At 62.6% G+C, this 136,894-nt stretch overlaps 1 protein-coding gene across 10 annotated transcripts; it reads right to left on the reverse strand.

Moving 5' to 3' along the window:
* Positions 1–2,767: 2,767 nt before the first annotated feature.
* EPB41L1 (erythrocyte membrane protein band 4.1 like 1) lies at positions 2,768–98,893 on the reverse strand. 10 transcript variants are annotated; one of them, XM_064167756.1, is made up of 26 exons: positions 98,771–98,893; positions 82,605–82,654; positions 45,359–45,575; positions 44,462–44,626; positions 41,720–41,824; positions 41,602–41,644; positions 40,888–40,963; positions 40,060–40,278; positions 39,029–39,116; positions 38,630–38,782; positions 37,253–37,350; positions 36,038–36,213; positions 34,291–34,439; positions 33,116–33,151; positions 31,163–31,354; positions 29,764–29,862; positions 22,143–24,746; positions 21,488–21,595; positions 19,890–20,288; positions 18,428–18,538; positions 17,974–18,051; positions 17,719–17,781; positions 16,385–16,480; positions 14,631–14,711; positions 13,276–13,392; positions 2,768–5,773 (listed from the first exon to the last, which is right to left on the reverse strand). In XM_064167756.1, the coding sequence occupies exons 3-26, from the start codon at positions 45,557–45,559 to the stop codon at positions 5,765–5,767; spliced, it is 5,466 nt and encodes a 1,821-aa protein (XP_064023826.1). In that variant the 5' UTR covers positions 45,560–45,575; positions 82,605–82,654; positions 98,771–98,893; the 3' UTR covers positions 2,768–5,764. The 10 variants fall into 10 exon arrangements, with proteins under 10 accessions (XP_064023826.1, XP_064023827.1, XP_064023829.1 ...); XM_064167757.1 differs by lacking the exon at positions 98,771–98,893 and adding an exon at positions 97,856–97,876; XM_064167759.1 differs by lacking the exon at positions 33,116–33,151.
* Between the last annotated feature and the right edge of the window lie 38,001 nt (positions 98,894–136,894).

Genomic DNA, 136,894 nt, shown 5'->3' on the forward strand with positions numbered 1-136,894 from the left:
TCACACCCACTTTTGCCATCCTCACACCCACTTTTGCCATCCTCACAGCCACCTTTGCCATCCTCACAGCCACCTTTGCCATCCTCACACACCTTTGACATCCTCACAGCCACCTTTGCCATCCTCACACACCTTTGACATCCTCACAGCCACCTTTGCCATCCTCACACACCTTTGCCATCCTCGTGCTCACCTTTGCCATCCTCGTGCCACCTTTGCCATCCTCACACACCTTTGCTGCCCCTGCAGCTCCCAAAGGCTGGCAGTTGCTCCCTGCAGCTGCTCTGAGCCCCTGCAGCCTCAGCCTGTGGCACCTGTGGCACGCAGGGAGCAGAGCCTGGGGGTGGCTGTGCAGGACCCTGGCACGCCGGGCTGCAGCCAGGGCACGAGGCTGAGCCAGGGCTGGGGCTGGCTTTGCAGCCTTTGCTCTGTGTCCCTGGAGCCCTCCAGGTTGCCACTGCAGCACTTGGCCAGGAGATGCTTTTGACCTGCTGCTTTTGTCCCAGGCTGTGTCCTGACTCCTTGCTTTGCTCTGCAGGCAGTGTGGAGGACAGGCAGGGAGGGCCACGGAACATTTTGCTTCCTGGGGACTAAAGGTGACCAGAACAGCATCCAAAGTGTCTTGGTGCTGTGAAAGGATACTGGGGGGGGAGTCTGGGAGAGCCCAGGGCACTTGTGCCAGCACAGGCAGAGGTTGTGCTGAGGGAGGCAGGCAGGAGGAGTGACTGTGTTGGCTAAAGCCTGTGCAAGCAGGGGTGAGGAACTGGAGTGGGCATGGCGTGGCAGGAGGCATCAGCACCACCTGCACAGGCTGCAGAGAGCTGGGCAGGGAGAGCCCAGGGACAGTCAGCAAGGCCAAGGGCAGAGTCCTGCACCTGGGGAACAGCAACTCCATGGACCAGGGCAGGCTGGGGGCTGAGCAGCTCCGATGGGCAGCAGGATGCCCCCGGGCCAGGAATGTGCCATGAAGGCCAAGGGCATCCTGGGGTGCACCAAGAGCAGTGTGGCCAGCAGGTCAAGGGAGCTTCTCCTCCCCCTCTACTCTGCCCTGCTGAGGCCTCACCTGGAGAGCTGTGCCCAGTTCTGGTCTCCCCAGCTCAAGAAGGGCAAAGAGCTACAGGAGAGCCCAGCCCAGAGCCACTGAGGGCACTGGGACAGCTCTGGTGTGAGCAGAGGCTGAGAGAGCTGGGGGTGGTTAGCCTGGAGAAGAGGAGGCTGAGGGGGACCCCATCAGTGCTTACAGACCTCTAAGGGGTGGGGGCAGGGGGCTGGGGCCAGGCTGTGCTCAGTAGTGCCCAGTGGCAGGGCAGGAGGCAATGGGCACAGACTTGGACGCAGGAAGTTCCATCTGAAGCTGAGGAGGAACTTCTTAGGTGTGAGGGTGGCAGAGCCCTGGAGCAGGCTGCCCAGAGAGGCTGTGGAGTCTGCCCTGGACACTTCCCAGCCCCAGCTGGCTGTGTCCCTGTGTGCCCTGCCCTGGGTGGTGCTGCTCTGGCAGGGGCTTGGTCTCACTGCTCCCCAGAGCTCCCTCCCCACGCCTACCATGCTGTGGTTCGGAGATGGAGCTCAGCCCCATCAGAACTGGCCCAGGGCTGCTGCCACAAGCAGCAGTGAAGGTTTTGGCACTCAGGAGGCAAAGGCAGAGGGATAGGAAGAAAATAAAATCCCACTCAAAGGCAACACTTTTGTGGGGCAGTTTGAAAGGCTCTTTGCAGGCCCTGCTGGCTGGCAAGGAAGGTGGAACAGCTTCTGCTGCTGCAGCAGAGCTCTGCACCTGCTGCTGCTGCTGCTGCTGCTGTGGAGGGGAAGAAGGGAACCAGAGCCCCAGAAGGAACCTTAGATGACTCTGGGCCTTGGAAATCAGAGCATTAACTGCACCCCTGGGGCAGGGGGAAATGGCAGCAAGGATGAGGCTGCACAGCCCTGCCCAGTCAGCTGCCAGCCCAGTGAAGCCATTGGAGGCCCCCAGTGCCCACAGCTGCGGCTGGTGGGGAACAGGTCCCTGCTGGCCTGCACACAGAAGGTCTCTTTCAGGAGAGATGCTGAGGTGCTGGAGGGTGTCCAGAGAAGGGCAGCAAGGCTGGGGAGGGGCCTGGAGCACAGCCCTGTGAGGAGAGGCTGAGGGAGCTGGGGGGGTGCAGCCTGCAGCAGAGGAGGCTCAGGGCAGAGCTCATTGCTGCCTGCAGCTGCCTGCAGGGAGGCTGTAGCCAGGTGGGGTTGGGCTCTGCTGCCAGGCAGCCAGCACCAGAAGAAGGGGACACAGCCTGGAGCTGTGCCAGGGCAGGTCTAGGCTGGATGTTGTTAGGAAGTTGCTGTCAGAGAGAGTGATTGGCACTGGAATGGGCTGCCCAGGGAGGTGGTGGAGTGGCTGTGGCTGGAGGTGTTGCAGCCAAGCCTGGCTGGGGCACTTAGTGCCATGGTCTGGTTGGTTGGGCAGGGCTGGGTGCTAGGTTGGGCTGGCTGAGCTTGGAGCTCTCTTCCAGCCTGGCTGGTTCTGTGGTTCTATGATTCTTGCTCTGATCTGGAAGCTTTCCCTGTGTCACCTGCTCTGCCAGGGGCTTGGACTCGATGGTTTCCAGAGGTCTCTTCCCACCTCTCCCAGGCTGTGACTCAGTGAGCCCCCTGGGCACAGCCCAAGGGAGACTGCCAGTGCTGAGTGAAGGAGTTTGACCTCCCCACTCCGATGGAGCCAACCCCCGGGGCCAGCTGCTCCCTTTCACTTCTCAATCCCCTCGGCAGGAAGGAGCTGAGGGAGGGCCCGGAGGGGTTTAGCATCAAACACATTTATTTCACCTCTACTGAGTACAAGAACAGTAAGCACACACGCACACACCACCGAGCACTGGGGGGTAAGACCGAGGGGAGGAGGGGAGAGGGAGGGCAGAGAGAGCCCAAGGGAAGTTAGTGAGGGCACAGCCGAGCGGCGCAGGCGGTTGGTAAGGTGCTTCTCAAAGAACAAGAAACCTTCTTCTCCTGGTTACTGGGAGTGTTATTACTCATGCAATGGCAGGCCAGGTTTGGAATGGATCTCTGGGGTCAGGTTAAAACAGGCACTGATGTCTCCCACCCCTGCCCACAGCAAGGTCCCTGGAAGAAAACAAGCAGTGAGCGGCTGGCTGAAACCAAGCGAGGTGCTGGGGGGGCTGAGCCCCTGCTGCTGAGCAGCAGAAGCCCACACCCGGCCAGGCAAGCAAGCAGGGAGCCTTTTGCTCTCCTTTATTCCCTCCTCCCTAAGCTTCTAAGCACTGCCACCCCTGAACACACCGGGGGAAGCCAGGGGCAGGACCTGCTCACTCCAAACGTTAGCTCACCGCAGTCCAAGCGCACAGCAAAGTCCTAACTCTGTAAGGCTGCTAAGCTGGGCAGGAGCCTCCTGGGGTTTGTCACTGGGCACAGCGTGGCAAAAGCGAGCACCTCGTGTCACAGCTGCCTCTGGTGGGCCCTAAGGGAGGCAAAGCCAGGTGGGGTCCTCGGGAGCCTGCGGCGGGCAGCACGCCGAGGGATGCTGGCACCACCTCTGCCCTCTGCCACACTCCCTGCGAGTGCCACTGCTGCTTGCAGCTGCTCTGGGGTAGTGAAGATAGAAAAGAGAGCAGTGGCCTCATTGCAACTGCCTGAACTCTTTTTGGCTTGGTTGGCAGCCTGGTCTCTAAAGGGGGCTGAAGCTGTTCAGGTGGAAGCTGGGGAGAGCCTCAGAGGTGCTGGCAGTGCTGGCAGCAGGTGGCAGTGCTGCCCAGCTGCCAGGCAGCCTGTGCTCCTGCCTTTCACGTCTGCAGGAGAAACCTCGCTGCCAGAAGGAGAAGAGACTCTACAGGGACATACCAGCAAGCCACTGGGCAACTGCAGCTGCCAGGGGGCAGGCTCTGGCCTAGGGCAGCACAGGTGGTGAGCAGAGCCTGCCCACAACATCCTTGTGGCACAGGCTCCCCTGCCCTGTCACCCTCTGAGCCTCTGCAGGACCTCCCTCTGGGCACAGCCTGTGTGAGGGCTGGGAGACTGAAGGCAAAACGGTGCAGAATCCTGGGCCTGCTTCCTCGGGAGCTGGAGGTGATTCCAGGAAGGAAGCCTGCTGAGCTCCTGTCCTTGCTCAGTTTGGTGCTAAGCCTACCCTAAACGCCTGGTTCACAGTGTACGAGGCCCTGGGCTTGGCCCATGGTCCCCTTCCAAAGGCAGCTGTAGAGGATGCCTGTGGCTGCAGGCTGAGCTGGGGGGAGGCAGCTCCAGGACATGGCCCCAGCAAACACCTTCTTACGGAGGGGGCCTGGGCTGCTGGGGATGCTCTGTGGTGCTGCTGGCAGCACAGCCTCTGCAGTGCCTCAGCAGGGAGGTGACAACCCCCCTCTGCCTTTGACTCAAAGTTCAACTGGATCCATTGCTGGGGTCCAGAAACAAAGCAAAGCCACCCCAAGTGCCAGCAGGGCTCAGTGGGCTGGAGGGGAGTGATGGACGCAGCTCCCAGCTGACTCTCATGGCTCTGGGTGGGCACCAGGGAGACAAATCCTGCCTACAGCTGCTGGACCTGCAGCCTCGACCTCCTTCCCTGCCCCTCCAAGTCACCACTGCCCCTCCAAATCCAACCACCCTACGCTGCAGCCCAGCTGCTGGGACACCGGCCAGCTCTTGCCCTCTCCCCTCCCGCCGTGGGACAACAGCAGCTGAAACCTTCCCCACTCTCTTCCTGCAGGCCTGAGAGTCCCTCCCGTGGCCTGAGAGCCTCCAAATGCACCAACCACAGTCAACCCAAGAGTTAAATCATCACATTTACCAGCACTGTTGAGTTATTGCAGGCCTGCTCCCTCCCTCCCCCGCTCCTTAGCGATAATAATATACAGAACTGAAATGCACATCCATATGAAACCCCTGCAGGCTGCTCTGTCATAAAGGAGAAACCATTTACAAGCTCCTTTGTGTGGTCTGCAAGGAAATCCATCCTTCAAACACCTTCAGAGAACAAGAGCTTGGACAAGTGCACAGAGGAGAAGAGAAGGAAAGGAAGGGGAAGAGTTAAGAGAGGCCCCAAACGAAGCAAAGGAACCTGCGTGGGATGAGGAGGGGGAAAGCACACTTGGGGATCAGGAGAGACCTCCAAAGGGGATCCGTTGGACGCTTTGCTCTCTTCTCTCCAGAGGTGGGGAAGGGTTTTGCTTCTGGCTGTGGGTTTGCTTTGCCTTTGCTTTCACTCTGCTTCCTCTCTTGCTTTGTTGCAAAGCAGTTTCGCCTTTCCCGTTCGGTGCGCGACAAAGGAACCGAGGAGGAGTTGAGATCCTCTCAGGTCACATGCAAGAATGTGGCTCCTCAGCTTGTTCACCAGGTTGCTGAGATGATGATGAGGAGGAGGAGGAAGAGGATGCTTTCAACTCTGGTTTTGTCAAGCAATCCAGGCATTGGTTGCCTCGTTCTCCTGCAGAGGGTCGGCTTCGTGTCTTGGCGGTGTTTGTTTGCTATTCGTTTCCAGCAGATAGCAGCAGTGCAAGGATGCATTTTTTTTTCTCCTGGTTTTTTTTTATATATATATATATATATAAATGTATGTATGTATATATATATATAATGTATTTGCTATTCCTTTCATTTAAAAAAAAAAACCAAACCAAACCCCAAACCCAAAACCACAAACCAAACAATTTGTGTCTCTCTCTCTCTCTCTCCGTGAACGTCGCGGCCGCAACGGCAAGCGTCTCGCTGACAAAGCCAGCAGGAAGGTTCCTTTCTCCACTGCTCTCCAGGTTGCAATCCAGATGTCAACTTCCCACAAACGTGGTGGTCAAGATTCCTAGGCAAGGCAGGTGGAAAAGAGCAGACGTGGGGTTAAGAATCGTGGAATGGTTTCGGTCGGATGGGAGCTCAAAGCTCAGCTGGTTCCAGATCGCCTGCCATAGGCAGGGACACCTCCTGCTAGAACAGGCTGCTCAAGGACTCATCCAGCCTGGTCCTGAACACATCCAGGGAGGTTGTGGAGCACAGAAGCACCCAATGTGATCTTTGATCACATTGGGTGCTTCTGTGCTCCACAACCTCCCTGGGCAACCTGTGCCAGGGTCTCACCACCCTCAACCTGTGCCAGTGTCTCCTCAACCTCGCTATCTATAATCCACAACCTCCCTGGGCAACTTGTGCCAGGGTCTCACCACCCTCAACCTGTGCCAGTGTCTCACCACCCTCCCTGTCTATGATCCACAACCTCCCTGGGCAACCTGTGCCAGTGTCTCCTCATCCTCCCTGTCTATGCTCCACAACCTTCCTGGGCAACCTGTGCCAGTGTCTCACCACCCTCAACCTGTGCCAGTGTCTCCTCATCCTCCCTGTCTGTGCTCCACAACCTCCCTGGGCAACCTGTGCCAGTGTCTCCTCATCCTCCCTGTCTATGCTCCACAACCTCCCTGGGCAACCTGTGCCAGTGTCTCACCACCCTCAACCTGTGCCAGTGTCTCCTCATCCTCCCTGTCTATGCTCCACAACCTCCCTGGGCAACCTGTGCCAGTGTCTCACCACCCTCAACCTGTGCCAGTGTCTCCTCATCCTCCCTGTCTATGCTCCACAACCTCCCTGGGCAACCTGTGCCAGTGTCTCCTCATCCTCTCTGTCTATGCTCCACAACCTCCCTGGGCAACCTGTGCCAGTGTGTCCTCATCCTCCCTGTCTATGCTCCACAACCTCCCTGGGCAACCTGTGCCAGTGTCTCCTCATCCTCCCTGTCTATGATCCACAACCTCCCTGGGCAACCTGTGCCAGTGTCTCACCACCCTCAACCTGTGCCAGTGTCTCCTCATCCTCGCTATCTATAATCCACAACCTCCCTGGGCAACCTGTGCCAGGGTCTCACCACCCTCAACCTGTGCCAGTGTCTCCTCACCCTCAACCTGTGCCAGGGTCTCACCACCCTCAACCTGTGCCAGTGTCTCCTCATCCTCCCTGTCTATGCTCCACAACCTCCCTGGGCAACCTGTGCCAGTGTCTCCTCATCCTCCCTGTCTATGATCCACAACCTCCCTGGGCAACCTGTGCCAGTGTCTCCTCATCCTCCCTATCTATGCTCCACAACCTCCCTGGGCAACCTGTGCCAGTGTCTCCTCACCCTCAACCTGTGCCAGTGTCTCCTCATCCTCTCTGTCTATGCTCCACAACCTCCCTGGGCAACCTGTGCCAGTGTCTCCTCATCCTCTCTGTCTATGATCCACAACCTCCCTGGGCAACCTGTGCCAGTGTCTCCTCATCCTCCCTATCTATAATCCACAACCTCCCTGGGCAACCTGTGCCAGTGTCTCACCTCCCTGGGCAACCTGTGCCAGTGTCTCCTCATCCTCCCTGTCTATGCTCCACAACCTCCCTGGGCAACCTGTGCCAGTGTCTCCTCATCCTCTCTGTCTATGATCCACAACCTCCCTGGGCAACCTGTGCCAGTGTCTCCTCATCCTCCCTGTCTATGATCCACAACCCTCCTGGGCAACCTGTGCCAGTGTCTCCTCATCCTCCCTGTCTATGATCCACAACCTCCCCGGGCAACCTGTGCCAGTGTCTCCTCATCCTCCCTGTCTATGATCCACAACCTCCCTGGGCAACCTGTGCCAGTGTCTCCTCATCCTCCCTGTCTATGATCCACAACCTCCCTGGGCAACCTGTGCCAGTGTCTCACCACCCTCAACCTGTGCCAGTGTCTCCTCATCTTCCCTGTCTATGATCCACAACCTCCCTGGGCAACCTGTGCCAGTGTCTCACCACCCTCACTCTGAAGAACTTCTTCCTAACATCCAGTTTACATCTCCCCTCTTCCCATAAAGACTTCCCTGGACAGGGAATTTGGAACCACTCAGGACCTCTGCTAATTAGCAGAACTCTTAATCAATCCCAGCCCTGAATGTTTTTAAGGCCAGGCTGGATGTGGCTCTGAGCAACCTGCTTCAGTGTGAGGTGTCCCTGCCCGTGGCAGGGGGCTTGGAGCTGGATGATCTCTGAGGTCCCTTCCAGCCCTGCCAGTTCTGTGACTCCCTGATAATTCCCCAGGCTGGTGCAGGGTCATGGAGGGGATGGAGCAAAGCTGGAAGTGGGAAGGTGCAGATTGGATGTTAGGAAGAAGTTCCTCAGCATGAGGGTGCTGAGAGCCTGGCACAGGTTGCCCAGGGAGGTGGTGGAAGCCTCATCCCTGGAGGTGTTTAAGGCCAGGCTGGATGTGGCTGTGGGCAACCTGATGTAGTGTGAGGTGTCCCTGCCCATGGCAGGGGTTGGGGCTGGATGCTGCTTGGGGTCCCCCCCAGCCCTGCCAGTTCTCCTTTACTTGAAGGCCCTGAATTAAAAGTGGGAGGCTCCCTAAGCAATGCAAGCAGGGTCTGGGCTTGCTTCTTTGTACTGTGGCAGAGAAGCTAAGCTCAGGCAGGTGCCAGAGCCTCTCCTGCCCTTCCAGGCTGCCCTGGAGCTGGCTGCTTTACAAGCTTACAGCCTGCCAGTGGCAGTCTGCTCGTGCCATGGTAGGCCTGATGGGCCAAAAGTGCCCTTACCCCTCCCTGGCTTGCCCAGGCAGGCTGCTCTGCTCTGCCCTTCTGCTGTGGGGAGAGGCAAGGAATGGGCACCTGAGTGGCGCCAGAGGAATGGGCACCTGAGTGGGAGCAGAGGAATGGGCACCTGAGTGGGAGCAGAGGAATGGGCATCTGAGTGGGAGCAGAGGAATGGGCACCTGAGTGGGAGCAGAGGAACTGGCACCTGAGTGGGAGCAGAGGAATGGGCACCTGAGTGGGAGCAGAGGAACTGGCACCTGAGTGGGAGCAGAGGAATGGGCACCTGAGTGGGAGCAGAGGAATGGGCACCTGAGCGGGAGCAGAGGAATGGGCACCTGAGTGGGAGCAGAGGAACTGGCACCTGAGTGGGGCCAGAGGAATGGGCACCTGAGTGGGAGCAGAGGAATGGGCACCTGAGTGGGGCCAGAGGAATGGGCACCTGAGCGGCGCCAGAGGAATGGGCACCTGAGCGGGGCCAGAGGAATGGGCACCTGAGTGGGAGCAGAGGAATGGGCACCTGAGTGGGGCCAGAGGAATGGGCACCTGAGTGGGAGCAGAGGAATGGGCACCTGAGTGGGGCCAGAGGAATGGGCACCTGAGTGGGGCCAGAGGAATGGGCACCTGAGTGGGAGCAGAGGAATGGGCACCTGAGTGGCGCCAGAGGAATGGGCACCTGAGCGGGGCCAGAGGAATGGGCACCTGAGTGGGAGCAGAGGAATGGGCACCTGAGTGGGAGCAGAGGAATGGGCACCTGAGTGGCGCCAGAGGAATGGGCACCTGAGTGGGAGCAGAGGAATGGGCACCTGAGTGGCGCCAGAGGAATGGGCACCTGAGTGGGAGCAGAGGAATGGGCACCTGAGTGGGAGCAGAGGAATGGGCACCTGAGTGGGGCCAGAGGAATGGGCACCTGAGTGGGAGCAGAGGAATGGGCACCTGAGCGGGGCCAGAGGAATGGGCACCTGAGCGGGGCCAGAGGAACGGGCACCTGAGTGGGAGCAGAGGAACTGGCACCTGAGTGGGAGCAGAGGAACTGGCACCTGAGTGGGAGCAGAGGAATGGGCACCTGAGTGGGAGCAGAGGAATAGGCACCTGAGTGGGGCCAGAGGAATGGGCACCTGAGTGGGAGCAGAGGAATGGGCACCTGAGTGGGAGCAGAGGAATGGGCACCTGAGTGGGGCCAGAGGAATGGGCACCTGAGTGGGAGCAGAGGAATGGGCACCTGAGTGGGAGCAGAGGAATGGGCACCTGAGTGGGAGCAGAGGAATAGGCACCTGAGTGGGAGCAGAGGAATGGGCACCTGAGTGGGGCCAGAGGAATGGGCACCTGAGTGGGAGCAGAGGAATGGGCACCTGAGTGGGAGCAGAGGAATGGGCACCTGAGTGGGAGCAGAGGAATGGGCACCTGAGTGGGAGCAGAGGAACTGCTTTCTGCAGAGGCTGTGGGGAGGAGCAAGAACACTCTGGCTTGTCTGGACGTGTCCTCCTGCTCCCCCTCCTTCTGTGCCGGGGGAAGCAGCCACAGGAAGGGAAAACCAAGCCCTGGCTTCGCCCACTCTGGCCAAGCTTGGCACAGTGCCATTCTGACTGGCTGATCACAGATCCACGTGCAAAGCCCAGCAGCCTCGGGCTGTGTGGATAAAAAGGGGTGAGCAGGCAGCACAGTGCTGCTGCTGCCTCACTGCATCCTGAATTTTGCCTGCAGACTCCTCTGCTGTGCTAGTTTGAAGCTGGCTGGAAGGGTTTGGTGAGAAGGATTAGGTGCTAGGCTGTGGAGAGGACCCAGAGCTGATGGCTGCTGCACTCAGAGGCTTGCTGCTGAGATGCAGAAGAACAAGAACACAAACACAGATGACAGAGCTGCTCTCTGGCTCTGGCTGCCTCCCTTCTCTCCCCTACCTGCTGTCTGTGTAACCAATCCTTCTGCTTCCAAACCCCCCTGGCTGATCCTCCAAACTCACCTCGAACGTAAGGCAAAGCCTGGGAAAAGGCAGAGGGGTGGAAGGGGGGTGGAAGGGTGGCTGGGAGCCCCTCCTGGGGGCTCTGGTTTCTGGGAGGGCTGCTGTGTTTCTCTCTTGCCTTTACCTTGTCTGTAGCTGTAGATATTGTCACTATCTGCTTGTATCCTGTGCTAAGCTGTGGATAGAAACCTCCATTCTAATGCCCAGCTTGGCTGAGTCTAGTCTGGGTGATCCCATAAGAGTGGAGGGGCAGGGAACACCCAAACCATCACACCCTGCCTGGAAAGCTCTAAATGCCTGCAGGCAATTGGCCTGCACAGCCAGCCTGACACTGTGCCAGGACTGCCCCTGGCATTACATCCTGCCTGCCCCTCTGCAAGGCTTCTGCTGAACTGGGAACCAAGAGGAACCAGGTCAGAGACTACGCAATAGACTCCCAGCTTGCTGAGAAGAGAGCCTGGGGAGCTCACACAGCAACCCCTCCACCTGCCTCGGGTACTGTCTGACATTGTTTGGTGAGTAAAGAATTAAAAGCCTCTTCCACTTCACTCCTTGGCTTCTGCCATAAGCAGAAAGGAGCTTCCTGTGGCCTCTAGTGAATAATTGTGCTGTAATTAACCACAAGAACACTGCTCAGGCCACACCTGGAGTGCTGTGTCCAGTTCTGGGTCCCTCAATTCAAGAGAGATGTTGAGGTGCTGGAGGGTGTCCAGAGAAGGGCATCAAGGCTGGGGAGGGGCCTGGAGCACAGCCCTGTGAGGAGAGGCTGAGGGAGCTGGGGGGGTGCAGCCTGCAGCAGAGGAGGCTCAGGGCAGAGCTCATTGCTGCCTGCAGCTGCCTGCAGGGAGGCTGTAGCTAGGTGGGGTTGGGCTCTGCTGCCAGGCAGACAGCACCAGAAGAAGGGGACACAGCCTCAAGCTGTGCCAGGGCAGGTTCAGGCTGGATGTGAGGAGGAAATTCCTGGCAGAGAGAGTGATTGGCACTGGAATGGGCTGCCCAGGGAGGTGGTGGAGTGGCTGTGGCTGGAGGTGTTGCAGCCAAGCCTGGCTGGGGCACTTAGTGCCATGGTCTGGTTGGTTGGGCAGGGCTGGGTGCTAGGTTGGGCTGGCTGAGCCTGGAGCTCTCTTCCAGCCTGGTTGATTCTGTGATAAGAATCTTCTCTTCCAGTACCATGTTTGTGTTTGCCACTTGAAGAATTAAGTGCTCCAATTCCACCTGTTCCCTGCATGTATAAACTCCCAAACCATTGTGGTTCTGAACCTTGGGAATAGCTTTTGTGGCCACATTTAATGTCAGTAAACACTTCCCAGAGCTAGTCACAATCCTCACCTGGGTATCAAATGCACATTATTGATTTGGCACAACTATCAAAGGCAGAAGGTAGAGAATCTGACAGCACAAAGACCCAGTCACACTTGCCAGGAGGCCTCTGCTCATGCCCCTGCAGCCTGGCTGCGTTTCCCAGCAGTGAAGCCTCCCTCCTCCTTTCCACCATGCTCCTCTGCCCCTCAGCTGCTCTGACAGCAGCCAAGAGCTGCAGCAGTCCAGCCTGGACAGAGCAGGGGCTTAGGAGTGGGGCAGGACTCCTCCGGACAGCTGTGCCCTCCAGAAAATCACCCTGGGGCTGTGACATGTGCAGGGTCTCTGTGTGTACAGGACAATCTGGGCACCTGAGCAGGACCAGGGCAAGGGGCACCTGAGTGGCACCAGAGGAAGGGGGCACCAGAGGAAGGGGGCACCTGAGCAGCACCAGAGGAAGGGAGCACCAGAGGAAAGGGCACCTGAGCAGGACCAGAGGAAGGGGGCACCTGAGTGGGACCAGAGGAAAGGGTACCTGAGCGGGACCAGAGGAAAGGGCACCAGAGGAAGTGGCACCTGAGTGGGACACCAGAGGAAGGGGGCACCTGAGGAAGGCGCACCTGAGCGGGACCAGAGGAAGAGGCGCCAGAGGAAGGGGCACCTGAGTGGGACCAGAGGAAGGGGCACCTGAGTGGGACCAGAGGAAGGGGGCACCTGAGTGGGACCAGAGGAAGGGGGCACCAGAGCGGGACTGGAGGAAGGGGCACCAGAGGAAGGGGGCACCTGAGCAGCACCAGAGGAAGGGGCACCAGAGGAAGGGGTCAGCTGAGCGGGACCAGAGGAAGAGGCACCAGAGGAAGGGGGCACCTGAGCAGCACCAGAGGAAGGGGCACCAGAGGAAGGGGGCACCTGAGCAGCACCAGAGGAAGGGGCACCAGAGGAAGGGGGCACCTGAGCAGCACCAGAGGAAGGGGGCAGCTGAGCGGGACCAGAGGAAGAGGCACCAGAGGAAGGGGGCACTTGAGCGGGACCAGGGGAAGAGGGCACCTGAGGAAGGGGGCACTTGAACGGGACCAGGGGAAGAGGGCACCTGAGCAGGACCAGAGGAAGGGGGCACCTGAGGAAGGGGGCACCTGAGTGGGGCCAGAGGAACTGCTTTCTGCGCAGGCTGTGGTCTGCTGTTTTGGACTGGCTCGGCAGAACCTGCAGCTGAGTGTTTCTGCCAACCCACAACACTGGCATCACTTCTTGCCCTCCCAGACCCAGGGGCACAAGCAGCTCCTTTCTTCTTCGCATGCCAATGCCTCTGCCCCCTCTGCTGGGCAGCACAGCAAGGTGACAGCTGCAGTATGGCTTCCAAACCACAACCATGCACCCATGCCTGGAGCCACCCTCACACTGCAACTGCTGGCCAGGAGCTGCCACTCTCAGTGCCAAGCAGCCAAGCCCAGCAGCACCTGCAGCTGGTAGGGGTGAGAGCCACTGGCCCAGCTGCACCCACACCTCAGACAGCAGGCAGAGGTCACCTACCTGAGGTTTCTTGTCCCTTTCCTCTGGAGAAGGCTCTGTTTCTCTGTACACCACAGCTTTGGTTACCAGCATGTCAGGATGCTGCAGCTTTGCTTCCTTGATTGCTAAAGCCAGTGCCTAGAAACCAGAGGGATGGAAGCATTCAGTGTCCCTCCCCTGCAAGCTGCTGTGCTGCTCTCAGCCAGCCAGGGCCAGCAGGCAGAGAGCAGCTGTAGGTGAGGGGGACTCCATGGAATCAGCTGGAAAAGCCCTTCAGGATCATCCACTCCAACCACTGACCTAACACCACCATGGCCACTAAACCATGTGCCCAAGTGCCATGGCCACACAGTTCTGGAACACCTCCAGGGTTGGGGACTCCACCACCTCCCTTTACTGTGAGAGTGGTCAGGGATTGGCACAGGCTGCCCAGGCAGGTGGTGGAGTCCCCAGCCCTGGAGGTGTTCAGGAAACCTGTGGCCATGGCACTTGGGGACAGGGGTTGCTGGTTGCACTGGATGACCTCAGAGGGCTTTGCCAGCTCTGAGGTCCTGTGAGGGACCAGAGCTGAGTGCTCACAGCTGGGTGCTGATTTCTCCTCCAAAGGGAGAATTCCCTTCCAGGAGCCATGCCAGCTTAGCTTCCACATCAACCTCCAGAGCTGGGGACTCCACCACCTCCCTTTGCTGCCAGAGTGACCAGGCATTGGCACAGGCTGCCCAGGGAGATGGTGGAGTCCCCAGCCCTGGAGGTGTTCCAAAACTGAGTAGATGTGGCACTCTGAGACATGATCTAGCAGTCACAGAGGTGCTGGTTACAAAGTTGGTCCTCATCATCTTGGAGGTCTCTGACAACCTTAGTGAGTCTGTGGTGCCTGCTGCAGGGAGTGCTGGTGGCAGCTGGGCTGGGGCTTCACCTGTGTGCCACTGCAGCCCATGGGGACCTGCTTCTGCTGGCAGCTTTGGGGCCTCAAGGGTCAGGGTTTGGAAGAGAAGGATTTGGCAGAGGGAGGGTGAGGAGACACTGGCACAGGTTGAGGGTGGTGAGACACTGGCACAGGTTGAGGGTGGTGAGACCCTGGCACAGGTTGCCCAGGGAGGTTGTGGAGCACAGAAGCACCCAATGTGATCAAAGATCACATTGGGTGCTTCTGTGCTCCACAGCCTCCCTGGAGGTGTTCAGCACCAGGCTGGATGAGGCCTTGAGCAACCTGTTCTAGTGGGAAGTGTCCCTGCCCATAGCAGGGGGTTGGAACTGGCTGAGCTTTGAGCTCCTTTCCAACACCAACCATTCCATGAGGCAGAACCAGCTGCATATGGGTCAGCAGCAGGGTGGGGGCAGGCAGAGCTGGGCAAAGCAGAGCATCCTGCTCCTACCTGGTCCTGGTCCACATCTTCATCCCCTGTGATGATGATGCGCTTCTCTATCCGGGTCTCGGAGAAGCCTCCTTTCACAGTCTGCAGGAGGAGAGCAGCCTTTAACTGCAGCAGTACAGGCTGGGAGGTGATCTGCTGGAGAGCAGCCCCACAGAGAGGGACCTGGCAGTGCTGGTGGATAACATCCGTGGCACAGCAACGTGCCCTGGTGGCCAAGAAGGCCAATGGGATCCTGGGGTGTGTTAGGAAGAGCATCCAGCAGAGCAAGGGAGGTTCTCCTGCCTCTCTCACTGCTCTGCCTTCTTCCCCATGCTGCACAGAGGCATTTGAGATCCTACTGAAGTTGGCATCCCTGACAGGGTGGCTGGAATTGCTCTGTGCTGCCCTGTGATGCCTCCCCAGGCTCTGGGCATCTGTTGCTGGGGGGCATTGAGCAGAGTGTGTCCAGCAGATCAAGGGAAGTTCTCCTCCCCCTCTACTCTGCCCTGGTGAGACCTCATCTTGAGCACTGCCTTCAGTTTTGGGCTCCTCAGTTGCAGAGGGACAGGGATCTGCTGGAGAGAGCCCAAGGGAGGGCTGTGAGGATGATGAGGGGTCTGGAGCACTGCCTGGTGAGGAGAGGCTGAGGGGCCTGGGACTGCTTAGTCTGGAGAAGAGCAGACTGAGAGGGGATTTAAGCAATGTCTATAACCCTCTGAGGGCTGGGGGTCAGGAGGGGGGTGCAGGCTCTGCTCACTGCTCCCTGGGATAGGGCAAGCAGCAATGAATGGAAGCTGCAGCACAGGAGGTTCCAGCTCAACACAAGGGGCAGCTTCTTGCCTGGAAGGGTCCCAGAGCCCTGGCACAGGCTGCCCAGAGAGGCTGTGGAGTCTCCTTCTGTGGAGCCTTTCCAGGCCTGTCTGGATGTGTTCCTGTGTGCCCTGAGCTGGATTGTGTGGTCCTGCTCTGGCAGGGGGTGGTTGGACTCAGTGGTCTCTTTGGGTCCTTTCCAACTCCTGACATCCTGGGATCTGTGATCCTGTGATCATCCAGAGCTGCCCCCCAGCTGGCCCCTGCAGGGTGCAGCTTTGCCCATGGCAGCAGGGATGGTGCCCCAGCAACGTGGGGGATCTCCCACTGCCTCTAACTGGGTGCATGGACAGAACTGGCAAGACAGAGCTGGCCACAGGTGGGAGTGAAAGGAAAAGGGTCGAGTGGCAGTACCCAGCACCCTCCTTCCTGCTCTGGTCCCACATGGAGCTTCTGCCTCCATTTATGGGCACTTAACTTGGGAGTTAAATGGGTGAGGTCGCTGACATGAGGCTGACAGCTCCAGCACTGGTGCTGTGGGCATCCTGGGACAGGAGGACCCAGGCTCTGGGTACATCTGGGATGAAGATCCCAGCTGCACAGGCATGCCCATGCTGATGCCAGCCTAATCTGGAGTCCCTGCTACCAGGTGGCTGTAGGAGGTCACTGCGCACTGCTCCTCCTTCTTGCCCCAGTGCCTCCCTGCCCTCCCAATCTGCTGAGCAGAGCTGGGCACAGCATGTGTTCACCAGCCCTGTGGGTGGCACACAGGTGCCAACACCCAGCTGCCCTTGCCTGCAGTACCCCATGGCCATGTCTGGCTGGACCAGGCCCAGGCTGGCCAAAGGATGCTTTGCCAGCTTGCAAGCAGGCCAGGGGCATTTCCTGCTCTGCCAAGCACAACAGAAATGCACCCACCCTGGCACCAGAGTGCCCCCTGGCTGCCCCTCCGGAGCTGCTCTCACCTTGGTAACATGGGTAGTGGTGGAAGTGGAGAGGGTTTCAGCGGTGGCACTGAAGATGCTGGTGAGCATTTCCTTCCCGGCAGAGCCGCCGGTGACCTGCAGGGCACAGAGCAGCGGCATCAGCAGGGCACAGTCCCCAGCTGGCTGCCACACGGCTGGCACCTCCCCCCCGGGCGCAGCTGCTCCGGCAAGCAGAGGAGGGCAGAGGCGGCCAGGGGCAGGCAGAGCCCTGCAGTGCTTCCAGCTGCACCCAGGAGGCTGCGGTGTGCACAGCCGCGGCGAGCCCCGAGCTGCAGGCAAGGCTCTGCGGCAGGGAGGGCACTCCAGGGCTGGGTTTCACTCTCCCCCCTCCCTCCCCAGGGCCTCTCAGTGCGGAGCTCTCAGGCCACCCCCAGCTTCGTCTGTGCCACTGTGCATGGCAGCAGGCAGGGAGGCTGCATTCTGCTGCCCGGTGCTGAGCCCAGGGCACAGCCTGCGTCTGCCCCAGCTGCACCCCAGCCAAAGCAGGCAAGGCCTGGTGCTGGGCAGGGCTGGCAGGGGCTGGCACCTCCACTGGCAGGCAGCACACTGCATGCAGCCCTGCGTGGCTGGGCAGGAGGCCCAGGGCTAGAGACAGCTCAGGTCACTATGGGAGCTCATCAGGGACTGGGCCTTGGCTTTTGGCAGATGCTGGAGGTGCAGGGCACAGGAGCAAGGCCACGGCCAGGGCCCCTCTGCCACCTACAGGAGAGCCCAGCCCAGAGCCACTGAGGGCACCGGAGCAGCTCTGGTGTGAGCAGAGGCTGAGAGAGCTGGGGGTGGTTAGCCTGGAGAAGAGGAGGCTGAGGGGGACCTCATCAGTGCTTACAGACCTCTAAGGGGTGGGGGCAGGGGGCTGGGGCCAGGCTGTGCTCAGTGGTGCCCAGTGGCAGGGCAGGAGGCAATGGGCACAGACTTGGACGCAGGAAGTTCCATCTGAAGCTGAGGAGGAACTTCTTAGGTGTGAGGGTGGCAGAGCCCTGGAGCAGGCTGCCCAGAGAGGCTGTGGAGTCTGCCCTGGACACTTCCCAGCCCCAGCTGGCTGTGTCCCTGTGTGCCCTGCCCTGGGTGGTGCTGCTCTGGCAGGGGCTTGGGCTGGATGATCTCTGGAGGTCCCTTCCAACCCCTCCCACCCTGTGGTTCTGTGATCTCACTCCCCAACTTTCCGAGCATCTTTCTGCTCTTCTCAGTGCCAACCAACCAGCCAAGGGTGCCAGTGCTGGGGACGTGGGAAGGGGCCCTGTGGGCCAAGCCCCAGCCCCCCCAGCCCCACAGAGCTGTGTCACTTCCACTTGGCCAGCACTGGCCCAGCTCACCGGTGAGAGGGAGCGCAGGTCTGTTGTGGCAGGGGCACCTTTCCCAGCCTTGGTACTGTGATCCTGAAAGCAGAGCAGATGGGCACATTGGCTGGCATGCAGTGTGGGGGCAAACAAGGCAGCTCAGCCTCCACAGGCATCCCTCGTGGGGTAGGGTGTCCCTCCCCAGCACAGCTGGCCCCAGTTGCCCTCGCCGAAGCAGAGGGACTGCAGGGGGCAGCGGCTCCCCCACCTCTTGAGGCCAGCCCTGCTTACTGAGGTTGGCAGTGCCATCTCTGCGGTGCCAGGGGCTGTGGCTGTGGCGTTCCTGCTGCCTGGAGTGCCTGCTTCCACCTGCCAGAGCAAAGAGAACCCGGTGAGCCAGAGAGGGGGTGACACAGTGATGGTGCATCCATCCTTGCTGCCAGAGGAAGCTGAGGGTCATGAAACCATGGGCACAGCTGGTGCAGCAGGTACGGTGGCTGCTGCTCTCTGGAGATGTCCTCCATGTGCCAGCACTGCCCAGTGGCATGGCAGATGGGGCCAGGGATGCACACAGAGTACCTCTGGGGGGAATCTGGTTTGATGTATTAGAGACTGGCTGTGAGAGTGCCCCTGACCACCCCACTCAGCCACCTGCCCTCCGGGGTGCCACTTGGGCACAGGGTTTGCTGGAGTGAGGCTCAGAGAGCCACCGTGGGGGTCACGGCAGGGCAGTGCCCCATGTCACCTGGGCTTCGTCGGCGGCGCTGCCGCGGGTGGGCTCCGAGCTGTCTGCCGCTGCCTTCTTCCCGCCCGGCGCCAGCTCCGCGCCCACAGCATCCGTCCTGGGCGCTGACGGCTGCAGCGGAGACAAAGCAAGTCAGGCCCCGAGGCACAGCAGCGACGGCTCTGAGCGCTCCTCCTCTGCCAGCCCCCACGAGCAGAGCATCTCTGCCCCACTCCTCTGCCAGTGCCACACATCTGCCACCTCCTGCAAGCATCACGTCGAGCCTAACCGGGGCAAGGGGGCAGAGGCCAGGCTGCTGCCCTGTGGGCAGTGCTCTGAGTGCCACACCTGATGCTCTGGCCCTGAGATTTTCGGGATAGATCTATAGACACCATGGTTAGGTCAAACTGGTCCTCAACAGGTGGGTGAGACCCACCACATCCATTCCATTGGTGCCCCACAGCAGCTTTATGAGCTGTGCCAGCTGCTAGCTGCCGTGGTGGGCACCCTGAGTGTCAGAACCTTGAAGGAGTGCAGGCAGGCTCCCAGCACTCTCCTGCTACAGGAACCTGGAGCTGCCAAGGCTCCTGCAGAGGCGATGCTCAGCCAGGGCTCAGCATCACTGAGCCAACAGCCTCCCCTGCCCAGCACTGCCCATGGGGCACTGTGGAGCTGATCAGCCATGCCCACAGCCTTGCTGTGACCTCGGTGCCCACAGCATCCAGTACTCTGCCCGAAGGCTTCCAGACTGGCTCAAAGAAAGATCCCTCTCATCCTGCAGCTGTCTCCTGGTTCCAGGTCTGAACTCAACCCAGCAGCTCCAGGAAGCGTTGGCGACTTACCTGCCAAGGCTGGAGGGCTGCCCCAGCACTGCAGAGGCAAGGGAGGGTTTTGTCCAAGCCAGGGAGGCTCTCCCACCCCCTTCCTGTGCCACACACTCAGCTACCCCCAGGCAGGCTGCATGCACTCCTCTTAGCCCTGTCACAACTGCTCCTAGCACAGGAGGGACCTCTGCCAGCTCTGGAACGGCTCCCACCAGCTGCTCTGGAACCCCTCCCAGGCACAGGTACCACCAGAGAGGTTAACTGGCAGCACCTCTCTCCTCGCTACACGCAGTGGTGGCTAACTTCATGCAAAACACAAGGACAGAGCCCGGTGGTTAGTGAGAGGTGCCCTGCCCAGCCGCTGGCACATGCTGCGGCGGTGCGAGGGGCAGGGCAGGCGGCCAGAGGCAGGGGTTAGGAGAGGATGAGGACTCCTCCCGGTTAGCAGATGCACGAAACACACGACAGAGCCATGCAACACAGATGACAGCGTGCACCAGGGGGAAGAGCTGTGCCAGCCAGGCCCCTGGCATGCCTGGAAGCTAGCATGCTCCTCCAGACCAGCGTGGGACCGCACACGGGCACGGCAGCACCGGGACGGGGCACAGGGAGGCGCGGCGGCACTGAGACCGTCTCGGTGGAATGGCATCCCTGTGTACCTCTGGCCGGGAGACGTCGGGGCTGGGCTGGGAGACCTTCTCCCTGCCTTTGACATCCTCCTCCAGCTCAGGCACTGCTTTGTCAGTGTGCTCGAAGGGAAGCAGGCCCTCGTCCTCCGTTTCGCTCTTGTCCTTGTCCAGCTCGGGCAAGCTGCGGGAGATGTCCTCAAAGGCTGTGCCGTGGAAGTCTCCGATCACCGTGAAGTCCACCTCTGCCTCCAGGCTGGAGGTGGAGCTGACCGTGATGCTGGAGCACTTGCGCTCGATGGCCAGGTGGTTGTCCTTCAGAAAGACCGAGTCCTTCTCCTGCTCCTGCTCCTCGTCGCCGGTGTCGCTCTCGGCAGCCCTGTGCCGAGGGGGCTTAGCTCTCTCCTCGGCGCCCTCCCTCAAGCCTGCTCTCTGAATGAGACACAATGGCGGAGAGAGACGGAGACAGTGAGCCCCGCGCTGGGCACTGCCGGCGGGGAGCGGGGAGGAGGCTGCAGCAAACAGCACAGAGTGGAGTCAAACACAACTCAAGCACGGAGACCCAAACCTTTCCGACAGCAGCGGCTTTGCGGGGGGGTGGGTGCAGAGGGGTCACTCGGTCGGGTTTTACCCAAAGCCTGCCGGCAAGGAACCGTCTCAGAGAAAGGGTTGGTCACACAGAAAAGCTGGGCCAGCTCGGGGGCACCTCAGAGTGCCCGGGGGGAGGGGAGCAGACGTGTGCCAGACAAGAGGCCCGCTGGGAGACATTCGGGAAGAGCTCGGACGCCGGGGCCACCGTACGGCAGTAAGGTTGGGCACCCAAAACAACCCAAACAGAGGCAGAGAGACAGAGAGGAGACTGAAAGAAAAGAAGGAGAAGCAAAGGAGTGTGCCAACTGCACTGAGCGCTCGCCTGGGCCCCGCAGAGCAGCGCCCCAGGGGGAGCAGGACCAGCCCCTGGGGGCTGTCCACCAGCCATGCACACCAAGGCAGCTGCCTGCGCCAGGGGATCTGCCCCACTGACCCAACGCTGCCCGTCCAGAGGCCTTCGAGTCGACCTGGCTGAGTGTTTGGGCAGTGTAAATGGCAGCATGGGCACAGCCGGGCCGTGGCCTCCCTCCCTTAGACCTCCTCCATACACTGACATACCTCTCAACTCCACCACCAGAGGGGACTTTTCCCACTGCCACCCTTTGCCATGAAGCTGTGGGAAATCCAGACCCATTGCTGGGGTTCCTACCAGGGTCTAGGGCTAGGCAGCTCCGCCTTAGGGACAGCTCCGAGCCCACTGGTGCCAAAGGAGCCCACCAGTGCCAAAGGAACCCCACTGGTGCCAAAGGAACCCACCTCCAGGGCTCTGGCCCAAGCGCTTGCAGCCAGAGCCACCCCCGCAATGGGCCAGGCTGTGCCAACACAACCTTCCCTTGGCACTGCTGGGAGGTTGAGAGGTATGAGAAAGAGAGCATCAAACAAAGTGGAGCGGAACAGGCTCTGGGGGGTGTGTGTGTGTAAACAAACACAGACAGCTCAGCTCTGCAGCGGGGAGGGGAGCTGGAAGCACGCAGCCCTCAGCTGCCCAAGGTGAGCTTTCAGCCTACAGTAAGCAGCAGTCAGCAAGACAGCACTGAGACCTGGGAGACCACTGGGGCAGCAGTCTTTGAGTGCTCTTCTCTCGGGCTGGGTTTTACTGGCGGGTCAGATAAAGCCTTCTCTTCCCCACATGGTTCCTGAGATTTGCTCTGGATTAGAGAAAAGGGTTAGTGGTAAGGCAACGAACTCCAGAGGAGCTGCTCTAGCGCTGCCAAGAGCCAAGGAAGCTTCTCCATCATCCAGCCACAGGGAGGGCAGGGGGCAGGGGAGGGAGAGGGCGGCGGCGAGCTAAGCATCGCGGCGAGGAATGCGAGGGTGAAGCGGGAAGCGTGGGCTCGCTGCGGCTGTGTGCGTGCCTGGCACAGGTCACAGCTCCTTCGGCCACCCCCCTACTCCCTGCTCCCGTCCTGGCTCCTGGCCGTGAGCCTGGGCCCGCTCCCGGCTTTCGCCAGCGGCATTCTCCGGGCAGACCGAGTGCTGGGGGGGCAGGGGGACGGACAGAAGCCGATGAGGCAGCTGGCAGAGGGGCTGCGTTCAGCGGGGGGGGGGGAGGGTAACCTGACCAGACAGACAGACAGAGGGCAGGGGGTGCGAAGCGGCTGCTGCCGGCCGATGGAGGCGTGGGGAGCAGCGGACACGGGGGGCACACAGCATGCGCATGAACGCCCCGGGCGGGCAGTTCATCGGGGCAGTTACCACCGCTTCGGCCAGCGTCAGCTCGCAGCCCGAGTCGGGGGAGGCCAGCTCGGCGCTGTCTTCTGCTCCGCGCTGCAGCTCGGCACAAACGGCTTCCTCCAGGCACAGAGCCTGCCGGGGGCCTCCCGAGCCCGCCCCCTGCCCGAGCGCCGCCGAGCCCGGGCTGGGCAGAGGTGCCCCCGGGCTGGGCAGAGGTGCCCCCGGGCTGGGCAGAGGTGCCCCCGGCGCGGTGAAGCCTGCGCTCGGCAGCTTGGCTGGTCCCGCAGCGCTCTGCCCCTTCGCCGAGCTCTCCGCTTCGGGCAGCGCCAGCTCCTGTCCCTCCTGAGCTGCCTTCTGCTCCACGGTGCTTTGCTCGAACATCTTAATCTTAGAGGCCACTGAGGTCTCGCTGTAGTCCTCGCTGCCCTGCCAGCTGCCCGGGGGCACAGCTCCTGTGCCCACAGCCACGCATGCCGAGGACCCAGACTCCATCTGGGGCGTCCCTGTACCTGCCAGCTCCTGCCTCCTGCCTTGGTAGGTCAGGGCTGCCAGCCGGTACACCTGGGCTCCTCCGCACAAGCCTGCTGCAGAGTGCGAGTGAGGGGCAGCAGCAGCTGCTTTGGCAGCAGGCTGAGCCCAGGCTGAGGGCTCTGGAGGAGGGTCACTGTCCCTTGTGGGGTCTCCTGCTGCGGGGCTGCTCCTGCCCTGCAGATCTTGTCCCACGTTGAGCTCCGAGGCCCAGGATGGCTCTTGTGCTTTGGGGTCTGGGGCCCGGAGCAGCCCTCCTGCCTCCTGGGGCAAGTCTCTGTCCGTGGCTCCGCTCTGCCGTCCCGGGTCTCCTGCAGCAAGGGGCAGCTCTTCCGTGCAAGGGCTTCTGTCAGGGGATAGTTCTCCCATCCCACAGCCTTCATCTCCGGTCAGCTTGCCTGATGTGGGCCCTGTGTCCTGGGAGAGCTCTCTGATTGTGGGCTTCTCCTCCTGGCATGGCTCTCCTGTGTCAGGGACTTTGCTCTGGGCTGCCCTCACCATGACAAGGTTCATGTCCTGGGCTACCTCCCGTATTGCCAAGTCTCTGACCTGAATCAGCTCTGCTGCAGCATCTGTGTTCTGGGGTGGTCCTCCTGCAGCAGGGCTTGCATCTTGGTGTGGTGTCCATGCAGCGAAGCCCACGGTTTGGGGCTGTTCTTCAGACACAGGATTGCTGCTCCTGCCTATCGCCACCTGTGCTCCAGGGCTCAGGTCCTTGGGTGCTCCTCTGCCTGCTGCAGGGCTTGCCTCCTTGTCTGTCACCTCGGAGGGGCTCACATCCTCGGGCACACCCACACCTCTTACAGGGCTGGTGCCCTGGGCCAGGTCTGTGCCCTCAAGCTCAGTGCCTGGGGCTGGCTCTGCAGGGACAGGGCTGGGTCGCTGGGGAAGAGGCACAGGGGCAGAGCCCTCCAACCCCCCGGCGGTGTGAGGGTGACCCAGCTGAGGCACAGCTGGCACAGGTGACTTGGTCTCTATCTCCTCCATCTGAAGAACCACTCTGGCACTTTCCTCATTGTCACCATCTGCCCCAATCCTTCCAGCCCTCTGTCCTGGGCTCCTTTTGTGCTCCTCACCCTCATGGCCATCCCTTGCCAGGCTGCACAGCTTCAAGCTTCCCACTGGGCTTTGCAGCTCCATCTCCTCTGGCCCCACGTCTTGGCTACGTGGTAGGGCTTCACCTCCCTCGGGTGCTTTGCAGCCTGCCAGCCCAGCAGATGCTTTCTCTTGCTGTAGGAGCAGCTCTTCCTCCCACCCCAGGCTGGCCCCACCACAGCCTGTCCCACGCTGGCCTGGTGCTTCAGCAGGCTTCCCAGACACTGCCCCATGTTGCTGACTTGCTGAGGAAGGGGACTGGAACCTTTCTGCTGCAGGGGATGTGTGCCCAGATACCCCCCCAGTTGTGTTCACAGTGGCTTCTGGTCTCTCCTCCAAGCCAAGCTGTCCAGCAGTGCCCAAGGGCAGCTGTGGTTTATTGTCCTTCTCCTCTCCCTCTGGATCTCCTAGGTAGATGATCCTCTGGGTGGCAGAAGTCTCTGAGCTCTCATCAGTGGCCTTCACTTTGACTTTAATGAGCTCTGAGGCTGCAGGGGGCACTCTGCCCTCCTGCTGCCTGGAGGCTGCAGATGCACGCTCCTTGGAGACCTCCTCTCTCTCTGCCTGGGGAGGCTCCGGCCCCAGAATCTTCACTCTTTGATTCTCTTCAGGATGCTGATATGGCTTGGGCAGGCTTGGCTCACCGGTGGCTGCTTCCTCACCCTGCTTTTGGGGCCCTTTTGTGCTGTCTGCCTCCTGGCTGGGCTCCCCCTTGCTTTCCTTCTCAAAGATCTCATCCTCCCAGACCGACTCAAAGTCCTCTGGACTGGCGATCATTTTGGCTCTCCTCCGGGTATCCAGGGCTGCCCCTGCAGGCTCCTCCTGGCCTGCCACTTCCTTGGCTTTCCCTACTGCCAGCTCCACGCTCGACAGGCTTCCACTCACGTTCACCTCTGCAGCCCCTGCGTGTGCTTCTTCCTTCTTGACTCCCAGAACTTTCCTCAGGGCTATGGTTTCCAGCCTAGGAGTTTCTCTCTCTATAAATACCCAATGCTCCGAGCCCTGCATTGCAATTGGAGCAAGAAGAGTTAGCATCAAACATATTTCACCTGAGTGCTGCTGGCTGCTGTCATGAGCAACAGGAAGCTGAGCTGCCTCGGGTGGGGCTGGCTAAATCAGCAGCAATCATGCATGAGCTGAGGCAGGGTCTGCACAGAGCCTGGCAGTTGGCTGGCGGAGAGAAGGGACTGAAAATAAGGGAGCTGATGACAGGGACTGAGCCCTCTCCAGGGACTATGCTTGGCTCTGGCTGGGGAATCACCTCCATACCTGCAAGCTTAGTTGGAAGTAGCCAAGTGGGAGCAGTGCTCCCAGGACCAGCTCTGAGGCCATCATCCCTGGTGGGAGGGTGAATGCAGCAGGTTAAACGCAGCCTGGCCTCTTCGCCTGGCTCCTCTCTAGCAGTCTCCAGGAGCAAAAAGGTGAGGTCTCAGTGTAGGCAATGCTCTGTGTTCTGAAGAGCTCCACTCTCAGCTTCATCCAGGTGCCCCAAGACTGTGTCAGACTGCCAGAAGCTCAAGCAAGACACTAGACTGCATTTAGGCACCTGAAAGGCCCTTTCCCCTGCCTGCCAGATTCACTCTGGAGTCCTTCCTGCCCTTCCAGCTGGGCAGGGAGAGCTCACCACAAACAGCTCTTCAGCAGAGACCAAGCTGGTCAGAGAGTGTAACCTGTACAAGGCTTTGGCACTGGCAGTGCAAAAGGACACCTCAGGCACCTGCAGCCAGCCCTGTGTCCTGCAAGGCAGCTCCAGACTTCACAAGTGCCAAGAACAAAGCACTGCTAAAACTCAGCCCCTTCTGGAACAGGAGGTAGGAAGGGACCCATGAGAAGATGGCAGCAGGGAAAGCTCTGCAGCCTTGCTGGGCACCCTACTGCAGGCAGCAGGCCTGAGAGGTGCTGTGGGCATGCTCCTGCTGAGCTCACCGTGGGGCTGGCCCTGCCCAGGACACAGGCTGCCTGTGGCACTGCTGTGGGCTGGGCAAGATGGAGCCTCTGAAGCAGCAGGACACACTCCAGGCTGCCTACTGCCTGCTCAGACCACGGTAAATAACCCAGCAAACCCTGAGCCATGCCCACACGGGGGGCAGAGGTGTTCAGAGCAGCTGCACCAGAGGTGAAGACCTAACAACCGATACTGAGGAGGGGGAAACAGGGGGCAGAGGACAGCAGAGCAAGAAGGAGGAGAAAAGAAGATGATACCAGAGGAGAAAGGAGGAAAAACAGTTACTAGTGGAAGGATTTTGAGAAGGAAAGGAATCAGAAACTGGTGAAAACCCCCAGCAGAAAGATGTCAGCTCCCAGCTCCCACCTTCTTGACCAGGTGGCAAAGCAAGCAGAGCTCCCTCGGCTCAGTGGCCCACACCTGGCCCTGGCAGCACCTGGGCAAGCAGCTGATCTCACACCTGCCCTCCCTGCCCTGGGCTCTGGCAAAAGTGTGGCTGCCCCCTGAAAGTGCCTCAGGAGTGCCCAGTGGTGAGCAGCACGGAGGCTGCAGAGGGGCACAGGGGTGGCACCCGGGCACTGCCATGCCACACACGCAGCAGGAAGGGTGCCCCTCCCACAGATGGGAGACAGGTCTGTGCCAGGGATTCAGCCCTGGCACCTGCACCCTACCACAGCCAGGCACACCCACACTGGAGGAGCCAGACCTTCAGGAGAGCTGTCCCAAGCCAGCTCCTTACAGCATGGCTCATAAGGCTCTCCTATGGCACTTCACCCTGGGTGCCCAAGCACCATCTGCTCTCCTGAGCCCTCCCTCCAGACCTGCCTCCAGGGCAGGTTTTATTTCTTCCTACTCCATGGGAACTGCAACAGAGGCAGTTGGTGACTGCCAGGGGCACTGAGGGCATTCCCAGCTGGCTCTGACCCAGGAGAGCAACATCTGCCCTAACCTGGGAGCTGGGCTGGGCCTGCCAGCAAGCACAGTTTGGTCTCTGGCACTGCCTCAGCACCAGACCTCCCACTCAGCAGTGATGTTCGTGGGCAACTCAGCCAGGAGGCTGCTGGGGTGCACTAAGAGAAGTGTGGCCAGCAGGGCTAGGGAGGTTCTCCTGCCCCTCTGCTCTGCCCTGCTGAGCCCCCACCTGGAATCCTGCACCCAGCTCTGGGCTCCCCAGTTCAGGAGGCACAGGGATCTGTTGGAGAGAGCCCAAGGGAGGGCTCCAAGGATGCTGCAGGGAGTGCAGCACTGCCTGAGGAGGAGAGGCTGAGAGCCCTGGGGCTGAGAGTCTGCAGAGGAGAAGGCTGAGAGGGGACCTGAGCAATGTCTGTAGGTAGCTGAGGGCTGGGGGGCAGGAAGGGAGGCACAGGGACAGCCTCTGCTCACCTGTGCCCTGCCACAGGACAAGGGCAAGGGAGGGAAACTGCAGCACAGGAGGTTGCAGCTCAACATGGGGAAGAACTTCTTGGCTGGAAGGGTCCCAGAGCCCTGGCACAGGCTGCCCAGAGAGGCTGTGGAGTCTCCTCCTCTGGAGCCTTCCCAGACCTGTCTGGATGTGTTCCTGTGCCACCTGTGCTGGATTCTCTGCTGCTGCTTTGGCAGAGGCTGGGCTGGCAGATCTCCAGAGGCCCCTTCCAGCCCCTGACATCCTGGGATCTGGGCTCCTTTCCTGAGTGCTCTGCACTGTGGTCTCACTGCTGAGCCCTGCCTGCAGCCAAGGCAAGGCTGGACGTGTTGTGAGCACAGGTACAGATCTCTGCAGGGGAGTCCTCTCATCCCCCTTCTCTGGCTGCAGCCCACAGTCCTCTGGAGACCTCTGGAGGAGCCCTAGATGATGAACTTCCTGGGGCTCCTTCACTGACCTACATGGTTTAGATCCATAAGCCTTAAGCAAGTCTCCTGAAGCCTGGAATGATGTGGTTGTCCATGGCAGCACCTCCTAACCAGCAAGGAAAATCCCAAAGCTCCACTTTTCTGTCCAAATCAGCTCCCTTCTCCTCAGACTTTGGTGGGATGAGCACAACCACCTCCACAGAACAGCCAACTGCTCTGAGCTCTGACCTGAACTCTGCTCTGCAGGGACAGCTCTGTTTCCACAGCCCTTTAGTCTCCAGGAACCTTGGGGATGCCCAGAGCAGGTATCTGGACACTTCTGGAGCTTGAGAGATCAGCAGGCTGGAAGGACAACATGTGCCAAAGCAGGAGCCCAGCCTAAGAAGGGATGATGCTGGGAAGGGTCCATAGAGCAACCCTGACTTCCCCTGGGATAATCACCTTTCATACTTCTGCTCCCAACACATCTGCTGGAGCACCTGGCAGAGCCTCTCTCCCTGTGGCCTACACATGACAGGAGGCAGTGAGCTTGTGGGAAGCAAAGAAACAAGAGCACGAAGCTGACACAGCCTTCTGCCCCTGCCAACAAGCTCCAGGAGCCAGGGCAGGCAGAAGGCTTCCTCCTCTGCCACCCTCCAATGTCTCTGCCACCTTTATGTGCTCCTCAGAGGGACCCAGCTCACCTGACAGGAAAGCACCAGGCCAGCCTCATGGCAAGGAGAGGAGAAGGAATGAACCTGAAACACCGAAGCAGCAACCTGGGCTGCTTTGGCACCCAGAGCTGGGGGACTGCCTGCAGCTCCCAGCCCTCTGGTCCTCCATGGGGAGGGATGGGGGGAACTTAGGGGGAGAAGCCAACCCCAGCAAGTCTGAAGCCCATGGGCACCAAGGGAGCTCTTGGCTGAGCATGATGAGAGCCCCAAGCTCTGCAGATGTGCTGGACTTAAGTTTTTACCCTCTTAGGGCCACAGATTCCTCCTGGCAATCAGAGGCCAAGGGAGGACAAGTGTCTGCATCTCAACTGCTGAGCCTCAGCCACTAACAGCTGGTGAGGCCACCTCAGCACAGCCCTGGCACACCGAGGGTGCCCAGAGGGCAGAGGGGAAGGCTCTGATTGAAGAGCTGTGTGCAAAGCTCACTTCGTAGGATCACAGAATCAGCCAGATTGGAAGAGACCTCCAAGCTCATCCAGTCCAACCTAGCACCCAGCCCTCTGCTTCTGCTGCTTCTGCCCCCCAGCTCCTAAATACTGGTCCCTAGAGGGTCTCAGTGTGGGGCAGGAGATGCTGCTGCAAAGCCTAAGCACCATGAAGGGCCTCAGTGTCCTTGCTGGAGGCCGAGGCTGTGCCCAAGCCCTCACTCACCCCCACACTGCCCCCCGAGGAGCTGTGCTCCAGCCAGCCCAGCTTCAGGCTCCAGCTGCGTTGGTGCCTGCTGATGCTGGCAGCTTCTGCCCTAACTGAAGGAGCTGACAGGCAGCCAGAGTGGGACCAGCTGTGCCCCTGCCCCATCTGCCCTCCTGCCTGGTGCTGCTCCTGCTCTGCTGGCTCATCTGGGGGCTCTCAGGCAGGATGTGACCCCAGCATCATCGGGCACCACCCTGCAGCAGGGTCCAACCACACCAAAACCAAGCCTCCAAGACTCATTTTCTTCTCTGAGTGGTGCCTGCTCTCAGCTGTCCTGGGGAACAGGCACCACCACCACCTGAGATGAGCCCTGCTGTGCCAAGAGCCTCTGTTCCTCACCTGTGGGCACCTGCATGCCCCTGCTTTGTACATGCCTAAGTCCAACCTTTATGATGGCTCCAGAGAGGCCCTGATTTGGGGTGCCAGGGCCCAGGAAACTGGAGCCAAAGTGCAAGGACAGCAGAAAGGGATTGCTAAAGAGAGCCTGCAGCTGCCTGCCTGCTTACATCCAGCGTGGACACCCACAGAGTGCCTGTGCCACCGGCCTCCAGCGTGGCCCCCTCACCCAGAGCACACCCACCCCTGGAGGGGTGCAGAGCAGGGCTCCACGGCAAGGTCTCTGCCAGGACCCTGTCTCACAGCCCAGAAGAGCCAGCCAGGGGGGAGCAGATTTCACCTACAGCCCTGCCCTGGCAAAGGATGCTGGGGAAGGAACCCTGCCAGGGGTGCCAGCTGATGGCCCAAGCACTGCTGGGGGCTGGGGGCAGGAACCACCTCAGCAGGCTGGAGGGCCCACGGGGAGGGAGAGGGGTGGGGAGAGCAGCAGGCTGGTGACAACCTCAGGAGAGGAGACAAGGCTTTTCTGCGTGAAAGACTCCATGCTTAGGGAGGCTCCGTGCCCGGCTGAAAGACCGTCTAGGCTGTCCTCTTCCATCGTCTGTGCCAGCAGGGCAACCCCAGCACCCACAGGAGAGACAGAGACAGAGACAGAGAGAGACAGGGACAGGGACAGGGAGAGAGAGAAAGAGAGAGAGAGAGCACATGAGAAGGAGAGAGGAACAAATGGTGGGTGGAGGGAGGGGTGGATGGACAGAGGCCGCAGCTGTGCCAGCTCTAGAGGCTCCTTTTACAGCTCTGCACCTTACACAGTTGCTTGTAAGAGACACAAGGTGAAGCTCTTCTGCCTCTTCCCAGCTCAGTGCTCTGGGCTGGGGCTGTGAGCTCACCTCTGCTGGGCTCACCCTGCAGCCCCAGGGCTGTGCTCGGTGCTGGGGAGCAGCAGCCACACGGTGCCCATCACGAGTGCCCTGCAGACAGCCCCTGGCACTGCTGCCCCACAGCGCCCCGCGCCCTCCTCACAGCCCAGCCTCACGTCCTCACTTGCTCTGCAAGTGTCTCAAGGCAAAGTGGGCCTTGTGTGTGGCATCCACCCTGCCTGGTGCCATGCCCAATGGTGCAGGCACAGGACCAGCTCTAGAGTCCCCATGACAGAGTGAAACACTGGCAAGGGAGCAGGGAGTGTCCCTGGCAGGGAGAGGGCATCCAGGCTGACAGCCCTTGCCACATGCTACCTATAGTAAGTCAACCAGGAGCTCAGCAACACAGAGCACCACACCTGTGCCCCTCACATGGCACCAGGGGCCCTGCATCCCCTGGCACCCACTCAGTTCCAGCTCCCCAGGTGCCCTCCTTTCATGGTCACAGTTGCACTGCAAAGCCAGCAGGCATAACATCAGGACAGGGGCACCTGTGTGCAGGGTACCAGCGAGGCACTGCTCACTTCTCTGCCCACTCCCTCCCCATAGGGCACAGCTGGTGGGAGTACCATGGGGCACCTCCATGCAGGCACCTGCTCCTGCTCTGCTAAGGAGAGCCCTCGGGCAAGAACTGCACCGGGCACCACCCCATGGCAGCCCTGCTGGTATGAGGGGTGAGGGAAGCCAACAGAGCCACAGCCCAGCTTTCAGGTACCCCCAAAACACTGCCCCCCAGAGAAGGATGAGCTCAATCCCACGCAGTGCCCAGACACGAGGGGAGGTGCCCAGCAGCAGTGTGAACGTGGTTGGCTTGGCACAGAGCCCAGAGCCTGGCAAAAGACCCCCTGCCCGGCCCCCCCACCCCATCTTCCCAGCAGGAAGCTGTCACCATGCTGCCCCAGGAGGCAGAGGCACAGAGACCACCCCAGAGCTGAGCAGTTTGGCCTCCCCCAGGAGAGCAGCAGCAGCAGCAGCACAAACCTCGGTGGCCTTCTCTGGGGTTCCCTTGGGCGTCTCATCCTCGTGCTTGGGTGAGGAAGAGGCTGGTGAGGAAGGCAGCCTCCTGTCGCGGTCCCTGTGCACCAGCTTGCTGTTGGGCTCCTTCAGGGTCCGCTTCAGCTCGTTGATGCTGGCCTGGTGCTTCAGCAGGACATCTTCTGGCTTGTCTAAAAACTTGGGGAGAGAGAGAGAGAGGGAGACAGCCACGGTCAGAGCACCAGCCCAGGGCAGAGGGCAGCAGGGGCGCCGGGAGGGGCTGTGGCACACTGGGCCAGGGTCTCAAGAGCCACGGGCACAGCGCCAGGGCAGCCTGCTCTGCAGCTCTCTCTCGGGTGGCCTCAGGGAGCAGCAGGAGGGCAGCAGGTGCCCCGGTGTGGGGAGGCTGCTCCCCGAGAAGGGGACCATGTGTCCCCAGCACTGCCTGCCGAGGAGCAGCCCAGCCCCCTGCAGGGACAGCGCTGGGCTCCCCCCGGGACGGGCACGGAAGCATGGGCAGCCTCCCCTGCTGCCAGGCACGCAGGAGTCTGAGCCTCTGCCCCCAGCAGCGCCTCCAGAGGAGCTCCTTAAAGGGCAGGGGGTTAAGGGCTGGGCTCCAGCACGAGTCCAAGCCGGTGCCCAGGGGCAGCCTGAGCGGGCTCTGGCCTGTTGTGGAGAGAGGAGAGCTGGCAGCGCTGCGGGGGCACTGAGGGGTTAGCAGCAGCGTCCTGTGCTGGCACAGGCACCAGGGCAGCTCCCTCCTCCTGCCACAGAGGCGGGCAAACCACGGCAGAGCAAGCACCAGCAGGAGCCAGAGCCCTGCCTCTGCTTCCAACTCAGACCTCTGCTGAGGCTCGAAAGGAGTCACCCAAAGCACCTCCCCAGGCTCCCTCCTCAGCAACAGCCCAGAGACCCCCGAGACCCCTGCCCAACCCTGCAGCTCCTGCAAGCTCTCTGCAGTGGCACCAGCAGGCCCCTGCCGTGCACCCCCGTGTCTGAGCTGGGGAGAAGTGCCTCATGGTTTGCCCACCTCTGGGCTGGGGGGTGCTGGGGCTGGGGGAGCAGCACATGCACATGCAGAAATGAGGTGGGCATGGGAGGGACCAGGACCGGTGCCTACTGCCCCAGCAGGGTCTGCCCTGAGGTGCCAGGCAGGATGGTGAGGGCTGTGTGATGCCAGCACAGCAAACCCAAGGCCTGGCTGCAGTTGCCTGTGCTGGCAGCTCCAGCCAGGATCCATCTTCCATGGTGAGCAGAGGGAGAACCTTCAGGGGGCAGCCGTGGATTTCGTTTGGGATGAGTCTCTCCTGGGGGGGTCCCTGCAGCGGAGGACACAGCCTCCCTCTGCTCCACAACTGTCTGCCTTCTGCCCTGCAGGCACCTGCCTGCTGGCACAGGGTGGGAGTGCCCCTACAGGCAGCTGAGCAGGCACCAAAGGTGTGTCCGAGCCCCCTTTGCCCCCTTTCCCGGGCAGGATGGCTGCGGGGAGCAGGGCAGCTGGGCAGGGCAGGGCAGGGCAGGGCAGGGCAGGGAGGGTGGCAGCTGAGGGCAGGCATAAGCAGAGCAGGCAGCCGAGCACAGCAGGAGCCACAGCCCCAACCTCCAGGGGAGAGCTGGGGACAGGGCTGGGGGCAGAGGACACACGAGGTGAGGACACGGCGTGGTCAGGAGCACAGCAGAAGCCAGGGCACCCCCGCGGGCCCTGGGGGCAGCCTGGGAGGGCTTCTGCTCACACAGACAACCAGGACCACCAGGACCACCTTCCTTAGTGGGATAGAAGATGCCATGTGCCTGCTGGGGCAGACCCCAGCTCTCTGCTGACTGGGCTGCTCTGGCATCCAACCCCCCTGTGCCAGGGCATCTGGTATCCCAGGAAGCAGGGTGGCAGCCGGGGTGGCTTGGGAAGGATGGACAATACGATGCACTGATGAGGACTAAGATACTCCAGAGAGAAAATACCTCCTGCTTGTGCCTGGGGGTTGTTTCGTGCTCCGGCTGGCAGCAAAGAGAGGGTTAAAAGTAACCAGCAGGGTCAGTCCGGGGAGCTCATCACAGACATCGCAGTTCTGCAGCTGGGCTGGCAGGGGCAGGACTGAGAACCCTCCCCCCTCCCCTCACAGCACGGGGCTGAGGTGTCCCCGGGCCAGCCCAGGGCACTGGGTAGGGAGTGGGTGGGCTGTGCCCAGGCAGTGTCAGACGGAGAATCACAGAGTTGGTTGGGCTGGCAGAGCTCTCTGAGGTCATCCACTCCAACCCTCAGCTCAGCCCCACCAGGGCCACCAAACCCTGGCCCCAAGTGCCATGGCCACACAGTTCTGGAACACCTCCAGCTATGGGCACTCCACCACCTCCCTGGGCAGCCTGTGCCAATCCCTCACCACTCTGGCACCAAAGACATTTGTCCTCCTCTCCAACCTGACCCTCCCCTGGCTCCATTTCAGGACATTTCCTCTCCTTCCATCCCCTGACCCCAGGCAGCAGAGCCCAACCCCAGCTGCCTGCAGCCTCCTCTCAGGGAGCTGCAGAGAGCAATGAGCTCTGCCCTCAGCCTCCTCTTCTCCACCCCAACCCCCCCAGCTCCCTCAGCTGCTCCTCCCCAGCCCTCTTCTCCAGACCCTTCCCCACCTTTGCTGGCCTCCTCTGGCCCTGCTGCAGCTCCTCAGTGTCCTTCTGGGAGTGTGGTCCCAGAACTGAACCCAATGCTCAAGGTGTGCCCTCAGCAGTGCCCAGTCCAGGGGCACCATCCCTGCCCTGCTCCTGCTGCCCACACCATGGCTGATCCAGGCCAGGCTGCTGGTGTCCTCCTTGACCACCTGGCCCCAAATCCCTCAGCCACTCCAGGCATGACTGTGCCTGTCCTGTCCCCATCCTAGTCCCAGAGTGAGGCTGCTGCCAGCTCCAGCCCTCCCTGGGGACAAGCCTTGAGACCACCTGGAAGCAGCAGGGAAGTCAGAGTTCATCCCAGCCCTCCCCCACAGCTCCATATCCACCACTGATGCTAAGAGCCATATCCTAAGGGGCACAGCTGGCAGCGAGAGGCTTCTGTGCTGGATGTGATCCAGCCCTGCCACCTGCGCCCGCTGCCCTTCCAGGTACGTGCCAGCCCACTCCTCCCCTGCCAGCCTCCTCTGTACCTTCAGCTCCTTGATCTTTGTCGGGGTGGTGACCTCCTCGTCCTCTGCCTCGGACCTCCTCCTGCTGCCAGGTTCACCATCCTCATCCTGCCTCTCACCCTCGGCGGCGCCGTCGTGGTTCTCGCTGACGGAGGCTGGGCGCGAGAACTCTGCCCACAGAGGGGGTGGGGAGAAGCGGAGGGGTCACCCCCAGCTCCCTTGCCACTGCCGACCCCAGCCCCTGCCAGCTCAGAGCTGGCACCAGGGCGAGCGGGTCCCAGCACTGCCCTTGCTCATGGGGCAGCCTTGTCCCTATGGCAAAGGCTCTGTGCCCACCCCATTTGGGTGCCCATTCGGGGTGGGCACAGACTCTTTGCCACAGGGACAGGCTGCAGGGGGAAGCCTGAGGTGGGTGCCCACCTCCCATGCCTCATCCCCTGACCCGTGGGCACCTGTCCCCATGGCACAGGCAGCCAGTGAGCAGGGCTTAGACAGGAAGTGCCCAAAGACCACCTCTGGGGGCCTCTTCCTCGTTCCAGAGCTTGGGGCTGAGCTGCAGGGCAGGTGAGGTTGGAGTGGAGCTGGGCAGGACTCGGCCAGGAGGCCACTTCTGTGATTCTAAGTCGCTCACCCAGCACAGGAGGGCAGCCCTGAGCCCCTGAAACCCTGCCCCTGAGGGAGAGCAGCAGGAGCACTGAGGAGCTGCAGATGCTTCAACAACTGAACAAGGCCAAGTGCAGGGTTCTGCACTTTGGCCACAACAACCCCAAGCAGCACTACAGGCTGGGGCCAGAGTGGCTGAGAGCAGCCAGACAGAGAGGGAGCTGGGGGTGGTGGGAGAGAGGAGCTGAAGAGGAGGCAGCAGTGCCCAGGTGGGCAGCAGAGCCAATGGCATCCTGGGCTGGCTGAGGAGCAGTGTGGGCAGCAGGACAAGGGAGGTTCTTCTGCCCCTGTGCTCAGCACTGCTCAGGCCACCCCTGGAGTGCTGTGTCCAATTCTGGCCTCCTCCATTGCAGAGAGATGCTGAGGTGCTGGAAGGTGTTTGGAGCAGGGCAGCAAGGCTGGGGAGGGGCCTGGAGCACAGCCCTGTGAGGAGAGGCTGAGGGAGCTGGGGGGGTGCAGCCTGCAGCAGAGGAGGCTCAGGGCAGAACTCATTGCTGCCTGCAGCTGCCTGCAGGGAGGCTGTAGCCAGGTGGGGTTGGGCTCTGCTGCCAGGCAGCCAGCAGCAGAAGAAGGGGACACAGGCTCAAGCTGTGCCAGGGCAGGTCTAGGCTGGATGTGAGGAGGAAGTTGCTGGCAGAGAGAGTGATTGGCATTGGAATGGGCTGCCCAGGGAGGTGGTGGAGTGGCCGTGGCTGGAGGTGTTGCAGCCAAGCCTGGCTGGGGCACTTAGTGCCATGGTCTGGTTGGTTGGGCAGGGCTGGGTGCTAGGCTGGGCTGGCTGAGCTTGGAGCTGTCTTCCAGCCTGGCTGATTCTCTGATTCTGTGATTCTATGACCGCGGCTACAAACCGACCCCAGCCCAGCCCTGCCGCCGCAGCGCTGGCACCGTGCCCGGGCAGCAAGCCCCCAACCACCCCGGGCCCAGAAGGCTTCCAAGGGCAGAAGTGGAGTGACCCCCCCCCGGGCAGTCCATTGCCACCCTGCAGCGGCAGTGCCCGGCCCAGGGGCAGCCCTGCGGGAGGGGGCGGGGCCAGGCGCGGCGGCTCCGCCCCCCTGCCCTGTGCCCCGCCCCCCTGCCCTGTGCCCCGCCCAGGGGCGGTGCCTACCTCCGTCCAGGCTGCGGGACATGGTGCAGCGCTTGCTGCAGGAGCGCTCGAAGAAGGGCGCCGGGCGGTCGATGAGGGCGCTGGCCTGGCGGGTCTGCGCCTGCGTCCGCCCGCTGTACCGGAACTTGGAGCCCATCACCAGGAAGCCCTTGGGCGGCGGCTCCGGGGACACCAGCCTAAGGGGGTGGCAGAGACCCAGGGTGTGTCGGCAGCAGCTTGGCAGATGGCACCGGGCTGGGTGTGAGTGCTGATGGAGGCTCTGCAGAGGGGCTTGGGTAGACTGGGTCTATGGCCAGTGTTAATGGGATGAGCTTCAGCAAGGCCAAGTGCCAGCTCCTGCACCTGGGCCACAACAACCCCAAGCAACACTCCAGGCCTGGGGCAGTGTGGCTGGAAAGTGCCTGGCAGAAAGGGACCTGGGGGCTGTAGTGGGCAAGCAGCTGAGCAGGAGCCAGCAGTGCCCAGGTGGCACAGAAAGCCAATGGCAGCCTGGCTGGGATCAGGAATGCTGTGCCCAGCAGGGGCAGGGAGGGGATTGTGCCCTGGCACTGGGCTCTGGTGAGGCCACAGCTCAGCAGCTGTGTCCAGTTTGGGGCACCTCAGCACAAGAGAGCTGAGGAGGTGCTGGAGGCAGTGCAGAGGAGGGCAGGGAAGCTGGGGAAGGGCTGGGGAAGAGATCTGATGAGGAGAGACTGAGGGAGCTGGGCATGGTTGGTGTGAGGAGGAGGAGGAGGCTGAGGGCAGAGCTCATCACTGCCTGCAGCTGCCTGAGAGGAGGCTGTGCAGAGGTTGGTGCTGGGCTCTGCTCACAGGTACTTGGTGGCAGAAGAAGAGGGAATGGCCTCAAGCTGCAGCAGGGCAGGCTTAGGCTGGCCAGGAGGAGAAGTCCTTTGGCAGCAAGAGTGGTCAGGCCCTGGCACAGGCTGCCCAGGGAGGTGGTGGAGTCCCCAAGCCTGGAGGTGTTTGAAGGTGTTTGGCTGTGGTGCTTGGGGCTGTGGCTCAGGGTGAGCCTTGCAGAGCAGGGTCAGTGCTTGGGCTTGGGGGTCCTGAGGGGCTTTGCCCACCTGAGTGCTTCTGTGACCCCAAGAGGCGCAGAGCTGTCAGTGAGCCCCATCCATGCCCTCCCTGGGGTTGTCCCCCCCCCCACTCCAGCATGGCAGAGGCAGGAGAGTGTTTGCCTGTGAGAAAGAGGTGGTGTGGGCCAGGTGTCCTCACCTGAAGAAGGTGTGATGCTCTATGCAGACCTTCCAGAGGCGCTTGGCAGAGCGGTGGTTGGGCAGCTTGAAGCCAATGGTGCTCTCAAATTGTTCGTACTTGGAGGGGGGAGACACAGAGACACAGCAGTCAGAGTGGAGGTTGGGCTCTGCTGCCAGGCAGCCAGCACCAGAAGAAGGGGACACAGCCTCAAGCTGTGCCAGGGCGGGTTCAGGCTGGATGTGAGGAGGAAGTTGTTGGCAGAGAGAGAGTGATTGGCACTGGAATGGGCTGCCCAGGGAGGTGGTGGAGTGGCTGTGCCTGGAGGTGTTTAAAAGGAGGCTGGGTGAGGCATTTGGTGCCAGGGGTTGGTTAATTAGAAGGGTTCAGTGCTAGGTTGGGCTGGATGATCCCAGAGGTCTCCTCCAACCTGGTTAATTCTGTGATGCTGTGATTGGGGGTGTGGTAATAAAATCCCTTTCCTGCTCTTCTTCTCTCTTGCTCCATTTCCCCCCCCTCACTCTCTCTCCCCCCTTCTTTCTCTCCTTCTCTCTCTCTCTCCCTCCTCTCTCTCTCCCCTTCTCTCTCTCTCTCCCCCCTTCTCTCTCTCTCTGTTCCAGTCACCTTATCCTTTAATACAGAACCTCTCTGTTGAGATTTGGTCTCGCCTGTGCCTTAATTGCACCACACAGAAACATAGATGAACAAATCCCTCTCCTCTGGACCAAGATATGTTTGGTCTCTCTCCTCCAGAGCAAGACAGCTGCCCTAGAGGACAGGCTGAGGCGGGTGCCACCTTGCCAAGGCCCTCAAGTTTCCCTGGCAGGAGCCATGAGCATGCAAGAAGAGAGTCCAGAGCAGCGCTGGGAAGGTCCCCGTGGTGGGATCTCACTTTTGGCCTAAGCCCTTTCCTCCACTCTAAATGCTTTTTAAGTGCAGGATAAATTCCCTCAAGAAACAAAAAGCTTTTTACAGCTCCTCTTGGCAGGAGGGCATGGCTCTGCAGTTGAGATGCCCTGTCCTTGCCCTCCCGCCCGCTGGCACACGTGGGCACAAAGGCAGCAGCGCACATGGCAGGCCAGGGAGGAGAGCCCTCAGCCAACCAGCGGAAAAGCCTCCCGGTGGGGCTTTGTTAAGCTTGGAAGGCACATCCTGAATGAACCCTCAGTGCCCCCCTGGCTGGTGGGCGAAGGAGCCTGCGGTGCCCTCAGCCTGCTGGAGCCGCCGTGCCAGTGGGAAGATGCCAGTGTGCATCGTCAGGCCCTGGCTGAAAGCCTCCCAGCGCCACAGGGGATGCGCTGGCTTGGCTCGGGCGGAGGCTGGAGCCAAGCAGGCAGCCGCGGTCCAGCAGGGGCAGCAGCCTGCCGTGCCCGGGGCCGTGCCCAGGGCAGCACCCACCTCACCCGGGCGGATCTTGATGTAGAAGTTGCTTCTCTTGTAGGAGATTTTGAGGATCTTGGGCCAGGCGAAGCGGTTGATGCGCAGCCGGTCCCGGTAGATGAGCAGGCCGTTGGCACAGACGCCCAGCATGATATCGATGCCCTCCGAGTCCTGCCGGCGGCAAGGGGGACAGGAGGGGACTGCTCACTGCCCAGTCAGAGCCAGCCTGGCCAGCAGTGCCACGCAGCCTCTGACTGGGTGCTCTGCTCCGTGGCACCGGCTGGCAGAGGCTGCTGCCTCAGGCTGACTCTCTGCAGCTCCTCTGGTCCCACCCCGAGCCGGCTGCACTGTGCTGTGCCCTTGCTGGTGGGAGGAAGGGAAGGACAGGATGGGCTGGCACTGCCTGTTCCCCCCTACCTTGGCATGGTGCAGGTCCACCCCGTACATGGAGAGCTTCTTGGCATTCTCCAGGAAGTGGATCTCTGCTTCCCCAGGAGTCATTCCCCTGCAGGGAGACAGACAGACAGACATCTTCAGCAGTGCCATGGCTGAGGCACAGACAGACAGACAGAGGCTGCTGGGCAGGTTTGCTGAGGATGCCAAGCTGGGAGGCTCAGCTGAGGCAGCTGGAGGCTGTGAGGCCATGCAGAGAGGCTTGGACAGACAGAGCTGGGCAGAGAGGAACCTGAGGAGGTTCAGCAGGGATGAGGGCAGAGTCATGCCCCTGGGAAGGAAGAGTCAACTGCAGCAGCACAGGCTGGGAGGTGGCTGCTGGAGGGCAGCCTGGGGAGAAGCACCTGGCAGTGCTGCTGGGCAGCAAGTTCTGCATGGGCAGCAGTGTGCCCTGGGAGGCAGGAGGGGCAGTGGGGTCCTGGGGGGCATTCAGAAGAGTGTGGCCAGCAGGGCTAGGGAGGTTCTCCTGCCCCTCTGCTCTGCCCTGCTGAGCCCCACCTGGAATCCTGCACCCAGCTCTGGGCTCCCCAGTTCAGGAGGGACAGGGATCTGCTGGAGAGAGCCCAAGGGAGGGCTCCAAGGATGCTGCCTGAGGAGGAGAGGCTGAGAGCCCTGGGGCTGAGAGTCTGCAGAGGAGAGGCTGAGAGGGGACCTGAGCAATGTCTGTAGGTAGCTGAGGGCTGGGGGGCAGGAAGGGAGGCACAGGGACAGCCTCTGCTCACCTGTGCCCTGCCACAGGACAAGGGCAAGGGAGGGAAACTGCAGCACAGGAGGTTGCAGCTCAGCATGGGGAAGAACTTCTTGGCTGGAAGGGTCCCAGAGCCCTGGCACAGGCTGCCCAGAGAGGTTGTGGAGTCTCCTCCTCTGGAGCCTTTCCAGCCCTGTCTGGATGTGTTCCTGAGTGCCCTGCTCTGGACTCTGTGCTGCTGCTGTGGCCGGGGCTGGGCTGGCAGCTCTCCCGGGGCCCCTGGCAGCCTGTGCCCCGCGGTGCTCACCGGTAGGTCTTGTGCAGCTCCATGATGCGCTCCTCCAGCTCGCGGGTCTGGCTGGGCGCGAAGCGCAGCTCGCTCACGTAGTTGCCCAGGTGCTCCTCGCCGTCGTAGTCGCCCAGCTCGGCCTGCACCGCGTAGGAGCCCAGCAGGGCGTGGGTGACGAAGGAGCAGGGCAGGCGCCCCGTGATGATGTCTGCCCGCAGCTGCAGGCACAGGTAGTATCTGCGGGAGGGGCAGAGCCTGAGGCTGGGCTGCACTCAACACCCCCCTGGGCACCGCTCTCTCTGGGCACTGCCACTGGAGGTCCATGCCCTCTGCAGCAGCCTGGGAAGCTGGAGAGAACATCCCACTCTGCCCAGCTCTCTCTGGGCACTGCCACTGGAGGCCCATGCCCTCTGCAGCAGCCTGGGAAGCTGGAGAGAACATCCCACTCTGCCCAGCTCTCTCTGGGCACTGCCACTGGAAGCCCATGCCCTCTGCAGCAGCCTGGGAAGCTGGAGAGAACATCCCACTCTGCCCAGCTCTCTCTGGGCACTGCCACTGGAAGCCCATGCCCTCTGCAGCAGCCTGGGAAGCTGGAGAGAACATCCCACTCTGCCCAGCTCTCTGTGGGCACTGCCACTGGAGGCCCATGCCCTCTGCAGTGACTTGGGAAGCTTCAGGGAACACTCCACTGTGCCCTGCTCTCTGTGGGCACTGCCACTGGAGGTCCATGCCCTCTGCAGCAGCCTAGGAAGCTGCAGGGAACTCCCCACTGTGCCCTGCTCACACTTCCTGGCAGTGCCCTGGGAGCTGTCCCAGCAGCTGTGCCCATGGAGGGGCAGTCCTCACCTTGTGATGTCCTCTGTGAGCTGGGCAGGGTCTGGAGGGTAAAACTTCACAGTGAAGGCAAAGTTCCAGGGCCCACCTAGGGAGGGGAGACAGCAGTAAGGGCACTACCCAGGCTGGCTGCATGCTGGCATGGAAGAGCAACCAGGCAGCCACTGAAGGTCCCACTACCCTTTGCAAGCCTGGCACAGGGCAGGGACAAGGGAGCTGACTGAAGAAAAGCATCCCTGGAAGGGTTTAAGGCCTGGGCCAGTGGAGCTGTCCCTGCCCACGGCAGGGCTTGGAGCTGGATGAGCTTCGAGGTCCCTTCCAAGCCAAGGCAGCCTGTGGAGCTCAGGAGCAGTCAGCTCAGCCTGGCCACCGATGGCACAGCAAAAGCCTCGGCAGTGGCACCTTGGGTAACAGCCCTTCTGCCACCCCAGCAAGGCACCAGCATGGGCAAAGGCACCCCAAGACCTGTCCCAGCAAGCCCCCCACTCTTCCCCCCATTCCTCAGGGCAGGTGAGGGTGGTCTCAGCCAGCTCTCTGGTGGCACAGATGGGGTCCTTCGTGCCCGCCCCTGCCACCGCTGAGAGGAGAGGAGGGTAAGGGAGAGGCAGCAGCAAGCGCTGGGCGCAGGCCGCCTGGCACAGTGCCCGCAGAGCAGCTGGGGAGCAGCCCTGCTGGGGCTCTGGGGAGCAGCAGGGCCGGGGGGGTGCAGCAGCCCTCAGCACTCACTGCGGATCTGCTTCTTGATCTCCTTGGAGGGGTCCAGCCAGTTCTGCGGGAGGAGACAGCAGGTCAGGGGGCGCCGGGCAGCAGCAGCTGGCACGGCAGGACCCTGGCACACACTCACCTTCTGGCTGTCCGAGTCGCAGAAGGTGAGCCCGAAGTAGTCCTTCTCCAGGAGGTTGAGGTGTTCGCACACCAGGTCGAAGAGGACCTGGCCCCGGGCGTGCTTCTGTCAGGGACACGGAGAGGGCAGCGCTGAGCTGCTGCCCTCTGCCCGGCGGCGCTGGCAGGCGCAGGCAGGGAGCGCTGGGGAGCGGCAGGGAGGCCCTGGCACTCCAGACGACCACCCACACACATCGTGGGCTGCCCTGGGGAGAAGCCCTCTGGCCTGGCAAGGCTGCTCTGGGGGCACCCGGGTGGACAGGGCATGCTGCAGCTCAGCCAGCGTGCTGCAGGTTGCAGGTGCCAGAGGCTGGAGGGACCTGGTGCCCACCCAGCTCATCCGCTGCCACACCAAGGGACAGTGATGCCAGGCCAGGCACAACAGGAAGCAGGGACAGATGAAGAGAGAGGTGGCAGGGCTCACGGCAGCTGGCACTGCCCAGGGGACAAGCTCCTTTCCAACACCCTCCCTGCTGCTGCTGGTGGCTGTGTCTCAAAGCCATGAAGAGCCTGGCACACAAACCAGGGGGGCACCCTCCTTACCCAGCCCTCTGGGTTCCCCTCAGCTTCCCTTTGGCACCCGTGGCAGCGAGGCTCAGGCTTGCCAATGGAGATGGGCAACCCCCTCCATGGGCACTTCTCCCCTGTTTACAGCCTGGCAGCTCCCATCCCCCCATGCCAGGACATTCATTTACTGCAGCACCTTCACCCCAGGGCACCAAGTGGCACCCCCAGCCTGCACCTCCAGGCTCCTGCTGCCCTGCAAAGCTTGTCAGCAGCTCTGGGGGCCCTTCTTGGGTCTCCTGCTTCCTGCTGACTCGGGGTTGGAAGGCAGGGGCTCACCCATGGCACACACAGGGGCACCACACTGAGTGCCCTGACTCCCTTTAGGACTTTGAGGCAGTTTAAACACAAATCCAACCCCCTGCCCACACTCAACCTCCTGCCAGCAGCAAGTGCCAAGGTCTCCCTGGCAAAGGCTCTGGATTTCTGCTCCTGAGCAGCCTCAGTGCTTACATTTTAAAGCAAAGTCACCAGTCCATAAAAATGTCCCTGCCAGCAGGGTGATGCCACTGGGCAGAGCAGTGCTGCCTTGCCCAGGCTGCAGGCAGGGCACAACTGTGAGTGCTGGGCACAGAAAGAGGTGGTCCCAGCGAGTCCTTCACCCACCTGCCTCTGCCCCTGCCACAGAATCCAGCCTCAACTCCAGATTTAATCCTGGCAGCTCCCCCCTGAGAAGGCAGAGGTGCTGTGCTGCCAGGGGCTGAAGCAGCCCTCTGTGCCAGCTACCAGTGCCTGCTGTCCCTCCCTGCTGTGACAGCCACCCCCAGGAGCACACCCACCTGTGTGCCCATGGCACACACAGGTGATGCTGCCTGACTAGTGGGTGGCCTACAGCCAGAGCAGGGTGCTGGGCCACCTGCCCCGGCACACAGGAGGGTGCAGCCCCCAGAATGTGCCCATGTACACGGGCACAGGCAGACAGAGGATGATGCCCAGGCTCTGACTACCTCCCCACCCAGTTCCTGGCCTGCCAGCTCCATGGGAGTGCCAGCAAGGGACAGGAATGCTCCAGGCTTGGGACAGGGCAGCTGGAAAGTACCTGGGGGTGCTGGGTGACAGCAGCTGAACAGGAGCCAGGCTGTGCCCAGGTGGACGAGGAGGGCACCAGCAGCCTGGCCTGGATCAGCAATGGTGTAGGCAGCAGCAGGGCAGGGATGGTGCCCCTGGTCTGGGCACTGCTGAGGGCACACCTTGAGCATTGGGTTCAGTTCTGGGCCCTCACTCCCAGAAGGACACTGAGGAGCTGCAGCAGGGCCAGAGGAGGCCAGCAAAGGTGGGGAAGGGTCTGGAGAAGAGGGCTGGGGAGGAGCAGCTGAGGGAGCTGGGGGGGTTGGGGTGGAGAAGAGGAGGCTGAGGGCAGAGCTCATTGCTCTCTGCAGCTCCCTGAGAGGAGGCTGCAGGCAGCTGGGGTTGGGCTCTGCTGCCTGGGGTCAGGGGATAGAAGGGGAGGAAATGTCCTGAAATGGTGCCAGGGGAGGGTCAGGTTGGAGAAGAGGACAAATGTCTTTGGTGCCAGAGTGGTGAGGGATTGGCAGAGGCTGCCAGGGAGCTGGTGGAGTGCCCATGGCTGGAGGTGTTCCAGAACTGTGTGGCCATGGCACCTGGGGCCAGGGTTTGGTGGCCATGGTGGTTGGAATGGATGACCTCAGAGGGCTCTGCCACCCCAAACAACTCTGTGATTCTGTGAGAAGATGAACACAGGGAGGGTGGGCACAAACCCACCCAGGGCAGCTGTGAGGGCCCACACCTGCCAGCCTCAACACAGCAGCGCTTGCTGATGCCCCAGCGCAGGGCACAGCCAGCGTGCCAGGCTTGAGGTGCCAGCAGCCAGGCTGGCACGTGGCTGTGTGCTGCACATGCTGTCAGGCACAGCTCTGCCCCCACCCATCCAGCTTTCCAGACACTGCTTGCTGCTGCCAGCTGCTGCCAAGTGTGGATTCCCTGGGCTGGAATTCCCAGGCAGGCTCTGGCGGCCCTGATTCCTTCCCCTTAGTTAGGAATTTCATCCTCCATGGCAGGTCCTGGGCATCCTCCTGCCTAAGAGACAGCTCCTACCAAGCTGCCCTGGCAGAAGCCCCGGGCTGGGCTGAGAGCTGTGCCCTCCTTGGTGCCAGCACAGCTGCCCGAAGGCAGGACTCACCTCCACCTCGCACTCGTAGTCGGAGCCGTCGAGCAAGGTCACCCTGCAGACTGCACTCTTCACCTTCTTGGTGCTCTTCTGGGGGGACTTCTGGGTCTTGCTGGGGGTGGTCTTGTCCGAGAGCCCATCTGTCTCACTGTAGTCCTTCTCCTCCATCTCGGTGCCCTGCAGCAGGGGCACAGGCAGAGTTAGCTGGCACCGCTGCCAGGGCGGCTGGGTGGGCAGACAGAGAGCTGGGAGAGCCCTCCCACGGCGGGCAGGAGGGAGGCTGATGGGCACAGCTCTGCAGCCAGCAGGACTTCTCCCACCCCATGCCACCAGCACGGACGGGGGCCCTGGCAAACAGATGCTCACGAGAGCCCCAGGGTCAATTGGCACCTGCAGCCCTCCTGCCCCACTGGGGTGCAGCCACCGGCCCCAGCCGTGCCAGGCACAGCTCAGTCCTGGCACACAGGGCCACCCACTGCCCTGCCCCAGTGCCATTTCCAGCAGCCAGCACTCAGGCTGCCCTGGGGCTCCGTTTGCCCACCCTGCCTGCAAGGAGGCCTGCAAGCAGCTGAGAGGCAGCTGGCGGAGCCCAGGTGGTGCCCTGCTTGCAGAGGGTTCCCCGCCGGGACGCAGCCCTGCTGGCACAGACACGGTGGCACAGACACGGTGGCACAGCCCCTGCCCCTGCTGCAGCTTCCTCTGCCACGCCACAGCACCCAGACTCACAGATCACCTAGATCCAGCCCCTGCCCTGGGCAGGGGCACCTCCCACTAGCCCGGGTTGCTCTGAGCCTCATCCAGCCTGGCACTGAGCACCTTCAGGGAGGGGGCATCCACTGCCTGCCTGGGCAGCCTGTGCCAGTGCCTCACTCTAAAGGACTTCTCTCTGCCTGGCCACGATCCACTCACCGGCTCCACGCTGCGGGCATCAGCCTGCGCCCCAGGCTTGGCATTGGCCTCGGCGTCGCGGCCGGTGGGGTTGGTGCCAGTAGGGTTGGTGCCGGTGGAGTTGGTGCCGGTGGGGCCGTGCCCAGCTGCCTCCAGCTGCTGCTGCGGAGCCTCCTCCTGGGCGCTCTTCACCTCGGAGCCAGGGCCTGTCTCTGTCGTCATGGCCGCTGCTCACCCTCTGCCAGCGCCACCCACACGGAGAGACAGCAGAGGTCAGGAGCAGTGTGGGCAGCAGGACAAGGGAGGTTCTTGTGCCCCTGTGCTCAGCACTGCTCAGGCCACCCCTGGAGTGCTGTGTCCAGTTCTGGGCTCCTCCATTGCAGAGAGATGCTGAGGTGCTGGAAGGTGTTTGGAGAAGGGCAGCAAGGCTGGGGAGGGGCCTGGAGCAGAGCCCTGTGAGGAGAGGCTGAGGGAGCTGGGGGGGTGCAGCCTGCAGCAGAGGAGGCTCAGGGCAGAACTCATTGCTGCCTGCAGCTGCCTGCAGGGAGGCTGTAGCCAGGTGGGGTTGGGCTCTGCTGCCAGGCAGCCAGCAGCAGAAGAAGGGGACACAGCCTCAAGCTGTGCCAGGGCAGGTCTAGGCTGGATGTGATGAGGAAGTTGTTGGCAGAGAGAGTGATTGGCATTGGAATGGGCTGCCCAGGGAGGTGGTGGAGGCACAGTCCCTGGGGGTCTTCAAGCAAAGCCTGGATGAGGCACTTAGTGCCATGGTCTGGTTGGTTGGTTAGGGCTGGGTGCTAGGTTGGACTGGATGAGCTTGGAGGTCTCTTCCAACCTGGTTGATTCTATGATTCTATGTCACCAGCTGCCTGGGCACATGTGGCACCTGCCCAGCCCTGCAGCCCCCAGCTGGGCACCCGGCGGTGGCTTGGCCAAGGGCAAGTGGCAGCAGCACAGCAGGGCAGGATTCCAGCCTAGCTTGAGCCAGCAGAGGGACACCGGCGGCAGGGACCCGCTGCAGCCAGGGGCCAGGACTCGTGTGCCATGGCTGCACAGCCCCCTGCTGCCCCCGGCCCTCCTCTGGCACTGCTGCTGAGGAAGGGCCAGGCGGTGGGCACGGCTAAAGGCTGCCCTGGCACAGGAAGCCGCAGCCAGGGACACCCCCACAGGCTGCACGGTGCCCTCCGGGCTCCCCAGCAGCTCTTGCTGCCTTCCCACGGCCAGACCCTGCCTGCTGGGGACACAACCTGCAGCCTGTGCCCAGCCCCAGCTGCCTGTCCGGTGCCAGGGGCCAGAGCAGAGCCAGGGACAGGTACAGGCTGGGGGAGGCAATTCCCATGGCAGGGGCTCACTGCCACAGTGCCAGGGGCTCACTGCCACAGTGCCAGGGGTTCACTGCCACAGCTCAGCAGCCCTCCTGGGTTTGAAACAGCATCACAGCAGCATGCAGGTGGGCAGAGCCCCTCAGCATCCCAGGTCCAACCTAGAGCCCTGCTCCACAGGAGTCACCTTAAGCCATAGCCCCAAGCACCACATCCAAACCAGCCTCACACACCCCCAGGCTGGGTGACTCCAGCCCCTCCCTGGGCAGCTCATTCCAGGCCCTGACCACTCTCTCCCTAAAAGCTTTCTCCTGATGTCCAATCCAGACCTCCCCAGCCTCAGCTTGAGGCCATTCCCCCTTGTTCTGCCTCCAGCTACCTGTGAGCAGAGCCCAGCAGCAGCCTCTGCACAGCCTCCTCTCAGGCAGCTGTAGGCAGTGATGAGCTCTGCCCTCAGCCTCCTCCTCCTCCTCACACCAACCATGCCCAGCTCCCTCAGTCTCTCCTCATCAGATCTCTTCCCCAGCCCTTCCCCAGCTTCCCTGCCCTCCTCTGCACTGCCTCCAGCACCTCCACAGCTCTCCTGTACTGAGGTGCCCCAAACTGGACACAGCTGCTGAGCTGTGGCCTCACCAGAGCCCAGTGCCAGGGCACAATCCCCTCCCTGCAAGTGCTGCTGGCTCCTGCCGTGCCCCCCACACACAGGGGCTTTGGTGGCCATCCCCCAGCCACCACTTGGGCTTCTCAGGCCTCCCCAGCTGCCCACTGCTGGGTGCCCTGGGCCGTGCCCAGCCGTGCAGGACCAGCTGGCATGGTCCCCACCAGAGTGTCTGCAGCTGCCCATGGCCCACTTTGCTCACAGATGAGCAGTGCCAGGAGTGGTGCCCCCAGCACCACTTCCAGCCCCGATGTGGAGTGTGGGAATCCACCCAGCACATTCCAGAGCTGTTTCAGGAATGACAGCCCAGCTGGCACCAGCAGCACTGGCTTCTCCCTCAGCAGGCTTTGCCCCAGGCACAGCAGCACAGGGGTGAGGTGCCAGGGCAGCTCCAGGTGACAGAGATGGCCACTCTGGGGCTAGAGGAGCTGCCTGGTGACCTGGCATCCTGCCCCCTACTAGAGGAGCTGCCTGGTGGCCTGGCACCCTACCACCTTCACCTCCGAGGAGCCCCAAGTTGCCAAATGTTCTTCTAGCAGGCATGGGGGATCAGGAGGCTGGTCAGGACACAAGCTAAGGTGGGCAGGGGAAGAGCACTGCTGGCACCACAGGATGGCTGGGTTTGGAAGGGGCTTTCAAAGGCCATCCACAGCCCACCCCCATGCCACGGGCAGGGACATCTTCAGCTCCATCAGATTGCTCAGCCTGATCCTGAACATTTCCACAGCTCTCTGGGCAGCCTGGCTCAGGACCTCACCACCCTCACTGCAGGGCATTTCCTCCTCATGCCCAGTCTGACTCTGCCCTCTTTCCCCTGAGCTCCAACAGGTCCTTGTCTGCCTGGCACTGAGAGCTGCAGAGCAGGACACAGCACTGCAGGTGAGGACCCGCAGGGGCAGAGCCAGAGGAGGAGAATCACCTCCCATGGCCTGCTGGCCACACTGCCTGTGATGCCACCCAGGATGTGGTTGGCACTGTGGGCTATAAGCTCACAGTGCTGGCTCATGCTGAGCACCCCCAGGGCATAGAATAGAATGGTTTAGGGTGGAAGAGACCCCAAAGCTCATCCAGTGCCAACCTCTGCCATAGGCAGGGACACCTCCCACTAGAACAGGTTGCTCAAGGCCTCATCCAGCCTGGTGCTGAACACCTGCAGGGAGGTTGTGGAGCACAGAAGCACCCAATGTGATCTTTGATCACATTGGGTGCTTCTGTGCTCCACAACCTCCCTGGGCAACCTGTGCCAGTGTCTCAGCACCCTCAACCTGTGCCAGTGTCTCACCACCCTCACTTCCTCCTAACATCCAGGTTCAATCTCCCTTCTGCCAGCTTGAACCCATTCCTCCTCCTCCTCCTCCACCTCTCATTCCCAGCCCTTGTCCATAGCCACTTCCCAGCCCTCCTGGAGCCCCCTTCAGCTCCTGGAAGGCCACTCCAAGGTCTCCTCCAAGCCTTCTCTTCTCCTCAGGGCTGCTCTCAGCTCCTTCCCTTTCACAGACATCTCAGGGCGCAGCTCAGGTCCCACCTCTGCCTCGCTGCTGTGCTCAGCACAGAGAGGAGATGTGGAGCCCTACCCAGACAAAGTGCTGAAAGTGGCTGCTGGGGGAGGGAGGGAGCAGACAGGAGACAACAGCAGGGACAGGCAGAGAAGACAGAGCCAGGTCAGCCTGCTTGGCAGCAGCCCTCTGCCCTGCCCAGCGGGCAGTGACGCTGCTGCTTGCCATGCTGGCTGTGCAAGTGCTGAGGTCACCACACAGGGGCTTGGATCATGCCAAGAGACAGGACTGCACTCCCCTGCCCCAGGGCCACCACTCTCCTGGGCCAGAACAGGCAGGACAAGGCAGCAGTGGCCCTGGGAAACATCAGCTCAACAGCAGCCAGCAGCACAGGGAGGGGATTCTGCCCCTCCAGTCTGCTCTGCTCAGCCCTCACCTGCACCACTGCCTCCAGCTCTGGGAACACAGCACAAGCAGGACCTGGAGCTGCTGCAGAGGCTCCAGAGGAGGCCAGCAAGAGGAGCAGAGGCTGCAGAAGCTGTGCTGTGGGGCCAGGCTGGGAGAGTTGGGGCTGTGCAGCCTGGAGGAGAGAAGGCTGCAGGGAGAGCTGAGAGCAGCCTTGCAGTGCCTGGAGGGGCTGCAGGAGAGCTGGGGAGGGACTCTGGACAAGGGCTGGCAGTGGCAGGCTGAGGGCCAATGGCTTTGAGCTGGGAGAGGGGAGAGGGAGAGTGGAGCTGGGGAAGAGATTGTTGAGAGTGAGGCTGGGGAGAGACTGGCACAGGCTGAGGGTGGTGAGACACTGGCACAGGTTGCCCAGGGAGGCTGTGGAGCACAGAAGCACCCAATGGGATCTTTGATCCCATTGGGTGCTTCTGTGCTCCACAGCCTCCCTGGAGGTGTCCAGTACCAGGCTGGATGAGTCCTTGAGCAGCCTGTGCTGGAGGGAGCTGTCCCTGCCCATGGCAGGGGGATTGGCACTGGCTGAGCTTCAGGCTCCCTTCCAACCCAGCCCATTCCAGGACTCTCCTACCAGCCCCCCGTGCAGAAGGAGATTTCAGAGGTCACCACTGGTGTCCTGTTGCCACAGAGGACTCACAGCTGCTGCTCTCCCACTGCAAATTCCATCAGCTGCCTGCTCCCAGCACCACTCCCTGCAGGGATCATTCTCAGCCACCTCTGCCTGGCTCTCCCTGGCTGATTTTTTTTTAACCGAGGTGAAATTCCTCCTTTGACCTCCACTCCTCAGGGCCCAACCCCATGCTGAGGCTTTTGCACTCAGGCTTTCTGAGTGCAATTCCCAACTGTTTCCCCCTGCACCAAGAAGCAGCAAACCCTGAGGGGGGTAGCAGGATGGGAATTCATCCCAGCTCCCCCTCAAGCCAGCTCTGATTTTCCATGGTAGCCTCCAGTGCAAACCTTCTGACAGTGGGCAAGATCAGGGCACCTGAGCTCTCAGCTGCAGCACCTGCCTCATAGAACCATAGAGCCAAGCAGGCTGGAAGAGAGCTCCAAGCTCAGCCAGCCCAACCTAGCACCCAGCCCTGCCCAGTCACCCAGAGCATGGCACTAAGTGCCCCAGCCAGGCTTGGCTTCAACACCTCCAGCCACAGCCACTCCACCACCTCCCTGGGCAGCCCATTCCAAGCTGGCAGTGCAACACAGCAGTGCCAGGCAGGTGGGGCCCAGGCAAAGGGCAAGCCCCCAGGAACCATCTCAAGAGCAGTGTGGGCAGAGGGCAAGGGAGGGCATTCTGCCCCTCTGCACCCTCTGCTGAGACCCCACCTGGAGCACTGTGCCCAGCTCTGGAGCCCCTGGGACAGGAAAGGTCTGGAGGTGCTGGAAGGTGTCCAGAGCAGGGCCAGGAGGATGAGCAGAGGGCTGGAGCTGCTCTGCTGTGGGGACAGGCTGAGGGAGTTGGGGCTGTGCAGGCTGCAGAGGAGAAGGCTCCAAGCAGACCTTACTGTGGCCTTGCAGTGTCTGAAGGGGGCTGCAGGAAAGCTGGGGAGGGGCTTCTGAGGGTGTCAGGAAGGGACAGGAGTGGGGGGAATGGATCCAAGCTAGAGGAGGGGAGATTGGGATCAGATCTTAGGAAGAAGTTGTTCAGCATGAGGGTGGTGAGAGCCTGGCACAGGTTGCCCAGGGAGGTGGTGGAAGCCTCATCCCTGGAATGTTTTAAGGCTGGATGTGGCTGTGGGCAGCCTGATCTGGTGTGAGGTGTCCCTGCCCATGGCAGGGGTTGGAGCTGGATGGTCCTTGGGGTCCTTTTGAACCCCAACAATTCTATCCCTGCTCCCATTGTGGCCTGGCTTCTGTTGCCAGCCTGCTTTGGCATCCTGGCCACTGCTCCCTTTCTCCATCTCAGCATGACCCTGGCACCACCTGTCCCATGGCTCTGTATGGGCACAGAGGAAATCTGGGCACCAGTGAGCCCTGTGCAGCAGGGCCCACTGATTCCATGCCCGGGGCTCTGCTCCTGCCCCAGCAGTTGGCACAGGGAGGGAGGAAGAATGAGGCCTCCATGCCCCCAGAGCAGGATGGGCTCAGGGTGGAGCAGGAAGCCTCTCAGCCTCTCCTTGCAGCCATGCTGGCAAGGCTCCACCCTGCACCGGGCTAAAGGGCTCTGGGAGATGCCCTGACACAGCAGCCCTGGGGACACAGCACTGCTGCAGCTGAGCCCTGCAGGTGTGCACAGACCTGGCACAGGCAGTGCAGGCAGGGGAGGGCCATGCTGGCACTGCCATGCTCCTGGGCATAGCCACAAGAGCTGCGTTCAGGAGCCAGAGGGGTGTTGGTGCCATGCCCGTGGCAGTGCTGCTGCCTGGGGTTGTGTGCCCACATTCTTTCTGACCACAGTAGAGCTGAGCAGAGGATGCCAGTATGGAGCAGTGGGGCCAGGGGGCTTGAGGCTGGCTGGGCACCAAGGGTCAGCCTCAGCCTGGCAGTGCCAAGCCCCTGGAGATGGCGGTGCCTAGGCCCCAGGGCTCAGGCCAGCAGTGGGATGCTGCCACCATGCCCAGAGCCTGGTCAGCTGCACCTGAGGCTGCTTCAGGCCCAGCCATGGCAGAAGGCCACCGAGGCCAGCATGCCCACCTGCACCTGACTGTGCCCTCTGCCAGGCTGCAGCACCTGCGAGGACTCTGCTGAGACCTGAGCAGCAGGAGCAAGCCCCAGCAAGCCCCTGAGGGCATCCCCACAGCACAGAAGGTGACTGCAGTGGGAGCATCTCTGGCTGGAACAACCCTGGTTCAAAGGGGCTGGTCCTGGGCACTGCTTTCTGGATGCCAAACTCAGCTCCTGCTGCTCCACCTCACAGGACAGGTGCCCAGTGAGGGGGGCACAGGTCGAGGAAGGGCAGGAGCCTCAGCGTGCTGCCAAGGCACAGCTTCACTGATGTCTTTGCCACCACAAAGCTTCCCAGGAGCTCTGGAGCGCAGCTGCAGCTGAGCAGAGAGCTGTGCCCATGCTGCCCAGGTCACTGCCCTGGCTTCTGAACACCACCAGGCAGGAGCAGGACCCAACCCTGCAGGCCAGGCAGCCTCTCCAGGCTGTTCCAGCCCTGCCCAGCACCTAGCCTGGCTCATGCATCTTCCTGTAGGAGCAAAGCCAGGCCCAGAGCAGCTGCCAGGCTGAGGCTGGCAGTGGCCCAGGCAGTGGCTGGCATCACCTTTAATGGTTGGACTTGGTGACTTTCACCTTCTCCAGCCTCTCATCTCCCCAGGCCCCTTCTGCAGGCTGAGGGCTGCAGGAGTCCTCCACAGCCACGCTCCCTGGTGCCATGTGCCAGGCACCACTCCCAGCAAGGGCTGGCGCCCCCCTGCTGCCCCTGGACCAGAGCAGGCCTGGGGCATCCTCTCCCCAGGGCAAACCCCAGGTGAAAAGGCTGGGGGCTGGCTGAAGCCCCAGGCCCCAGAGCCAGGCAGGTGGGCACCATGCCCGAGCCCAGCTGGACCTGCTCGGCATGCCCAGGGTCTCCTCCCACCGCCTGCCTGCTCCTCCTTCCCTGGGTGTTTTCCCCTTCCCCCCCAGCAGGAGTGTGGATTCTCGGCTTCCTCAGACACTGCCCCCGCACCTCCCCCCGCAGCCTGCCCCCAGCCCCCTCACCCTGCCTCCAGCCCCTGCTCCCTGCCCCCAGCCCCTGCTCCCTGCCTCCAGCCCCCTCACCCTGCCCCCAGCCCCTGCTCCCTGCCCCCAGCCCCCTCACCCTGCCCCCAGCCCCTGCTCCCTGCCTCCAGCCCCCTGCACCCTGCCCCCAGCCCCCTCACTCTGCCTCCAGCCCCTGCACCCTGCCTCCAGCCCCCTGCACCCTGCCCCCAGCCCCCTCACCCTGCCCCCAGCCCCTCACCCTTCCCCCAGTCCCTGCACCCTTCCCCCAGTCCCTGCACCCTGCCTCCAGCCCCCTGCACCCTGCCCCCAGCCCCCTCACCCTGCCCCCAGCCCCTCACCCTTCCCCCAGTCCCTGCACCCTGCCCCCAGCCCCCTCACCCTGCCTCCAGCCTCCTCAGCCTGCCCCCAGCCCCTGCACCCTGCCTCCAGCCCCTGCACCCTGCCCCCAGCCCCTCACCCTGCCTCCAGCCCCCTGCACCCTGCCTCCAGCCCCCTCACCCTGCCTCCAGCCTCCTCAGCCTGCCCCCAGCCCCTGCTCCCTGCTCCCAGCCCCTGCACCCTGCCCCCAGCCCCTGCACCCTGCCTCCAGCCCCTGCACCCTGCCTCCAGCCCCCTCACCCTGCCTCCAGCCTCCTCAGCCTGCCCCCAGCCCCTGCTCCCTGCCCCCAGCCCCTCACCCTGCCTCCAGCCCCTGCACCCTGCCTCCAGCCCCCTCACCCTGCCCCCAGCCCCTGCTCCCTGCCCCCAGCCCCTGCTCCCTGCCCCCAGCCCCCTGCACCCTGCCCCCAGCCTCTCACCCTGCCTCCAGCCCCCACAGCCCCCTGCCTGAGCCGCCTCTCCCCTCGCCCCTGCCCCTCCGTTGCTCTCAGCATCCCCCTGGCCTCTGCCCCCCCCAGCTCTGGCCCCGCTGAGGGCTCTGCTCGGCTCTGCTCTGCAGCTTCGCTTCTGGAGCAGCAGGGACAAAGGCAGGCAGGAGCCAGCAGAGCCCAAAGAGGGCTCCAGGGGCTCTAGCACCACCCAAGTGCCCTTCCCCCTTGGCACTGCATTCTGCAGCTGCTGAGGGTCCCTGGGGCTGATCCGGACAGCAGAGCCCAGCCCCACGCTGCGGGACAGAGCTGCTGCAGGACAGGCAGAGACTGGGAGCAAGCTGTGCCCATCCTGCAGGGGTGGCAGTGGCTGCAGGGCACTTGGCAGGGGGTCCAGGTACCTGCCAGCCTCCTAGAGCAACAGAGGAGCTGACTAGGGCTGCAGCACCCCTGCCATAGAGCAGAGGCTGGACAGGCAGGGGACAGCAGGGTGAGGGCACAGGCAGAGTGAGGGCACAGGCAGGGTGAAGGGACTGGCAGGGTGAGGGCACAGACAGAGTGAGGGCACAGGCAGGGTGAGGGGACAGGCAGGGTGAGGGGGCAGCAGGGACAGGCAGGGTGAGGGGACTGGCAGGGTGAGGGCACAGGCAGGGTGAGGGGACAGGCAGGGTGAGGGCACAGACAGAGTGAGGGCACAGGCAGGGTGAGGGGGCAGCAGGGACAGGCAGGGTGAGGGGACAGGCAGGGTGAGGGGACTGGCAGGGTGAGGGCACATGCAGGAAGCCTGAGCCCTGGGTACCCTCCAGGGAGGCAGCAAAACGGAACAAGGAAAGAGGATCCCAAAGCCTCGGCAGGACACAGCAGCTCTGAGCCCCACAGCCACCCAGCCCTCGCTGCCACCCAGCCCTTGCTGCCACCCAGCCCTCCCTGCCTGGCACCGGGGCACATGCAAATCCCCAACCCCCTCCGCAGTGCAGCAGGCAGCCTGGAGAGCTCTCCCCTGCTGCTCTGCAGCAAGGCCAAACACCAGCCCAGACCCTTGTAATGCTAAAGGAGGAGACCCCCAACACAGCCTGCCCCCAGCTCCTGCAGCCAGCCCCCAGCTCCTGCAGCCAGTCCCCAGCTCCTGCAGCCTGCCCCCAGCTCCTGCAGCCAGCCCCCAGCTCCTGCAGCCTGCCCCCAGCTCCTGCAGCCTGCCCCCAGCTCCTGCAGCCTGTCCCCAGCTCCTGCAGCCTGCCCCCAGCTCCTGCAGCCTGCCCCCAGCTCCTGCAGCCGGCCCCCAGCTCCTGCAGCCTGCCCCCAGCTCCTGCAGCCTGTCCCCAGCTCCTGCAGCCTGCCCCCAGCTCCTGCAGCCTGCCCCCAGCTCCTGCAGCCAGCCCCCAGCTCCTGCAGCCTGCACTCCTTACGCAGGTCCGGCAGGGGCAGGCTCTGCACTGCCCACAACTGTTCCCCAGCCGCAAAAGTACCCTGTGCCCCAGGACCCGGGCTGCAGGACCCTCATCCCATCCAGGCTGGTGCTCCTCACGCCGGGTGCCCACTGCCAGCTGAAGCCCAAGCTCCTGCCAGCATCCCGCCGGCAGGCAGGCAGCAGCAGCAGCGCAGAGCATCCCTTCGCCACGGCCATGCCAGCCCTACCTTGGTGCCAGCTGCCCATGCCTCCAGCACAGCTTGTGGCTGCCTGAGTGCCGCCGCGTCCGAGGCAGAGCTTTCTGCAGCGCTGCCTCTGCCTCAGCCCCGACCCCCCCCCCACGCAGTGCCTGCCGCAGCCGCAGCCAGGCTGGCAGCTGCGCTGCCTTCCCGGCCCGCTGTGGGCTGCCCCTCTCTGCCGGCTCCGTGCCTGCACCACCTCGGCGTGGCAGGAGGATGCCACGTGGGTGCCAGCCCCATCACCCCCCCTTTGCCTGCAAACAGCTGATTCACCCCGAGCCGGGCACCCGAGAGCCAGCACCGGCTGCCACCCTGCCCCGATCCTTCCCTACGCATGGCCCAGCAGGGGCAGAGCTCAGCTGCTGCCCTGGCACCTGGGCACACCTTGCAGCCTCACCCCGAGTCAAGCTGGCACTTTCCTGCATCACCTCCTCCATCTTCTACACGGCTCCTAGGGCAGCCAGCAGCTGTGCCACCTCCAAAACGTGCCCCCGTGCACCCCACTGGCACTGGGCAGCCTGGAGACAGACCAGCAGCGAGGGCTGAGCAGAAGCTCCTTCACTGCCCCTGTGCACGGTGAGGAGCAGAGCAGAGCCTGGCACCCAGCACAGCCCTGCCCCACTGTGCCCCAAGAGGGGCACCACCAGAGAGCAAACACTGAGGCCTGGTACAGCGCTGCAGGGGTGCCTTGGACCCCCCAGAGAGCCCAGAGCTGGCACTGCCACAGGTCCTGCCTTCAGGGAGCAGTGGGGAACACCCCAGAGTGCAGGCAGGGCTGGCTGGGGCTGGGCACCATCTACCAAGCACAGGCAGCCTGCTGGGAGCAGCAGTGCCCAGGTGGCACCCCCCGGGTTGGACACATGCTGATGGAAACTGCAGAGCATGCCAAGCCTTCAAGAGCCCCAGGGCAAGAAGCAGAAGCCAGGCAAAACCTTGCTGGCAGGCTCCTGGCAGGCTCTTGCTAACTGGCATGTGGGCACCTGCCCAGGTGGTCCAGGCAGGCAGAGCCTGGCCACACTGGATGCCCAGGGACAAGAGCCCACTCAGCCCCAGTGCCCCACCGGGCGCGGGTCCTGCCCTTGGGCACCGCCGAGGAGAGCCTGGCAGCCAGGAACCCCTGCAGCAGCTAAGGGTAGCAGATGCTGAGGGTGGCAGATGCTGCTGGGAGCAGGGGGGAGCTGCCCCATGGATGAGCTCCTCTACTTTTCACTCTAAGGAGAGGCAAATGAGCCCCAGGGGAGAGAGGCCAACCCAGGCAGCACTTTCCTCCCTTTAGAAGGAAGGAGATGGCAGAGTCTCAGCACAGCCCCAGCAGTGCCCAAGGTCCCCATGCCTCACGCACTGGAGGGCAGGACTCAGGCCAGCAGAAGAGTACCAGCAGTGCTGCCAACCCAGGCCAACAGGAGGGTACCAGCAGTGCTGCCAACCCAGGCCAACAGGAGGGTACCAGCAGTGCTGCCAACCCAGGCCAGCAGGAGGGTACCAGCAGTGCTGCCAACCCAGGCCAGCAGGAGGGTACCAGCAGTGCTGCTAACCCAGGCCAGCAGAAGGGTACCAGCAGTGCTGCCAACCCAGGCCAGCAGAAGGCTACCAGCAGTGCTGCTAACCCAGGCCAGCAGGAGGGTGCCAACAGTGCTGCCAACCCAGGCCAGCAGGAGGGTGCCAGCAGTGCTGCCAACCCACAGAACCAGAGAATCACTGCAGCTGGAATAGACTCAATCACCAACTCCAAACATCCTCTACCTCGTACCAAGGCTGGGGCTCAGCACCACTTCTCTGTGCCTCTGAAACTCCTCCAGGGGTGGGCACTCAACCACCTCCCTGGGCAGCCTGTGCCAGGCTTTGAGAATCCTTTCAAGTCAGTTTCTTCTTACTTCCAACCTAAACCTTTCCTGGAGCAACTCGAGGCCATTTCCCACCCTTTGTTAGGAGGGAGGGGAGGCCAACCCCCACCCTGCTCCTCCCTGCTCCATCCCTGCTCCTCCCTGCTCCATCCCTGCTCCTCCCTGCTCCATCCCTGCTTCCAAGGAGCTGTGGAGAGCAGTGAGCAGCAGCCCCAACGGCCATGGTGCCACCAGGCTCAGCAAGGCCCCAGCTAGAGCCTGAGCTGTCTCACAGAGATGTGACCCCTGGGCTGGGCCTGATCCTGCACCTCCTCATCCCCCCCAAAACCCACACCAAGATCCCTCTCCTGGGGGAGGGAGCAGCCTGGGCCCCCACTCACCTCAGAGGTGCCCCTGCAAGCAAGCACTGAGCCATGCCCCTGAGCCAGGCTCCTCCAAGGGCTGCTGGTGAGTCCCTCCTTGCTCCCTCCACCCCTGCTGACCTCAGAATGCTGCTTCCTCACATTCTTGTGAGCCCACCCAGCACAGGAGGAGCCTTCCCCACTGCCACCCAAAGCACAGGCACAGAAGCAGAGGCAGCTCCCTCTGAGCCGGGGGGCACTCAGCTCAGCTCCTGGCAGAGGTCCCTCCCAAGCCCAGCCACGCTGTGATTCCGTGAGGGCTGCACAGCCACGAAGCACATCCCCAGCAGTGAGAGAAGCCCCAGCAGGATCTGGACACAGAGAGCCCAGAGTGTGCCCAGGTGAGCTGGTGGCACAGGGCTGGCAGCTCAGCCTCCTGCCCGCCGCGGGGCTCAGTGTTCTGCTGAGGAGCTGGGTCGGAGGCTCTGAGCCCCTGCCCATGGCCAGCTGTGGGGCAGCAGCAGCCTGCCCACTGGTGAAGATGCACAGCTGCAGTGAGCAGCAGGAGGCCAGCAGGAACCCTCCTGAGTGCACAGAAAGGTCACAGAATCATAAAGTGCCAGGGCCGGGAGGGACCCCAAGGACCATCCAGCTCCAGCCCCTGCCATGGGCAGGGACACCTCACACCAGAGCAGGCTGCCCACAGCCACATCCAGCCTGGCCTTAAACACCTCCAGGGATGAGGCTTCCACCACCTCCCTGGGCAACCTGTGCCAGGCTCTCACCACCCTCCTGCTGAACAACTTCTTCCTGAGGTCTGATCTCCATCTCCTCTCCTCCAGCTCGGATCCATCCCCCCCAGTCCTCTCAGCCCCAGGAGCCCCTCCCCAGCTCTCCTGCAGCCCCTCCAGCGGCTGCAAGGCCACAGGAAGGTGTCCCTGGAGCCTTCTCCTCCGCAGCCTGCTCAGCCCCAGCGCTCTGCGCCTGTCCCCACGCAGAGCAGCTCCAGCTCTCTGCCCACCCCCACGGCCCAGAGCCCTGCGCTGCAGCCTCCCGGCGCAGCAGTGCAGCCTCTGGGACACCTCCGTGGGGCTCCAGGGCAAGGACAGCTCCGAGGCGCCGCGGCCGTGGCACAGCTGCAGCGCAGCACTGCCCAGCAGAGGCAACGCTGCGGGGCCAGCGGGGCCGGAGCGCAGCCAGGGCAGAGGCCGAAGCAGGCAGCAGGAGCCGCAGCGGCTGCGAGCGGCACAGAGGCCGCCCCTGGGCTGCCCCCGGCAGCGGGCACCGAGGGGCACCGTGCGGCGGGCAGGGCTCAGGCCGTGCGGGCAGGGCTGCGGCAGCCGCAGGCAGCGGCAGCGATGCTGCGGAGGAGGCATCTGGGTCCTGCCCCCGCTGCGGCTGCAGCCAGCCCCTTGCCAGGGCTGCCCACGCCGGGCTCCTGCGCCCCCCACCGCCGCAGCGGGCAGCAGGGCAGGGCAGGCTGTGCCCTGCCCACGGGACGGAGCTGTGGCAGCTTGCGGGGAGCCCGCGGGGACCTCCCAGCTCCGGCCAGGCTTGCCCCACCCATGCCCACACCCCCCACCCTGTCTGGGGCAGTGCCCAGGGTGCCCAAAGGCCTCTCTGGAGCACCCCCGGGCCTGACCTGCAGCCTGTGGGGAGCTGTGGGGAGCAGCCCAGCACCCCACTGCCCTGGGCCAGGGCTCAGCCGCCTAAGCCTCAAGGGCAAGGAGGAAAGGGCCCCCCAGGGGAGGGCACAGGCCCTGCCACCCACTCTGCAGGAGCAGACCCGCAGCTGCCCCACGCCCACCTTCACAGACCACACACTCCCGGGCACCACTCTCCTCTTGTGCCAGCTGCCGCCCCCAGGAGCTGGGATGCCACTCCCCAGCTCTGCTGTGGCACCATGCCAGAGGTACCCAGAGAGCAGCCAGCCAGCTCCCGGGATTGACTCCCATTCCCTCTTGCTGAGCATCCTCCCTTATCCGCCGCCTCTTTGTCTCTCGGCAGCAGCCAGCCCTGCCCAGGCTGCCTTCCCCGCCTGTTTCCTACTCGAGATGCAGAGGCAGCTCTCTGGAGTGTGCCTGTGCTGCACGCCACAGCAGCAGGCACACCGGGCACCGCCACCACCACCTCACAAGTCCGTGTCCCGGGGCCGCGGTGGCACCGGTGCCCGTCCGTGCCCGCAGTGCCCGGCTCCGCAGCGCCCGCTCCCACAGCCAGCCCACGTGCAGCAGGGCTGGATTCCAGCTGCAGCAGAGCAAACTGTACCTCGGAAATTTCCATGCCCTGAGGCATCTCACAGACAGCAGAAGGACCAGGGAGGTGTCACGGGAGACGGCACAAGGCAGGAGCTGAGCCGCGGCCAGGGACGGCAGCCAGAGCCCAGCTTGCATGTGCTGGGAAGGACCCGGGCACGGGTGGGCAGACCTGCCCACAGCAGACAACAACCTTCACAGGGCTGCCTCCCTGGTGATGGATGGCAAAAGATGTGCATGGCCTTGAACAACCTTTCCCACCCGGCTCCAGCGCTGCTTTGCCAGGAGGATCCTTCCCCAGGCTCGCTCAGTCATTCCTGTGCCCACAGACTCTGTCCTTGGGCACCTGAGTGCCTGCACACCAGAGACACCCAAAGCAGGGACAAATGGAAAGCTCCTCCACGGCTTGCAAATGCCAGCAGACAACCTGCTGACGTCAGGCCTCAGCCTATGCAGGGCACCTGGTCTGCAGAAGCCCTTCAGAGGGCACTCAGAGGCTGGCAAGCACCCACCTGGGCACGCAGGCACTGAGGACTCCACACCCCTGTGAGCTGCAGCTTCGAGGGCAGAGCCAAGCCCCCCGAGAGGCCAGCTCTGAGAATTTACACCTCAAGGTGAGGTATCTGAGCCCAGAAAGGTGGTGGAAAGATGCCTGGGTGATGGTTTTGTAGCACGACAGAGCTCGACCACTGCCCTCCAGCCAGCTCACCACAGCGCAGGGCACTTAAGGCTGTGCCAGGGGGCATCTGCCTGCCACCGGGACAAGGCAGCAGGTGACCCCCCCACTCTTCATGCAAATCACAGCCACACCTGCTCAGCACAGCCTGCAGGGCACAGGAGGGAGCGGGGAGCTCGTTCCTGCTCTGGCAGCAGGACGGCACTCAGAGATCCGTGGAGGTCCCTTCTGACCCCTGGCACCTTCTGATCCTGTGCTCCATGCTCCCTGCCTGGCCGCGGGAGGGACTGATGAGCTCCAGGGGACTGTACCCCCGGGTTAGGACAAGGCTGGCTGGCTGCAGCCACCAGCTCACTAAGGTGCCAGGGCAGCAAAACCCTCTGCCCCAGTACTGCCAGGCAGGGGACAGGCAGACCACGGCTCGGTGCTGGCCGAGCCCAGGCTTGGGCAAAGCTGAGAAGATGAGGGAAAACATCTTCAGCCCCTCCTCTGGCACTGCCCTCCCTGCAGAGGATGAATGGCAGCCTGGCAGCGCCGCTCTGAGTCACCGGCAGCCAAACGCTGACTCACGGAGCTGCGCCTGACGCCGCAGCCCAGGGCCACGCAGCCTCCTCCTGCCGGTGCCCACTCTGCCCCTGCCAGCCCCTGCGGAGCGGGGAGGATGCTGCAAGAGATCAGCTGATGCCACCTGGCTCAACAGACAGAGCAGCTCCATCCAGGGCAGCCTGACAGCCCTGGCATCCTACCGCCCTGGAACGGGTCGGGTGGGAAGGGATCCCAAAGCGCATCCAGCTCCAACCCCCTGCCATGGGCAGGGACAGCTCCCACCAGCACCAGCCTGATGCTGAACACCTCCAGGGAGGCTGTGGAGCACAGAAGCACCCAATGTGATCGAAGATCACATTGGGTGCTTCTGTGCTCCACAACCTCCCTGGGCAACCTGTGCCAGTGTCTCAGCACCCTCAACCTGTGCCAGTGTCTCAGCACCCTCAGCCTGTGCCAGTCTCTCCCCACCCTCACTCTCAACAATCTCTTCCCCAGCTCCACTCTCCCTCTCCCCTCTCCCAGCTCAAAGCCATTGGCCCTCAGCCTGCCACTGCCAGCCCTTGTCCAGAGTCCCTCCCCAGCTCTCCTGCAGCCCCTCCAGGCACTGCAAGGCTGCTCTCAGCTCTCCCTGCAGCTTTCTCTCCTCCAGGCTGCACAGCCCCAACTCTCCCAGCCTGGCCCCACAGCACAGCTTCTGCAGCCTCTGCTCCTCTTGCTGGCCTCCTCTGGAGCCTCTGCAGCAGCTCCAGGTCCTGCTTGTGCTGTGTTCCCAGAGCTGGAGGCAGTGGTGCAGGTGAGGGCTGAGCAGAGCAGACTGGAGGGGCAGAATCCCCTCCCTGTGCTGCTGCTCTCCCTGCTCTGGCTGCAGCCAGCACACAGCTGGCTCTGGGCTGCAGCCACCAGTGCTGGCTGCTGGGCACTCTGGCACCACCTGAGCCCCCCAAGGCCTTCTCCTCAGCACTGCCCTCAGCCACTGCTCACCCAGCCTGGAGCTGTGCTTGGCACTGCCCTGCCCCAGGTTCAGGACCTTGCCTTGGCCTTGCTGACCTGCAGGAGCTTGGCTTGGGCACAGCTCTGCAGCCTGCCCAGGTCCCTGTGCATGGAGCCCTTCCCTCCTGCGGTGCCAGCTTGGTGCCATGCACAGACCTGCTGAGGGTGCCTCAGTGCCACTGCCCATGCCACTGCCAGAGATGTCAAACAGCAGTCTCCTGTGGTGGAAACTCCTCTCCCTGCAGCTCCACCTGCCCCACAGCTTTACCTGAGCACATCCCTGGCATCCCACCAAAGTGCCTTCAGTGTAGTTTTGGGCTGTCCCTGACCTGAGCAGTCAGAGCAGAGCTCCTTCTCCTTTCCACTACTTCAAGCTCAGCAGCTCCCTGCCACCCCCAGGCCCCAGGAGCAGCCTCACAGCCAGCCCAGCCCTGCAGGGGAGGCAAAACCCATGGCAGCTCCTTCAGCCCTAGGACAGCTACCCTTTGTGACCACCACTCACCAGCAGGACCTGCACCCGTCCTGACAGGAAAATCACAGCAGCATGCAGGTGGGCAGAGCCCCTCAGCATCCCAGGTCCAACCTAGAACCTGCTCCACAGGAGTCACCTTAAGCCATAGCCCCAAGCACCACATCCAAACCAGCCTCACACACCCCCAGGCTGGGTGACTCCAGCCCCTCCCTGGGCAGCTCATTCCAGTCCCTGACCACTCTCCCTGTGAGAAGCTTTCTCCTGATGTCCAATCCAGACCTCCCCAGCCTCAGCTTGAGGCCATTCCCCCTTGTTCTGCCTCCAGCTACCTGTGAGCAGAGCCCAGCAGCAGCCTCTTGCACAATGTCCCTTCAGGCAGCTGCAGACAGCAGAGGTCTGCCCTCAGCCTCCTCTTCCTCAAACTAAACAGCTCCCTAAAAAATGCTCTCTCAGTTCCATCAGGGTCCAGCCCTGGTCCTGCCCTGGTCCTTCCCAGAGGTGGTCTGGAGGCCCTCAGAGAGCAGCAGCTCTGCAGCAAGGTGAAGAAGCTGCCCAGGGAGCCTCCTGTGGGAGCAGCCCCAGGAGCTCCTCTCTGCCCTAAGGGAGCAGACTGCAGCTGACAGAGTGCTGCTGGCTCCAAAGCAGAGCCTTCAGCTTCTCCTGCTGCCACCAGCGCCCTGGCAGTGCCATGGGGCTCCAGCCCCGTGCCCTTGATGCCTATAGCTGGCAGGGTGTTGGGGTTCAGCTCTGGCCTCTGCCTGGCTCATGCAGGTGCCTGTCAGGGAGGCTCTGCCAGCTGCTGCCTGCTGCACACCACAGCTCTCTCAGACCCCTCCTGCCCACAGGCTGGGCTCAAGCCCCCCCCCCCCCCCGCATGGCCTGCTCACATCCCACTGCTCCCTGGGGGCAGTCTCACAGGTGGATGTTTGAGCATCTGAGGCCTTTTCCAGACACCCACAACCTCTTCTTATGTGCTCCCCTTGCAGCAGAGCAGTTCTCCCTCCAGCTCACACCACAGGCAGGGCCAGGGGAGGGCAACCAAGCTGGGGAAGGGTCTGGAGAAGAGGGCTGGGGAGGAGCAGCTGAGGGAGCTGGGGGGGTTGGGGTGGAGAAGAGGAGGCTGAGGGCAGAGCTCATTGCTCTCTGCAGCTCCCTGGAAGAAGGTTGGAGTAAGAAGGGGTTTGGTCTGTTGAGCTAAGGAACAAATGACAGGACAGGAGGAGATGGTCTTGGGTTGCACCAGGGGAGGGTTAGGTTGGAGAGGAGGACAAATGTCTTTGGTGCCAGAGTGGTCAGGGAGTGGCGGAGGCTGCCCAGGGAGCTGCTGGAGTGCCCATGGCTGGAGGTGTTCCAGAACTGTGTGGCCATGGCACCTGGGGCCAGGGTTTGGTGGCCATGGTGGGGCTGGGTTGGACTCAGTGATCTTAGAGGTCTCTTCCAGGCAGGGCAATTCTGTGAGTCAAAGACATCCTCCCACTGCCAGTGACCTGCCTGCCCTGGCCAGCAAGCACAGACCCTGGCATCTGTGGCTGGAAAGCTGTGACTCAGAGAGAAATCTGGGGGTGTTGGTTGGCAGTGACTGAACATGAGCCTGCAGTGCCCAGCTGGCCAAGAAGGCCAATGGCATCCTGGCTGGTGTGAGAAGCAGGGTGGGCAGTGGTGCCAGTGGCATCCTGGCTGCTGTCAGAAGCAGGGTGGGCAGTGATGCCAGTGGCATCCTGGCTGCTGTCAGGGGCAGGGTGGGCAGTGATGCCAGTGGCATCCTGGCTGCTGTCAGAAGCAGGGTGGGCAGTGATGCCAGTGGCATCCTGGCTGCTGTCAGGGGCAGGGTGGGCAGTGATGCCAGTGGCATCCTGGCAGCTGTCAGAGGCAGGGTGGGCAGTGATGCCAGTGGCATCCTGGCTGCTGTCAGGGGCAGGGTGGGCAGTGATGCCAGTGGCATCCTGGCTGCTGTCAGAAGCAGGGTGGGCAGTGATGCCAGTGGCATCCTGGCTGCTGTCAGAAGCAGGGTGGGCAGCAGGCACAGGAGGTGCCCACCCCCCTGTGCTCAGCACTGCTGAGGCCACCCCTCGAGTGCTGTGCTCAGCTCTGGGCCCCTCACTGCAGGAAGGACACTGAGGGGCAGGAGCCTGCCCAGAGCAGGGCAGCCAGGCTGGAGAAGGGCCTGGAGCAGCTGGGGGTGAGGAGGGGCTGAGGGAGCTGGGGGTGTGCAGGTGGAGCAGAGCAGCCTGAGGGCAGAGCTCATTGCTCTCTGCAGCTGCCTGCAGGGAGGGGGCAGTGAGCAGGGGGCAGCCTCTGCTGCTTGGTGCCAAGGGCCAGAGGCAGGGGGAATGGTTCCAGGCTGCCCCAGGGGAGGCTCAGGCTGGAGCTCAGGAACTATTTGTGCCCTGGAAGGCTTCTCAGAGCTTGGAGTGGTCTGCCCAGGGTAGTGCTGCAGTGCCCAGCCCATGCAGGCTGGTAGCAGCAGCTGGAGCCCACCAGCAGCTAACCACAGCAGGCTGCTCCCAGTGAAACTGCAGGCTCAGACCAGCTCCTGTCCCTCCAGCTCAGAGCCTGCCTGGTGACACAGGGCAGGCAGAAGGAGTCAAACCCAGGGCTGCTGAGCACCACGAGGGGAGGTGGCTCCATCACTAAGGTGTCCAGTGGCCAGGCTGGAGCTGCCAAGTGGTGGATTGGGTGAGGTGGGCAGCAAGAGCAGAGTTAAGGCAGCGAGGAGGAGATGCTCTCCGCGGGGGCAGGGATCCTGTGGGACACCACAGCCACAAGCTCTGGGACCCACCCTCTGGATAAGCCCCCAGCTGGGGCTGTGCCACCTCTCTGAGGAGGGCTGGCAGAGCACGGCAAGGCCAGGCTGATGGCCACGTGTGGGGCAGCTCTGCACTGGCACCATGGCAGCAGCTGGCAGCAGCACAGACCTCTGCTCGCTCCTCATGCGCCTGCCAGGCAGCGCTGACACTTCTGACCCCAGAGCAGCCTGCTGGGCTCCTGCACACAGCTGACAGGCAGGAGAGGGCTCCCACACCCCCAGACTGTGCCCCACTGGTATGGCCCTCAGGAGAGGGGCAGTGACCTGCTGCCTGCCCACAGCGGCATCCCTCTGCTGCAGGGTGCACAGAGCAGCCTAAGCCCATTGCATAGAATCATAGCATGGGTGGGGCTGGAAGGGACCTGAAAGCTCACCCAGTGCCAATCCCCTGCCATGGGCAGGGACACCTCTCACCTGCCCAGGGTGCTCAAGGCCTCAGCCAGCCTGGATTTGAACAGGCAGGGGACATCAACAGCCTCCCTGGGCAGCCTGTGCCAGTCTCTCCCCACCCTCACTCTCAACAATCTCTTCCTCAGCTTCACTCTCCCTCTCCCCTCTCCCAGCTCAAAGCCATTGGCCCTCAGCCTGCCACTGCCAGCCCTTGTCCAGAGTCCCTCCCCAGCTCTCCTGCAGCCCCTTCAGGCACTGCAAGGCTGCTCTCAGCTCTCCCTGCAGCCTTCTCTCCTCCAGGCTGCACAGCCCCAACTCTCCCAGCCTGGCCCCACAGCACAGCTTCTGCAGCCTCTGCTCCTCTTGCTGGCCTCCTCTGGAGCCTCTGCAGCAGCTCCAGGTCCTCCTTGTGCTGTGTTCCCAGAGCTGGAGGCAGTGCTGCAGGTGAGGGCTGAGCAGAGCAGACTGGAGGGGCAGAATCCCCTCCCTGTGCTGCTGCTCTCCCTGCTCTGGCTGCAGCCAGCACACAGCTGGCTCTGGGCTGCAGCCACCAGTGCTGGCCCCTGGGCACTTTGGCACCACCTGACCCCCCCAAGGCCTTCTCCTCAGCACTGCTCTCAGCCACTCCTTGCCCAACCAAACTCAACTCTTTCACCAAACCCAACTCTGTGGCTCAGCCTCTCTTCCCACTAGGTCCAAAGGCATTGTGCCATGGGTCAGAATTAGCCATAAGGAATCTGGGGGTAGGGGGGAGCTAAGCAGCCCCAGAGCTGGTGGGAGGAGGGCAAAGCTGTTCTCCAGAGCAGCCCTGGGTTGGTGCCTCCCACCTCTGCTGCCAGCATCAACCAGCCCAGAGCCTGCTCCAAGAGCCCAAAGCCTCCTTCCAGCTTGCTCCATCCCTGCTTTGACAACAGCCCTCTTGGCACCAGCAAAAAGCAGGCCAAAGGAGCCCTCTGCTGCATCCCAGGAGGAGGAGGGGGGAGGGCAGGTCTGTGGTGCCTCCTCCACGGCTGCCAGCAAGCAAAGGCAGTGCAGCCTCCTCCCTGCTGGCCTGCTCCCACCAGGTCAGGGCAGGGGCAGTCTGCAACAGCTGGGCAAGCTCAGGCCTTCCCTAAGGAGGCTTCACTGCCCCCCTTCCGAGTGACACCTCCCAGCTGCCTCAGGAAGCTGAGGAATGAACTGCTGTGAGCCCTGGCAGCAGCTGCCCAGGGAGCCACCAGCACCTTCCACCCCACCTCCCACCCATGCAAGCACTGCCCCAGCCCTGGCCAAAGCTCTCTGCACCTCCCCACATCCAAGTGCAGCCCAGACTCTACCATCAGGGAGAGCAAAGTGCTGGCAGCACAAACTGTGACCCCCCAGGCACCCCCTGAGCCCCAGTATGCCCTCCTGGCAGCCCACCTGAGCAAGTGGGATGGGACTGGCAGCACCAGCCACAGCAGGCTGTGTGCCATGGCTGAGGCCACAGCACCACCTTGGCAGGCCACAACCCACCTGCTTAGGCCTCTGGGCACCCCTTGGCTTTCCTTGGCACCCACAGGTCCCTCCAGTCTCACTCATTCCCACTCCCACAAGCCAAGTCAAAGTGATGCCCTTGGCCATGCCATGGTCCTGCCCCTCCTGCCCAGCCAGGGCAGCAGCTTCGTGGTCCCACGGCCTCTGGAGTTGCCCAAGGGCCACCACAGCAGGGCAGCAGCAATCTGAGGGCTTCCTGGAATGCTTGGGTGACAATTTCCTCTTCCAGGTGGGAAAGGAGCCCAGGAGGAAAGATGCTGTGCTGGATCTCATCCTCACCAGCAGGGAGGTGCTGCTGAGTGACAGCAAACAGCCTTGGCTGTGGCCACCATGAAATGATGGAGCTGAAGACCCTCAGGGTGCCAAAGGGAGTGGGAAGCAAACTCACTACTCTGGATTTGAAGAGAGCAGAGCAGACTTCATCCCTTCCAGGAGTCTGCTTGGCAGAGTGTCATGGGCTAAAGCCCTGGAGGCAAGAGTGGCCCCAGCAAGGCCCAGGAGCAGAGCTTCCCAGGGAGGAAGGCAGGCAGGAGTGCCAGGGTGACCAGGGTGCTCCCTTGGGCACAGAGGGAGAGTCTGCAGGGAGTGGAAGCAGGAAGAGGCCACGTGGGAGCACTCCAGGGAAGCTGTGCAAGCAGGCAGGGAGCAGGTCAGGACAGCACAGGCACAGAGGGAGCTGCAGCTGGCCAGGGACACAAAGCGGAGCAAGAAGTGCATCAGGGATGTACTGCAGGTGCAGCAGGGACAAAAAAGCTACTAGGGAAGAGGTGAGGCCTCCCCAGGAGGAGAGTGCAGACCTTGGCAGGAGGGCCATGGGCAAGGCTGAGCTGCCCAGTGGCTGCTCTGCCTCAGTGCTCACTGCCCAGGGCTCAGGCTGCACAGCTGGGGAGCAGGAAAGGGAAGAGCTGCCCACGGGGAGCACAGAGCAGGTCTGAGACCAGCCAAAGAGCCTGAAGGTGCACAAGAAGCCCATGGGCCAAACAGTGCCCAGCCACAGGTCCTGAGGGAGCTGCTGGGTGAAGCTGCCAAGGCACTGTGCATCGCATTTGAGAGCTCCTGGCAGGCTGGCAAAGCCCCTGCTGGCTGGGAGGCCTCTCCTCCCCTTCAGCAAGGGCAAAAAGGGCACCCCTCTGTGCCAGCACAGCCACCCCAGCCCACAGGGCTGCAGCAGCCCCAAAGCTCTGCCCATGCACAGCCCAGAGCCAGCTCCCTCTGGCAGTCTGGCTGCTGTGCCACTCAGGGGCAGTGATGCCATGGGCTGGCTGCAAGCCAAGCAGCCCCTCTGCTAGCCCTCAGCATCATGCTCTGCTGGCAGCCCACCTCCTGCCCACTGCTCCAGCAAAGAGCCCAGGGGCTGTGGAGGTTCATGAAGGCTTCTTGCAACACCAAAAGCTGCCCAGCTTGCCTGCTGGCAGCCCTGCCAGCCGGGAATGTGCCTCTGCCAGGCAAACACCTTCTGGAAGGCACAGCTGCAGAGTCAGCAGAGCCCACAGGGCACCAGGAGCAGGGCACAGCAGATTCCTGGTACCACAGCACACTCAGGGCACTCAACTCTTCCAGCAAAGGCCCAGCAAGAAGCACTGGCAGTGGGCACAGATATGACAGGAGAGGGCAGGGGAGAGAGGTTGCTTAACACGGAGCACACAGCACTGCCCAGTGCCATGGCACCTGGGAACCAGCCCTGGGGCTGCACTCAGGACAACCTCCCCATCCTCCAGCCCTGCACACTCAGCCACACAGCTCCTCCCCACCCTGCAGGGTGCCACTGGATCCAAGCACTCCCCAAGTGCCTTACAGCCCTGGGCAGGCCACAAAGAGGAGGTCAGAACCTGCCCAGGCAGGGCTGCAGCCACCCTGAGGGACAGCACTCAGGAGTCAGCTGGGCAGTGTGGCCACCAGCACTTCCCCAGCCCTTCAGAGAGTCACAGAACCAGCCAGGCTGGCAGAGAGCTCCAAGCTCAGCCAGCCCAACCTAGCCCCCAGCCCTGCCCAACCAACCAGACCATGGCACTAAGTGCCCCAGCCAGGCTTGGCTGCAACACCTCCAGCCACGGCCACTCCACCACCTCCCTGGGCAGCCCATTCCAGTGCCAATCACTCTCTCTGCCAACAACTTCCTCCTAACATCCAGCCTAGACCTGCCCTTCAGCACCACTCAGGCATCCCACGCCACTCTGAGCACCCCTACCCTGACACAGCCACCACCTAAGGAGACCAAAGGTGGGCAGGCTCCACTAGCACAGCTCTCCCAATGGGCATTGCTCCCCCAGTGTCTCACAGCCAGCTCAGCCTCTACCCCCAGCCCCCAGCCGAGGTGCTGGGCACACACAGGGGTGGAGGAGCCTCCAGGCTGCCCTCACTTCCTGCCTCGGTGCCAAGCAGCAGAACCAGACAGGCAAGAGAGGGACCTGGAAAGCCACATAAAAGGCTCAGCAGAGCTTCAAGACAGCTTCCTCCCTGGGGTGAGGCTGTCTCTGACCTCGGGCAGAGCCCCAACCAAGGTGCAAGAGCAGTGTGGGCAGCAGGGCGAGGGCAGTGCCCGCTGCTGAGATCACACCTGCAGTGCTGCAGCCAGCGCTGGAGCCCTGGGACAGGAGGGCTGTGGAGCTGCTGGAAGGGGTCCAGAGAAGGGCCACAAGGATGAGGGCTGGAGCTGCTCTGCTGTGAGGAGAGACTGAGGGAGTTGGGGCTGTGCATTGTGGAGAGGAGAGGGCTCCCAGGTGACCTCATTGTGGCCTTCCCGTGTCTGAAGGAGGTTACAAGAAAGCTGGGGAGGGACTTTGAGGCTGTCAGGTAGTGATAGGACTGGGGGGGATGGAGCAAAGCTGGAAATGGGGAGATTCAGCCTGGATGTTAGGAAGAAGTTGTTCAGCATGAGGGTGGTGAGAGCCTGGCACAGGCTGCCCAGGGAGGTGGTGGAAGCCTCATCCCTGGAGGTGTTTAAGGCCAGGCTGGCTGTGGCTCAGGGCAGCCTGCTCTAGTGTGAGGTGTCCCTGCCTGTGGCAGGAGTTGGAGCTGGATGGTCCTTGGGGTCCCTTCCAACCCTGACACCCAGGGCTACCCTTCTGCCCCGGGCCTGGGTGGTGTGGCCAGCAGGGTGGCAATGGCTGGAGCTGTGCTGCCTGGGGAGGATGTGGACAATGCTGGAGCAGGCAGCAGAGCGCAGGCAGCAGCGCTGGGGATGGTACCCAGAAAGCTCCACCTCTGCCGGTTGCTTAGCAACCCCCATCCCGCAGGAGCCAGCTCCTGCAGAGCCCTGCCAGCAGCACCACTCTGCTGCAGCAGAGGTGAGGCCAGAAATAGCCACCTGGTGCCCACCAGCTGCCTCCTTCCCACTCGAGCACCAGGAGCTGGCTGTGCTGAGGACGTCCTGCTCTGCTAAGTGTCCCTGCAGCACCTCGGCCCCGAGGCTCAGCTCCCTCAGCAGCCCAGAGCAGAGGCAGCAACAGCTGCAGGTGAGGCAGAGCTGCCACCCCCAGGCCTTTGGCTGCTCCAAAACCTGGCAGTTGCTGGATAGGGCAGGGAGAAGTTCACATGGAAACCACTTTGGGTTGGAAGAGACCTCAAAGGTCATCCAGTCCAACCAGCCCCACCAGGGCCACCAAACCCTGGCCCCAGGTGCCATGGCCACACAGGTCTGGAACACCTCCAGCCATGGGCACTCCACCACCTCCCTGGGCAGCCTGTGCCAATCCCTCACCACTCTGGCACCAAAGACATTTGTCCTCCTCTCCAACCTGACCCTCCCCTGGCACCATTTCAGGACATTTCCTCTCCTTCCATCCCCTGACCCCAGGCAGCAGAGCCCAACCCCAGCTGCCTGCAGCCTCCTCTCAGGGAGCTGCAGAGGGCAATGAGCTCTGCCCTCAGCCTCCTCTGCTCCACACCAACCCCCCCAGCTCCCTCAGCTGCTCCTCCCCAGCCCTCTTCTCCAGACCCTTCCCCACCTTTGCTGGCCTCCTCTGGCCCTGCTCCAGCCCCTCAGTGTCCTTCTGGGAGTGAGGGCCCAGAACTGAGCCCTAATTTCAGGCCATTTCCTCTCCTATCTCAGTGGGGAGAAGCAAATCCCCAGCACCACAGCAGCTCTTTCCTGGGGACACCAATGCAGCTGAGCCACTCCCACCTGCTGCTCTGCTCAGCATCACCCTTCAGGGCTTGGCACCCTCCTACCAAGTGCCCAAGCTGCAAAGGGCAAATCACCATCCTCAGCACCACTGAGTTGCTTCCCAACTGACAGAGGCCAACACAACTGGGAAAAATCCTTCCACAGACCTCAGGATTCCTTTGCAGGAAGGGAAAAGCTCCAAGGGCACAGCAGGAAAGCAACAGAGCAGGAAGGGAACCAGATAGGAGCTGGAGCTCAAAGACCAGAACTGTTGCAAACGTCTTTTGGACAGTGCCTGCACTTGGTGCTGCACTTGACAGACCTGAAGCATGATGAGGGTTTGGAAGGGACCTCTGGAGATCATCTGAGCCCCCACACTGAAGCAGGCTCACCTGGAGCAGGTGGCACAGGATCATGTTGACCTCACTCGGAGTGGAGCCAGATTGGCTGGACAGAAAGAGCAGCAGGGAGGTGCTGCCCTAGCCATGGCAAACAGACCCCCTGGGGCCAGTAGGCTGAAGAGGAGGCAGCAGTGCCCAGGTGGGCAGCAGAGCCAATGGCATCCTGGGCTGGCTCAGGAGCAGTGTGGGCAGCAGGACAAGGGAGGTTCTTGTGCCCCTGTGCTCAGCACTGCTCAGGCCACCCCTGGAGTGCTGTGTCCAGTTCTGGGCTCCTCCATTGCAGAGAGATGCTGAGGTGCTGGAAGGTGTTGAGAGAAGGGCAGCAAGGCTGGGGAGGGGCCTGGAGCACAGCCCTGTGAGGAGAGGCTGAGGGAGCTGGGGGGGTGCAGCCTGCAGCAGAGGAGGCTCAGGGCAGAGCTCGTTGCTGCCTGCAGCTGCCAGCAGGGAGGCTGTAGCCAGGTGGGGTTGGGCTCTGCTGCCAGGCACCCAGCAATAGAACAAGGGGACACAGCCTGGAGCTGTGCCAGGGCAGGTCTAGGCTGGATGTTGTTAGGAAGTTGCTGGCAGAGAGAGTGATTGGCATTGGAATGGGCTGCCCAGGGAGGTGGTGGAGTGGCTGTGGCTGGAGGTGTTGCAGCCAAGCCTGGCTGGGGCACTTAGTGCCATGGTCTGGTTGGTTGGGCAGGGCTGGGTGCTAGGTTGGAGCTCTCTTCCAGCCTGCCTGATTCTAGGATTCTCTGATTCCTTCCACTGCCCCCAGCTCTGCTGTCTCTAGCAAGAGTCCCCACAGCACCTCTGTGGGTGTGGCTGACACCTCAGGCTCTGCTGCCACCCACCCAGACCTGGACAGGCTGAGAGCTGGGGGGAGGCAAACCTCATGAAGCTCAGTAAGGACAAGGGCTGAGTCCTGCATCTGAGGAGGAACAACAGCAGGCAGCAGTGCAGGTTGGGGCTGCCCTGCTGGAGAGCAGCTCCGTGGAGTGCTGGTGGGCAGCAAGTTCTGCAGGGGCCAGCAGTGTGCCCCTGGGGCCAAGAGAGCCAATGGCAGCCTGGGGGGCAGCAGGGCTGGGGAGGCTCTGCTGCCCCTCTGCTCTGCCTGCTGAGCCCCAGCTGCAATGCTGTGTCCAGTGCTGGGCTCCCCAGTGCAGGGGAGACAGAGACCTGCTGGGCAGAGTCCAACATGAGGATGATTTGGGGACCTGAGCATCTCCCCTATGGAGAGAGGCTGAGAGCCCTGGGGCTGGTCAGTCTGGAGAGGAGAAGGCTGAGAGGGGACCTGATCAATGCCTATCAATAGCTGAGGGGTGGGGGTCAAGGGGCTGGGGACAAGCTCTTTTTGTTGGTCTACAGTGAGAAGCCAAGAAGCAATGGACACAAACTGCAGCAGAGGAGGTTTCACTTCTCCAGGAGGAGAAACGTTTTGATGTGAGGGTTCTGGAGCCCTGGGGCAGGCTGCCCAGAGAGGTTGTGCAGTCTCCTTCTCTGCAGAGCTTGCAAACCAACCTGGGTGCACTCCTGTGTGGACTGCCCTGGGTGATGCTGCTGTGGCAGGGGCTTGGCCTGGATGGTCTCTGGAGGTCCCTTCCAACGTTCTGTGATCTCAGGGGGCAGGCCAAGCCTTTCCTCCAGCCCAGCACCAAACCCTCTGACTGCTCAGCAGCGTTGCAAGGAGTCACTGTGAGCACAGGCACACTGCTGGGAGGCTTCCAGGAGCTGCCAGCCCTGCACTGAGAGACTCCTTGCAGCCTGGCACTGGATGCCAGCACAGTGGGAAGCAAAGGCCCCAGGCAGTAAAGCAGCTCAAGATACCAGCAACTGGGTCCCCAGAGGCTTCTCCCCCAGAGGTGTGCACACAGGATGGCACTGGGGAGACTGGCATGGGCTGGCATCCCTCGCCCAGCCCCCTCCTGGCATCATGAAAAGCAGAGGTCTCTGTGTGGAGCAGAGCAGAGCATCTCAGAGGGATGGGGGCCTGGGGGGGCTAAGATCTAGGAAGGAGACATCATGCAGCAAACCAACTGCTGCTGGAGAGGCTTTCAGCAGCCAACCCCCCCACTCTGCATGGACACACAGCATGGCTTGGAAGGACCCTGAAGCTCAGCCAGTGCCAGCCCCTGCCATGGGCAGGGACACCTCCCACCAGCACAGGCTGCCCAAGGCTTCATCCAGCCTGGCCCTGAGCACCTCCAGGCAGGGCACATCCACAGCCTCCCTGGGCAGCCTGTGCCAGTCTCTCCCCACCCTCACTCTCAACAATCTCTTCCCCAGCTCCACTCTCCCTCTCCCCTCTCCCAGCTCAAAGCCATTGGCCCTCAGCCTGCCACTGCCAGCCCTTGTCCAGAGTCCCTCCCCAGCTCCCCTGGAGCCCCTCCAGGCACTGCAAGGCTGCTCTCAGCTCTCCCTGCAGCCTTCTCTTCCCCAGACACCAAGAGAGGAATGCAGATTGAACCAGACTCAGAGCACTGGTCAGAGGCAGCAGCAGGGCAAAGGCAGCAAACTGGAGGCACAGGAGGTTGCCCTGCTGATGTCCACACCATGCTCCCTGGTGCCCATGGGCAGCCAAGCTGGAAGCCAAGCTCCTGCCAGCTCTCTGCTGGTTCTAAGACTACAAACAATGCCAGTGCCTGGGTCTGACCCCATGGCCACTGCATTCACCCCAAATTCAAAGCTCAGAAGAACTTCTGCTGATGTTTTCCTCTCCTCAAAGGAATGCTGAAGGCTTCAGCTGAGCCTGGCAGCTGAGGCCTGATGCACCCCGTGGGCACAGGCAGCTCTCTGGTCGTGGCAGGCAGCAGCCCCCACTGCTGACAGGCAGCTGAGGGTTCACTGCCAGGCACACTGTACCCACAGGGCCCACACAGGAATTCAGCCCAGGTAGGACACCAAGGCTACAGCTTCAGTTCAGTGACACATTTCAGCCCTGGCACCTCCCTCCCACTCCCACCCCACCGGATGCCAGCCCTGCCAGAGGGGTGGCACACATCAGCCACGTGGGTGATGCACAGAGCTAACACTGCTCAAACAGCTGTGCAAAGCCAGCACAGAGCCACAGCAGGTCAGGGGCTGGAAGGGACCCCCAAGGCTCAGCCAGTCCAACCCCCTGCCAGAGCAGGGTCACCTGCACCAGACCCCACAGGAACACATCCAGGCAGGTCCTGAACATCTCCAGAGGAGACTCCACAGCCCCCCTGGGCAGCCTGCTCCAGGGCTCACAGGGAAAAATTCCTCCTCCTGCTTCCATGCAACTTCCTCTGCCTCAGCTGCCACCACTGCCCCTGTGCTGCCCTTGGGCATCACCCAGCAGAGCCTGGCTGCAGCTCCTGGCTCTCACCTGCACACATTGATACCCACTGCTTGGGGCACCTCTCAGCTCCTCCTCTCCCAGCCCCAGCTCCCTCAGGCTCTCCTCACAGCAGAGCTGTTCCAGTCCCTGCAGCAGCTTTGGGGCTCTGTGCTGGACTCTCTCCAGCAGTTCTGTGTCCCTCCTGAACTGGGGGCCCAGAACTGGGCACAGTACTCCAGCTGTGGCCTCAGCAGGGCAGAGCAGAGGGGCAGGAGAACCTCTCTGACCTACTCAGCAGAGGCCTTTGAATGCCCTGCTGGGCACCAGAGCACATTGCTGCCTCCTGGCAGGCTCAGAGCTGGCAGGGGTGCATGGAGACCCTCAGCATCCACTGCACAGCTGCTCCAGCCTGGTGCTCCCCGACCTAGTAGCCTTTAGGGGGGCACACAGGCCCAGGCAGCCTCTCAGGCTCCAGGCAGACATTTTCTGGCAAGCAAACCCTGCTGATTTCCCTCTCTCTCCCCCAGCCCTTCCATTGTAGCTCCTGGACAATCCTGAGCAGCTGTTTGATCTCTGCAGCTCCCAGAGGATGTGCTCAGCGCCTGCAAGCAGCTCAGCTCCCTCTGCTCTGCCTCAAGGTCTGCCCCAGGCAGGTGATGAGCACCCAGGGAACTTGGACCATTAGATGACAACAGAAGGAAGGGCTGCAGGAGGAGGCTTAAGTCCAACAAGTAGGGGTGGGGGGGAAAGCAAACCTGAATGAAACCTCTCAGCCCCAAGGTGGGCAGAGCCCACGGTGACCACCAGGGCATGAAGCCCTGCCCAAAGCACAGGAGGGGGCTGTGGGCAGCCTGGCAGCAGGGAGCAGATCACTGCAGCCAGGTTGGCCCCACCACGACACTACCCGAGGGGGAAATCCGTGCCCAGGAGGTGCTGCACACGAGTGGCTGGCACAGGCTGCAGCACTCCCCAGCACACGACCTGTGCTGAGCAGGCCCAGGCAGAGGGGGGCACAGCTCCTGCCCCCCAGTCAGACCAGGGCAGCCTCGGGCAGGGTCAGGGATGCAAAGGCAGCAGTGGATCCCAGGTGGATCTGGGCTCAGCCAGGTCCACCCCAGCCTGACCCCTCTGTCCCACGCAGCCCAGGCTGCCATAGGGCTGCTGGGCACAGAGCAGTGACACCACAGCTGCCACAGGCATGAGGCTCCAGCACCCCCACAGCAGCAGGGGGAACAGGACAGAGGTGCCTTGCACCTGGCACCCATGCTGGGTGGGTTCTGTGGATGGCAGGCAGCACACCCAGGCCACAGCCAGGAGGGCAGCAGTGGAGGCAGCCAGAGGGTGCCCAGGGCTGAATGCACCCAGAGCTCCTGCCTGGAAGAGGTGGTGGGTGGGTGACAGCCATGTGGGGACACAGGCAGCTCTGTCAGAGCACCACCACACTGCACCCAGCCCCAGGCTGGCACAGCACCACATGCCTCTGCTAGCCCATCCCTGGTGCCCCCCCATGGCTGGTGCTTCCCAGAAGCCAAGCCCAGGCTCTCCAAGAGATGAGGCTTCCCATCCTGCTGGATGAGCCAGGCAGTGGCAGACAGCCCCCAGACAGCCTATCTCACTTGCCACCTCCATGACCCCTCTGGGGCTGGCACGAGAGACCCACCTGGAGATGGCCCTGCCCCATGCCCCATGCCCCCCCTGGCTCTCCCCAGCCTGCCTCAAGCTTCGAGGCATCCATCCCAGGCACTGGGGTGGCCACAGCCATCAGAAGCCACAAATGGGGGCTCCATCAGCAGTGCCCCCCCGGAGAAGGCAGCACACACACTGCTCAGTCCCCTGCAACAGCAGGAGGGGCAGGCAGTGGAGCTGGCAGTGGCAGAGGGGTGGCAGTGAGGGGCTGGCAGGAGGAGTGCCCGGCGCGGCTGCAGCTCCAGCGCCACGCACCAACATCTCTGTCTCCCTGGCAACCTGCTGGCAGCTGAGCACTCTCATGCAGCAAGAGCCATGCTGCATCTGCAGCAGCACCACAGCAGCCCTCTCCTGGCCCTGCCCTCCTGCCCTGCCCACCCAAAACTCACCCTTGCAGCACCACGCCAGGGTGGCAGGGAGCGGCAGCGCCTCTGCCAGCCTGCCAACCGCCAGCTTGGGGCTTCCAGCTAGAGCTAAGTGGGTGCTGGGCAGCAGCTGTAGGTGCAGTGACGGATGCCAGCTCAATGCCAGCTACCTCAGGTGGCCTGGGAGCAGGATGAACACCCTCCAGGTGACAGCAGTGCCAAGAAGACTCAACTCCACTCTCCACCCAGCAGGTTCAAGTGGCCTCGCTCCTCGCTGCACTGCAAAGCTCCCCCTGGCGCCCTGCCAGCCTCTCCACTGCCCCACCAAGTGCTCTGTCTCCTCTGCAGGTGGCACAGGGCACAGCTGAGCCCTCGGGCAGCCACAGCCCCATCAGGAGCTGGCCCTTTCCTGAGGCCCTGAGCAATGCCAAAGCAGAGAATCCAGCAGCCATGCTCAGGACCCTCCCGAGAGCTGAGCTGCTGCACACAGGCAGGACAAGCACCCAGCGTGCCCGGGGGAGGCAGGGGAGCCCCAGCACCCCGATGGGGCTGACCCTGGCAAGCTGCAGGGAGTGGAGCAGAGGCAGGGGAGCCCCAGCACCCCGATGGGGCTGACCCTGGCAAGCTGCAGGGAGTGGAGCAGAGGCAGGGGAGCCCCAGCACCCCGATGGGGCTGATCCTGGCAAGCTGCAGGGAGTGGAGCAGAGGCAGGGGAGCCCCAGCACCCCGATGGGGCTGATCCTGGCAAGCTGCAGGGCGTGGAGCAGAGGCAGGGGAGCCCCAGCACCCCGATGGGGCTGATCCTGGCAAGCTGCAGGGCGTGGAGCAGATCCAGCTCCGCAGAGCCTGTTGGTTCTACTGAGCAGCTCTCAGCACCTGCTCCTGTAGCTGCCCAGGGTGGGAAGTGCCTGAACACTCTTTAAGCCCTTGCAGCACTGGGAAGGGAAGCCAGGAGAGGAAGCTCAAAGCCTCAAGCCCAGAATAAAGCAGGGAATAGCGAGGCTGTGAGGCAGCTGGGCTGGAAGGAGCCCAGGCAGGTGTCACCTCCAGCAGCCATCTGTTGGAAGATGATGCCCCAGAGCAGGTCCACATCAGGGCCAGCTGCCCTCCTGCCTGTGGTCCAGCCACTGCACCCACCCGTGGCACCCCACGTCCTGCAGATCCCAGCCCACACTGTGTGCTCCACTGCTGCCTGCAGCATCCCCCGGGTCCTGCTGTGCCCAAGAAGCTGCTGAAACTCGGGCGGCAGAGCCTGTCCCACAGGCACACCGCAAGGGACAGCTCCTCCTTCCCACCTGGCTCACTGCCACCACCAGGGCACAGAACCACAGATTGCATCGGGCTGGAGGGGACCCTCGAGGGTCAGCTTGGTCAGCAGAGACACCTCCAACCAGAGCAGGTCGTGCAGGGCCACATCAAGTGTGACCTCGAATGTCTCCAGGGATGGTGCCTCAACAGCTCTGGGCAGCCTGTGCCAGTCTCACTGTGCAGAGCTCCCTCCTGATGTCCAACCTACCTCTGCCCTGCTCCAGTTCCAAACCACTGCCCTCATCCTATCCCCACAGGCCCTTCTGAACAGTCCTTCCCCAGCCTGCCTGCAGCTCCCCTGCAGACACTGGGATGCATCTCTGAGGTGCAGCAAGGCAGGAGTCCACCCCAGCCCTTCCCACCCTTGGCCAAAACCAGCGGTGAGGCTACTGGGACAGGGAGAGCTCTCAGTGAGGGCTGGGGCAAGGGCAGAGCCAGCAGAGCAGCAGAGCTGCTTCTTGCAGGGAAAGCCCCATCAGGGACAGCCTCAGCTCCTGCTGCTCAACACACAGTGCCACATGTCACAGGATCACAGACCCCAGGCTCACAGATGTCAGGGGTTGGAGGGCACCTAAAGAGCTCATCCAGTCCAACCTCCCTGCCAGGGCAGGACCACACAATCTAGCTCAGGGCACACAGCAACACATCCAGACAGGCCTGGAAAGGCTCCACAGGAGGAGACTCCACAACCTCTCTGGGCAGCCTGTGCCAGGGCTCTGGGACCCTTCCAGTAAAGAAGCTGCACCTTGCGCTGAGCTGGAACCTCCTGTGCTGCAGCTTCCATCCACTGCTGCTTGTCCTTGTCAAAGGTGGGGGCAAGAGCACAGCCCCAGCACAGCTCTAACAATGACAGAATCAGGCAGGCTGGAGGAGACCTCCAAGCTCCTCCAGCCCAACCTAGCACCCAGCCCTGCCCAACCAACCAGACCATGGCACTAAGGGCCCCAGCCAGGCTTGGCTACAACACCTCCAGCCACAGCCATTCCACCACCTCCCTGGGCAGCCCATTCCAATGCCAATCACTCTCTCTGCCAACAACTTCCTCCTAACATCCTGCCTGAACCTGCCCTGGCACAGCTTGAGCCTCTGTCCCCTTGTTTTGCTGCTGGCTGCCTGGCAGCAGACAGAGGAAGCTCCTCCAGCCCAGCAGAAGGGACAGAGCTGGGTGGCAGCAGCCCAGCTGAGACAGGGCACGGGGGCAGCTCAGCTCCTCGGTGAGGTGATGCACAAGAGATTGAAGGCTCAGCTGGAGCCAGCAGGGTGCCAGGCCAGCTGCCAGCCTTCCCGCAGTGTGAGGGTGCTGGCAGCTCTCTGCAGCCCTCAGGCCATGCGCTGCCACACACCACAGCCTGCTCAGCCCAGCAGCTGGGATGGCAAGGAGCAAGCTCCACTGACCCAGGCATGTCTCACAGGCAGGGTGGGCCCCGAATCCAGAGGGAAGTGCCCTGGCAGGCCGAGGCAGGGTAGGCAGTGGGCACTGCACTGCCCCAGCACTGCCACCCTGCAGCAGCACTGTGCCGGGGGCTGCGGCTGCTGCCTGCCCAGGCAGGCTCCCAGGGATGCAGAGGTGGAGGGCAGGAGGAAGGAACAGCTTGGTCCTTCCTAGCTGCTCCAGGAAGCAGACTGGCAGCCTTCCTCGGGCAGAAGGTGACCCAGGCAGCACCCTGGGCTGGTTCTTGTCTCGCAGAGCTAATCCTGGTGCCCAGCTGCACTTCGCAGCCTCTGGGCACTGCCTGCAGCTGTCCAGGCAGGGCAGGGGCTGGGCCTGCAGACAGAGCTGCCTGTGCCCTGCTGCTCCCTGCACGCTTCTCCAGCTGGAGAAGAGGCTGCCCAGGAGGTGCCACAGCCCAGGCAGGGACCAGCGCTGCAGCCACTGCTCCACTCCTATGCCAGCCCTCAGGCAGGGGTGGCACCAGAGCAGACCCAGAGGAGAGAGGGGGGACCAAAGGTTGCTGTGCTACCAGCCACTGCTCTCTGCACTCCAGCCAGCTGCAGGTAGCCCCGGGGTGGCTACTGCAGCCCCCCAGCAGGGCACCTCAGACACAGCAGCAGCAGGCAGGGCTGCTGCACACCACGGGGCTGCTGCTCAGGCTTTTCTTTCAGCTGTTACAGCTCCAAGAGGAGGCTGCAGGGAGCTGGGCTTGGGCTCTGAGCCCTAGGATCAGGGCATGGAAGGAGAGGCAATGGCCTGAAATGGTGCCAGGAGAGGGTTAGGTTGGAGAGGAGGACAAACTTCTTTGGTGCCAGAGTGGTGAGGGATTGGCACAAGATGCCAGGGAGGTGGTGGAGTGCCCATGCCTGGAGGTGTTCCAGAACTGTGTGGCCATGGCACTTGGGGCCAGGGCTTGGTGGCCACGGTGGGGTTGGGTTGAGGGTTGCACTGGATGGCTTTAGAGGTCTTATCCAACTGAAATGATTCCATGAGGCCCACCCAGGAACACTCTTTGCCCACCAGTGAGTGACAGCAGAGCCACAGCTCCTGCCCCAGCACTCCGAGTGCCTCTGCAGCAAGCACTGCTGAGGACAAAAGCCAGCAGAGGAAGGCAGAGACCACAGGTCCATCTGCCAGGGCAGATGAGAACACAGGGCCAGACACCCTGGAAACCATAAGGCCAGCCTGAAGCATGGTGCTGGAAGAGGAAAGGACTTTGAGTAGATCCCAGGAGAGTCACTGAAGGGAGCCCAGCTCGAGCACAGGCTCAGTCCTGCCTTCTCCCACCTCCTCTTTCCTTCCACAGGAGGCCCCAAGCTCTCTGCCTGCAGTCCTCACCCACTCATCCACACCCCAGAAGAGTCCTGCTCAGGGGCTAAAGCAGTGGCTGCAAAGTGCCACCTTCCCCAGGGCAGTGCTCACTTCTTGTGTACCACCTCCAGGGACAGGAGCTCAGTTGGGAGCCTACAATGACCACCCAGCCCAGGTGGGTGACCTTCCCCTCCAGGCAGGCTGCCAGGCAGGCAGCCCACTCCCTTCAGCCACCTGGCACCCAGGAGACAGGGTTTTACACCAGCTGTGAGGAAGCTGCAGAAGGGCAGGGAAACAGGAGGCTCACCAGCAGCACAGACACTGAGCTGTGACCCGGGCACCAGAAGCAGGGGGCACCTCCCCTGGTGCACAGCAGCAGCTGGCCCGGGCTGTGCTGGCATGACTTAGCTCGCTCAGGCTTGCCAGGGAGCTGGCACACAGCTGGGCAAGTCTGCCCTGAGCACACAGCCACGAAGCAGCTCTGCTCTGCAAGTGCTGCCCCAAGGCCTGCCAAGCACCCACGAGACACAACTGAAAGTGGGGAACAAGAAACCAAAGACCACGACCAGCCCTGGGCCACTGCCCCTGAGCTGCAGCCACAACACTGAGGCCACCAGGGAAGGGGAGGTGCTGGCTGGCTGCCAGAGGTCACTGTGCAGGGGCAGTGCCCTCCTGTCCCCCATGCCACTCGGGTGTGGGGAATGCTGGCAGGGACTTGCACCTTCACCAACCCAACACCACCATGGGCACCAAACCCTGTCCCCAGGTGCCATGGACACACCCAAGTTCTGGAGCACCTCCCAGGATGGGCACTCCACAGCCTGTGCCAATCCCTGAGCACTCTGGCACCAAAGGAAGCTCCACCTCACATCCCACCTGGCATCTGCTTTTTTCAACAGCTCCAGGCATGGTCACTCCACCACCTCCCTGGGCAGCCTGTGCCAATGCCTCACAACTCTCCCAGCAAAGAAACTCTTCCTCATCTCCAACTGGAACCTCCCCTGCAGCTGCAGCTTGAGGCCACTTCCTCTTGTCCTGTCACTGGAGAAGAGGCCAACCCCTGCCTCACTGCAAGCCCGGACGGGTTGTGCCCAGCCCCCACCAGCCCAGGGACCTATGCCCTGGGCTCAGATCCACACCCAACCAAACCCTGCCTTGCTCAAATCCCCCTCACAAAAGAGTGCACAGAAACTCAGCGTTCAGTGTGGCAGCCCAGGGGCACCCCAGCAGAGGGCAAAGCCTCAGGCAGATGGTGCCAGGCTCTCTGCTGGCACAGGGCTGCAGCCCAGCGCCCAACTAAACCCAACACGGAGCCAGGACGAGCCCAAGCACAGCAGCTCTGTGCTTTGGTGGTACCAGATCAGATTCCCAGTGCTGCCAGGGCCTTCTGGCAGATGAACCTCCCTGGGCACACCAGCTCCACGCTGAGCAACCCTTCGCATGCCCCAAAGCCCACTCAGCCCCGGGGGGGATCTGGAAAGGAGAACAAAAGCTTTGCAGGAGAGACTCACACTGCTGCCAGGGGCTGCTCTCGGCACTCTGCTGGGCCACGGCTCACGACCTGCAGAGGAGAGAAGAATGCTGGTTAGAGAGGGAAGGAGAGCAGGAAACAGCCAGCACTGGCAGCCCTGGCAGAGCCGCGGGCAGGGGCAGCCTGCTGCCTAGGGGAGGGATCTGCTGCCTAAGGGAGGGATCTGCTGCCTAGGGGAGGGATCTGCTGCCTAAGGGAGGGATCTGCTGCCTAAGGGAAGGATCTGCTGCCTAAGGGAAGGGTCTGCTGGCTAAGGGAGGGATCTGCTGGCTAAGGGAAGGGTCTGCTGGCTAAGGGAGGGATCTGCTGGCTAAGGGAGGGATCTGCTGCCTAAGGGAGGGATCTGCTGGCTAAGGGAGGGATCTGCTGGCTAAGGGAGGGGTCTGCTGGCTAAGGGAGGGATCTGCTGCCTAAGGGAAGGGTCTGCTGGCTAAGGGAGGGATCTGCTGGCTAAGGGAAGGGTCTGCTGGCTAAGGGAGGGGTCTGCTGGCTAAGGGAGGGATCTGCTGCCTAAGGGAGGGATCTGCTGCCTAAGGGAGGGATCTGCTGGCTGAGGGAAGGATCTGCTGGCTAAGGGAGGGATCTGCTGGCTGAGGGAGGGATCTGCTGGCTGAGGCAGGGATCTGCTGGCTAAGGGAGTATTCTGCTGGCTGAGGGAGGGATCTGCTGGCTAATGGGTGGGTCTGCTGGCTAAGGGAGGGATCTGCTGGCTAAGGGAGGGGTCTGCTGGCTAAGGGAGGGATCTGCTGCCTAAGGGAGGGATCTGCTGGCTAAGGGAAGGGTCTTCTGGCTAAGGGAAGGGTCTGCTGGCTAAGGGAAGGGTCTGCTGGCTAAGGGAGGGATCTGCTGCCTAAGGGAGGGATCTGCTGCCTAAGGGAAGGGTCTGCTGGCTAAGGGAGGGATCTGCTGGCTAAGGGAAGGATCTGCTGGCTAAGGGAAGGGTCTGCTGGCTAAGGGAGGGATCTGCTGCCTAAGGGAGGGATCTGCTGGCTAAGGGAAGGATCTGCTGGCTAAGGGAAGGGTCTGCTGGCTAAGGGAGGGATCTGCTGGCTAAGGGAAGGGTCTGCTGGCTAAGGGAGGGATCTGCTGCCTAAGGGAGGGATCTGCTGCCTAAGGGAGGGATCTGCTGCCTAAGGGAGGGGTCTGCTGCCTAAGGGAGGGATCTGCTGGCTAAGGGAGGGATCTGCTGGCTGAGGGAAGGATCTGCTGGCTAAGGGAGGGATCTGCTGGCTGAGGGAGGGATCTGCTGGCTGAGGGAGGGATCTGCTGGCTGAGGGAGGGATCTGCTGGCTAAGGGAGTATTCTGCTGGCTAAGGGAGGGATCTGCTGGCTAAGGGAAGGATCTGCTGGCTAAGGGAAGGGTCTGCTGGCTAAGGGAAGGATCTGATGGCTAAGGGAGGGATCTGATGGCTAAGGGAAGGATCTGCTGGCTAAGGGAAGGGTCTGCTGGCTAAGGGAGGGATCTGCTGCCTAAGGGAGGGGTCTGCTGCCTAAGGGAGGGATCTGCTGGCTAAGGGAGGGTTCTGCTGGCTAAGGGAGGGATCTGCTGGCTAAGGGAGGGATCTGCTGGCTAAGGGAAGGGTCTGCTGGCTAAGGGAGGGATCTGCTGGCTAAGGGAGGGATCTGCTGCCTAAGGGAGGGATCTGCTGCCTAAGGGAGGGATCTGCTGCCTAAGGGAGGGATCCGCTGGCTGAGGGAAGGATCCGCTGGCTAAGGGAGGGATCTGATGGCTGAGGCAGGGATCTGATGGCTGAGGCAGGGATCTGCTGGCTAAGGGAGTATTCTGCTGGCTAAGGGAGGGATCTGCTGGCTAAGGGAAGGGTCTTCTGGCTAAGGGAGGGATCTGCTGGCTAAGGGAGGGATCTGCTGGCTAAGGGAAGGGTCTGCTGGCTAAGGGAAGATTCTGCTGGCTAAGGGAGGGGTCTGCTGGCTAAGGGAAGGGTCTGCTGGCTAAGGGAAGGGTCTGCTGGCTAAGGGAGGGATCTGCTGGCTAAGGGAAGGGTCTGCTGGCTAAGAGAAGGGTCTGCTGGCTAAGGGAGGGGTCTGCTGGCTAAGGGAGGGATCTGCTGGCTAAGGGAAGGGTCTGCTGGCTAAGGGAGGGATCTGCTGGCTAAGGGAGGGGTCTGCTGGCTAAGGGAGGGATCTGCTGGCTAAGGGAAGGATCTGCTGCCTAAGGGAAGGGTCTGCTGGCTAAGGGAAGGGTCTGCTGGCTAAGGGAAGGGTCTGCTGGCTAAGGGAGGGATCTGCTGGCTAAGGGAAGGGTCTGCTGGCTAAGGGAGGGATCTGCTGGCTAAGGGAAGAATCTGCTGGCTAAGGGAAGGGTCTGCTGGCTAAGGGAAGATTCTGCTGGCTAAGGGAAGGGTCTGCTGCCTAAGGGAGGGATCTGCTGCCTAAGGGAGGGATCTGCTGCCTAAGGGAAGGGTCTGCTGGCTAAGGGAAGGATCTGCTGCCTAAGGGAGGGATCTGCTGCCTAAGGGAGGGATCTGCTGGCTAAGGGAAGGGTCTGCTGCCTAAGGGAGGGATCTGCTGCCTAAGGGAGGGATCTGCTGGCTGAGGGAAGGATCTGCTGGCTGAGGGAAGGATCTGCTGGCTAAGGGAGGGATCTGCTGGCTGAGGGAAGGATCTGCTGGCTAAGGGAGGGATCTGCTGGCTGAGGGAGGGATCTGCTGGCTAAGGGAGTATTCTGCTGGCTAAGGGAGGGATCTGCTGGCTAAGGGAAGGGTCTGCTGGCTAAGGGAGGGATCTGCTGGCTAAGGGAGGGATCTGCTGGCTAAGGGAGGGATCTGCTGGCTAAGGGAGGGGTCTGCTGGCTAAGGGAGGGATCTGCTGGCTAAGGGAGGGATCTGCTGGCTAAGGGAAGGATCTGCTGGCTAAGGGAGGGGTCTGCTGGCTAAGGGAGGGGTCTGCTGGCTAAGGGAGGGATCTGCTGCCTAAGGGAGGGATCTGCTGCCTAAGGGAAGGGTCTGCTAGCTAAGGGAGGGATCTGCTGGCTAAGGGAGGGATCTGCTGGCTAAGGGAAGGGTCTTCTGGCTAAGGGAAGGGTCTGCTGGCTAAGGGAGGGATCTGCTGGCTAAGGGAGGGATCTGCTGGCTACGGGAAGGGTCTGCTGGCTAAGGGAGGGATCTGCTGGCTAAGGGAAGGGTCTGCTGCCTAAGGGAGGGATCTGCTGCCTAAGGGAGGGATCTGCTGCCTAAGGGAGGGATCTGCTGCCTAAGGGAGGGATCTGCTGGCTGAGGGAGGGATCTGCTGGCTGAGGGAGGGATCTGCTGGCTAAGGGAGTGATCTGCTGGCTAAGGGAGGGATCTGCTGGCTGAGGGAAGGGTCTGCTGGCTAAGGGAGGGATCTGCTGGCTAACGGAGGGGTCTGCTGGCTAAGGGAGGGGTCTGCTGGCTAAGGGAGGGGTCTGCTGGCTAAGGGAGGGATCTGCTGGCTAAGGGAAGGGTCTTCTGGCTAAGGGAAGGGTCTGCTGGCTAAGGGAGGGATCTGCTGGCTAAGGGAGGGATCTGCTGGCTAAGGGAAGGGTCTGCTGGCTAAGGGAGGGATCTGCTGGCTAAGGGAAGGGTCTGCTGGCTAAGGGAGGGATCTGTTGGCTAAGGGAGGGATCTGCTGGCAAAGGGAAGGGTCTGCTGGCTAAGGGAAGGTTCTGCTGGCTAAGGGAGGGATCTGCTGGCTAAGGGAAGGATCTGCTGGCTAAGGGAAGGGTCTGCTGGCTAAGGGAGGGATCTGCTGGCTAAGGGAAGGATCTGCTGGCTAAGGGAAGGATCTGCTGGCTAAGGGAGGGATCTGCTGGCTAAGGGAAGGATCTGCTGGCTAAGGGAGGGATCTGCTGGCTAAGGGAAGGATCTGCTGGCTAAGGGAAGGGTCTGCTGGCTAAGGGAGGGATCTGCTGACTAAGGGAAGGATCTGCTGGCTAAGGGAAGGATCTGCTGGCTAAGGGAGGGATCTGCTGGCTAAGGGAAGGATCTGCTGGCTAAGGGAGGGATCTGCTGGCTAAGGGAAGGATCTGCTGACTAAGGGAAGGATCTGCTGGCTAAGGGAAGGACCTCAGCCAGGCTCTCCATCACAAGATGGTGCCTGTGTGGCTTGAGTGCTGCATTTAGAGCCCTCCCCCCAAATCTTCTTGCTGGAGAATGGAGGCTCCAGGTGCTGCTGGATGCTGCTTCACCCTCGAAAAGCCTGATGTGAAGGCAGCCCCTCGCCCGGAGCCAGCCCCTCGCCAGGACCCAGCCCCTCGCCAGGAGCCAGCCCCTCGCCCGGAGCCAGCCCCTCGCCAGGACCCAGCCCCTCGCCCGGAGCCAGCCCCTCGCCAGGACCCAGCCCCTCGCCCGGAGCCAGCCCCTCGCCAGGACCCAGCCCCTCGCCAGGAGCCAGCCCCTCGCCCGGAGCCAGCCCCTCGCCAGGAGCCAGCCCCTCGCCAGGACCCAGCCCCTCGCCAGGAGCCAGCCCCTCGCCAGGAGCCAGCCCCTCGCCAGGAGCCAGCCCCTCGCCCGGAGCCAGCCTGCCCAGCGCGGCAGGAGCAGCTCAGCTCAGCTCCCCACAGCAGCCAATGTGTACTGCAGGCAGCGCTGCAGAGCCAACACCTCCCAGGGCTGCAACGGACACCCTCCCGGGCTGCACCCGCCAGGCGCTACCCACCGCCTCCCTGCAGTGCCATCTGTGCCACCCCATTGTCACCCAAGCCCTCCAGCACACCGCTGCCACCCCCGAGGGCAACACCTGGCCGGCAGGGCAGCAGTGCAGCAGCCAAGGGAGCCAGCCCTGCCCACCTGGCTGCTCTGGCACAGCAGCACTCAGGCCAGTCCTGCCCGCCTGGCTGCCCTGGCATAGCAGCACTCAGGCCAGCCCTGCCCGCCTGGCTGCCCTGGCACAGCAGCACTCATGCGAGCCCTGCCTGCCTGGCTGCCCTGGCACAGCAGCACTCAGGCCAGCCCTGCCTGCCTGGCTGCCCTGGCACAGCAGCACTCAGGCCAGCCCTGCAGCCTGGTGCTCTGGCACAGCAGCACTCAGGCCAGCCCTGCAGCCTGGCTGCCCTGGCACAGCAGCACTCAGGCCAGCCCTGCAGCCTGGCTGCCCTGGCACAGCAGCACTCAGGCCAGCCCTGCCCGCCTGGCTGCCCTGGCATAGCAGCACTCAGGCCAGCACTGCCCGCCTGGCTGCCATGGCACAGCAGCACTCAGGCCAGCCCTGCCCGCCCGGCTGCCCTGGCACAGCAGCACTCAGGCCAGCCCTGCCCGCCTGGCTGCCCTGGCACAGCAGCACTCAGGCCAGCCCTGCCCGCCTGGCTGCCCTGGCACAGCAGCACTCAGGCCAGCCCTGCCCGCCTGGCTGCCCTGGCACAGCAGCACTCAGGCCAGCAGCTGTGGCAGGCACAGCCCCAGCCTTGCAACGCCACTTCAGTGCCATTCTTTCGATGGCAGCTGCGCCCCGTGGGGGAGGGGAACCTGCCCGGCAGGCACTGCAGGTACACGGAGGAGCACACAGGCTCACAGGGCAGCCAGGACACTTCTGCTCTTCCACGGGGGGGTTTTCAAACGCCCCCCCTCAGTGGGCAAGGACCATCCCTGCCTATGGCAGCCCAGGACCACCCCTGCCTATGGCAGCCCAGGACCACCCCTGCCTATGCCAGCCCAGGACCATCCCTGCCTATGGCAGCCCAGGACCATCCTCGCCTATGGCAGCCCAGGACCATTCCTGCCTATGGCAGCCCAGGACCACCCCTGCCTATGGCAGCCCAGGACCATCCCTGCCTATGCCAGCCCAGGACCATCCCTGCCTATGCCAGCCCAGGACCATCCCTGCCTATGGCAGCCCAGGACCATCCCTGCCTATGCCAGCCCAGGACCATCCCTGCCTATGGCAGCACAGGACCATTCCTGCCTGTTCCAGCCCAGGACCATCCCTGCCTATGGCAGCCCAGCCTATGGCAGCACAGGACCATTCCTGCCTATGCCAGCCCAGGACCATTCCTGCCTATGCCAGCCCAGGACCATCCCTGCCTATGGCAGCACAGAGCCAACCAGAGCCTGGGCTGCAGCAATAGCAGGGTGAGGAAGGAGATTCTGCCCCTCTGCTCTGCTCTCCTCAGACCCCACCTGGAGCACTGTGCCCAGCTCTGGAGCCCCTGGGACAGGAAAGATCTGGAGGTGCTGGAAGGTGTCCAGAGCAGGGCCAGGAGGATGAGCAGAGGGCTGGAGCTGCTCTGCTGTGGGGACAGGCTGAGAGAGTTGGGGCTGTGCAGGCTGCAGAGGAGAAGGCTCCAAGCAGACCTTACTGTGGCCTTGCAGTGTCTGAAGGGGGCTGCAGGAAAGCTGGGGAGGGACTTCTGAGGGTGTCAGGCAGGGATAGGAGTTGGGGGAATGGAGCAAAACCAGAAGTGAGTAGGTTCAGACCTAGGAAGAAGTTGTTCAGCATGAGGGTGGTGAGAGCCTGGCACAGGTTGCCCAGGGAGGTGGTGGAAGCCTCATCCCTGGAGGTGTTTAAGGCCAGGCTGGCTGTGGCTCTGGGCAGCCTGATGCAGTGTGAGGTGTGGAACCCCCAGTGGAGCTGGAACTGGGTGATCCTTGAGGTGCCTCCCAGCCCTGTCAGTTCTGTGGCTGTGTGAGCCTCCCAGAGGCACAGCAGCAAAGCAGGCAGGGTGAGGCCCCCCTGCACAGCACGGATTCAGCAAAACCCTTTCACTCCCCACAAGCAAACATCAGCTGTGTGCAGCCCTGAGGGACAGACAGACACCATCCTCTGTGGCCCTGCTCCTATTCTGCCAAGCCCAGCAGTTCCTGTGGGGCTCTGGTGCTGCTCCCAGGAGCCTGCACTCAGCCTCCTCCCATCCCTGCTCGACGCTGAGTCGAGAGGTGCACACAGAGGCAGGAGGCAGAGGCACAGCCAGGCACAGAGGCACAGGAGCAGCTGGCTTTGGACTGAGCCAGAAGCAGGGTATTGTGCCAGCAGCCCTGCCACCCAGGTCCCTGCTGGGAGGGAGGAGGAAGGATGCAGTCACCAAAGGCAGGACAGTGGCACTCAAACACAGAAGGGTCTGGGCTGGAAGGCACCTCCAGAGCTCAGCCAGTCCAAGCCCCTGCACTCAGCAGGGACATCCTCCACTGGAGCAGGTTGCCCACAGCCCTGCCCAGCCTCACCTGGAACATCTCCAGGGCTGGGCCTCAAGCACCTCCCTGGGCAACCTGTTGCAGTGCTGCAGCAGCCTCCTGGGGCAGAACTTGTTCCTCACATCCAATCTCCATCTGCTCTGCTCTGCTTTGCAGCCATTGCCCTCGTCCTGTCCCTGCAGCCCTTTGGGCACAGCCTCTCTGCAGCCTGCTTGCAGCCCCTTCAGGTACTGGCAGCAGCTCTGAGGTCTCCCAGGGCCTTCTCCTCTGCAGGCTGCAGACCCCCAGCTCCCTCTGCCTCTCCTCACAGCAGAGCTGCTCCAGCCCCTGATCCTCTTCCTGGCCTTCTCTGGACCTGCTCAGCTCAGTGGTGCCCAACTGCCTGTGCCCAGGCTGCCTGGCAAAGCCCCTGTGCTCTCCATCAGACACCAACCACCTCTCCCTCCCACCCCCTGCCGGGTGAAGCAGCACTCACCAGGGTTGGCTACACCACAGCAGGCTCTCAACTATAGAGATTTTGGGATCTGAGCTGCTGCATCAATTAGCATCATATTAACAAAGCGTTCTGAGATCACAGGCAGCGAGGCCCTCCCCCAGCCCTGCTCCCTCCTGCCTGCAATCCAGCAGCTCCCCACAACAGCCCTGCCCACAGCATCATGCAGCACATCTGGCAGGCAGAGCCCTCCAGGCTCATCCAGTCCCAGCCTCCACCCAGCACTGCAGGCTCAGCACCAAACCATGGCCCCAAGCACCAGGGCCACAGCTGCTGGAGCACCCCCAGGGCTGGGCACTGCAGCACTGCCCTGGGCAGACCACTGCAAGCTCTGAGAAGCCTTCCAGGGCACAAACAGTTCCTGAGCTCCAGCCTGAGCCTCCCCTAGGGCAGCCTGGAACCATTCCCTCTGCCCCTGGCCCTTGGCACCAAGCAGCAGAGGCTGCCCCCTGCTCACTGCCCCCTCCCTGCAGGCAGCTGCAGAGAGCAATGAGCTCTGCCCTCAGGCTGCTCTGCTCCACCTGCACACCCCCAGCTCCCTCAGCCCCTCCTCACCCCCAGCTGCTCCAGGCCCTTCTCCAGCCTGGCTGCCCTGCTCTGGGCAGGCTCCAGCCCCTCAGTGTCCTTCCTGCAGTGAGGGCCCAGAGCTGAGCACAGCACTCGAGGGGTGGCCTCAGCAGTGCTGAGCACAGGGGGGTGGGCACCTCCTGTGCCTGCTGCCCACCCTGCTTCTGACAGCAGCCAGGATGCCACTGGCATCACTGCCCACCCTGCTTCTGACAGCACCCAGGATGCTATTGGCATCACTGCCCAGCCTGCTTCTCACACCAGCCAGGATGCCACTGGCATCACTGCCCACCCTGCCTCTCACACCAGCCAGGATGCCACTGGCATCACTGCCCACCCTGCCTCTGACACCAGCCAGGATGCCAACGGCTTTGCATCAGGATCTCCTGCCACTCTCCCCGGTGCCAGGCCAGTCATGCACCATCTGAGCTGCAGACAGTGCCCCAGGCTGGAACACATCCCCAGTGACCCACATTGTCACAAGGCAGTCACCACGATCACCCAGCCTGCCCCTGACGGGGTGAGCAGGAGTGCTGGCTGCGAGAGCAGGCGCTGGGGCACCAACGGCTGCCAGACAAAGCCCACGGCCCTGCAAGGGGCACAGCCTGGGCAGCACCACTGGCTTGGCTCAGCAGCTGGCCATGGCCAGGAGGCAGCCCTGTGCTGAGCCCAGCTCACTGGAATCTAAGCTGCTGATTGAGAAGTGAAGGGTAAGGAAGGGGACAGAGCTTGGTAGTGTCCCCTCCGCTTGCCCAAGAGGGCAGAGCAGCCTGGCAGCTCAGCTGGGCACGAAGCACGAGCAGGGGGAGGTTCAGCTGGGCACTCTGCAGTGGGCAGCGCAGCACAAGGCAGAGTTTGCCCACCCTGAGCATGGCCTTGCAGCCTTGAAACAGACTTTACAGAGCTCATGAGAAGCCTCTCTCTGGTGCGGATCCCTCACGGCCCTGGGCGAGCAGCCCTGGTTTTCAGGGACACAGCTCTGCCTGGCAGCTGCAGCTGATCCAAGCCTGAGCCAAAGCTGCTGGCACTGGGAGGAATACTCCCCTTATGTCCAGGGAATGCCTGGCCTGGTTCTCCCTGTCCTCACTGGAACAGCCTCCCTGGGGAGGTGGTTGAATGCCCAGCCCTGGAGGCGTTTCAAAGACAGAGGTGTGGTGCTGAGGAGGATGGATCAGCCCCAGCCTCACTGCAGTTAGACAGTGTCAGAGAGTGGCCTGGAAGGGCTTTCCCAACTGGAAGCCCCCTGGGATCCTAGCTCTGGTGAGCTGAGAAGGAGCAGCCCAGCCAGCACCCAGCAGGAGATGACCACAGACCACAGCACCATGGCCCTGCCAGGCTGCTCTGCCCACACAGAGCAGGCTGCCACGGCCAGCAGCACCACGCCGGGGTGGGACTGAGCTCCAAAGCTCCTGCAGCACCACAGAAGTGACCAGGGGGGCTTACAGCAGTGGTGGGAGCTGCCTCCAAAGCACAGCATGGGCAGCTGTGCCTTCTCTGTGCCCTGTCACCCTCCAGCCAGCTGCACTTCTTACACAGGCCAAGGTGGCCATCAGGGGCTGGCTCAGCTCACGCCACCAGCAAGCACTTTTTGGTTCCCTGAAGAAGACTCCCAGGGACCTTGCAGAGGGAATGGCCACTGCCAGCTTCATGTCCATCCAGAGCTGGATCAGGCTGGTCTGACCCTCTGCAGGACCACCACATGCCAGGGCTTCCACTAAATCCCCTCCAAGGCAACACTGCCACGAGTTCAGCCTGGTTGTTTGGGCAGCCTGGTTGATGCTGGCAGCAGAGGTGGGAGCAGTGAGCTGCCTTTGCTGCCCAGCTCAGGGCTGCTCTGGAGAACAGCTCTGCCCTCCTCCCACCAGCTCTGGGGCTGCTCCCCCCTACCCCCAGATTCCTTATGGCTAATTCTGACCCATGGCACAATGCCTTTGGACCTAGTGGGAAGAGAGGCTGAGCCACAGAGTTGGGTTTGGTGAAAGAGTTGAGTTTGGTTGGGCAAGGAGTGGCTGAGAGCAGTGCTGAGGAGAAGGCCTTGGGGGGGTCAGGTGGTGCCAAAGTGCCCAGGAGCCAGCACTGGTGGCTGCAGCCCAGAGCCAGCTGTGTGCTGGCTGCAGCCAGAGCAGGCAGAGCAGCAGCACAGGGAGGGGATTCTGCCCCTCCAGTCTGCTCTGCTCAGCCCTCAGCTGCACCACTGCCTCCAGCTCTGGGAACACAGCACAAGGAGGACCTGGAGCTGCTGCAGAGGCTCCAGAGGAGGCCAGCAAGAGGAGCAGAGGCTGCAGAAGCTGTGCTGTGGGGCCAGGCTGGGAGAGTTGGGGCTGTGCAGCCTGGAGGAGAGAAGGCTGCAGGGAGAGCTGAGAGCAGCCTTGCAGTGCCTGGAGGGGCTGCAGGAGAGCTGGGGAGGGACTCTGGACAAGGGCTGGCAGTGGCAGGCTGAGGGCCAATGGCTTTGAGCTGGGAGATGGGAGAGGGAGAGTGGAGCTGGGGAAGAGATTGTTGAGAGTGAGGAGAGACTGGCACAGGCTGCCCAGGGAGGCTGTGGCTGCCCTCTGCCTGGAGATGTCCAAGGCCAAGATGGACTTGGCAGGCAGTTGGCACTGGATGATCTTTAAGGTCCCTTCCAGCCCATTCTCAGACTGCTTCTGCCACCATGCCGTGCCCATCAGGAGCTCCTGCCAGCAGAGCCCTGCCAGATCAATAGTGCTGCTCATTAGAACATTTAATTGCTTTTCATACACGGAAGCATCATTAAGGAGCAAAACCTGCAGGACCCCTCCCAGTGCTGCAGGCCTTCACGCACGGCTGGGTGATGGTCCTGTGCGGATGGGCAGGAGGAGGAGGGTGCCAAGGGCTGTGCTCTGTGGCCTGCCAGGGAACGCAGCAGCCTGGCATGGCTTTCTGCTGGCCACCCAGGGCGGCTTTCTGCTGGGGCTCACCCTGGCGAGCAGGACGAGCCGGGTACAGGGGGGAGGTGCCGTTTGCAGGGCACAGTCAGGGTTGGCAGCCCTGCTGCCATGACGGAGTGCCTGTGAAATGGCTCATTCTGCTCTCCCGGAGAAACGAGGCTCCCTGCACCAGCCTGATACGAGGAGATGGGGGGGGGGAGGGAGAAGAGAGAATGAAATACAACAGAAAAGGCAAAGCTAAAAATACCTCCTGAAAGATACCACGACAGCAACAGATTCGCAGGAAAAGGAGGTGGGAAGGGGGCTGTGAATGTGTTAAGATCCTGATCAATCTCTCCCCAGCCGCCAAAAAAATAAAGGATCCAGCGAAAGCAGAGCTGATCCTTCAATATTTCCTTTGTGCGAGAGCCGACTCCACCCTGCGCTTCCCTCCGCACCTGACACCGGGGGAAGGGAGCGCACACAGCCCTGCCGGCTGCCGGGGCCAGCGGAGAGGGGGCAGGAGCCGGCGGGGGGCAGCCGGCAGCGGGGCCAGGCTGCGGATGCTGCGTTCGGCACGGCCCCGCTGCGGGCAGCAGCGCTGGGCAGCAGCGTGGCACTGGCCCTGCCAGCCACCCCCTGGCCCCGCAGAGCAGCACCCACCGAGCTGCGGAACCGAGAAGGGCTGCGGGGCGGCCAAGCCCAGCAAGGGGGCTGCGGAGCCCGGTGCCGGCCGGCGGGCAGGGGGCTGCTCTCTGAGAGGGGGGAGGCGCAGCAGGTGCTAAGCTGCCACTGTATTTCACCGCCACAAAGGGTGAAAGTGCTGACCCGCTGGCAGCGGCGGAGCTGCAGCCGCAGCCTCATTGTGCTCCCAGCACAATAGGGTCAGCCCAGTCTGTGCTCGGACCGCGCTGGACCCGGGATGCTGCTTACCCAGACCCGGCTGCCCCCGGGCACTGCAGCTCCAGGCTGGGGCACCGCTAAGTACCAGGAGGAGCTGGTTTTGCCCTCCAGGGCAAAGGGCAAACCATGGGCAAAAGATCGAAAGGAATTCCTCTTGTAGAGCACTACGGTCTGGAGTGTAAGGCTCCGTCTGCCACTCTCACCCCCCCAGGCAGGGAAGCTGGCAGCGTGCACAAGCACACACATGGGCATGCCCACCCCATAGGCTGGGCACTGACCAGCGCCTAGCCTCAGCTCAGGGCAGGGGCAGCTGTGCACTGGGACAGGCAGACACGCAGTATTCCTGCCGGGTCACCCACCTGGGGCTCCGGGATGGCTGCCCCTTCCCACAGGGCTCCCTGAACAAACGCCAGCTCCTGTCCCGCTGTGGAGAAGCTCAGCTCCTGGTACAGGCACCTGCGGGCACCCCCAGGCGGCCCCAGCGGCACAGGGCAGGGGCTGGAGGGGAGCTCCCAAAGGACTGTCCTGCAGCTCCCGCAACTACAGACAGCTCCTCCCAGGCTGCAGGGGCAGCATGAGCCCACAGTGAGTGTGACCCCAGGCCCAAGCCCCCCGCACTGTGCACCCCAGCACCTCACTGTGCTCCCCAGTACCACCGCCCCGGCGGCGGCAGACCCAAACCTGCTGACTCAGAGCCACCCAACTGCTCTGATGGGAACAATAAGCCCTGCAGCCGTCACAGCCCCAGCACATTTCCAGCTGCCCTGTGAGAGTCATGCGTCAGGAGCTGCACAGGGCTGCCTGGACAGGAGCTTCCAGCAGCCAGAGCCTGCTCAGAGACCTCTGCTGCTTCACCTCGCTTCTTTCCGTCTAGGCTTAAAACACAGCTTCAGCCTCGGCTCAGACCTCCAAGTGACAGGCACCACATGAGAGTCTGCTACACAGCTAAGCAGAGGCCCTGCAGACACCCACGCAGAGCTGTCACACACAGCCACAGCTCCCCGTACCCTGCCCAGCTCCCCCAGCCTCCCTGGGGCAGCGCTGAGGCAGCACGGACGCCGCCCCGGGCCCTTGCCAGACCAAAGTAAGGCAGAGGACACCCGGGGGAGGTCTGCAAAACTGGGCAGGAAACTCAGGACAAGCCCAGCCCAGCCCCTGCCCTTTCACCAACAGGTCATTCTCCAGGACTTCCTCATTTAGAGATCCCAATTAGCTACAGGAATGAGGAGGCTCAGGGCAGAGCTCATTGCTGTCTGCAGCTGCCTGCAGGGAGGCTGGAGACAGGTGGGGTTGGGCTCTGCTGCCAGGCAGCCAGCAGCAGAAGGGGACACAGCCTCAAGCTGTGCCAGAGCAGGTCTAGGCTGGATGTGAGGAGGAAGTTGCTGGCAGAGAGAGTGATTGGCACTGGAATGGGCTGCCCAGGGAGGTGGTGGAGTGGCTGTGGCTGGAGGTGTTGCAGCCAAGCCTGGCTGGGGCACTTAGTGCCATGGTCTGGTTGGTTGGGCAGGGCTGGGTGCTAGGTTGGGCTGGCTGAGCTTGGAGCTCTCTGCCAGCCTGGCTGATTCTGTGATTCTATGACCACTTTGTCCCTAAAAGAAGACATCAGGCACTGGGCTGGGCTGGTTGTCTCTACAACACAGCAGCAGTCTCTAGTAACACAGCAGCAGTGCTAGAGCCAGGAGGAACATAGGCAACACAGAGTGACACTGGAGCTCTAGACAGGACAAGGGCTTGGTGCTGCCAGCAGAAGGCATGAAAATGTGTTCTGTAAATCACTGAGAGGTCCAACCCCACACCGGGGCCAAGGTCATCACCAAGAGCTTACCGAGGAGCTCAAACATCTGGGGAAAGAAAATGGGTGCCTAAGATTTCCTCTGTTCTACACTGCAGTGACTTCTTCAGCTGACCCAAGCACCTCTGCTGGCCACCCCTAAGCCACATGCCCCGGGAGCAGCCACGGCAGCCCAGGAAGGGGGGGCACAGCGAGCTCCAAGCAAGCACTTGGGCTGGAAAGGTCTTCACCCAGGCTCTCTTCTACTGCTTTTTGGTTAGAAATACAACACTGAGCTTCAAAGCCCTTTTGTTTTAGAACCTTCCTCTCAAACGACAGAAATCTCCCCTGGGAGGTTTGGTAAATGCCAATTTCTCCAAAATTGGCAAAGCTAAGGATTCTGGACAGTTCAGGCTGCAATAGCAACCAGCAACCAAAACGGCAGGGGAAGAACACATCACCTGCAGTCAGCCAGCACAAACACTCACAGGCTCTGCAGCCAAGCCAGAGCTGCATCACACCCCCAGACACCCTGCAGCCCACCCCAGGGCTCTGCTGTGTGGGGGGAGGCCTGGTTTAATGCCTGCCTTACCCTCTGAAGTTGCAGCTAGAGCAACCTACACGGCACCAGGACGGTGCAAAGAGGAGAGGAGACATCAGTGCACCACTCCTGGCAGGGTCAGCAGGCAGGGAGGAGGCTCACAAACCCCCCCCCCCCGCCCCCCCGACCCCGAGGGACTCAGCACGGTCCTCTGACACCAAAGAGAGAGGTTAGCCCTGTGCAAGCTGGGAGTGCTCTGGGAGAAGGAGGGTGGTTGTGAACCTGCCAGACGCTGCCACAGCCTCCAGAACACGCCCTGCATCGCTGCACACAGCAGAGCAGGGTCCTCGCTGAGAGCATGACTGAGCAATCCTGGGAGCTCCTCAGCATCCCGAGGAGGCCTCCAGACAGGTTCCACACCTACCAAATCAGACTCTTCAATAAAAGCCAACACTAATTAAAGAGTAATTCCCTTCTCGTAAGGATCATCGCCCAAACCCAGCCTTGCCTCGGCTCCAAACCTGCTTGACCACGACAAGGGCATGCAGCTCAAGGCCACCAGAGCAGCTCTCCAGCCTGGGCAGCCTTAGTCAAAGGGATGTGACACATGCAGAAGCCTCCAGTGGGCCACAAACCAGGTCGAGATCCGCCGGGCAGCCCCAAGGAGCAGCCCCTGGTAACAATGTGCTTCCCACATCTCAAGTTGTCTGGAAGCAAAAATGACTTTGGACAAGTCTAGCATGAGAAAGCCAGCGGGAAACTGACAGCCAAGCACAGGCAGGAGAGGGACGCACCGGGCTGGCCTCTCTAGGGATGCCGGTGAAGTCCCACCTCAGGCTCGGCACTGGCTCCAGAGGACGCTGATCAGAAGCCACCTCACACCATCCCCAGCCGAGTCGAGCACAGCCTTCCCCACCGCCCCGCTCCCGCAAGGCGCTGCGACTCCCAGCCACGCACAGCCACACCATTGTTTGTCCACCGGAGGGTCCGCACCGTGCCGAAGGCAGGGAACGCCAGAGGCAAACAATGCCCCCGCACAGCCGGCGAGAGGAACCGCGTCTGGGTGCAGCAAGCACCGACGGAGAAAAGGGCCACGTAGGTCCTCGAGTCCAATCTCCCGGGAAACCAGCCCGGGCAGAAAACGCTGAGCTCAAGGATACCTCCCGAGCCCACCTCCTGCCGTATGACGAGGCTCCAAAAATAACCACAGAAATATGCGAGGACCCAGGCCAAGTTGTTTCTGGCTCTCTCCACATTCCCCCTCTAATGTAAATCGTCTCCCGGAGCCCGCAGCCCGGAGCGCGGCTGGGGGAGCGCCGCGGCTCGGCCGACGGATGCCGGGGAAAGGCTCACGGCGCCCGCAGGCAGCGCTGCTGCTTCCCCGCGCTCGGCTCCGGCTCCTCCGCGGGTGGGAGGCGCGGAACAGCCCCACACCCCCCCACACCGCACCCCACGCCACGCCGCGCTCCGGCCGGACCCCCGCGGGGAGCCGCGCCCCGCCCGCAGCATCCCGCCGCGCACGGCGGCTGGGGAGCAGGGCAGGCTGCGGGAGGAGGGCAGGCTGCGGGAGGCTGGGCGGGGTGCGGGAGGCTGGGCAGGGTGCGGGATGCGCTGCCTCCCTCCCTCCCGCAGGAAGGGCAGGCCCGGCTGGAAAAGCGTTCCCAGCGGCGGGGCTGCGCCTGCCTTACAGCCCTGCCCGCAGCTCCGCAAGCAGCCCTGCCCGCGATCCTGCCCGCGATCCTGCCCGCGATCCTGCCCGCAGCCCTGCCCGCAGCCCTGCCCGCAGCCCTGCCCGCCTCTTCCTTGCAGGCAGCACCTGGGGCCGCCTGCGCTACCCGGCCCCAGCCCCGGCCCCGGGCCCGGCCCGCCCTGGCGCTCACCTCGGCTCGGCTCGGCTCAGCCCGCTCCGCTCCGCTCCGCCGCCGCCTCCCGGGCGCGGCCCCACGCCGCAGCGGCCGCTGCCCACCCCGCTGCCTGCGCTGCCTGCCGCCGCTGCCTGCCCGCCGTGCGGCGGGGCGGGCGCAGGCTGCGGAGCCGAGGGAAGGGCCAGGCCCGCCCCGCTCTGCGCGGGAGCCGCCCATGGGCCGGGCCGCGGCGCGTCCCGGGGCTGCTGCGGCTGCCCGGCCCCCGGCTGGTCCTCCTCCGCCTGGTCCTCCTCCTCCTCCTGCCCCTGCCTCTGCTCCTCCTCATCCCCCTCCTGCCCCTCTTTCTGCCTCTGCCTCTGCTCCTCCTCATCCTCCTCTGCCCCTGTTTCTGCCTCTGCCTCTGCTCCTCCTCATCCTCCTCTGCCCCTGTTTCTGCCTTTGCTCCTCCTCATCCCCCTCCTGCCTCTGTTTCTGCCTCTGCCTCTGCTCCTCCTCATCCTCCTCTGCCCCTGTTTCTGCCTTTGCTCCTCCTCATCCTCCTCTGCCCCTGTTTCTGCCCCTGCCTCTGTTCCTCCTCATCCTCCTCTGCCCCTGTTTCTGCCTCTGCTCCTCCTCATCCTCCTCTGCCCCTGTTTCTGCCCCTGCCTCTGCTCCTCCTCATCCCCCTCCTGCCCCTGCTTCTGCCTCTACTCCTCCTCATCCTCCTCTGCCCCTGTTTCTGCCTCTGCCTCTGCTCCTCCTCATCCCCCTCCTGCCCCTGCTTCTGCCTCTACTCCTCCTCATCCTCCTCTGCCCCTCTTTCTGCCTCTGCCTCTGCTCCTCCTCATCCTCCTCCTGCCCTTGTTTCTGCCTCATCCAGCCTGGCCTTGAACACTTCCAGGGAGGTTGTGGAGCACAGAAGCACCCAATGTGATCGAAGATCCACAACCTCCCTGGGAAACCTGTGCCAGTGTCTCACCACCCCCAACCTGTGCCGGTGTCTCACCACCCTCACTCTCAGCAATTTCCCCCTCATCTCCAGCCTCAGTCTCCTCTCTCCCAGCCCAAAGCCATTGTCCCTCCTCCTGTCAGTACACTCCCTGATGTCCCTCCCTTATCTTTCCTGTAGCCCCCATTTAAAGGCTGGAATGCCACTGTAAGGTCTCCCTCCCTGCAGCCTGCTCCAGGCAGAACAAGCCCAATTCACACAGCAGAGATGCTCCAGACTCATCTTTGCAGCCTCCTCTGGACCTGTTCTAACAGTTCCATGTCTTGGGCCCCAGAGCTGGTCACAGTACTTCAGGTGAGGTCTTGGGAGAGTGGAGCAGAGGAGGAGAATCATCTTCCTCAACCTGCTGGCCACACTGCCTGGGATGTCACCCAGGATGTGACTGGCTTTTGGGGCTGCTGGCTCATGCTGAGCTTCTCATCAACCAACGACTTGGATCCCTCTTCCATTCCACGCTGGGACTGAGGATCATAGAACCACAGAATGCCAGGGGCTGGAAGGGACCCCCAAAGCTCAGTCTGGTCCATCCCCCCTGCCAGAGCAGGGCCACCCAGAGCAGATCCCACAGGAACACAACCACATGGTTCTTGAGTATCTCCAGAGAGGGGCTGGAAGGGACCTCCAAAGCTCATCCAGTCCAAGCCTGCTGCTAGAGCAGGGTCCCCTGTACCAGATCCCACAGGAACACACAGAATCACAGCATCATAGAAAGGTTTAGGTTGGAAGGGATCCCAAAGCTCATCCAGTTCCAACCCATAGAATGCTTTAGGTTGGAAGGGATCCCAAAGCTCATCCAGGTCCAACCCCTGCCATAGGCAGGGGCACCTCCCACTAGAACAGGTTGCTCAAGGCCTCATCCAACCTGGCCACGTCCTGGCAGGTTTTGAATACCTCCAGAGGGAGACTCCAGAACCCCCCTGGGCAGCCTGCTCCAGGGCTCTGTCACCCTCACAGGTGAAAAATCCCTCCTCATGCTCCCGTGGAACCTGATTCAGTTCACATGGACTACCCAGCCCGAGCACAGGACCTTGCATCTGGCCTTGCTGAACTCCCTGAGTGTCACACAGAGACACCTCTCAGGCCTGCCGAGGTCCCTCTGGGTGATCCTCTCCTTTCAGCATGCACAGCATGGGTGCCCCTAGTCCAGGGATGCCCCAGGCCCATGGAGCCTCCTGCTGTGGCACAGCTGCCAATGGCCACTACTGCCAGAGGTGAAACCTTGGAGCAAATCACTCTGTGCCCATCAGCAGGAGGAACCAGGCTGGAGGGCACTGCCCACACAGCCTCTATGCCTGGCAGATGCTGAGGAGTGAAGGGAGGAGGGCATCTGTCAAACAGCACTAGGGCAGCCAGCACTGCCCTAGTGCTGGCTCTGCTGTCCTCCTTCCCAGAGCCTGCAACTAGCCCTGGCGTGACCCCTGGTGCCCACTAGCATTGGTGCATCATAGAACCAGCCAGGCTGGAAGAGACCTCCAAGCTCATCCAGTTCAACCAGGCAGAGAGGGTCCTGGGGGTGCTGGCAGAGAGGAGCTGCAGAGGAGGCAGCAGTGTGCCCAGGTGGGCAGCAGAGCCAATGGCATCCTGGGCTGGCTCAGGAGCAGTGTGGGCAGCAGGACAAGGGAGGTTCTTGTGCCCCGGTGCTCAGCACTGCTCAGGCCACCCCTGCAGTGCTGTGTCCAGTTCTGGGCTCCTCCACTCAAGAGAGATGTTGAGGTGCTGGAAGGTGTTTGGAGAAGGGCAGCAAGGCTGGGGAGGGGCCTGGAGCACAGCCCTGTGAGGAGAGGCTGAGGGAGCTGGGGGGGTGCAGCCTGCAGCAGAGGAGGCTCAGGGCAGAGCTCATTGCTGCCTGCAGCTGCCTGCAGGGAGGCTGTAGCCAGGTGGGGTTGGGCTCTGCTGCCAGGCAGCCAGCACCAGAAGAAGGGGACAGAGGCTCAAGCTGTGCCAGGGCAGGTCTAGGCTGGATGTGAGGAGGAAGTTGCTGGCAGAGAGAGTGATTGGCACTGGAATGGGCTGCCCAGGGAGGTGGTGGAGTGGCCATGGCTGGAGGTGTTGCAGCCAAGCCTGGCTGGGGCACTTAGTGCCATGGTCTGGTTGGTTGGGCAGGGCTGGGTGCTAGGTTGGGCTGGGTGAGCTGGGAGCTCTCTTCCAGCCTGCTCGATTATGTGAACCTCTTGAATGAAGGGCTCCAAGCAGTTGTGTCCTGACCATCCTCGTGGTTCCTTTGCTAGCTCTGCTCTCTAGCAGCACAGCTGCCACTGGTTACTCTTCTGGCCCTCAGAAGTTGGAAGGGTGCAGCTCTGCCAGGGCCCCCCAGCCAGGCAGGTCCCCAGCGATGAGGGGCAGGACTGGGGAGTCTTCTAGCACAGGTCTGCCCTGGCTGCCTGTGCTTGTCCTCTGCCAGCCAGGGCTGACCTGGGGCAGCTTGTCATGGTGTGTCAGCACCCAGTCGCCTGTCTGGCAGCAGCGGGTGCCAGGGCTCTGTGCCAGCTGCCAGTGGGTGCAGCTCTACAGCTTCCTGCCCCCCAGCCTGCAGGAACCCTGCCACTGCCCCTCACAAAGGGCACCTGACCCCTGTGCCCCCATGGCAGGGACGCAGCTCTGGACCGAGGCAGAGCCTTTCTTGCTGCTCCATCAAGCTCCTCCTCCCTTAGCTCCGCTGAGGCTTCTCTGCCGACTGCCCACATGCCAGCGGAGAGCACCAGGAACAAAGTGGAGCTGCATGGTCCAGCGGCTCCAGCCAAGGCGGCGATGCCAGCAGGATTGTGGGCTCTAATCCCCTGCTGAGCTGTTGACTCGCTGTACAAACTCAGCCGGGCCCTGCCTCTTTGTGCCTTGGAGAAGCCCAGCTGGAAAGTTGGGCAAATAGCAGCAACCTCTTGGGAAAAAACAAAGCCCCAGAGCCTGGGAGCCAGCCCCAGGCAGAGCCTTCCCCTGCAGGCAGAGGATGTCCCAGCTGCATCTCCTGCCTCTCGCAGCGTGGAGCACGCCAGGGCCCTTCCCTGCTGTGTGTCCCTGAGGGCAGATGCTGAAGGCTGCACAGAGTCACAGAAGCACTCAGGTGGGCAAAGCCTCTCAGGACCCCCAAGCCCAAGCACTGACCCTGCTCTGCAAGGCTCACCCTGAGCCACAGCCCCAAGCACCACAGCCAAACACCTTCAAACACCTCCAGGCTTGGGGACTCCACCACCTCCCCGGGCAGCCTGTGCCAGGGCCTGACCACTCTTGCTGCCAAAGGACTTCTCCTCCTGGCCAGCCTAAGCCTGCCCTGCTGCAGCTTGAGGCCATTCCCCCTTGTTCTGCCACTAAGTACCTGTGAGCAGAGCCCAGCACCAACCTCTGCACAGCCTCCTCTCAGGCAGCTGCAGGCAGTGATGAGCTCTGCCCTCAGCCTCCTCCTCCTCCTCACGCCAACCATCCCCAGCTCCCTCAGTCTCTCCTCATCAGATCTCTTCCCCAGCCCTTCCCCAGCTTCCCTGCCCTCCTCTGCACTGCCTCCAGCACCTCCACAGCTCTCTTAGAATCACAGAATCAACCAGGCTGGAAGAGACCTCCAAGATCATCCAGTCCAACCTATTGCCCAAGGTGTTGTGTTGAGGTGCCCCAAACTGGACACAGCTCCAGAGCTGTGGCCTCATCAGAGCCAGGTCCAAGAGGCCAATCCCCTCCCTGCTCCTGCTGGGCACAGCATTCCTGAGCCCAGCCAAGCTGCCATTGGCTTTCTGTGCCACCTGGGCACATTTCTTGCTCTTATTGAGTTGTTTGTCTGTTACAACCCCCAGGTCTCCTTCTGCCAGTTGCTTTCTGCACTGCAGGGGACACCACTGCAGGGGACACCACTGCAGGGGACACCACTGCCTGTCAGCCTGCACTGAAGGCAGCTAGTGCAGGAGAGAAGCTGCACCACAGTGGTGCACTAACACCAGTGGTGATCCCCAGGGCTCAGTGCTGGGTCCAGTCCTCTTCAGCATCTCTAGAAATGATCTGCACAGCCTCAGGATGTCTGCTGATGGCATTAATTGGGTGGGAGTCTTGATGTGCTGGAGGGCAGGAAGGCTCTGCAAGGGGACCTGGCTGGAATGGATGGATGGGCTGAGGTCAGTGGGATGAGGTTTAACAAAGCCAAGTGTGGGTCCCAGCACGTGGGTCACAACAACCCCATGAGTGCTGCAGGCTTGGGGCAGAGTGGCTGGAAAGTGCCCAGCAGGAAAGGACCTGGGGGTGCTGGGTGACAGGAGCCAGGGTGTGCCCAGGTGGCCAAGGAGGGCACCAGCAGCCTGGCCTGGATCAGCCATGGTGTGGGCAGCAGGGTAGGGATGGTGCCCCTGGAATGGGCACTGGTGAGGGCATACCTCAAATCCTGGGGTCACCTTTGGGCCTTCACTCCCAGAAGGACACTGAGGAGCTGAAGCAGGACCAGAGGAGGACAACAAATGTTGGGAAGGGTCTGAAGAAGAGGGCTGGGGAGGAACAGCTGAGGGAGCTGAGCTGGGGGGGTTGGGCTGGTGTGGAGAAGAGGAGGCTGAGGGCAGAGCTCATTGCTCTCTGCAGCTCCCTGAGAGGAGGCTGCAGGCAGCTGGGGTTGGGCTCTGCTGCCTGGGGTCAGGGGATGGAAGGGGCAGAAATGTCCTGAAATGGAGCCAGGGGAGGGTCAGGTTGGAGAGGAGGACAAATGCCTTTGGTGCCAGAGTGGTGAGGGATTGGCACAGGCTGCCAGGGAGCTGGTGGAGTGCCCATGGCTGGAGGTGTTCCAGACCTGTGTGGCCATGGCACCTGGGGCTGGGTTTGGTGGCCATGGTGGGGCTGGGCTGAGGGTTGGAGTGGATGACCTCAGAGGGCTCTGCCAAGCCAAACACTTCTGTGGTTCTATGAATAAGGAACTGCAGCTGTAGCTCTGCACAGTGCCCTGGAGACTCCTCCTGTCCCTTTCCACCTTTCAGGTCATTCAAGCTGCTTTCTGATGGATGGGGAGAGCTCTGTCATGCTCTGGGAGACAAGACAGGCAATTCAAACTTTAGGCTCACTTCCCAGCCCACCTGGGTGAGGTAAGTCAGTGAGAGAACACACTGGCAGCATCATGAGCACAGCTACCCTTGGCATGGGCTCCCCAGGCCCCCCCACAGGGACCATTCCCCCTGTGAAGCCAAGCAGCCAGAAGAAGAATGAGTAGAACCAACCCCTCCAGTGACTCCTTTCCTCCCCTTCTTGCACTGGTGCAAAAGGCCCAACCTGAGCTGACTTCCATTCATCCCCAGGCTGAAACCTAAGACTCTCCAGGCCTCCTGAGGACACAGCAGATGCTCTCCATGCACAGACCTGGCCCTGCAGCCCGCTGAAAGGAGGAGGGCTGAGTGTGCCAAGTGTCATCTGTGAGCTCTTTGTCACCACACCACGAGCTGGATATTCTCTGGACAACCTCCTTCTGCCTGTTCAGCAGCAGAGAAACGAGCTCAGATCCCTGCTGGCAGTGATGGAGATACCTGCTCTGGCCACGTGTGGGGTGGCAGAGAAGAACCTGATCAGGTTTTGGGGAACTTAACTGAAGATCTGAAGGATTAAAATACAGATTTAAGGAGCTGACACTGGCTCAGTCATGGTTTTTATGCTGTCCCCTCCCTGGAGGTGTTCAAGGTCAGGCTGGGCAGGGTCTCGAGCAGGCTGGGCTGGTGGGAGGTGTCCCTGCCATGGCAGGGAGCTTGGAACTGGATGAGCTTTTGAGGCCTCCTCCAACCCAGAGCACTCTCTAGAGAAGTTCATTGCCTTCAACACCAGCACCCAGCTGGCTGCAGCTGCCTCTGCACGTTGGCCACTGGAGAGCTTTGCTGCCCTGTGCTGCATGAGGGACACCTTTGAGCCCCCCCCCCAGGTGCCATGGCCACATGGTTCTGGAACACCTCCAGCCATGGGCACTCCACCACCTCCCTGGGCAGCCTCTGCCAATCCCTCACCACTCTGGCACCAAAGACATTTGTCCTCCTCTCCAACCTGACCCTCCCCTGGCACCATTTCAGGACATTGCCTCTCTTCCATCCCCTGACCCCAGGCAGCAGAGCCCAGCCCAGCTGCCTGCAAGCTCAGTGGCTCCATGGAGAACCCTCCCTCAGGAGGCAGGGAATGTCTGCAACCCAAAGTGAGGCTTCCCTGGGCAGGTTCCCATTTGCCCAGCAGCATGAACTTGGCCCAACAAGGTAAGGGTAAGCAAACCCAAACACCTCTGCAGATAAATGAGGACTGGTCCAAGCTGCAAGGCCTTGCAGGTGTTGCATGGTTCAATATCAGGACAAGTTTGGTCCCAGGCTCTTGCCAGAGCTCCTTGAGAGCCTTCAAGGTCTTTCACTCACTCTGCTGAGTGATTCAGGGTGCTAAGGCAGGAGGAAAGCTCCTGTGGATGAGTTGGGCTGCTGTAGGGGTCACAGTACAGGGAAGAGCAGAACTCAGGCAGAACTACACAGGGCTGTGCAGGAAGGAGGTCTCCTGTGCCAGGGCACTGAGCCCAGGAGCTTTGCCCTTCAAAGAGCTGCACAAAGCTTCTGTGCTCTTCACAGACCTCACCACATCGAGTGCCAGCTTCCTTTCATCACCTGTGGAGCCAAAATGCTTGCACTGGGAGGAGGTGACCCCTGGAGGGGTTCACAAACCATGCAGCCATGGCACCAGGGGACATGGCTTAGTGGCCACGGTGGTGTTGGACTGAGGCTTGGACTGCAAGACTGGGAGGACTTCCAACCCTAAAGATGCTATGGTTGATTCCAGGGAGTGTCCTCCTTGCAGTTTAACCCTGCAACGATTCTGGCCTGGCCCCATGGCACAGAAAGGTGAGAGAGGCTCCATGGCACAGAGAGGTGAGAGAGGCTCCATGGCACAGAAATGCCAGAGAGGCTTCATGGCACAGAGAGGTGAGAGAGGCTCCATGGCACAGAAATGCCAGAGAGGCTTCATGGCACAGAGAGGTGAGAGAGGCTTCATGGCACAGAAGGCTGAGAGAGGCTCCACAGCAGGGACAGCCAAGAGGATCCTCCCGTGGTGATCCTTGAGTGTATTGCTACAGGGACCCTTCTCTTCCCTGGCACAGACCCATGAGCCAAGGGTGCCCAGCTCCATCGGTGCCACTCTGAAGAATTCTCTCCCAAGGAAGAGCACTTTGGAGCTGTTGGAGCTGCACCTTCTAAGCACAGAGCCAAATGTTGCAGCACCAGAGCCAAGGAAGCAACCCAGCAGCTGCTGGCAGCCATTGCAAAGCTCTCCCCAGCAGGCCTAACGAGCCAAGGGTGCAGCACACGCTGAGGGGGGGCTGTGCTCTTCCTCCCTTCCAGCACAAGGTGAAGATGCAGATCATAGAACCCTGGAATGGGTTGGGTTGGAAGGGACCTGAAAGCTCCTCCAGCTCCAACCCCCTGCCACGGGCAGGGACACCTCCCACCCGCCCGGGGGGCTCAAGGCCTCGTCCAACCTGACCTTGACACCTCCAGGGAGGGGACATCCACAGCCTGCTGGGCAAACCTGTGCCAGTGCCTGCCCACCCTGCTGTGAAGAGTTCCTCCCCTCCGGTGCCAGCCTGCGCTCCTGCAGCGCGATGCCCGCTCGCAGGCAGGGGCACGCTGGCACCTGCCAGCCCCACCGCTCGGGCATGGGGGTCAAGCCCTGCCTGGGAGCTGAGCCAGCCCTCAGGCTGCAGCAGAGGGGCTGGGTGCACCCAGACCCTTGGTCCCATCGAGCCCAGCCGCAGGGCCAGGGTGTGCAGGTCTGGGTGCCCCGGGCAGGAGGCTGCTGTGGCAGTCCCTGCCTGAGCTGCCGCTGGTGCTGCTGCTCTGTGCTCACAACCTTTTATGCCTCTGCCTTGTTTGTGCAGGACATGAAAAGCTCCTTTGTGCAGCTCGGGGAGCTGGCTGCCAGCTGGGATTAGAGAGAAGCTCCCTGTGTGCTCCTCAGCTCCAGCCCCCTCGGTAAAGCTGTGCCCACAGGGAGGCATTGGGTGGCCGCAGGCTGAGGGGGGCTGGAAGAGAGTCACCCTCAAGGAGAAAGAGCACAGCTCCTTGTGGTTTGCTTCTGGGCACTCTGTGCCCCTCACCCCTTTTGGATGATGCTGGACTCACTGATGAGCTCAGGCTGATTCACCTCCAGAGCCCCAGGCAATTGTTTCCATCCCAAGCATGGGTTGCCAGCTCTTGGTGCCATGTTGCTCCAGGCTGTTTGAGTGGGATCCAAAGCTCAGAGCAGTCCCTGGGACTGAGATGTCACCAGAGACCTCAGATCAAGGCCTTATTATCCCTGCCTCTCTGGGGACCTGAAGTCCTGGGGGATGAGAGGGCCTCCCACTGCCTTCACCTGCTGCTTTCCAAGGAGCAGGACCTGGTACCCAGATGCTGCCAGTGCCTGCTGACCTTCAGAGAGCTGGGCACAGCCTCACAGAGTGCTGCTCACAGGGAAGAGTGAGGAGGCAGACCAGGAGGAAATGGATTCTTTTCATGTCACTCCAGGGGATTAAGGACCTGTGTGACAGATGTGACACATGCCACAGTGACACCTGGCAGTGCAGAGAGCTGCAGCACCCCTGGCAGACAGGAATGTTGCCCCCCTTTGCAGGCAGGGGTCCTGAGACCCAGGGGAGAGTGTGGGCTGCCTGGTGAGCATCACCCAACAGAGCTGCAGCGAGGCCCAGAGCACTTCTGCTGCAGCCCTCTCAGCAGAGCCGAGGGACAGCTGCAGCCCCCGGGGAGCCAGCCGCGGGGTTAGGAGCCACCAACAGACAGAGCGAGGAAAGAGAGCTGCTGGGGGAGGGGAACCTCAACCCGTCCCACTCCTACCGCTCCGGTGCCAGTGCTTGCAGTCACAGGATCACAGATCCCAGGGTGCCAGGGACTGGAAGGGACCCGAACAGATCACAGTGTCACAGCATCACAGTATCACCAGGGTTGGAATAGACCTCACAGCTCATCAAGTCCAACCCTTTAGCACAGAGCTCAAGGCCAGACCATGGCACCAAGTGCCACGTCCAGTCCTGCCTTGAACAGCTCCAGGGACGGCGACTCCACCACCTCCCCGGGCAGCCCATTCCAGTGTCCAATGACTCTCTCAGGGAAGAACTTTCTCCTCACCTCCAGCCTAAATCTCCCCTGGCACAGCCTGAGGCTGTGTCCTCTCGTTCTGGTGCTGGCCACCTGAGAGAAGAGAGCAACCTCCTCCTGGCCACAACCTCCCCTCAGGTAGTTGTAGACAGCAATGAGGTCTCCCCTGAGCCTCCTCTTCTCCAGGCTAACCAATCCCAGCTCCCTCAGCCTCTCCTCGTAGGGCTGTGCTCAAGGCCTCTCCCCAGCCTCGTTGCCCTTCTCTGGACACGCTCAAGCATCTCAATGTCCCTCCTAAACTGGGGGGCCCAGAACTGAACACAGCACTCAAGGTGTGGTCTAACCAGTGCAGAGCACAGGGGCAGAATGACCTCCCTGCTCCTGCTGGCCACACCATTGCTGATGCAGGCCAGGATGCCACTGGCTCTCTTGGCCACCTGGGCACACTGCTGGCCCAAACCCCTGCCAGGGCAGGACCACACAATCCAGCTCAGGGCACACAGGAACACATCCAGACAGGGTGACTCAAGAGGGTTAATATTCAAGGATCACCTCCTCCAAGCTCCAAGGAGTGATGCACTCTGGCAAGGGGGCTTCATGGATGACCAGGGAGCTCCTGGACAAGCTCAGGCAGAAAGGGCTGTTCCAGGCACGTTGGTGACAGAGGGAGATGTGGACCCTCTCTGCAGAGCAGTTGGAGACCTGGGTGCCTGGAATGTGGACAAGGCTGAGACCCCTGAGGCTTTGCCTCTGCTGCCAGCAGCAAGGGCTGCAGCCACACTGCCTGAGTGGCAGAAGGCAGAGGCTGGGAGAATGCAGAACCTCCACTCTAAGGGAAGATCAGGTTCCAGACCATCCCAGGAACCTCCAGAGTGGACAAGTCCACAGGAGCTGGTGACATGGACTGAGGAACCTGGCAGGTGAAGTGGCTAAGCCACTACCCCTCACGTCTGAGGAGCTGTGCCAGGCTGTGAGGTTGCTGCTGACTGGAGAAGGGGAAGACCCAGGGAGTACCAAGCCATGAGCCTCACCTCTGTGCACAGCAAGACTGCAGAGCAGATCCACCTGGAAACGGTGCTCAGACACATGGAAGCCAGCACAGTCCCAGGCACAGCTCCAGGCTGGGTGGGGAATGGCTGAGAGCAGCCCTGAGGAACAGGCCCTGGGGGTCTGGGCTGATGCAAAGCTCCACAGGAGCCTGCAGGGTGAGTGCAGCCCAGACACAAGCCTGTGCTGGGCTGCAGCCAGAGCAGTGTGGGCACAGGGCAAGGGAGGGCATTCTGCCCCTTGGCTCTGCTCTCCTCACACCCCACCTGCAGCCCTGGGGGCAGTTCTGCAGCCCCCAGCACAAGCAGCACATGGAAGTGTTGGAGCCAGTGCAGAGGAGGCCACCAAGATGCTGAGAGGGCTGCAGCAGCTCTGCTGTGAGCACAGGCTGAGAGAGTTGGGGCTGTGCAGGCTGGAGAGGAGAAGGCTTGGAGGAGAGCTTGGAGTGGCCTTGCAGGAGCTGAAGGGGGCTCCAGAAGGGCTGGGGAGGAACTATTGACAAGGGCTGGGAATGAGAGGAGGAGGAGGAGGAGGAGGAGGAATGGGTTTGAAGTGGCAGAGGGGAGATTGAAACTGGATGTTAGGAAGAAGTTGTTTGCAGTGAGGATGGTGAGACACTGGCACAGGTTGCCCAGGGAGGTTGTGGAGCACAGAAGCACCCAAAGTGATCTTTGATCCCATTGGGTGCTTCTGTGCTCCATAACCTCCCTGGAGGTGTTCAGGACCAGGCTGGATGAGGCCTTGAGCAACCTGCTCTAGTGGGAGGTGTCCCTGCCTATGGCAGGGAGTTGGAACTGGCTGAGCTTTGAGCTCCCTTCCAACCTAACCCATTCTGTGATTCCAAGATAAGGAGGTGGCTGTTGGCACCACCATGGCTGCACTGAGTGCAAACCATGCCCAGCACATCAGGTGGGCTGCAGGGATGGGGGCACAGCCTCGGTGCTGGGGCACAGCCTTGATGCTAAGAGAGGAGCAGCTGATGGCTTCTACCTGGACTTGTCCAAAGAGTTTAACATTGAGCTGCTGGAGAGCAGGGAAGGGGAAAAGGCCCTGGGGGTCCTGCTGGGTGGGAGCTTGCCCATGAGCAGCAATGTGCTCTGCTGGCCAAGAAGGCCAAGGGCATCCTGGGCTGTGCTGAGTAGGTCAGAGAGGTTCTCCTGCCCCTCTGCTCTGCCCTGCTGAGGCCACAGCTGGAATCTTGTGCCCACTTCTGGGCCCCTCAGCTCAGGAAGGACCTCAGGAGCTGCTTGAGAGAGTCCAGCACAGAGCCCCAAAGCTGCTGCAGGCAGTGAACATCTTCCTGAGGAGGAGAGCCTGAGGAGCTGGGGCTGAAGCTTGCAGAGCAGGAGCCTGAGGTCCTCCAGGAGAGCAGTGCCACTTGGCCACAGCCTGTGCCAAAGGCAGGGCACAAGCAGGGCAGAGCTGACTGCCTGGCCCTAGGCAGCATTGCTTGCAGAGAGTGCTTGGGGCAGCTCCCAGCAGGCAGGGAGGTGCCCTGCTGTGCCATCTGCTGCCCAGGGACAGATGGATGCTGCAGCTGCAGCCACCTCTGCCCGCTGGCTCCCGGGGGCTGTGCTGTTCTCTCTCGAAGGGCTCAGTTTGCTTTGCAGGCAGCAGCTGGGATTGAGGTTGGCTCTGCCCAGCCTCGTGTGTGTCACCCAGGTCCCATCAGGGCAGGGGGCGGGTGGCAGGCAGGGCAGGCTCCCTCCTCAGCAGGCACCGACTTCAGTCCCCACTGGGTGCCAGGCGGGGTCCAAGGTGCTGAGTTCCCACTGCTCTGTGCCAGCTGCCAGGAACAGCAACCTCTGGCCCGGCTCAGCCAGAGCAGAGCTGCAGCTCCGGGGACAGGAGAGCCTCTCCCTGACGGCCAAGCAGAGGGAGAAGGGAGCCAGGGACAGCAGGGAGCCTGCGAGCAGCTGGATCCAGACCTGCCTTGGTACCAAGCTGCTGCCAGCTGGGAAGCTGCTGGAGCTGGGGCAGGAGCTTTGCCTGCTGCCTCTGCCCATGCAGGCAGGGTGGGAGGTGAGGGCTGGCTGGGTGCACACAGGTGCCCCCCATGGGCTCCTGCCTCTCTCCTCACAGACCTGCCTGTCCCTGCCAGCACTGCCCACGCCCACCCTTCCTGCCTGCCCTGCCTGCCCCTGGCAGCCCAACAGCCCAGGCAGCACCTCAGCAGCTCTCAGGTCTCTGGGGGCATCCAGGGCAAAAGGGGCAATGGTTTGGCACTGGTGCAGGGCAGAGGTAGGTTGGGCAGCAGGAGGAAGCTCTGCACCGTGGGGGGTGAGAACACTGGCACAGGCTGCCCAGGGAGGTGGCAGAGGCTCTGTCCCTGGAGACATCCAAAGTCAGACTTGGTGTGGCCCTGAGCAACCTGCTGCAGTTGGAGCTGTCCCTGCTGGCTGCAGGGGGCTGGACAGGAGGAGCTCTGAGGCTGCAGATGAGGAGGAAATTGTTGAGAGTGAGGGTGGGGAGAAACTGGCACAGGGTGCCCAGGGAGGCTGTGGGTGCCCCCTCCCTGGAGGTGTTCAAGGCCAGGTTGGATGAGGCCTTGAGCAGCCTGTGCTGGTGTGAGGTGTCCCTGCCCATGGCAGGAGGTTGGCACTGGATGAGCTTTCAGGTCCCTTCCAACTCAAACCACTGCAGGGTTCTCCCTGATGCATGCCCCAGGGTCCTGCTGAGCTCTGCTCTGCACCCTGGGCAGTGGCAGCTGTGCCCAGAGGGCCCAGTCCCACAGGCTGCACAAAAAGGAGGCCACAGGTGCCCAGGGAGGCTCTGGCAAGCACACAGCACCTCTGGCATCTGACCCACCGATGCCATGGGGCAAGAGGAGCACCCTGCTGGGGGATGCCACCTCACAAAGGGCAGTGCCAACCCTCAGCTGAGCTGAGAGCAGCCACAGCTGGGGACACAGACCCTGTGCTGCCCCCACGGCTGCCTCCCTGCCCTCCCAGCAGCAGCTGCTGGCACAGGCTGCCCCTGACCCCCCAGCTGAGGGCACAGAGAGCAGAGAGCAGCCTCCCTGCTGTGGCTGAGGGGCTGCCAGGCTGTGGGGCTGCCAGGCTGTGGGGCTGCCAAGCTGTGGGGCAGTCAGGCTGTGGGCTGCCAGGCTACAGAGAGGCCAGGCTAGGGGCTGCCAGGCTGGGGGCTGCCAGGCTGTGGGGCAGTCAGGCTGTGAGGCAGTCAAGCTGCAGGGCTGCCAGGCTATAGGGAGGCCAGGCTGGGGGCTGCCAGGCTGTGGGGCTGCCAGGCTGTGGGCTGTCAGGCTGTGGGGCTGCCAGGCTGGGGGCTGCCAGGCTGTGGGCTGTCAGGCTGTGGGGCTGCCAGGCTGTGGGGCAGTCAGGCTGTGAGGCAGTCAAGCTGCAGGGCTGCCAGGCTATAGGGAGGCCAGGCTGGGGGCTGCCAGGCTGTGGGCTGCCAGGCTGTGGGGCTGCCAGGCTGTGGGCTGTCAGGCTGTGGGGCTGCCAGGCTGTAGGGCAGTCAAGCTGTGGGCTGCCAGGCTGGGGGTGCCAGGCTGGGGGTGCCAGGCCGTGGCCCCTCACATGCCACGGAAGCCATTCAGCACTCCCAGGCCCTGGCAGCATCTCCCGGGGAGGTCCTGCCCTCATTAGTGCTCCTCAGGAGCAGAGTGCCAGAGAATGCTTGGAGCAGAGAGCCTGTGCACATCCTGCCCGTGCCAGGGCTGCCCAGCACCTGCCTGCTCCCCTCCCTGCAGCACAGCACCAGGCTCGGGGGGCAGAGCCCCAGCAGGGTTTGCCCCTCGGAGCCCTCTGCCCCTCTGCCAGCTTCACCTACTGCTGCCTGCTGGGGCCAGAAGCGGAGAGGGAGGAAAGGGCCTGCAGAGAAGCCTGCCCTGGTGCCAGCTCTGTTCCTTGGCCAGGGCTCCCGTGCTGCCATGGCCTTGTCTGGCCCCTGGCAGATGGTGTGGGACTGGCCCCAGGCTCTCCCGGGCTCAGCCCAAGGGGATGGGTGATGGGCAAGGGCTAGGGAGGGCAGCAGGGGCTAGGGAGGGCAGCAAAGGGACTGGGGAGGGCAACAAAGGGCTGGGGTGGGCAGCAAAGGGACTGGGAGGGCAGCAGGGGCTAAGGAGGGCAGCAGGGGCTAGGGAGGGCAGCGAAGGGGCTAAGGAGGGCAGCGGGAGCTAGGGAGGGCAGCAGGGGCTAAGGAGGGCAGCAGGGGCTAAGGAGGGCAGCAGGGGCTAGGGAGGGCAGCAGGGGCTAGAGAGGGCAGCAGGGGCTAGGGAGGGCAGCAGGGGCTAAGGAGGGCAGCAAGGGGCTAGGGAGGGCAGCAGGGGCTAGGGAGGGCAGCAAAGGGGCTAGAGATGGCAGCAGGGGCTAGGGAGGGCAGCAAAGGGGCTAGGGAGGGCAGCAGGGGCTAGGGAGGGCAGCAGGGGCTAGGGAGGGCAGCAAAGGGGCTAGGGAGGGCAGCAAAGGGGCTAGAGATGGCAGCAGGGGCTAGGGAGGGCAGCAAAGGGGCTAGGGAGGGCAGCAGGGGCTAGGGAGGGCAGCAGGGGCTAGGGAGGGCAGCAAAGGGGCTAGGGAGGGCAGCAGGGGCTGGGGAGGGCAGCAGAGGCTGGGGAGGGCAGCAGAGGCTAGGGAGGGCAGCAGGGGCTGGGGAGGGCAGCAGGGGGTAGGGAGGGCAGCAGGGAGCTAGGGAGGGCAGCAGGGAGCTAGGGAGGGCAGCAGGGGGTAGGGAGGGCAGCAGGGGGTAGGGAGGGCAGCAGGGGCTAAGGAGGGCAGCAGAGGCTAGGGAGGGCAGCAGGGGCTGGGGAGGGTAGCAGGGAGCTAGGGAGGGCAGCAGGGGGTAGGGAGGGCAGCAGGGGGTAGGGAGGGCAGCAGGGGCTGCTGGGGAGGGACTGGAGCCATGGAACCCTCACCCCACATCTGGATCAGGTCCTCACTGCTCTGAGCTGCTGGAGCCTGGTGAGCCCAGCTGGGCTGCACATCTGCCCCTGCCCCTGGGTGGCACACAGCCCACCAGGCAGTGATGCCAGCTGGCAGCTGGGTCCTTCTGGGGACGCTCTCCTGCCCTTCAGAACAGCCAGGGCTGAGTGCCACAGTGCCAAGGGTCATCTGGGCCAGGGGCATCTGCTGCACCCCTGGCAGTTCTCCCTTGGTAAGCATTTGAGGGGTGCCAGCCACAGCAGGCCGAGCAGCAGGCCCCCACCTCCCCTCCTGGGACGTCCCCCGGGTTCCACCTCCCCTCCTGGGATGCTGCCCAGGAGGTGCTGTGGGAAGCAGAGAGCTGCCTTGAGTCCTGAGCTGTGCTCTGCAGCGCTGCCAGGGCAGGAGCAGGCTGCAGTGTGCCCTGCCCGTGCCCCTCCCTGGCAGCAGCTCCAGCAGCCCTGCCGGGGAGCCACAGCTGCTCTGCCTTCTGCTCTGCTGAGCCCTCAGGCCACACATGCTGGAGGACAAAGCTGGGCTGCCGCTAGCCACAAGCAGTGGCCACATCCTGCTCCGGGCACAGCCACAGAGCTGCACTCCAGAAGGCTTCAGGCACCAGGTGCAGGCTGGCACTGCCCACACCTGGCAGCCCAGGAGGGCTATTTGCTGGCCAAAGTCATCACTGCAGGGACCAGAGGCACTGCTGAGGACGTCAGACTGGGCACACAAGCCCAGACTGGAGCACAGCCAGAGCCTGCCCCTGGCTCCTGCCCCCCAGATCCTGCCCCCAGCTCCTGCCCCTGGCTCCTGCCCCCCAGCTCCTGCCCCCAGCTCCTGCCCCTGGCTCCTGCCCCTGGCTCCTGCCCCCCAGCTCCTGCCCCTGGCTCCTGCCCCCCAGCTCCTGCCCCCAGCTCCTGCCCCTGGCTCCTGCCCCCCAGCTCCTGCCCCCCAGCTCCTGCCTCCCAGCTCCTGCCCCCTGGCTCCTGCCCCCTGGCTCCTGCCCCCTGGGTCCTGCCAGGACAAAAGACAGCAGCGTCACAGTGGCAAAGCTCCGTCCGTGGGGCAGGGGTGGCACAGCCTGTGCCCTGCACCTCAAATCCTGGGCTCAGCTTGGGGCCTCTCACTCCCAGAAGGACACTGAGGAGCTGCAGCAGGGCCAGAGAAGGGCAACAAAGGCGGGGAAGGGTCTGGAGAAGAGGGCTGGGGAGGAGCAGCTGAGGGAGCTGGGGGGGTTGGGGTGGAGAAGAGGAGGCTGAGGGCAGAGCTCATTGCTCTCTGCAGCTCCCTGAGAGGAGGCTGCAGGCAGCTGGGGTTGGGCTCTGCTGCCTGGGGTCAGGGGATGGAAGGAGAGGAAATGTCCTGAAATGGAGCCAGGGGAGGGTTAGGTTGGAGAGGAGGACAAATGTCTTTGGTGCCAGAGTGGTGAGGGATTGGCAGAGGCTGCCAGGGAGCTGGTGGAGTGCCCATGGCTGGAGGTGTTCAGGGGGCACTTGGGGCCAGGGGTTGTGGTGCTGGGCTGAGGGGTGGAGTGGATGACCTCAGAGGGCTTTGCTAGCCAGAGCAGCTCTGAGGGGCTGGGAGGGACCAGAGCTGAGTGCTCCCAGCTGGGAGCTGATTTCCCCTCCAGGAGCCATGCCAGCTTGCCCTCCATGTCGGCCCCTGCTGTCCCTGGCTGCTCCCTGGCCCTGTGCTGGTTGGGATAATGGGAGCTGATGGTTCCTGCTGAGGCCACATTCAGCAGTGAAAGGAGCAGGATCAGCTCTCACCGAGCAGCGATCACAGCACCTCCCAGCTCAGCTTTTGCCCTTGGCAGGACTCGGAGCAGCAAACCAGCAGCTGCCTGCTCTTGCACTTGCAGCCCAGGAGCAGCCCAGGAGCTGGAATCAGCTGGGAAATGACTCCAGAGAGCCCTGCTGGATTGCCCTGGCAATGGACCCAGCCAAGCACAGAGCCTCTCTCTGCCTCTTGGCTCTGTCCAGCGCCACAGAGAGGGGAGAGCCGGAGGGGTTCTGACCCCCAGGAGCGGAGGCACAAGGCTCTGTGCCGTGCTGCTGCCTGGGGAGGGCAGCCCCAGCTGCTCTGCCCACTGCCCGCTGCTGTTTGTGCATGGCCATGGGCAAGCAGCCTCCTGCTGGCAGCACCTGAGGCCCCTGCAGCTCGCTGAGCCTCTGGGCAGCACTTCTGCTTGTGGAGCACAGAAGCAGGCAGGCTTGGGAGGGACCTCAAGGACCATCCAGCTCCAACCCCCTGCCAGGGGCAGGGACACCTCACACTAGATCAGGCTGCCCACAGCCACAGCCAGCCTGGCCTTAAACACCTCCAGGGATGAGGCTTCCACCACCTCCCTGGGCAACCTGTGCCAGGCTCTCAGCACCCTCATGCTGAACAACTTCTTCCTAACACCCAGGCTGAATCTCCCCATTTCCAGCTTTGTCCCATTCCCCCCAGGCCTATCACTCCCTGACAGCCTAAAGAGTCCCTCCCCAGCTTTCCTGCAGCCCCCTTCAGACACTGCAAGGCCACAGTAAGGTCTGCTTGGAGCCTTCTCCTCTCTGGGCCTTTGGGGACAACAAGGACATCTCTGCACCCACTTTGCTCCCCTGATGAGGGAGCTGATGGCCACGGATGCTGAGGAGGTCCCAGCACCTAGAATCACACAGCAGGGGTTGGAAGGGACCTCTGGAGATCATTGAACCCAGCCCAGGGCAGGGCACACAGGAACACTCCAGGTGGGGCTTGCAAGCCTCCAGAGCAGGAGCCTGCACAGCCTCTCTGGGCAGCCTGCTCCAGGCCTCCAGCACCCTCACACCAAAGGAGTTTCTCCTCATGCTGAGGTGGAACCTCCTGGGGTCCAGTTTGTGGCCACTGCTCCTTGTCCTGGCACAGGGCAGCACTGAACAGAGCCTGGCACCTGCTTGGCACCCACCCCTCAGACATTTGTAGCCACTGGTCAGGTCCCCTCTCAGCCTTCTCCTCTCCAGACTAACCAGCCCCAGGCCTCTCAGCCTCTCCTCCTCACACAGATGTTGCAGTTCCTTCATCACCCTCACAGCCTCTGTTTGTCACTCTCCAGCAGATCCCTGTCTCTGGAACTGGGGAGCCCAGAACTGGGCACAGTCCTCCAGCTGTGTTCTCACCAGGGCAGAGCAGGGCAGAGGGAGAGAAGAACCTCCCTTGCCCTGCTGGCCACACTCTGTCTTTGCCCCTCCAGAACCCCATTGGCCTTCTTGCCCAGCAGGGCACATTGCTGCCCAAGCAGAGCTCAGTGCCCAGCAGGACTCCAAGGTCCTTCATGGAGCTGCTTCCCAGCAGCTCAGCCCCCAGCTGTGCTGCTGCAGGAGTTTGCTCCTCCCCAGGTGCAGGACTCTACACCTCATGAGGTTCTCCTGTGCCCAGCTCTCAGCCTGTCCAGATCCTGCTGAATGGCCACACCTGATGCCTTGGCACTATGAGGAGAGGCTGAGGGAGCTGGGGGGGTGCAGCCTGCAGCAGAGGAGGCTCAGGGCAGAGCTCATGGCTGCCTGCAGCTGCCTGCAGGGAGGCTGTAGCCAGGTGGGGTTGGGCTCTGCTGCCAGGCAGCCAGCAGCAGCAGAAGGGGACACAGCCTCAAGCTGTGCCAGGGCAGGTTGAGGCTGGATGTTGTTAGGAAGTTGCTGGCAGAGAGAGTGATTGGCATTGGAATGGGCTGCCCAGGGAGGTGGTGGAGTGGCTGTGGCTGGAGGTGTTGCAGCCAAGCCTGGCTGGGGCACTGAGTGCCATGGTGTGGTTGGTTGGGCAGGGCTGGGTGCTAGGCTGGGCTGGCTGAGCTTGGAGCTCTCTGCCAGCCTGGCTGGTTCTGTGGTTCTCTGGTTCTACTCTAACTGCCTGCACACTGAGAGCGTATTCTGCATTCACTGGTAAAGGGCTTGAGGCTCCCCCGAGTAGATCACAGTGCCAGGTCCATGCCAAGCCCATCCCAGCCACTCTGCCCCTGGGGAAGGGGACAGATGAAGCTCTGATTTACATCCCAGAGGAGACTGTAGCCCTGGATCCCTCCTGTACCATCCCACTGGTGGCTGTGGCTGGTTGCCCACAGCCCACACTGGCCTGAAATGTTCCCCTGCCCTTCTGCCATTGTACCTGCACAGAGACTTCTGCAAGTTGGGCACCAGTTCCACCTGGCACCCAGAGAAGTTCAGGAGATGTCAACTGGCTCTTGGTTTTTCTTTAACCAAGAGGTCAAAGAAAATGTTGATGGACTCCCAGTTTGCCAGGAGGAAAAGTCCTGGAAGTTAACTATTAATCAGCACCTGCCAGGGAAGGAAAGAAGCAGGCTGTGGAGCTGGGAGCTCTTTGCCTGTCTGTCCATCTGCTGCTGGGGAGAGACTAAAGCTCATTGGACCTGCAAAGATTGCAAGGGAGAGAGGCAGAGCCCTGCAAGGCTGAGCACCCACCCGAGCCTCAGAGCACAGAGAAGGGGGTGGGGAGAGTGGGCAGCCATGCCCAGCACTCCTTGGCCTGCCTGCCAGACCAAGGCACCCCAGGGATGTGCCCCTGGCAGCAGAACTGTGTCCTGGTCTTGGGCACATGCAGGGACCTCTCCTACCCATGGGGAGGCAGCCACAGGATGTCACAGGATCCCAGATCCCAGGATGTCAGGGGCTGCAAGGGGCCCCTGGAGAGCTGCCAGCCCAGCCCCTGCCAGAGCAGCAGCAGAGATCCAGCACAGGGCACTCAGGAACACATCCAGACAGGGCTGGGAAGGCTCCAGAGGAGGAGACTCCACAACCTCTCTGGGCAGCCTGTGCCAGGGCTCTGGGACCCTTCCAGCCAAGAAGTTCTTCCCCATGCTGAGCTGCAACCTCCTGTGCTGCAGTTTCCCTCCCTTGCCCTTGTCCTGTGGCAGGGCACAGGTGAGCAGAGGCTGTCCCTGTGCCTCCCTTCCTGCCCCCCAGCCCTCAGCTACCTACAGACATTGCTCAGGTCCCCTCTCAGCCTCTCCTCTGCAGACTCTCAGCCCCAGGGCTCTCAGCCTCTCCTCCTCAGGCAGTGCTGCACTCCCTGCAGCACCCTTGGAGCCCTCCCTGGGGCTCTTTCAAGTAGATGTCATTTGCTGTCTCTCTGCCCTGCAGGTGAAGGAGCTGAGGAGGCTCAGCAGCAGCCCCAGGGCAGCTGGGGAAGGCAGAAGAGCTGCCCCAGTGGGGCCCAGGCCCAGCTCAGTGGCTCCTGGCAGTGTGGGCTGATGCCTGGTGCAGGTTTTCTTGTGCTGATGTGCAAGGGAGTTCCCAGGTGTGCCTGGGGGTGCCTGGGGGGCAGAGGGCACCTCTCAGCCTGGCTCTGGGAAGGTTGGGGAGCACAGGCAAGGCACAGTTAGCCTCTGCTTCGGCAGGGTCCTGGTGAGGCTGAGCACACAGCTGAGCCCAGGGGAGCATCCCCAGCCCGTGTGGCTGCAGTGTCCCCGGCCAGGGCATGGCTGCACCAAAGCCTTTGTGCTGCACTGCCACTGCTGCCTGGGACACAGCACTGAGCACAGAGCTGCCCGGGGATGCTGCACTGCTGCTGCTGCCTGGGACACAGCACTGAGCACAGAGCTGCCCGTGGATGCTGCACTGCTGCTGCTGCTGCCTGGGACACAGCACTGAGCACAGAGCTGCCCGGGGATGCTGCACTGCTGCTGCTGCCTGGGACACAGCACTGAGCACAGAGCTGCCCGGGGATGCTGCACTGCTGCTGCTGCTGCCTGGGACACAGCACTGAGCACAGAGCTGCCCGGGGATGCTGCACTGCCACTGCTGCTGCCTGGGACACAGCACTGAGCACAGAGCTGCCCGGGGATGCTGCACTGCTGCTGCTGCCTGGGACACAGCACTGAGCACAGAGCTGCCCGGGGATGCTGCACTGCTGCTGCTGCCTGGGACACAGCACTGAGCACAGAGCTGCCCGGGGATGCTGCACTGCTGCTGCTGCCTGGGACACAGCACTGAGCACAGAGCTGCCCGGGGATGCTGCACTGCTGCTGCTGCCTGGGACACAGCACTGAGCACAGAGCTGCCCGGGGATGCTGCACTGCTGCTGCTGCCTGGGACACAGCACTGAGCACAGAGCTGCCCGGGGATGCTGCACTGCCACTGCTGCTGGCTGGGACACAGCACTGAGCACAGAGCTGCCCGGGGATGCTGCACTGCTGCTGCTGGCTGGGACACAGCACTGAGCACAGAGCTGCCCGGGGATGCTGCACTGCTGCTGCTGCTGGCTGGGACACAGCACTGAGCACAGAGCTGCCCGGGGATGCTGCACTGCCACTGCTGCTGCCTGGGACACAGCACTGAGCACAGAGCTGCCCGGGGATGCTGCACTGCCACTGCTGCTGGCTGGGACACAGCACTGAGCACAGAGCTGCCCGGGGATGCTGCACTGCTGCTGCTGGCTGGGACACAGCACTGAGCACAGAGCTGCCCGGGGATGCTGCACTGCTGCTGCTGCTGGCTGGGACACAGCACTGAGCACAGAGCTGCCCGGGGATGCTGCACTGCCACTGCTGCTGCCTGGGACACAGCACTGAGCACAGAGCTGCCCGGGGATGCTGCACTGCCACTGCTGCTGCCTGGGACACAGCACTGAGCACAGAGCTGCCCGGGGATGCTGCACTGCTGCTGCTGCCTGGGACACAGCACTGAGCACAGAGCTGCCCGGGGATGCTGCACTGCTGCTGCCTGGGACACAGCACTGAGCACAGAGCTGCCCGTGGATGCTGCACTGCTGCTGCTGCCTGGGACACAGCACTGAGCACAGAGCTGCCCGGGGATGCTGCACTGCCGCTGCTGCTGCCTGGGACACAGCACTGAGCACAGAGCTGCCCGGGGATGCTGCACTGCCACTGCTGCTGGCTGGGACACAGCACTGAGCACAGAGCTGCCCGGGGATGCTGCACTGCTGCTGCTGCTGGCTGGGACACAGCACTGAGCACAGAGCTGCCCGGGGATGCTGCACTGCCACTGCTGCTGCCTGGGACACAGCACTGAGCACAGAGCTGCCCGGGGATGCTGCACTGCCACTGCTGCTGCCTGGGACACAGCACTGAGCACAGAGCTGCCCGGGGATGCTGCACTGCTGCTGCTGCTGCCTGGGACACAACACTGAGCACAGAGCTGCCCGGTGATGCTGCACTGCTGCTGCTGCCTGGGACACAGCACTGAGCACAGAGCTGCCCGGGGATGCTGCACTGCTGCTGCTGCTGCCTGGGACACAGCACTGAGCACAGAGCTGCCCGGGGATGCTGCACTGCTGCTGCTGCCTGGGACACAGCACTGAGCACAGAGCTGCCCGGGGATGCTGCACTGCCACTGCTGCTGGCTGGGACACAGCACTGAGCACAGAGCTGCCCGGGGATGCTGCACTGCTGCTGCTGCCTGGGACACAGCACTGAGCACAGAGCTGCCCGGGGATGCTGCACTGCTGCTGCTGCCTGGGACACAGCACTGAGCACAGAGCTGCCCGGGGATGCTGCACTGCTGCTGCTGCCTGGGACACAGCACTGAGCACAGAGCTGCCCGGGGATGCTGCACTGCTGCTGCTGCCTGGGACACAGCACTGAGCACAGAGCTGCCCGGGGATGCTGCACTGCTGCTGCTGCCTGGGACACAGCACTGAGCACAGAGCTGCCCGGGGATGCTGCACTGCTGCTGCTGCCTGGGACACAGCACTGAGCACAGAGCTGCCCGGGGATGCTGCACTGCTGCTGCTGCCTGGGACACAGCACTGAGCACAGAGCTGCCCGGGGATGCTGCACTGCTGCTGCTGCCTGGGACACAGCACTGAGCACAGAGCTGCCCGGGCATCCGCGCAGGCTGCCTGCTTCAGCCCGGCCCGGGCACTGCCTGTGGGCACGGGAGGGACTCAGGCACTTGGCAGAGGCCACAGCATGGTGCAGAGAGGGCCCTGAGCCACGCAGGAGGGAGTCCCTGTGCCCCTGCGCCCAGAGAGAGCAGCGGAGGAGATGGTCCCTGGGGAGGAGCGGACCCTGGCGGCAGAACCATGCCATCGTTTGGGCTGGCAGAGCCCTCTGAGACCATCCAGTCCCTCCAGGAACCCAGCCCCACCACGGCCACTAGCCCACGAGCCCCTGTGGCCAGGCTCTGTGCCACCCACTGCAAGGGGCTGCGGTGCCAGTCAGCACCGCCCGCCTGGCACTGAGCCGCCTGTCCCAGCAGCTGGCACCCTGGCTGGGCTGCTGCCCTGGGAGCTGGCACCCTGGCTGGGCTCCTGCCCCGGCAGCTGGCACCCTGGCTGGGCTCCTGCTCCGGCAGCTGGCACTCTGGCTGGGCTCCTGCCCCGGGAGCTGGCACCCTGGCTGGGCTCCTGCCCCGGCAGCTGGCACCCTGGCTGGGCTGCTGCCCTGGGAGCTGGCACCCTGGCTGGGCTCCTGCCCTGGCAGCTGGCACCCTGGCTGGGCTCCTGCCCCGGCAGCTGGCACCCTGGCTGGGCTCTTGCCCCGGCAGCTGGCACCCTAGCTGGGCTGCTGCCCTGGCAGCTGGCACCCTGGCTGGCCTCCTGCCCCGGGAGCTGCACCCTGGCTGGGCTCCTGTCCCGGGAGCTGGCACCCTGGCTGGGCTCCTGCCCCAGGAGCTGGCACCCTGGCTGGGCTGCTGCCCCGGGAGCTGGCACCCTGGCTGGGCTCCTGCCCTGGCAGCTGGCACCCTGGCTGGACTCCTGTCCCGGGAGCTGGCACCCTAGCTGGGCTGCTGCCCCGGCAGCTGGCACCCTGGCTGGGCTCCTGCTCCGGCAGCTGGCACTCTGGCTGGGCTCCTGCCCCGGGAGCTGGCACCCTGGCTGGGCTCCTGCCCCGGCAGCTGGCACCCTGGCTGGGCTGCTGCCCTGGCAGCTGGCACCCTGGCTGGGCTCCTGCCCTGGCAGCTGGCACCCTGGCTGGGCTCCTGCCCCGGCAGCTGGCACCCTGGCTGGGCTCTTGCCCCGGCAGCTGGCACCCTAGCTGGGCTGCTGCCCTGGCAGCTGGCACCCTGGCTGGCCTCCTGTCCCGGGAGCTGGCACCCTAGCTGGGCTGCTGCCCCGGGAGCTGCACCCTGGCTGAGCTCCTGCCCCGGCAGCTGGCACCCTGGCTGGGCTGCTGCCCCAGGAGCTGCACCCTGGCTGGGCTCCTGTCCCGGGAGCTGGCACCCTGGCTGGGCTGCTGCCCTGGCAGCTGGCACCCTGGCTGGGCTCCTGCCCTGGCAGCTGGCACCCTGGCTGAGCTCCTGCCCCAGGAGCTGGCACCCTGGCTGGGCTGCTGCCCCGGGAGCTGGCACCCTGGCTGGGCTGCTGCCCCTGGAGCTGGCACCCTGGCTGGGCTCCTGTCCCGGGAGCTGGCACCCTGGCTGGGCTGCTGCCCCAGCTGGAGTTCACACGGAGCTGGAGAGCTGATGGGAGAGGGAGCCAGGATGAAGGAGAGAGCAGAGGGGCGGAGGAGAGCAGCTGGGAGGGTGGGCAAGAGGAGAGCAGGAGGGGCACAGCAGAGCGAAGACGATGGAGAAGGGGCAGAAGAGGCAGGGGCTGGTGGGGGAGGAAGGGCTGGCGAGGGCGGGGGCAGCTCAGACAGGAGCGCAGCAGAACACAGCTCTGGGGCTGGCCTCTCCTCGCAGCGCTGCAGCCCACAGCAGCAGCTTCCTTGCTCCACCGCTGAGCAAACTCCTCCTCCTCCTCCTCCTCCTCCTCCTCCTCCTCCTCCTCCTCCTCCTCCTCCTCCTCCTCCTCCTCCTCCTCCTCCTCCTCCTCCTCCTCCCCCAGGCAGCAGCTGCTCAGGAACGGCAGCGAGAGCCCCTGCTGCCTCCCCCTCCCTCCCCCGAGTGCTCAGACACATCTGGCTCTGCCCAGCCCTTCCCTGCCAGGCCCTGATGTGCCCCTGAAGTCTCCTCAGAAGTCCTCCCCAGGGCACCTTGCAGCCCCAAAGAGCAGGAGGGGCAGCAGGGAGCTGCTCCCCTGCATGCCCTCTGAAGCACCTAGACCCTAGCCAGCCTCTGGCACATCATCAGCTGGCCAAAAGGAATCTCCTTGGGGTGCTAACATCTGCCCCAAGCCTCTCCAGACACAAATGAAGCCAATTCGTTGTGCCAGGGGAGGCTGAGGTTGGAGATGAGGATCAATTTCTTTGCTGCAAGAGCGCTCAGAGACTGGCACAGGCTGCCCAGGGAGCTGGTGGAGTTCCAGAACCGTGTGGCCATGGCACCTGGGGCCAGGGTTTGGTGGCCATGGTGGTGCTGGTTGGACTGGATGACCTCAGAGGTCTCCTCCAACCCAAAGTGGTTTCCATGTGAACTTCTCCCTGCCCTATCCAGCAACTGTCAGCAGCCAAAGGCTTGGGGGTGGCAGCTCTGCCTCACCTGCAGCTGTTGCTGCCTCTGCTCTGGGCTGCTGAGGGAGCTGAGCCTCGGGGCTGAGGTGCTGCAGGGACACTTAGCAGAGCAGGACGTCCTCAGCACCTCCCATGCCTGGAGGTGTCGAGAGGCACCTGGGGAGATGGTTTAGGGGCCACGGTGGTGCTGGGTGGAAGGTTGGGCTGGATGCTCTTGGAGGGCTTTGCCAGCTGTGATGGTTGGGGAGTTACCCACCCCCCAGACCCTGCATTCACCCAGCCTAGGCTGAGCTGGCTGCAAGTTAAGGGTCAGAGCTGTAGCTGCAGCTTAGCGCAATCTGCAAGCAGATGCAGACACAACAGAGGCAAACACTGACAGTTGTGTACCAGCTACAAGTAAGACAGAAACACAAAAGCCCTCCCAAAACGATCAGACTGCCAGCAGGCTCCCGACCCAAACCCTCCCCCTCCCCCTCTTCCCCTCCCTTCAGAAACAACCAACCCCTGGATACCTCTCATGATACATCTGGAGAGATGTGAGGTGAGAGGTCAGAAAGACACCGAGGAGGATAGAGGGGGAAAAAAGGGTTAGGTGAGACCAAAGAGGTAAGGCAGAGGCAGCCACAGAGACTGCCAGAGAGAGGGAGCAGGACTGCCAACTGTCTGAGCACTGTGTGAGAGGGGAGTGCCAGGGAAACAGAATCACCAGGCTGGAAGAGAGCTCCAAGCTCAGCCAGCCCAACCTAGCACCCAGCCCTGCCCAACCAACCAGACCATGGCACTCAGTGCCCCAGCCAGGCTTGGCTGCAACACCTCCAGCCACAGCCACTCCACCACCTCCCTGGGCAGCCCATTCCAATGCCAATCACTCTCTCTGCCAGCAACTTCCTAACAACATCCAGCCTAGACCTGCCCTGGCACAGCTTGAGCCTCTGTCCCCTTCTTCTGTCCCTGGCTGCCTGGCAGCAGAGCCCAACCCCACCTGGCTACAGCCTCCCTGCAGGCAGCTGCAGGCAGCAATGAGCTCTGCCCTGAGCCTCCTCTGCTGCAGGCTGCACCCCCCCAGCTCCCTCAGCCTCTCCTCACAGGGCTCTGCTCCAGGCCCCTCCCCAGCCTTGCTGCCCTGCTCCAAACACCTTCCAGCACCTCAGCATCTCTCTGCAATGGAGGAGCCCAGAACTGGACACAGCACTCCAGGGGTGGCCTGAGCAGTGCTGAGCACAGGGGCACAAGAACCTCCCTTGTCCTGCTGCCCACACTGCTCCTGAGCCAGCCCAGGATGCCATTGGCTCTGCTGCCCACCTGGGCACTGCTGCCTCCTCTGCAGCTCCTCTCTCCCACCACCCCCAGCTCCCTCTCTGCCTGCCTGCTCTCAGCCACTCTGGCCCCAGGCTGTAGTGCTGCTTGGGGTTGTTGTGGCCAAAGTGCAGAACCCTGCCCTTGGCCTTGTTCAGTCTCATCCCCTTGGCCTCTGCCCACCCATGCAGCCTGGCCAGGTCCCTCTGCAGGGCTCTGCTGCCCTCCACCAGCTCCACACTGCTCCTACCTTGGTGTCATTTGCAAACTGACTGCTGCTGGACTCAATGCCCTGCTCCAGATCATCAATAAAGACATTGAACAGGACTGTGCTAGTGGAAGATGTCCCTGCTGAGTGCAGGAGTTTGGAGTGGATGAGCTGTGGAGGTGCCCTCCAGCCCAGACCATTCTGTGACTCTGGGACTCATCAGCCTGGTGGCTGAAGAAAATATTGACCAGGACCTCCCTAACCACCCAGACCAAGCAGCCCTGGCTGCCAGTGTTTTTAACCACTTAAATATCCACCTCAGTGATGTTTCAACTGCACTTAGCTGTGCTTCCTGAAGAGCATGGCCCCTGGCACAGCTCCAGACCCCTGTGAGAGTCATCCCTTGCCTGCTGCTTCCTGTTATAAGCCAGGCTGCTTCCTCATTAGTGATGGAAATTGGATTGGTTCAACATGTTCACAGCATCACAGGATCCCAGAGCCCAGGATGTCAGGGGCTGGAAGGGGCCTCTGGAGATCTTCTACCCCAGCCCCGGGCAGAGCAGCAGCAGAGAATCCAGCACAGGGCACACAGGAACACATCCAGACAGGGCTGGGAAGGCTCCAGAGGAGGAGACTCCACAACCTCTCTGGGCAGCCTGTGCCAGGGCTCTGGGACCCTTCCAGCCAAGAAGTTCTTCCCCATGCTGAGCTGCAACCTCCTGTGCTGCACCTTCCCTCCCTTGCCCTTGTCCTGTGGCAGGGCACAGGTGAGCAGAGGCTGTCCCTGTGCCTCCCTTCCTGACCCCCAGCCCTCAGCTACCTACAGACATTGCTCAGGTCCCCTCTCAGCCTTCTCCTCTGCAGACTCTCAGCCCCAGGGCTCTCAGCCTCTCCTCCTCAGGCAGTGCTGCAGTCCCTGCAGCATCCTTGGAGCCCTCCCTTGGGCTCTCTCCAGCAGATCCCTGTCCCTCCTGAACTGGGGAGCCCAAAGCTGGGTGCAGGATTCCAGGTGGGGCTCAGCAGGGCAGAGCAGAGGGGCAGGAGAACCTCCCTAGCCCTGCTGGCCACACTCTTCTGAATGCCCCCCAGGACCCCACTGCCCCTCTTGCCCCCCAGGGCACACTGCTGCCCATGCAGAACTGGTTTCCTGGTTGGCACAGCCTTGCTGTCTGCTCCCTGTCACACAGCATCCCTGAGATGCTTGCTGTGATTGTGTCATCATTGCAGCCTCTACCTTCTCAGCCACCAAAGTCTCTCTGTCTGATTGACAGGCAACCAGCAACAGAACAAGGGGACAGTCTCATGCTGTGCAATAGGCTGGATGTGAGGAGGAAGTTGCTGTCAGAGAGAGTGATTGGCACTGGAATGGGCTGCCCAGGGAGGTGGTGGAGTGGCTGTGGCTGGAGGTGTTGCAGCCAAGCCTGGCTGGGGCACTTAGTGCCATGGTGTGGTTGGTTGGGCAGGGCTGGGTGCTAGGTTGGGCTGGCTGAGCTTGGAGCTCTCTCCCAGCCTGGCTGGTTCTGTGATTCTGTGATTTTATGATTCTATGACTTGGGACTTCCCTTTCTCCCCTCTTCCAGCTCTGCACCACCTTTTGTCCCCCTCCAGCCCCCCAAGGGCCTCACTGGCTTCCATGTGTGCTGGGATAATTGCTGATGGGGTCAGGGGTTACTGGGGGTGGTTCCTTCTGTACCCCAGGGTGAGTTCCATCAGCCTGTGGCAGTTTGATTATTCCCATGCTGCATTCCTCAGCCTTCTCCCTGCCCTCCCTCCCCCTCTCCTGCTGCTCGCAGTGCTGTGGCTGCAGTTAACCTCTCTGCCAGTCTCTGAGCTGGAAAGAGTCGACACCGATCCAGGCACAGAACCAGAGCCACGGAATTCCTGCGGGGGGGGGCAGGCTCCTGAGGCCACACAGTCCCACCCTCAGCCCAGCACCTGCAGGTGAGGCAGGGCTGCCACTCCCAGGCCTGTGGCTGGCTCCAAAAGCTGGCAGCTGCTGGAGAGGGCAGGGAGAAGTTCACATGGAAAACACTTTGGTTGGGTGGGAAGAGACCTCTGAGGTCATCCAGTCCAACCACCAGCCCAGCACCACCATGGCCACCAAACCCTGGCCACAAGTGGCCACACAGTTCTGGAGCACCTCCAGGCATGGGCACTCCACCAGCTCCCTGGGCAGCCTGTGCCAATCCCTGAGCACTCTGGCACCAGAGGAAGCTCCACCTCACATCCCACCTTGCATCTGCTTACCTGCTCCCTTTGGTTAAGCTGCACATGGCTGGAGGTGAGGAAGAAATTCTTCCCAGTAGGGGTGGGGAGAGACTGGTACAGGCTGCCCAGAGAGGCTGTGGATGCCCCTGCCTGGAGGTGTTCAAGGCCAGGAGGATGAGCAGAGGGCTGGAGCTGCTCTGCTGTGGGGACAGGCTGAGAGAGTTGGGGCTGTGCAGGCTGCAGAGGAGAAGGCTCCAAGCAGACCTCATTGTGGCCTTGCAGTGTCTGAAGGGGGCTGCAGGAAAGCTGGGGAGGGACTTCTGAGGCTGTCAGGCTGTGACAGGACTGGGGAGAATGGATCCAAGCTGGAGGAGAGGAGATTAAGATTAAACCTTAGGAAGAAGTTGTTCAGCATGAGGGTGCTGAGAGCCTGGCACAGGTTGCCCAGGGAGGTGGTGGAAGCCTCATCCCTGGAGGTGTTTAAGGCCAGGCTGGATGTGGCTGTGGGCAGCCTGATGTAGTGTGAGGTGTCCCTGCCCATGGCAGGGGGTTTGGAGCTGGATGGTCCTTGAGGTCCCTTCCAGCCCTGCCCGTTCTGTGACCTTCTAATTGAGGTGTTTTGGAGCAGTGCAGAGAGAGCAGTGCATGGAGCAGGGGTGGGAGGGCAGCTGGGGGTGCCCAGGGGGCAGCAAAGGCTTGTGCTGGGCAGCAGCCACGTTCTGCTTCCCGTGCAGCCCTGGCTGCAGCCAGCCCATCCGGGCTGGGACCCCTCAGGTTTGTGCAGCAAGGGGAGCACTGCAGGAGCAAACCCAAGCTGCCAGTGCCGGGAAGGGGGAGCAGCTGGGAGGGGTGAAGTGCAGCCAGGGAGGGCTGCCAGGGAGGGCAGAGCTGCTGCAGCCTGATGAGCACCTCCAAGGCGCTTCAGCTGCGTCTGCTCAGCCTGGCACTTCTGGCCCTCCCTGCTGATGCTCCTCAGAAGCATCCTCAGCTCCCTCCTGAAGTCGTCTTCCTGACCTCACCTCCTGCCTCTGCTGGATGGCACAGAGGTTAGGTGCCAAGGATGCCAGGCAGAGAGCAGAAGCAGCTTGGCAGGCGTTGTTCCTGAGGGCCATGCCAGCTGTCAGCAGGGCTTTGCCCACCCTCAGGGGTGCACGCAGCACACACTGCTCCTGTCAGCCCAGGTCTGAGGTGATGCTTGAGTGCTTTGGAGTCTGCCTGGCAGAGTAAGGCAAGTGCCCCTTTGTGCTCCCTGCTGGTGTTGGGATGCCCAGCTGAAGGCCTGGGTGGCTGGGCAGAGGCTCAGACTGCCAGGCAGTGCTTTGCCAGCAGGAAAAGGAGGAGCACTGCTTGCTGTTCAGGGACCCTGCAGTCTCCACATGCCACCTGCAGCCCGCTCGGGTCGCTGGGCAGGACTAGGGACAAAAGCAGTGCCAGGGAGTAGGTTTGCCTTCCTCCAGACCATCCAGGGCTGGGGTAGGACACCAGGGTGGGACTGCTCAGCGTGGTCCTTCATTTCCTCAAGGCACCAGCAGGAGCTTGGTACGGAGAGGAAGGCAGAGAGCAGGCAGCAGCAAGCAGTAAAAGCTCTTCAGCTGCAGCTGGCACATCCAGAAACCCTGCCCCTGGTCCACAGCATTCATCTCCAGCTGGTCTGAAGCTACAAGGGTGGCTCACAGGAAACAACTTGAGCTCGAGTCAGTGCCATCTGGCTCAGCCAGTGGAGCAGGAGGCACAGTCCATAGAATACCAGGCTGGGAGGGACCCCAGGACCATCCAGTCCAAGCTTGCAGGGGAAGGATTCAGCTGGACCGAGCTGGCTCAGCACCCTGCCAAGCTGGGCCTTGAGGCTGTCTGATGTGGGGGAATCCTCCACCTCCCCTGGCAGTTTGTTCCAATCTTTAAGAGTTCAAAGGGTGGGGAAAAAAATGTTCCTGGCCTCCAGGCCAAACCTCCCCAGTGCCAACCTCGTGCCCATTGCCTTGGCTGTGTCTCTGGCAGCCTTGGGGATGCTTCACACTGGGGGGGGGAGACAATCAGGGCCACAGGCTGCACTGGGGGCTCTGGTGGTCAGAGATTCAGAGGTGGGAAGGGACCTTGAAAGTCATCCAGCAGACCTCAAACCTCAGCCAGGGGACCTCAAACCTCAGCCAGTGCCTACCCCTGCCACAGGCAGGGACACCTCCCACTAGAACAGGTTGCTCAAGGCCTCATCCAGCCTGGTCCTGAGCACCTCCAGGGAGGTTGTGGAGCACAGAAGCACCCAATGTGATCTTTGATCACATTGGGTGCTTCTGTGCTCCACAACCTCCCTGGGAAACCTGTGCCAGTGTCTCACCACCCTCAACCTGTGCCAGTGTCTCACCACCCTCAACCTGTGCCAGTGTCTCACCACCCTCACTTCTTCCTAGCATCCAGGTTCAATCTCCCCTCTGCCACTTCAAACCCATTCCCCCTCCTCCTCTCCTTCCCAGCCCTTGCCAATAGTCCCTCCCCAGCCCTCCTGCAGCCCCCTTCAGCTCCTGGAAGGCTACTCCAAGGTCTCCTGGAAGCCTTCTCCTCTCCAGGTCCTGGCAAGCTGGCACAGTTCTCTCGGGTGGGTGAGTGGAGGAGACCCTGAGCTGCTCTCTCAGCTGAGGGGCATCCAGCTGGCTGTAGGGGCAAGAGACTGGGTGTCAGGGGGCACAGGGAGCTGAGGCAGGAGCTGTGTGCCCTCGCTGGCAGGCTGGGGAGGTGGGTGGGAGTCGCCAGGCTGCCAGAGCTAGTGCCTGCTCTTTTGCAGGTGCTGCTGCTGCTGACATGATTGCAGCAGTGAAAACAAGACTGAAGAGGCTTATCTGACAGTGCTTCCTGCTTGTGCTCCACCAGGCTCTCCACCCCCTCACTGCAGATGGGTTTGGGCTGCACAGAGATGAGCCTGGGAGGAATCCCTCCAACTGCCGTGCTCTGCCTGCCAGCCCCAAGCCTGCACTGCCTGCCTCCCCCTGCCCCCAGCAGGGAAGTGTCCCTGCACATGGGCTGCATGCCCCCATGGAGCACTTTTGTCCTCACCACCCTGGACCTTCTGCTTGCTTCTTCCTGCTCCCCAGCAGTGCTGCACAGCCCAGGTCATAGAATCATGGAATTGGCCAGGCTGGAAGAGAGCTCCAAGCTCAGCCAGCCCAACCTAGCACCCAGCCCTGCCCAACCAACCAGACCATGGCACTGAGTGCCCCAGCCAGGCTTGGCTGCAACACCTCCAGCCACAGCCACTCCACCACCTCCCTGGGCAGCCCATTCCAATGCCAATCACTCTCTCTGACAACAACTTCCTCCTCATATCCAGCCCAGACCTGCCCTGGCACAGCTTGAGCCTCTGTCTCCTTCTTCTGGTGCTGGCTGCCTGGCAGTAGAGCCCAACCCCACCTGGCTACAGCCTCCCTGCAGGTAGTTGTTGCTGCTGGCTGGCACTGCCATGGCACAGAGACACAGAAGGTTAGGGGCTGGAGGGTGCCTCCAAAGCTCCTCCAGTCCAACCCCCTCTGCCATGGGCATGGACATCTCCCATCAGCACAGGCTGCTCAAGGCCTCGTCCAGCCTGGACTTCAACACAGGATCTCAGCTTTGCAACCATGCATGAGGGCAGCCCTCAGGCTCCTCTCCAGGCTAAAGAACCATCCCCACGCTGAGAGGGCTTCAGGTGCTGGTTCCTGTGCCTGGCTGCTGGAACAACCCAGCACAGAGGTGCTGAGCACCCTCTCAGGGTGCCTGGAGGTTGCCTGTTCCACCGAGGCAGCTCAGTGCTCTCCAGCGCGGAGCCCAGACCCGGCAGGAAGGGTTCCTGCTGCTCAGCGAGGAGCGGAGGGCCGCGGGCAGCACACCCCCGTGGGCAGCACATCTCCGTGGGCAGCACACACCCGCGGGTAGCAAAGGCTCACGGGCAGCACACCCCCGTGGGCAGCACACCCCCGTGGGCAGCAAAGGCTCACGGGCAGCACACCCCCGCGGGCAGCACACCCCCGTGGGCAGCAAAGGCTCACGGGCAGCACACCCCCGCGGGCAGCACACCCCCGTGGGCAGCAAAGGCTCACGGGCAGCACACCCCCGCGGGCAGCACATCTCCGTGGGCAGCACACCCCCGTGGGCAGCAAAGGCTCACGGGCAGCACACCCCCGCGGGCAGCACATCTCCGTGGGCAGCACACACCCGCGGGTAGCAAAGGCTCACGGGCAGCACACCCCCGCGGGCAGCAGAGGCTCACGGGCAGCACCCCCCCGCAGGCAGCACACCCCCGTGGGCAGCACACCTCCATGGGCAGCACCCCCCCGCGGGCAGCACACGCCCGTGGGCAGCACACGCCCGCGGGCAGCACACCCCCGTGGGCAGCACACCCCCGTGGGCAGCACAGGCTCACGGGCAGCACCGCCCCGCGGGCAGCAGAGGCTCACGGGCAGCATCCCCCCGCAGGCAGCACACCCCCGTGGGCAGCACACCTCCATGGGCAGCACCCCCCCGCGGGCAGCACACGCCCGTGGGCAGCACACCCCCGCAGGCAGCACCCCCCCGCAGGCAGCACCCCCCCGCAGGCGCACACCCCCGCAGGCAGCACACCCCCGCAGGCAGCACACCTCCATGGGCAGCACCCCCCCGCGGGCAGCACACGCCCGTGGGCAGCACACGCCCGCGGGCAGCACACCCCCGTGGGCAGCACACCCCCGTGGGCAGCACAGGCTCACGGGCAGCACCCCCCCGCGGGCAGCACAGGCTCACGGGCAGCACCCCCCCGCGGGCAGCAGAGGCTCACGGACAGCACCCCCCCAGGGGCAGCACACCCCCGCGGGCAGCAGAGGCTCACGGACAGCACCCCCCCAGGGGCAGCACACCCCCGTGGGCAGTACAGGCTCACGGGCAGCACCCCCCCAGGGGCAGCACCCCCCCGAGGGCAGCAGAGGCTCAGGGGCAGCACCCCCCGCGGGCAGCACCCCCCCGCGGGCAGCAGAGGCTCAGGGGCAGCACCCCCCGCGGGCAGCACCCCCCCGCGGGCAGCAGAGGCTCAGGGGCAGGGCTCCGCAGGCTGCTCAGGCTGCTCCCGGCCCTCGCCGCTCCGCAGGGCTGAGCCTCGTACCGTGGGGAGCCGACGGCCGCGGAGCCGCTGCGGAGGGGGCGTGGGAGCCCACCCCACGGGAGCTGGGGCAGGACTCTGACCCTCAGCCGGCCCTCGGGGAGGCTGGGCAGTGCCAGGGGCGCGGGCAGGCTGCTCCCGCCCCAGCCCGGCTGGCACAGGCTCAGCCGCGGCTGCCCCTGCCCGCGGCGCCCCGGGGCGCTGCGCACCTCTGCCGAGCGGCTCCAGCCGGCTCCGGCGCAGCGAGGCGGCAGGGGCAGCGCTCAGCCCTGCGGCTGCCGACTCACTGCCGCTGCAGAGCCTCTGCAGGCAGCTGTGGCCCCCGGGCTGCGGGGACGGCAGCAGAGACACCCGGAGGGAGGTGCCAGTGTGGCTGTGGCCAGGCTGGCAGACACTGGGAGCCAACCCAGGCCTCCCCAGCTCACTCCTTTGCTGTTGTTCCTCATCCTTCAGCTCTCCACCTTGCCACCAGCCCCCGGCTGCGGAGCTGTGTCCCCACTCTGGCACTGCAGCCCCCTCCCAGCCTGGAGAGCCCCTGTGGGCAGGTGTGATGGGCAGATGTGTGTAGATCATCTGTGCTGCACCACATCTGGCTCAGCAGGAGCTGAAACAAGAGATGTGCCACAGCAGAGCCTTGCCAAGGAGCTGTGCCAGCTGCTGGGCTGAGAACTGTCATGAGCATGGGTGAAGATGGCAGAATCAGAGAAGCAGAGATTGGCTTGGGCTGGAAGGGACCTCAAAGCTCATCCAGTGCCAACCCCTGCCATGGGCAGGGGCACCTCCCACCAGCACAGGCTGCTCAAGGCCTCAGCCAGCCTGGTCTTCAACACCTCCAGGCAGGGGCATCCACAGCCTGCCTCGGGCTCCCTGTGCCAGTCTCTCCTCACCCTCATGAGGAAGAATTTCTTCCTCATCTCCAGTCTCAGTGTCCTCTCCTCAAGCTTGAGTCCATTCCCCCTTGTTCTATCTCAACAAGCCCTTGCCAGAGGACCCAACAAACCAGGACTGAAGTGACAGAACAGGAGTGAGGGGTGAGGGGTGGGGAGCCACAGCTGGACTCTTGTGCCCAGTTCTGGGCCCCTCAGCTCAGGAAGGACCTCAGGAGCTGCTTGAGAGAGTCCAGCACAGAGCCCCAAAGCTGCTGCAGGCAGTGAACATCTCCTGTGAGGCCAGGCAGAGGCAGCTGGAGCTGGCAGCTGGCAGCAGAGGAGCCTGAGGGATGCTCTTGGTGCTGTGCTAAAGATGTGCAGGGCTGGAGCCAGGCTCTGCTCAGGGATGGGCAAGGGCAGCAGAAGGGGCACTGGGTGCCAGCTGGAGCAGAGGAGGTGCCATGGGAACAGGAGGGGAAACTTTGTCCCTGTGAGAGTACTGGAGCCTGCAGCAGGGTGCCCAGAGAGGCTGTGGAGTCTCCTTCTCTGGAGACCCTGGGTGGATGTGTTCCTGTGTGCCCTGCCCTGGGTGACCCTGCCCTGGCAGGGGGTTGGACTCAATGATCTTTGGAGGTCCCTTCCAACCCCTGCCACTCTGTGACTGTGCCACGGGTGCTGCCAAGCCCATGTTCCTCTGTCGAGGTAGGACTCTCCTCTAGGAAGCTTCTTCTCTTACAGAGCCCTCCCAGGCTCCTCTCACAGGAACTCTTCCCCTGAGCCCTGTACCCCTGTGGCACATCCACAGTCCCAACTGCCCTTGGTCCCTGCTGGTTGCTCTCCCACTGCTGCCTGCAGCCCTGCCTGCAGCCCCCGGGGCTGGTTCAGCAGGAGCAAAGCCAGCAGCTGCTGTGCCTGCTGTGGGTTTGGCTGTCAGCTTTTGTCCTTAGGCAGTCTCTCAGTCTGGGCTGCACTTCCAGCCTGCCTGGCAAGAGAAACATTTCCTCCTGTGGGCATGCTCAGGCTTTGGAGAAACCCAAGCACTGTGGTGCAGGAGAGGCAGGCTGGGGGGGTGCTGCCTGGCTTGGCTGGAGCCTCCCTGCTCAGCTCCCCTTCTACTGGCTTCTTTGCCAGCCCCCAGCACCTCTCTCCTCGCTGCCTGTTCTCTCGTTCCTGCCTCACTCTCCCTCTCATCCCTTTCCCCCTCTCTTTTCCTATTACCAGTTTTGGCCTGGGGGGATCATAGAATCACAGAGCCACAGCAGGTCAGGGGCTGGAAGGGACCCCCAAGGCTCAGCCAGTCCAACCCCCTGCCACAGCAGGGTCACCTGCACCAGACCCCACAGGAACACATCCAGGCAGGTCCTGAACATCTCCAGAGGAGACTCCACAGCCCCCCTGGGCAGCCTGCTCCAGGGCTCACAGGGAAAAATTCCTCCTCCTGCTTCCATGCAACTTCCTCTGCCTCAGCTGCCACTACTGCCCCTGTGCTGCCCTTGGGTACCACCCAGCAGAGCCTGGCTGCAGCTCCTGCCTCTCACCTGCACACATTGATACCCACTGCTTGGGGCACCTCTCAGCTCCTCCTCTCCCAGCCCCAGCTCCCTCAGGCTCTCCTCACAGCAGAGCTGTTCCAGTCCCTGCAGCAGCTTTGGGGCTCTGTGCTGGACTCTCTCCAGCAGTTCTGTGTCCCTCCTGAACTGGGGGCCCAGAACTGGGCACAGTACTCCAGCTGTGGCCTCAGCAGGGCAGAGCAGAGGGGCAGGAGACCCTCTCTGACCTACTCAGCACAGCCCTTTGAATGCAGCCCAGCAGGGCACCAGAGCACATTGCTGCCTCCTGGGCACTCTCTCACCCACCAGGACCCCCAAATCCCTTTTCCCCTTTGCTGCCTTCCAACAACTCAGTCCCCAACCTGTCCTGGTCTCTGAGGTTGCTCTTCCCCAGGTGCCAGCTTCTCCCTTTGCCCTTGCTGAGTTGCATTCCATTGCCCCTGCCCAGCCCTCAGCCTGTCCCAGTCTGGCTGACTGGCAGCACAGCCTCCTGCTTGGTAACTGAGGGCAGAGAGGAAAAGGCAGATCTGGGTTTGAGGAGACCTCCAAAGGTCCCAGCTGTGTTCTTGGCTCCAGGCAGGGTTTTCTAGAGAGCAAACAAAGAAGTTT

Source organism: Pogoniulus pusillus, chromosome 29 (assembly GCF_015220805.1).
Source record: "Pogoniulus pusillus isolate bPogPus1 chromosome 29, bPogPus1.pri, whole genome shotgun sequence".
NCBI classification, from domain to species: Eukaryota; Metazoa; Chordata; class Aves; order Piciformes; family Lybiidae; genus Pogoniulus; species Pogoniulus pusillus.

Bases quoted from the DNA above. Each gene is read 5' to 3' on its own strand.
- EPB41L1 (XM_064167756.1), bottom strand. From the start codon at position 45,559: ATGACGACAGAGACAGGCCCTGGCTCCGAGGTGAAGAGCGCCCAGGAG. The intron at 41,825-44,461 runs GTGAGTCCTGCC...TGTCCCTGACAG, and splicing joins ACTACGAGTGCGAGGTGGAG to AAGCACGCCCGGGGCCAGGT. The intron at 37,351-38,629 runs GTGGGTGCTGCC...CCCCCCTCCAAG, and splicing joins TCAAGATCCGCCCGGGTGAG to TACGAACAATTTGAGAGCAC.